General features: G+C 45.0%; 3 protein-coding genes, 1 long non-coding RNA gene and 1 pseudogene across 19 annotated transcripts; 4 read left to right on the top strand and 1 right to left on the bottom strand.

Annotated features, from left to right (window-relative positions):
- Positions 1-5,698: 5,698 nt before the first annotated feature.
- On the top strand, positions 5,699-7,044 carry LOC136493079 (protein SAR DEFICIENT 4-like). The gene is given in 2 exon segments (XM_066489124.1): positions 5,699-6,480; positions 6,482-7,044. Coding segments are annotated over 2 exon segments (1,020 nt in total). The 5' UTR covers positions 5,699-5,823; the 3' UTR covers positions 6,845-7,044.
- Positions 7,045-7,913: 869 nt separating this feature from the next.
- On the top strand, positions 7,914-81,486 carry LOC136462895 (uncharacterized; annotated as a pseudogene).
- Positions 81,487-84,576: 3,090 nt separating this feature from the next.
- On the top strand, positions 84,577-114,854 carry LOC136540612 (uncharacterized). Of its 16 annotated transcripts, none has more exons than XR_010780012.1 (12): positions 84,577-84,729; positions 84,880-84,940; positions 85,484-85,557; positions 85,648-85,763; positions 86,024-96,475; positions 103,519-103,637; positions 103,745-104,568; positions 104,656-104,735; positions 113,070-113,363; positions 113,465-113,707; positions 114,213-114,286; positions 114,454-114,854. XR_010780012.1 is itself a non-coding variant. In XM_066532627.1 (12 exons), the coding sequence occupies exon 5, from the start codon at positions 101,381-101,383 to the stop codon at positions 102,371-102,373; it is 993 nt and encodes a 330-aa protein (XP_066388724.1). In that variant the 5' UTR covers positions 84,577-84,729; positions 84,880-84,940; positions 85,484-85,557; positions 85,648-85,763; positions 86,024-101,380; the 3' UTR covers positions 102,374-103,637; positions 103,745-104,442; positions 104,526-104,568; positions 104,656-104,735; positions 113,070-113,363; positions 113,465-113,707; positions 114,213-114,286; positions 114,454-114,854. The 16 variants fall into 16 exon arrangements, 14 of the variants coding, with proteins under 14 accessions (XP_066388724.1, XP_066388777.1, XP_066388716.1 ...); XM_066532627.1 differs by having other exon boundaries at positions 86,024-103,637; positions 103,745-104,442; positions 104,526-104,568; XM_066532680.1 differs by having other exon boundaries at positions 86,024-100,825; positions 104,526-104,568.
- Positions 114,855-121,333: 6,479 nt separating this feature from the next.
- Positions 121,334-122,747, bottom strand: LOC136493088 (uncharacterized). The gene is made up of 5 exons (XR_010768298.1): positions 122,496-122,747; positions 122,129-122,423; positions 121,951-122,043; positions 121,528-121,864; positions 121,334-121,434 (listed from the first exon to the last, which is right to left on the bottom strand). It is a non-coding gene; the product is annotated as an uncharacterized lncRNA (long non-coding RNA).
- A 1,732-nt stretch (positions 122,748-124,479) lies between these two features.
- LOC136540701 (mitogen-activated protein kinase 6) lies at positions 124,480-128,538 on the top strand. Its single transcript, XM_066532720.1, has 7 exons — positions 124,480-124,729; positions 124,968-125,097; positions 126,023-126,160; positions 126,327-126,659; positions 127,301-127,484; positions 127,559-127,740; positions 128,191-128,538. Exons 1-6 carry the CDS (start codon positions 124,569-124,571, stop codon positions 127,729-127,731), a joined length of 1,119 nt encoding a protein of 372 aa, XP_066388817.1. The 5' UTR covers positions 124,480-124,568; the 3' UTR covers positions 127,732-127,740; positions 128,191-128,538.
- Positions 128,539-144,179: the final 15,641 nt, after the last annotated feature.

Raw genomic sequence — 144,179 nt, forward strand, 5'->3', positions numbered from 1 at the left:
ATTTTGGTATGAGATTTCCTATGACATGGCTTGGAGAGCTAAATAGCTAGCCGTGGAAAAGAGGTTCGATACATACAAGGACCCATATCATCACCTGCCAACTCTTCTAGAAACCATTCAATCGAGAAACCCTGGCACTATAATTGATATTGATGACTACATAAACGAGAAGGGATACCATGTGCTTCAACGAGCTTTTTGGTCTTTCGGTTGCATGATATAGGGCTTCAATCATTGTTGACCTCTACTATGTGTCGATGGCACTTTCTTGACTGGGCAGTATAGATGTATGTTGCTAACAACCATAGGGATTGATGGCAACAACCAGGTTGTGCCTATTGCTTTACCATAGTTGAATCAAAGAACAACAAAAGTTGGTTGTGGTTCCTAAAGTTGCTAAAACGAGCTCTCATCGAATAAAGGGAGAATGTGTCCTGCATGATCATAATGCAAGTTTATTGAATGCAGTGGAAAAGTTGAAGGACCGTACTGATCTAGAAGTCTAATGGCTCGATATACAAAGTCAGTGGTGCATGAGGCATCTTGCTGCTAATTTCTACAAGCAGTTCAAGAGCAAGCGCTTGATCGACTTATTCAAGAGACTATGCAAGCAGAATCAGAAATAAAAATTTGATTTCTTTTGGAAATAGTTGGATGAGCTGACTACAAGCCACATGAAAGAGGTGTGTCATCAACCTATTGTGGCACAAGAGGAGGAGCCGCAAGGCCTTGGTCCAGATCCTAATGAGCCTAACAGCAAAACTCACCGACATAAGGGGGCAGGTCTTTGAAGTGTTTCTCAAATTGGATTAAAGAGGAACACCTGGATAAGTGGTCTTTGTTGTATGGCACCTTTGGAGCTCGCTATGACATAATGACAATGAATCTCGCTGAGGTTTACAACTGGGTGCTCAAAGATACACATTCCCTTCCATTGGTTGCCATTGTGTAGGGTATCCTAAGGGGCACAATATTGTATCTGTGAGAGTGTTGTCAAGTGACAATTGTAGTCATTTGGAATCCACACATGACACATTCAGCAAAGATTTCTACATACATTGAAGAGAAGAGTGCCAAAGAATCCCTGCATAGGGTCTTTTATGTTGGCAATCTAGACCTTGTGTATGAAGTGTATCTGTGTGACCAGGGTGAACTTGGCATTGGTCCAAGCGAAATAACTATGGAGTGTCAGTTATGGCCATCGGAGAACATACAAGTGCACATGCACATGCAACAAGCCGAGGTACTACCATTATCCATGCTCCCATGTGCTTGCTGCTATTGGGAAAGCCAAAGTTCCCATGATATTTGTGTCGCCATATTACAAGAAGGAGGTCATACTGAACACCAGGTGTGGTGAGCTTCGAGGTTGCAGGGCCATTTCTGATTTCACTAAGGAAGTTCATGACTCTGACCGTAATTAGTGTCCGGATCCAGACAAAAGGGTGGAGGCAAGAGGTCATCACAAGAGTCATTGTATTAGGAATGATATGGATGCTTTGGAGGCTTCAGACAAGCGTCCTTTCTACCTCACGTGCGGTGGAAATCATCTGAGGAAAAATTGTGATGCGTACCCAACATATAGGCTTCCTGATGGAACGGAAGAGCGACAAATTCCAAAACACAACTCTAGGGTTTGAATTATGTCTTGTAATATTTTAAATTAGGACTGTCATTCGGTTTACATGGACCATTCAAAAGATTATGTATTATTTAACTTTGGCACCATTTTGTGTTTAAGATTTTAGTTTCGGACTATTGGGTAATATTTAGGTTTTGACTATTCTGCTTTTTGAATTACTTAATAATATGGCTTGTATTTTTAGAAAATCTTTATTTTCGTAGGATGGCAGGTATGTAGCTCATCGACCCTGTTGTTGACTAGAGGCACCGCTCCAACTTAGGGCGCATTTGGTTGCCTGCATATGGCTGGGCCAGGTTACTAAGATGTAAGACAGATGTGTTTGGATGCCTTTATCAAACCTTGGGCTAGGCCCAACTCATGCAACTAGACCCCTATGGCCAGGGTCCTAGGAAACGAAATCGAAACTCGTTTTTCCAGAGCTAGGCTCCCATCGCACGCGCGCGCTTGGTGGCAAGGCACTTCCATGCGATCCCCACGCTATAGTCTCCGGCAACCATACAACTTCTTCTGCTATCATGTATCTGCACAGCCAAACAACCAAACACCAGTACTTGTATCACTAGAGCCTGGCCGACGGTAGCCTGTATGCTGAATGCGATGCAGGCTGTCCAGAGAAGCCAACCAAATGCGCCCTTACAAGACGGGCAGCTTCCCGCAGCCCTACGTCTTCGTACCCACGATGAGTTGTGGATACTTGACCCACGCTAGGTTCCATGGTTTGTTTAATTCATAGCTTTTACGTTATAGCTTTACTTGTTCAAATTTTTATTATTTAATCACTAAATATGTTCATATCACAGTCTACGTGATGCTGGTCTGCTTCCGTTTGCATGCCTGGTTGAGTGACACGGGCATAGGAGTGCGTGTTTTTCGGTGGACCGTGCACTCCTCTCTGCTTGGGTGGACCGCTGGAGACCGAAGACACACACGTTCCACCTCCCTATAGGTGAGGTGACTGTCACTCTATAGGACGTCACCATGCTCTTCGGTCTACCTCTCGACGGTGCTCCTATTGGCCCTGTTGTCGTGTCGGTGGACTGGGAGGAGCAGCTCCTACACCGTTTTGAGGGTGTCTTGCAGCCAGCGGACGGAGAGGTTGAGCAGTTTGGCTTCCACGACCGCCACGGGCCTCTAAAGGCTTGGTTGTCTCAGTTCCGTGCAGAGAGGCTCACGGAGGATGAGGATGACTGGAGGGTGATGCAACACTTGGAGCCATACCTACTGTGGCTGTTTGGCTGGGTACTCTTCACTAGTTCTCACCACAACATCGTCGACGGCACTTCGTCCACTACATGGCACAGATACTGTACGCACCACTTGAGGAAATTCCCCAGTACAGTTGGGGTTCTGTGGTGCCTGAAGCTATGTACCAAGCTCTGTGTGACACTTGCACTTGGAGGACTTTGACAGGTATGTTGGCTAGTTCGCCTTTGTTGCTGATGTTGTGGTCGTTCGAGCGGTTCGATATCAGGAGGCCGACCTTGTTGTCGTACGATCCATACGGCGATGAGATGTACATTTTCGACCAGCTTGGTGAGGCCGATGAGCTCGACGCCCCCATGATGGACACACTCTGGTTGTCCCGTGACGTAAGTATCTCATCTCTACTATTTTTTCTTACATACTAGTATTATGCTTTTAACATTCATCAAATTTTTTGTTCTTTGTAGGCGAGGTGGGCAACAGGCATGGGTAGAGGCACGTACAATGTGTACATCATTGCGTTAGACCAGCTCACAGCTGACAGGGTTCGGTGGACCCCATACACAGTAGTTGACATGCAGTCCCGTGCTCCGTATGGCTTGTCAGAGTTGTGCTACCGTGACCAGGAGCTATGGTACATGAGGAAAAGACTAGTGTTCGACATCTTCATCGAGCCATACTGTCCACAACAGGTGGCACGTAAGTCCGGGCGTGCGTAGGTCTTCCCCTTCCCCGACTTCAGCTTGACGGTCCCACGGGTAAGTCTTGTTGCATTAAGCGTTCGTCTATATGTTGTAATAGTATTATTCATTATTAATTGTATTGCAGGCATTCAAGGAAAGGTCAAGGTGTAGCGTTCGAGCAGTCGTGGATGGATAGGATGGTGCCTTGGGTCAACGACTAGGCACAAGCTACCACCGACGTGCACGACCTTGGTGGGCCATTCGACGAGGCCACGTACCGAGAGTACTTTCATTGGTTCCATGGAGCCACACGCGTCGGTTGCTTCCCCGTGTCGGTAGAGGCCACGCCACACGAGGCCGAGATCACCGACACGTTCGCGATGGATTCACCAGCTGCTTTCCATGCGCTGGTAAGCAAATTTCTTACATACGTTGTCCTATCCTTACTTTGCAAATGAAACATAACAATACATGAGATAATACATGCCTTGCTTGCAGACAGATATCTGCAGTGATGTGGGCAACGAGCTGCTTTCGTATGCCCAACAGTTCAAGCACAACCCCCCAACGGTTGGAAGGCTGGAGTTGGTTGCCGCCCTTCGATGACTAGGGCAACGTTGATTGGCGGGAGTACGCTGGGCATCATGCCGCCACACCACTGACATAGTTGTTCATGCCCACCAGGCTGTGCCTCCACCACCACCTCCAGTCGACGGATCAAGAGGACGTTCTCATCCATCCCAGCACTAGCTGCAGCAGAGGGTTCAAGTCCTAGGTAATTCAAAGATTACCTTCCTGATTTCTCATGTACTATGTATGTAACATGCTCTATCTAACCTAGTTTTTTTTGTATAGGTACACGTGCTTCTTGCAGTCACTACACAGAGGGTACTAGCAGCTTCGGGACCTTTCACACGGACGACACGCCTCCTTGGTTCCCTGAGGTGGTAGGGCGTTCACAGCTTTTAGGGTACTGAGCATATGGAGTCGACCCCACCGGCATGACAGCGATGCCCTCCAGACCAGTGGACTTACCCTACGGCCTAGGTTCGTCACTGAGGTGCGCAGGCACCTAAGCGTGGTCGTTGTGTAGGTTAAGCGTGTAGGACTATATGGTTGTATGCTAGCATGGATATATGCATGTGAACTAATGTGTTCTTGGATTTGTGATACGAACTAATGAACTAATGTGCGCACTTTTGCAATTGAGGCAACGCTCCAATACAGTCCCTCTCCTGCATCGAGGCAAAGGACAATTATAACATAAACGGATATTGTTTAGCCTTTGCAGCGAGTATTCTATCCTTTTTTGAGCATAACAAGGGTATTTGTGATGCGAACTAATCTAATGTTTTTAGTGTTGCTCAAAAATTGGCAAAGTTAGTTTTCTGTCCGAAGATGGTTGTGACGTGAAAAAGTATCACATCGGGTGGTGGTTGTGTCTAGAAAAGAAGGAATACATTATGAAATCGAGTTGTCGGCCATATGGGGCCCGAAAGACCTATCGACGTGTGGGTGGCTGACTTCCTGGTGTACTGTCGGCCTTCCAAGGGCCGACTGGCCCTGTCGGCCGTCTAGATGCCGACAAGTTACTTTGGCGTTTGTCGGCTACCATACTTGCGCCACGTAGTCCTATCAGCTTATGAGAAGCCGACAGGTGTCTTATCGGCCGTTGAGCATTCGACATGCTGCTATATGTCAAAAAAAATTTGTATAACAACTTCTACATGTGTAATTAATCATTAAAAATATTATTTGAAAATTTTCGTCTTGTGCCCAGTTTAACAGTGCAGTGTTTCTTCCACTCACGGAGACTCAATCTGCTGAATGCCATAGCAGCGAATTCATCACGAAGAGGTATACATAAATTTTTCGGTCATGAAAATTCGTTTGGAGTGAAACAATGCCAAGCAAATTCGGCTTGCCAATGTGTCGCTAAATAATCCCCAAGCATAATTCTACCTTCTACGACGACAAATTGGACAACACCAACCTTTAGCACTCTTCTAAACAGAAGCATTTTCGCATGAGTTCCGTGTAAATTGCTGAACATATGATAGGAACTTAGGAATGGGAATTTCGCAACCTGAAAATATCACGTTGACTGCTTGACACAGCATCAGTATGAACCCTCAGTAGACTGCCGAGTCAACCCGGGCAACGCTACTCCCGGTCTCGTCTTCCTGCCCTACCCTTTCCGTTTCCCAATCCCCAAACGCCGGCCAAACCGCATCCGCGAACCGACGACTCCACAACACAAGCGAAACGGAGGCGGAGCAGAGCAGAGCAGTCATGGCGGCGCCGCCGTCGCACCCGTTCGTCTACATCGACGCGGCGGCTCTCCACTCGCTGCTCCCCTTCACGTCCCTGATCCCGCACCTCCGCGCGGGGCTCGCCCACCCGGACCTCTCCGCCTGCATCCAGTGCCCGCAGCGCGTCTCTTTCCCGCTCCCCACGGCGGCGCCGTCCGCGGCGCTCCTCCTGATGCCCTCCTGGTGCGCGCACCCATCCCTCCCCTACCTCGCGCTCAAGGCCGTCACCTCCTTCCCGTCCAACGCGCCGCGCCTCCCGTCCGTCCACGCCGCCGTCTCCCTCTTCAGCGCCGCCACGGGCGCCCCGCTCGCCTCCATCGACGGCACCGCGCTCACGCTGCGCCGCACGGCCGCCGTCTCCGCGCTCGCCGCCTCCCTCCTCCTCGCCTCCCGGTCCCGCCCGCCCTCGGTGCTCGCGCTCGCTGGTGCCGGCGCGCTCGCGCCCTACCTCGCGGAGGCGCACCTCGCGGCGGTCCCTTCCATCTCCCGCGTCCTCGTCTGGAACCGCACCAGGGCCAAGTCCGCGGCGCTCGTCGCCAGGCTCCGCGAGTCGCACCCGGGCCTCGCCGTCGAGGAGGTGGACGGCGACGGCATGGACGAGGCCGTCGCCGCGGCGGACGTCGTGAGCTGCGCCACGGGGGTCGCGGGAGCCCATCGTGCGCGGGGCGCTGCTGCGCCCCGGCGCGCACCTGGACCTGGTGGGGTCCTTCACGCCCGCGATGCGGGAGTGCGACGACGACGCGCTGCGCCTCGGGAGGGTGTTCATCGACTTCGAGGCGGCCATGGAGGAGGCCGGGGAACTGGTGGGCGCCGTCCAGCGAGGCGTGCTGAGGAGGGAGGACGTGGCCGGGACGCTCTCGGAGCTGGCCGCCGGGACGGTGGTGGGGCGACGGAGCGACGACGAGATCACCGTGTTCAAGTCCGTGGGCACCGCCGTGGTGGATCTCTTGGCGGCGCAGCTGGCCTACGAGACGCACGTCGCCGCAACCAAGGATGCTTGAGCGAGCAGCTTGTTGTTGTAGATGATGCGGCCGGTGTTGCTTTTTCTTCTCCATCCAACGAGTCAGAACTCAGAACACAAATAAACGGATCAGCTCAATCCTTATGCATTAACAAAAGTGGGTGATAGATTCACTTGTTAATGGATTCCAATGAGAATGTATGTACTTCCCGCATCTATATGTCTGTTTGTGCTTACTCATGTTTGTTGGCAAAGTGAATCTTTTAATTGGTAAGTGTTCATAGTTAAAATGGAGCTCCATGGTTCGAACATTCGCTTCGATGCCAGACCAGACCTATCATGATTTTTAGAACCTGTTTGGAATAAAGGATTCTGGGTTCTCTCCCGTGGACGTCATTCATATCTTCTTCTGTGTTCTCTCTCCCTGGCCGCTCCCTCTATGTCCCTTCCTCATACTTTCTGTCCTCGGCGCATGAGTTCATGGAGAGGCCGCAAGCTCCATCCACGATAGGGGCATGTCTTTATTGCCTTGCTTCTTCCACGATCCTGTTCGCTTGGTGTAATTGTGGAGGAATTCGGATGGTTTGGAGGAACGCTGGAGGAATTTGTAAGAGAAAAATACTGTTCGGGATGAAAAAAGAAGCGGATCAAGCCGGGTTTAAGGACACGCGAACGGTGCCCTTAAACCCGGCTTGATCCGCTTCTTTTTTCATCCGGAACAGTATTTTTCTCTCACAAATTCCTCCAGCATTCTTCCAAACCATCCGAATTTCTCCAGAATTCCTCCTAGCGATGGTTTTTTTTTTCCGTTGGCAGTGGTTGCGATTTGCATTGTGAATCGATCAGCTCAAGCCTCAGGAGGAAGGAGAGAAGAACATGCAAGTGCGGGTAGCCGTGATGACTGAGAGAGCGAGCGAGAAATTTGTTTTCCTTTGCGTGTGGTATTATTGGACACTCAGAAATTGATTGTCCTAAGCCAGCTCCTAGAGATGAAAAAGGCTGTTTGCCATATAGTGAAAAATTGCGTGCTCCTGAGGAGAAAAGATTAAAGAATCAAAGTGAATGGTTTGCCCAGGGTGGTAGCCCCTGTAGGAAAAGCTACTACTCTGATGCTTGTGGAAGTTCAGATTCCAGAAAATCTTCTAAAAAAAAGTGACGATAAAGACAAAGATTCTAGAAAAGATGTTGGAGATGGTAGCGGTGTCGAGGCATCCTCACCAATAAGGAACCATGTGCTTAATGATGCTAACATGACTGCAAATGATATGTTTCTGCAAGATTATTCAGTATATGGTAAACAGATTCCTGCCCACACAAAAAAACGTAAATCTGATGAAAACCTGATGGAGAATGTAGCAGAAGTGGATGGAGATGCTATGGAAGTGTTTGATGGGAAGTCGTTGGCTCTAGTTCCGACAGTAAAAGGGAGTTTTGTTCCTCAAGATAGAAGTGAAAGCGGGGCTTCTGAGAGTTCTAAGAAGTTTAAAAATGAAAACGTGGGGCTGTTCCCCAATCCTCGCGTGCCAAGGATTGAGGAACAGCCCGGCAATTCAAGGACTTTTGGATATCTAGAAGCGGGAGGCCCCTGATATTCTTTTCCTATCAAAAACTAAACATGATGTAAATGGTTGGATTGGTTAAGGTGGAAGCTAGAAATGTCGAATTTGGTGACAGTTGACTGTGGGAACTAGCGGGGGTTTGGCTCTTTTTTTTTTTTTGAGAAGAGGGATTGAAGTGGAGGTGAAAAGTTTCTCAAAATATCACATTGACAGTGTGATAGAAGAGCATGATGGGCTTGTGTAACACCCTAAAATTTGCATCATTTAAAAATATGTGAATTTGATTTAATTATGTATTTTGTGAGCATTTAAATTTAGAAAAATAATAACTTTGTTAAAATTAAAATCAAATACAAGGTCCACACACATGTATGTGCATGCATGCTGCTGCATATTTTATTTGTGATGCTTTGGATTGATTGAAATTTGCAAAAGAATTTGAATTTGACTTGAAATTGGATTTAAAATTGTGTTTAAGAAAATAGAAAAAAGATTTTTTATTTTTCCTTTCTTTCTCTTGAATCTGGCTCGTTCCAGCATTCTCTGCCGCCGCTGCCCCACTGAACCTATAGGCCGGCCCAGTTCTTCTCCGCCGAACCCGCTTTTCCCTTTCAGCCCATATCTCCGCGCGGCTCGCTCCTTTGTTTCGGCCTAGCCGAGCAGCACGCCCGCGCTGCACTTCTCTCCTTCCGCGCCCTGTGACGCTGACGAGCCGGTCCCGCATGTCAGGGCCTTCCTCTTTCCTCCGCTCGTGTCCGAGCAAGACACCGCACTGAGCGATGAGTCCGCCTCCGCCCCGACTCCGCCACGCCTGACTTGATCCGCACGTCGAGGCCCCCATAAATAGCGCCCCTGCGTTGCGTCGTCCTCATCTAGCCTTAAAGCATCAGCCGCCGCCCTTGCATTGCGCCAGTCGCCGCCACCCTAGCACCGCCGCCATCACTGCCCGCCTCGCCGAGCACCACGCCGCTCCCGTTCGCTTCACCCCGCGGTAAGCTACTTAGTCGAGTTCGCCTTGCTCTCCTCTTTTCTCTCGGTGCGTTCGGGTTGTTTCTCTGTGGTCCATACGTCATATCCCATGTGTGCCGCCCGCCTCCAACCATGGCGCCGCTGTCAGAGCTCACCGTCCGCTCTCTCTCTCTAGTTTATTTCTAACCGTGCGATCCAAAATCAAGGGCCAAGATTAGAACATACCCCTTCGCTTGTCATTTTGCAACAAGACCCTTATAATTATTTGGATCTTAATCCTTCGTCCCTGCATTTATTCTAAAGAGCCCCTGCCTTTTCTTTAAATTGTATCCGCAATCCTTAGGCAGATTGAAAATCAGGTTTTAATTATTTAAATTCAGAAATTAAGTTTCATCTATTTACAGAACTGCCACTACCTTCTGTAGGCCATAAAATCTCCGTTTTAACTCCGATTTGATCCGTTCAACTTGCGTTAGGTTCGTAATTCCATAATCTACATGTTCATACTACTGTTATATATGTTATCAACTTTTAAAATTCGAGGTTAGATTTAATCTATTATTTTAATAAATAAAATCTTGTTTAATAAATAATTTCTTCGTTTTAGCTCTGATTTTTGTGATCTTCGCTTATGTATGTTCGTGGTGAGACGTAGATTCGTTTTACAAATTTTTTCATCTTGATTTTATGCTATTGTTGTATAGTTCTAATCTATAGCATTTATTTGCTATGCATGATTGCTTATGGATGCTTGTATATTGCTGTGATTATCGAATATAGACAGTGAGCAATTCGTGGGTGATCAAGAGTACTACTTTGATGAGCAGGATCAGTAAGAACACTTTGTTCAATGCAAGTATAGCATGGGATTATTCTTGCTTCCTATCAACTTTAATACATTTAATTCATGTTGCATGTGTCACCTTGATAGGGATTTCTCTAGAATTGGACTTATACCTTGTCTCCTATGGGTTATGCATTGGGTAGCTTTACTAGTGCTCAACTAAACCATGATCTTGTAACTTAACTAATGGTATATACAATAAATATTAAAACATGACTTTTTAGCAACTTGAAAACAGGGGGTTGGAGTATTTAGCTACTTTTTAAATGCTTCAGATTCCTCTCCCAAAGGACTTATCTGTAAGTGATCATCTGGTATTTATAGTACAGCTATGAGGGCTACATGGCTTTGGCTTTAGCTTGGTATGAGGACCTTTTTCTAGCTTGTTCGAGGCTACCTTTATTGGCGTAAGAATGGCTTGGCGAATCAGGTATAGTGCGGCCTCTGTCCCCATGTGTATAGGATGCGCGTCAATGTGCCATTGGGAAGGGGGGCTTTACATCTGTTTGCCGAGTAAATTTAATGGCCCTAACTTGTTAGATGAACCTTTGAAAGGCTTCATAGTGACCCCTGCCTGCTCACCTTAGAAGTGTTTTGGGAGTAATTAACCTAGGCATATGGGTATCATAACTTATAGTAAAAGTGTACAACCTCTACAGAGTGTAAAACTGGTATATTAGTCGTGCTCACGATCACGAGCGGTCTTGGAACCCTTATGGAATAGATGATCACTAAAAATTATCTGTTTATGCTATTCATTATTCATGTTTACATTGATCATGAGTTTACTATGGGATTGAAATAACTTGTTGCTACTCTTATGCTAAAATTATGACAATTAAAAGCTGAATGCTGTTAAACCTATGTCAAGCCTTTTGAGCCTCATGAACCCCATGTTACACTTGTTGAGTACGGTACGTACTTACGCTTATTTATTTTCATTATTTGGATAAAATCCCAGATGGGTAACAAATGGCTATGGTAATGATGACTTTCCTGAGGATTACTAGACTTGTGGTCAACCAGTTGATGTCCCTGTAATATGGAGCTTCCGCGAGAATTTTTCTTTATACTTCTGCTACATTTATGTGAAGACTGTCTTATTATTCGTGATGTAATAAAAACTTGTGATGATACTATTTATAATATGTCGGCTTATATGTGTGACTGATCTCTGGGCGCACATAAGATTTTGCATCCCATTTTATTCTTAAAATCAGGTGTGACAGATTGGTATCAGAGCCGTGTTGATTGTAGGACGCAAGCCTAGTTAGCAATGGTCATTTTAGCTTCTTTTGCTTCACTCATTTCATGCTTCCCATCTCACCCTTGTTATTTGCTAAATTATATGCTTCTTTTGCCTCACTCTGTTATGAAAATTATTGCCTCTAATCTGACTAAATCTAATTTTGTAGATGCCTCGTGCCAATAAGACCGCTTGCATCAGCAACGGAGGTTACTACCTGCCTCGTAGCTTGTATGAGTCCATGGAGCCACGTGAGGAGGAGGAACCCTAGGAGCAAGAAGTTGACTCGCCAGCACCTGCACCTACGCCTGAGCCATTTCAGGAAGTGTCCGAAGAAGAAGAATCCGAAGAAGTGGAGGTCATTGTATTGTCTGATGATGAAGAGGAGGAGGACGTCATTCAAGAAGATCAGCCTACCCCCGCCATGGGATGGACTACAAAGATCTGGTACAAACTGGGGTGTGTGAAAGGATCAAGATACCCAAGAGGGAGGAGGTGAATTGGGCTAATTCTAAAATTCTATGTAATAATTAAACCTACACTTAGCCCACTTCACCCCTTATACCTAGAATGTGTTTCTATTGTTCTACTGCACAAAAGGTTTGCACCCTAGGTTCCAATCCTACTCTAGCATGGTAATTCTAGGAATATAAAGACAAGAAATGAATTGCTCAAATGTAAATGCTCAAAGTAAAGAGAGGGAAAGGAACGCGGTGATATTTTCTCGAGGTATCGGAGAGTCGCCACTCTCCACTAGTCCTCGTTGGAGCACCCGTGCAAGGGTGCAGCTTCCTCTTGATCCGTGCAAGGATCAAGTGCTCTCTATAGGTTGATTCTTCGACATTTCGTCATGGTGAATCGCCCACAACTGCTCACAACTTAAGTTGGGTCATCCACAAGCTCCGCTAGATAATCACCATACTCCCAATCACCACCGTGCCATCTAGGTGATGGCGATCACTAAGAGTAACAAGCACAAACTCTCACTTGACCACGACAAACCTAATGAGAAGAGTGGATGCACACTTGCTACTCTCCTTGCACTAATGAGGATCTTAATCTTGGATTCTCAAATCTCAATCACCTCACTAGGCTTTTGCTCTCCCTTGCACTCTCAAGGTGTTTCTCAGCTGAACAAATGGGTAAGAGACCTCCCTTGAACGAGTGGAGTAAGTATTTATACCCCCTCATTCAAAACATAATGTTTGGAGGCTGAGTTAGCGTCCTGCTGGGTGATCAAACGCTCCGGTCAGTGTGACTGGATGCTCCAATCAGATATACCCACCACTATGTTAGAAAGAGTCATTAAGTTCCGACCGGACTCTGACCAGACGCGTTCGGTCAAGAAAAATGCTCTCTGCAACCTTACTGATGTTGACCGGACGCTGGCACCCAGAGTTCGGTCACTTCACTGTTCAGTGTCCGGTCAGTTACTGGATCCTAACAAGCGTGCGATCAGCCCTGACCGGACACGTCTAGTCAAGAAAATCCCTCTCTGGAACCTTACTGGAGTTGACCAAACACAGGCACCTAGTGTTCGGTCCACTTTCACTTAGCGTTCGATCAGTACCAGATGACTCCAATTGATCAAATGAACTAACCGGACTCACCCTTTAGCGTCCAGTCAATCATTTGACCCTCCATTCACTTCCAACTCGAAATCATATGTGAATGAAGTTTACTCCAATTGATCTTAGGGCTATTCCTGAGCTACCTAGTGCTAGGTTTGACAAGTGTGCACCACACCTAACCCACTAGACTTACCTAGGTCAAGTTACTAGTCTATACCCCCTTAATAGTATGGCCAAAGAAAAAACAAAGTCCTAAACTACTCTAAGTGTCTCTCCATCACCAAATGACACTTAGAACTAGTCCATCCTTAACCTTGTCGTTCATCCTTTGAAAACTAAAATGATTTCCATCGATAGGGGCATGACAACCATGATTGCCCAATCAATTGCCATTACCATGACCTAACTCAAATTGCCTCTACAAAATATACCTTCATCATAGTAATCTCATGTTGTCATTCATCACCAAAACCCAACTAGGGGCCTAGATGCTTTCAATCTCCCCCTTTTTGGTGATTGATGACAACACAACCTCGAGTATGTAGAAGAGATGAGTGAGGTTTTCAACATGCTTGGTTCATATAAGCTTTTGACAGTAAGAGCAAAGGGGTTAGACATGCTTATATGATCCAAACCAATATGGTGTACTCAAAAGATATGAAATAAGCATGAGTACATGAAGTAAAGCTCATTTGAATCAGAGTAAAATGTGGAAGCAATGCAAATGAGCATAACCAAGTGACATGACATATATAAATATATCAAGTAGAGAGCACACATGTCACATAAGTCTCACCATCACAAGTATGTAATGCAATGCATGAAAGAAAATGTGAATGCACATAGTATCACACACAAAGAACCAAAAATAACGAATCACACACTCCCCCTAGATCTAACATACTCGCTCCCTCTCCCCCTTTGGTGTCAAGCACCAAAACCTAAGGGTCAGACGATGGGATAGAAGCAATCGAGTCAGGCGTTGAGGTGCGATGAGAGATCTAGAACTAAGCAGCAGCATCCTCTAACCCTAAACTCTGAGCAGTCTGACCCTCTATCACTAGAAGTGAAGGTGAAGTGGTCTAGGTCTACTCAGTAACTGGCGTAGCTTGTGACTCTAGAAGTATCACTATAGGAAGTGGAGCCACATCAGCCGCTATCGCTGATGATGCAACAGATAAAGGGATCGTCTCTATAGCCCCGATAATAGGAGCAACTATGGTAGAGACAGGGACTCATAACTCAGGAGGTGTAGGCTGCCCTATAAGCTCACTAAAGGTAGCACCAAGACTCCGGGAGACTAGGGTGTCCATCACTAACACTAAAGAACTCTGAGTCAGAGTGAAGCCCATAATAATAAGAGTGAAGTGAGGACCCCGAGCTATCATTGGTGAAGCAAACCACTGGGACACCTTCTCTATAGGTGAAGCAAACTGAGTAGCTGATGGTCCCTAACTCTAAAGCCCACTGGGCTATACAGCTAGAGTCACTAGAGTGGTAGTAGTAGGCTAGCCTAACAGAGGTGTAGACTGCTGAGGAGCAACTCCAATAGCAGTGAATACATGCTACATGAAGCCAAGTAACTGCTGCTGAATCACAAGCTACTACTGCATGGCCTGCTGCTGCCTCTAGAACTCATCCTGTTGAGCCTAAACCTGAGCAAGTGCAGTTGCTGCCTCCTATGCCTGGCGTGCCTAGTCTTGTCTCATCCGCTCAAGTACTACAAGAAGTGCTGGATCTGTCTATGGTGGAGCAAAGCTAGAGCCACTAGCCTCTCTATTGTATGGTCGAGGAGCCTTCTATGGAATTAGTTGATAATCATCATCAGAGCTGTCACTTAGGTCTCTCTCGACGACATCCTCCTGCTGAGCATCAAGCTGCTCCTCTATCGCTGTAATGCCCCTGATGATCTCATCCTGCTAGGCTGCTGTCTCTGGTACCTCTGGGTGATGGCTCGAATGTCGAGGAATCCTGGCATGACTGTGACACAGCATCTAGGTCATGTCATATGATGAAAACTCAGTAGTTACACCTATGTACTCTGCCATTGTCTTAGGAGACTTCTATGTAATTGCCTTTCAGATTAGGAAAGTGATCCAATGAGCATAAGATAGCTAACAATGACCCTTGAAGCCCTCTACTAGTGTATCCTCCATCTCTGAAAGTATCACATCCCAAATATCAAAGACTGACTGAGACACCAGGTGATACATTAGCCACAACTGAATGCGAGTCAAACCCTCATGGTAACCCATCCTCAGGAGCAGAGTCATCCTCATAATAGCATCAAGAAGTTGAGCTATAGGAGTAAGGTCACGTGGTGTCCTGCTTGACCCCTCACCAAATGGCTCTATGAAGCAAGGTCTGACAATATCTATAGGTGGCACAAGTCCGCTGTGAGGGCGTCTTGGAGGCTCTGTCTTTCCATAGCATACCTCATGAAGGCAAATAGGGCACTCAAGAATCCTCAGTATCCCTCTAACCCTTGAGCTCTAGAGCCTATAGTCATGGCCTCTGAAAGCAAAGTATATGAATCTGTGCCTCGGGTCAATCCAAAGAGAGGAGTAAAACTCATGGACCCATGATAAAACAAAGTGGCTAGCCCATCCAAGAAGATCTATCAAACCTAGCAAGTAAGAAGAGGATGGATCTGCTTGCCTACAGCTACAACTAGAGACTCTATGGAGTAGACTCTCTAAGATCTGAAGGCAACTCCACTATTAAGATAAGCATTATAGAAATCCTCCTACAGCACGGTGTAGAAGTTCTCTAAAGCACGCTCATCCTACCTCGGTGGAAACCAATCCTCAAACTAGATGAAGCGGAGCTACTGCACCTGTCTAGCTATGGCTGCCCTGAGGTCAAGGTGAACCACTGGAGGTGGACCCTATGGTCTGGGAGGTGGATGAGAGCCCCTCCTCTATGTCTCAGGCCTCGGTGACACCTAAGTACGTGTGTGACTAGAGCGTCGAAGCTGTGGCTGTGTTGCCTGCACTATCTCCTCAACATGCTCTACCTACTAAGTACCCTCTGTCTACTCTACCGGCTATGTTTGTTGCTCAGTCTCCCCCTGAGTCTGACTCTCATCTAAAGAAATACACCATCTATCGGTGTTTCGTACGAGCACTAGCAAGTAAATTTATAGTAATGCGCGTTAGGCTCGGATGGTGCACTAAAGGACACAAGATTTATACTGGTTCGGGCCGAATGTCCCTACATCCAGTTTGTTGTTGCTCATGTTATTAGCACCATGAACGGTCTGTAGTAAGGGGTATAAACGATCAAGAGAGGGACTGATCCCAAGTCTCTGATGGAAGGGTTGAAAGGAGGTCAAGAGCTTCACAGCAACTTGACTGTGTGTATGTGTGTCTTCCTGTTCGGTTCAAAGTCCGTCCCCTTTGATGGAGGAAGCGCATCCCCTTTTATAGAGGAAGGGGCTGGCTTTTACAAGGGTGAGGGTTTAGGATGTATACTCTACTTAGTCTTGTGGCTCATGTCTACCTGGCCTGGTTCTTCATTCTGATGAGTACGAAGGAAGATAAGCGCCTACAATATTGTCAATGTCTCTGTAGAATGTCAGGTTGATTATAGAATGCTGCCCTGTGTAGGGTATGGGCTGTAGTACAGTGGTTTTGACTTATTGGCCTCTCCTAGCCTTGCTCTGCACGCCTTCTAGTTCTTGTGAGTCTTTGTCGGAGGGATGAGGGGTCAGGGTCCGGAGCGACGCCGTGGTCAAGGCCTTCTGACTTGGCGGACCTAAGGGGTCAGGAAGCGGGTGCCACTCCCTCGGGTCCATAGCGTGGTGATGGAATGTCCGTCATGCATGGAGATAGTAAATCCTTTTCTAGAGCATAGCGGTTGTCGTATATCTTCATCGAGTTCTGTGTCCCAGGGCTAAAGGCGGTGCCTACAATTCTACAGGGCGAGGAGCACGCACCTGTACAACCTTTCGGGCTCTGCGGTGCCCAGAAGGGTCTAAAGCACCTGTCCTGTCATCCCCTGGCAGTACTTTTCCTACCAGGGCGCAGGGTATGGTCCTTGGAGCCATGGTTGACCCAAACGTCTTGTCCTGCCCTGTACCTATCATCTTGAGGGAACAGGGAGAAGTTGTTAGGTAAGATGAATCTGGTCTTCAGATATGGAGCAGGGTGAGGCTCGTTCCTTGCAGTTGAGCGAAACGGAGACCAATCCCTATCTCTAGGGCAAGACCATCCCTGCCCCTCTGGGGTCAAGCGAGGCGAAATCTATCCCTCAACCCTCGGGCGAGACTGAGCCCGCCCTAAAGGCGTCGGGCGAGATGGAAACTAGCCCTGAGCCCTTGGGCGAGGCAGAGCCACCTCAAAGGCGTCGAGCGAGATGGAGACTAACCCTGAGCCCTCGGGTGAGGCAGAGCTATCTCAAAAAGGCGTCGGGCGAGGCGGAACCAAACCCCTGTCATTCGAACAAGGGACGAAACGACGCTCTTGTGCATCCAGAAGTTTTTAACATTCGGTGGTTTTTGGTTCCACCTTCTGGGGTACCCCAGTATTGGGTCCCCGACAGTAGCCCCCGAGCCTCTAGGTGATTCGAGTAGAACCACCTAGAGGGTGTTTTTTGATTTCGTCGAAGTTACTTTGTCGAAGGGTGCGCGCGAGCGCACCCGATGGGTGTAGCCCCCGAGCCCCCGAGTGATTCGAATAGAGTCGCCCGGAGGGTTGTATTGGTCCCTTCGCGGGTAAGGCTGAAGGACTTAGTTTTTTGTCAACTGGATGTTTTTCTGAGAGGGTCGTGGCATCCGTTTACGGGGAACTCATTTAGGGCTGACCTAACTGGTGCTTCTGCCCTTGATTTTGGATCGTTCACGGATCCTTCCTTAGTTGGGCTGACCGCCAAGCTTCTGGGCCCTAGGTGGGCCAAAGTGAAAAAGGGGCCTTCGTGGCTCGTGTTTCTCAGGTGGGTAAAGAGTCCGGATTCGCCTGGGGAAGGTGAACCATCCATCGTGATTTTTGGGATGAGAGGATAGGGACTACGGGCGCATGTCCTGCGACGTGATGCGGTGGCGTTCATGGTAGGCCCGGTGATCGAGGTGGACAGTTGCCCTTCTCGTGTCCATCGCCCCCTATAAAACCACGGGGTTCGCCCCTAAGGTTCCATATTTTGCTCCCCTGCCTTTGCGTTCTGAAACATCCACCGCCAATCGCCCCAGCCTCCTGTGCCCATATCGTCACCATCGACCAGCTTGCGCTTGTGTTGCAGCCGCCATCAAGCTCACACCTGCCCTCCTCCCTCATTGCTTTAATGGAGTTGTGGGGCAGATCTAGCATCACCTCATGGCGTTTGGAGGGCCTCGTCCGCCATGGCCTTCTCTGCCCACTATCTGCCGTCTAGGAGTGGCTGCTACCTGGCGACGAGGGTGAGCCGGTGCCGCCCGAAGGGTATGTTGTCTCTTTCACCATCTTTCATGAGCGGGGATTCGTGGTACCCGTGCATAGATTCCTTCGGGGGCTGCTGGATTATTACGAGGTGGAGCTGCAGCATCTAACTCCCAATGGGATTCAACACATGGCAGCATTTGTTGCCCTGTGCGAGGGTTTCCTAGGGATCGATCCCCATTTTGATCTATGGTGATATTTCTTTAACATTAGTTTGTCGAAGAGGAAGATTGGGGGGAAAGATGTGAACGCGTCGATGGGATGTGCCAGCATTCATCTATGCCATACCCAGTCGAGGGGTTACCCATACATGCGTCTGGCGACATCCAACAAGGGATGGCACTCACAGTGGTTTTATGTTAGGGATGATGTGAGTGCCACCCTTCCGAGGTACACTGGATGCCTTATTGTAGATGCTCTGGAGTCGTGGAGCTAGGGCGTCTAGTCCAAAGACAAGAAACACCTCTCCGACCTTCTCTCCGCCCTCCAAGCCCTGAAGGATCGGGGTGTAAAGGGGATGGGGATTATCGGCGCCTATCATGCGAGGAGGGTGGCACCACTGATGGCGCGCGTGCTTCCCCTACATCGGATGATGCCCGGGATGTCATTCGAAGGGACGGTGCTCGTTGACGAGGCGCTCCCTTACTCGAAAGTGGCGTAGCGCATTAAGGAGGCGATGGAGCCGACGAAGGATTCCACCGGCAGGGTCCTCAACATCGTGTATCTGGTGCCTGGACATCCCCCAATGCGGCTGGAGCCTAGGTTCTTTGAATTCGTAAGCCTTCTTCTCTCGTGCTCTTTTCTTTTTTCTGAATCTCTATTTTTTGATACTCGCCTTCATGGCGTTGGAACCAGCTGAGGGGGCTAGTCTTCAAGGACAGTCTGGTTCCACTGCCCAAGGACAAGGCCGTGGTGGTAGCGAATCGACTCATGGCCAAATAGGACAAGAAAGCAAGAGAGCAAATGAAGAAGGCGAAGCGACTGAAGTAGGAGGCACGGGATCGGGGAGAGGATGTGCGCAGTGAGGATGAAGACGATGACGATGATGATGACGACGAGGTAGCCATCGGCGTGGATTGGGACGTCCTGGAGGACGAGGACACGCTGACAAGTGGGCACCCATCCATGCAGGGACCCTTCCCTTTCCACGCGGAGGGAAGTGAATCGATGAGGTCGGTGGAGGCCGGCGAGTCCGCCGCTTCGCACGGCATGCCGACCGAGGACCGGTGGGTGGAGGAAAGCGGGCCTACCACTGCCGACCCCGAAGCGACGAGGGAGGGGAGTGGCTCTAGTGCCACACCCCATGAGACGATGGAGGGAAGCGGGTCTGGTGCCACGCCCCATGAGACAATAGAGGGGAGCGGGTCTGGTGCCGTGCCCCATGAGATGAAGGAGGGGAGTGGGTTTGGTGCCACGCCCCACAAGGTAAGCCTCCCTACCCCAGAGCAGGGGGTAGGCTCGAAACGGTCCCGCCTAGATGAGTCGAGGCAGGGATCTAGGGATCCATCCCCAAAACGCTTCCGCCGGCCGAGGACGTCAACGTGAGCTACTAATTCCCCTGTTTTCATCCTTTTTCCATTTCTATTTTGATCTAATCATTAATACCTTTGTGCAGGTTCTTGCGGACGGGTCACCCCCTGGGGCTGGCGCCCAAGAAGAGCCTCGCCATTCAAGCGGGATAGATGGCGTCGCCTGGAGTCACCCCCGTTTCAGGCAAGAGTGGTGCCGACGTCGGGGCCGCGTTGGCCGACCCAACGGCGTCCGTGGTGGCTCCCATGCCCGCGGAGGTTACTGAGCAGGCGGCCTCCTCCATGGCGGACGTGGAATAGTCGGCCAAGGGCCGCATACCACCGGTGGAGGTGGTCGTGACTGCGCCAAGCCAGGATCAGCCGGGCATGGTCATGGTGGTGCTCGAGGGCATAGTGCAATCCGTGCCACCAGGGGCCCAGGTGGATCCGCCCGTGGCGCTCGAAGCAACCTAGACGGAGGAGGGTCCAGCCGGAGGGTCCTTGAGTGTGGCGGTGGTGCCGCACAGGGTCAGGAGGGAGCCACCCTCGGCCCCTTTGTCAGGAGGAATCTGCTCCCCCACGCAGGGGGAGCCACCGCTTCAGTGGATGGCCGCCTAGGACCCGACGTCAACTCTGTTCTCGCTTGATGATCATTCTGAGAGCATGGAGCGGGAGGGTCTTGACATCAGAATTTCAACCATGCTGGAGGCCCTAGACCAGGCCAGAGGAGCCCTGCGTGAAATTGTCGTTCCTACTACCTAGGTATTCGCTTGATTTTCTTCTTTCTCCGCATGTTTTTGTGTTTTCGCATTTCTGATTCCAGTCTTCTTCCTCTTTAGGTTCTTGTTGCTTGTAGCCAGAATAAATCCTGATTCCTCTGCGAGCAGAAGGCAGAGTGGGATCGCCTCTCCGAGGAGGCCCGGCTATGAGCAGACATGGCCACATAGCTTGCTACTGCCCAGGAGCGGGAGGCCCAGGCACGTCAAGACGTGGAGGAGGCCCACGGGATGTTCGAGGATTTGTTGGCGAGGTCCAAGCTGGATGGGGAGGAGATCGCCAGGCTCCAAAAGGAGCGAGACGAGCTACTGTAGAGGAATGTTGTGGCTAATGAGAAGGCCAGTGAAGTCCTAAAGGAGCTAGAGATGGAGCAGGATCTCCAACAGAAGGCCGAGAGTAGGGCCATGGCCCTTTAGCAGAAGGTGGATGAGGATGTCGAGGTGGTCCGCTCTCTCTAGGCAGAGCTTAGTGATGCGGTGAGCCGAAGGTTGAGCGCCGAAAACATCTCCGTCAAGCTGGAAAAAGAGGCTGCCTATGCATGAAGGGCCCTTCAGGTTGAGAGCGCTGAGCACAATCTTCTGCAAGCTGTGGTCGGGGTGGTCCTCAATGCCCTGAAGGTGACAGAGCCGGTGGAGACCAGCCCGCTTGTGGCTCGTGCCGCAGGTATCATGGCTCAGGTGGGCTAGCTTGAGGAGAGTGCCTTTCATGCCGGGATCACCCAGTCCTTCACCGTCGCCCATGCTCATTACGAGAAGGAAATCAACCTGAAGGTGATGAGCGAAGGCTTCTCATCCACCTATGAGGATGATGAGCTGGAGGAAATGGAGAAGATGGTTGTTCCCCTTGCGAAAAACCTAGCGGATAATCTGAAAGAGATGGTTCTCCCTTCGTGGGAGTAGTTAGTCAAACAATTTTGAGAACAACTTATATGTAATATGTGGACAAGTGTCGGTATTTTTTGAGTCTGGATGCGGTTTCGCGATTTTGTGTCGTAATTTTGTTTTGTTTGATTTTTTGCGATCTTCCCAATCTGTTCCCCCGAATCATGCCGCTGGTCTTGATGCGAGGAGATTGTTTCGAAAGAAAGAAAGGAAGGTAGCCATACCTTAACCAGCCCTAGGTCCGACCCCCTGCATTTGCTAGGGTCGAGGGTTATTGGAGATCAGAACTGTGGTTTTGGTGATAGGGTCGACGAAGTCCTTGGATGACATTGCAATATTCCCCGCCTTGTCTTCCAACAGAAATCCCCAACTAGGGATTCTATGGGCTCGGCAAGGTGGGACCTTCGAACCTGTGTCCCTGTATTGATTGGCTCAAGCCTCCAAGCCTTGTCAGGGTCTGATAGGGGGCAGCTGTAATTTGCGTGTTACCCCATCCTCGATTTTCGCAATCGGAGGGGCTGAGTAAATGACAGTTGCCTCGACGGCTTGAGTATCGCGCTCAACGAGCTCACTAACGGGTACATTCATGTGGAATCTGGGTCCATCATTTGCTGATGGGGTCGGCAGAGCCCTCTGGTGGCACTCCACAACTTCTTAACCCACCTCCCGGTAGATGCCCGAGCCGTTCGATAGGCTCAGGCGGCCCGATGGCCTCTCCTCGATGGAGATTCTGTGGGTTTGGCTCGGCGTTAGAATCGAACGAGAAAAGGTCGAGACGTCCTTGTCCGCTTCTGAGCGGAGTCGGGCAGGGCTGCTGGGGCTTGTCTCAGTTATTTCTCCCTGGCTCTGTTTGGCATGAGGTGGCCTCGAGCCCTTCGCAGACCGACCTTCGAACCTCGGCCTATGGTCACCTATATCGAATGAGGCGATGGCCGTTTCGTGATGCAACACGAAGCGTTGGGATGTTTTGCATATGTATAATATAATCAAAATGAAGGCTCGGTAATGTTACCTGGGCGGTATGAGTGACGAAAAGCTCCTACCTGATGTGTTCATGCGGGGTTCGGACCCTGATGTTTGCGATGAGGTTGGAGTAACCTGCATAAGAATCGCTATTCTTTGTTTTTCATATCTCGGTGGTGATCCGAGCCGTTTAACTAACTTGGGCAACCTGACAGCTTCTTCTTTGGGAGAGACTCTGTAGGCAGACCCCTCCGAACCCTTTTTGAGAAGGTAGACATTGAAGCTAGAGATGCGAGGGGCGTTGAGCATGATTTTTCTGGTGAACAGAAACACCATAGCTACCGAGGCGTAGGGTCTGCTAGTTCGTCCAGTTTTTACTCAAAGTTTTATGCTCATATTTCGCATCCTTAGTTTCAAGTGTATGGAGGGGGTCGGGTGAGGAGGAAGTCTAGATTGGTAGACATCCTCGGCAGCCCTCGATTGATGTTCGTATTCCTGCCGTTTGACAGGGTCGGAAGCCCAAGAATCAATTTTTAACGCGTAAAGTAAGAAAGCAGAGATGCTTATCTTTCTTTGGGCATTCATTCGTCGTCTCTTCTGGGCCGGATGGCCGGCCTAGGAGATCCAAAAGGTCCTATCATTGGATCGTCCCGTGGTCCTGCATGGGGAGGCGAAGGGTTGTCTGCCTATGTGGGCTCCTTAATTACCGCATCCGGAGCGGGTCAGTGGTAGACCATACCCAGGCAGTGTTCAGTTTGACCAAGGGGGGACGCCTCATCGACTGGGGTGCGTCCTGTCAGTTCCGGTGCGTCCCCTCAAGTGTCAATCAGTGTTGATTCCGTATTTAAAGAGGGGAATAGAGAGGGTTTTTCGTCCAACCTTTCGCCTTTCCTTAGCTACAACACCTCCTCTTTAAATACGGAGGGGGAGGGGAGTTCTCATCCCACCTCCTCTTCTACCTCCGAGCCACTATCTCTCCTTCTTCTTCCTTTCCGCCGAATGTCATCATCCATGCGTCGCGGTGGTTCCTGAGTGAGGAAGAGTAATGCCAGAGAGAGAAAACTTATAGATTCGCTCGTGAATCTAGAGCATGATGTCGAGCCAGAGGTTATCCAACGTAGATGAGATGGTGCATGCCGCCCTTGCTGAGGAGTCGCTGCTGCTAAAGGAGAAGAGGCGCCGGTGGGTGTCGTACGTCGTCGACTACGCCATCGTCCGCTGTGCTCCTCCTTTGGTGGGAGGCATTTCCTGCCCATACGCCATTGTCAAGGTTATGGCTGGGGATGATGGCGTAGTCCCCGGACGCCCTGGCGGAGGCGTCGCTGTTGAGATTACGGCTGACGATGATGGCATAGTCCTCGGACGCCCCGGCGGAGGCGTTGCAGATGGCGGTAGCTTCGAGGATCCTATGAAGCGGTGAGATATCTGGATGTCGCCGATGGAGAGCATGGCACGACAACCGCAGTAGATGAGCTGGCCCGTGTACATGCCCCGAGCGTCGCCGATGGAGAGCGTGGTGCGGCGACCATAGTAGACAAGCTGGTCCGTGTACATGCCCCAAGCATCACCGATGGAGGGCGTGGCACGGTGACCGCAGTAGACGAGCTGGCCCATGTACATGCCCCGGGCGTCACCGATGGAGAGCGTGGCACGGCGACCGTAGTAGTACTTGTAGTAGAGCTAAGCAGAGACTGTAATTGAATAACTTTGTGGGGAAGCCCCCAAGTAAACAGTCCTCTGAATTTACAAGTATATTGTTCCTTTTTGTAATGAAATCGCTTTGTAAGTGACGAATTTGTGCAAAAAATGAACAAATTTACCTCTTTTGCTTATGGCAAGCAATTTTTTATCTTTCTCCTTTTGGTAGAAATGATTCTAGTGCTTTCCGACCCTACTCACGGTCTAAGTCATAAGAACCTAGGAACATGGGCGAACTAATTCTGATTGAACTGGTGAGCAAAGAGGTTGCAGCCGCTGGGGCGTGGGTGTCCTGCAGTCCTACCAGTCGTATTCAGAATTGGTTCCCAAAATCTTAGCCCTTAGGACTCATTTTTTAGAGGAATGGAAAACTTAGAGAATGTTTATAACCATAACATAGGAGGTTTTTGCAAGCGTAATACTTGTATTACATATGTCATATGTTATGATGACATGCCAGCCCCCGAGTGAGGTCTGACCCCTCGTGATTTGCAGGGGTCAGAAGTCACTAAGGATCGGGGTTTTGTTATGACAAAATCTGATAAGGAAGAGTGTAAGCTTATTTTAAGGATAGAAACGATGTAGCTGCTCGATGTTCCAGGCGTTGGTGAAGACCTCACCGTTGATGGTTTTCAACCGGTAGGCGCCTAGGCGAAGTACTTCCACGACGACGTAGGGCCCTTCCTAGGGCAGGGAGAGTTTGTGGCGGTCCTTGTTGCTCTGCACAAGACAGAGGACGAGGTCTCCGACATTGAAGGCTTGACCCCACACCTGTCGGTTGTGGTACCGTCGCAACGCCTGCTGGTACTTAGCCGAACGGAGGAGGGCGACATCGCGGGCTTCTTCTAGCTAGTCCATGGCATCTTGGTGGGATGCCTCGGCTCCTTGTTTGTCATATGCTCTGATTCTTGGTGCTCCATAGTCAAGGTCCGTTGGAAGAATGGCCTCGGAACTATAGACCATGAAGAAGGGTGTGTAGCCGGTGGCCTGGCTAGGAGTTGTCCTTATGCTCCAAAGCATGGCCGGGAGCTCAGTGAGCTAGCACACATCGAACTTGTTCAACCGGTTGAAAATTCTGGGTTTGAGGCCCTGAAGGAGCATGCCGTTTGCGCGCTTGACCTACCCATTCGTTCGGAGGTGTGCGACGGCTGCCCAATCGATTCGGATGTGTTGTTCATCACAGAATCGAATGAATTTCCTGCCAGTGAACTGCGTGCCGTTGTCTGTGATGATGGAGTTCGGTACTCCAAAGCGATGGGTGATGTCGAGGAAGAACAGCACCACTTGCTCAGATTTGATCACGAATATTGGTCAAGCTTCAATCCATTTTGTAAACTTGTCTATGGTGACAAGCAGGTGGGTGAAGCCCCCGGGCACCTTTTTGAGTGGTCCAACTAGGTCGAGCCCCTAGACCGCGAAGGGCCACGTGATGGGGATCATCTGGAGAGCCTGGGCTAGGAGGTGTGTTTGCCGAGCGTAGTACTAGCACCCCTCGCAGGTGCGTACAATTTGCTCAGCATCGGCTACTGTGGTGGGCCAGTAGAAACCTTGTCGGAATGCATTCCCAACCAAAGTTCTTGGTGCGGCATGATGACCGCAGACTCCACCATGGATGTCGCCCAGCAGGAGTTTTCCCTGTTCGCTAGGGATACAGAGTTGTAGAATCCCGATGTGACTCCGTTTGTAGAGTTCGCCCTCTACAAGAACGAAGGACATGGCACGTCGTGCGAGCCATCAGGCTTCCATCTTGTCTGCCGGTAGTATGTTGTGGAGGAGCTAGTCGAGGTACAACGTTCTCCAGTCATCGGGAGGGTCAGACTCTGCTACTGGGTCCTCTTCGAGCTCCATGACCTTGGGGTTGGGTGGAGCAGTTGGAGGATCGGCCCCTAGGGTCAGACTAGATGGGCCATCGTCGGCTTGTTTTGACCTCATGTAGCATACCGAGGGTTTGTGTTGGTCGTTGGCAAAGACGCCTGCTAGGACTGGCTCTCGGCTAGATGCTGCTTTCGTAAGCGTGTCGGCTGCTTCGTTGAGGTGCCTTGGGATGTGATTGAGTTCGAGGCCGTCGAATTTGTCCTCCAGCCGTCGGACCTCTTGATACTATGCCTCCATCTTGGTGTCGTGGCAGCTTGACTCCTTCATGACCTAGTTGACGACTAGCTAGGAGTCGCCTCTGATGTCAAGGTGTCGGATGCCCAGCTCGATGGTGATTCATAGGCCGTTGACGAGCGCTTCATATTCTGCAGTATTGTTTGATGAGGGGAAATGGAACCGAACCATGTACCTCATGTGGACCCCGAGGGGAGATATAAAGACTAGTCCTGCTCTGACGCCCTTCTTCATCAGCGATCCGTCGAAGTACATTGTCCAGTACTCTTGATCGATGGGTGCTAGTGGCATTTGGATCTCGGTCCACTCCACGATGAAGTCAGCCAGTACCTGAGATTTGATTACTGTTTGGGGGGCATAAGAAATGCCTTGATCCATTAGCTCGAGTGCCCACTTTGTGGTTCTTCCTGTAGCGTCATGGCTATGGACAACCTCACCGAGGGGGAACGACGTCACTACTGTCACGGGGTGTGACTTGAAGTAGTGGCGCAGCTTTCTCTTGGTGATGAGAACGGTGTAGAGGAGTTTCTGGATTTGGGAGTAGCGAGCTTTGGAGTCAGATAACACCTCACTGATGAAATATACAGGGCACTGCACCTTGAAGGCGTGCCCCTCCTCCTCTCGTTCTACCACTAAGGCAGAGCTAACCACTTGGGTGGTGGCCGATATATATAGTAGGAGGGATTCTTCGTTGCATGGAGGAACTAGGACCAGAGGTTTAGTCAAAAATCATTTAACCATGTCAAGCGCTTCCTAAGCCTCGGTTGTCCACTCGAAGTGGTCAGATTTCTTTAGCAGTCTGTAATACCCAGGCCCAGGGCTTAACATGATTAATAGGATACTCATACCAATAAGTTACAACTTCTTTTCTGGAAGCCCATCTCTAAAGAACTCTAAGGTTAAGCGTGCTTGCTCTAGAGCAATTTCAGGATGGGTGACCGACCGGGAAGTCCTTCCTGGGTGCGCATGAGTGAGGACAAAGTGCGCAGAAAAGACTTATGTGGGTCTGTGAGGGTAGTCTATGTCCGAGAAAAGCTGCCAGATGTAAGCGGGCCCGGCCTTGTAGAGGCGGGACGTTACAGAATGGTATCAGAACCGACCCTTGCGGTTTCATGGGCGCATGTGTCAGTTGCGCAGGCATGGTGCGCATGGCTGGTGTGGACCCAGAGTGGTCACCCAGCATGGCACATGCGCTGGCATTGGACACACGGACGTGGCCAAGAGGGGATGTTCCTAGCCTGGGGTTGACTGATAAGGACGTCGGTCTCCTAAGGGTGTGAGGATGTAACACCCAAGCCCAGGGCTTAACATGATTAATAGGATACTCATACCAATAAGTTGCAACTTCTTTTCTAGAATCCCATCTCTAAAGAACTCTAAGGTTATTGCTTGGTCTAGAGCAATTTCAGGATGGGTGACCGACCGGGAAGTCCTTCTTAGGTGCACATGAGTGAGGACAAAGTGCGCAGAAAAGATTTATGCGGGTCTGTGAGTGTCGCAGAACCGACCAATTTATAAGAATACAAGTACAATGGCAATCCGCAAGCGGTCGCACTATCATACTTGAACCCATATAAACCCGGTAGTCCGTCGAGTACCACGACGGGTCTCGATAAACGATTTACAACAACCAAGATCGTACAAGATTCAACATACATGCCACATATTACATAAAGTTCACAAATACTTTTCATCATCAGAGTACGAATAAAAGTTATTACAAACCGAGTTTGATAAATAAAGCGGAAGCAAATAAGTTCGAAGATAAAGTTTCCAACATAGTTTGATACAGTGCCAAGCCAGATCGTGGTCCACAAAAGCAAAGATAGGAATTACTAAAGAAGCCTGCCCAAGGCTTACTCCTCATCCACAGCGGGATAGAAGCAACTCTTGTAATAACCATGATACACAGTGCCATCTGCAACAATGAGAAAATAAACCCTGAGTACGAGAAGATACTCAGCTAGACTTACCCGTCATGAACCAGAAATAAAATGACTCCAAGGATTATGCAAGGCTGTATAAGTGGACATAACTTGACAACATTTTGCGTAAAGGCGATTTACCCATTGTGCAATTATAATTCCTTTATCAAGTTAATTATAACTATCCATTTCTAGATTCGCAACTATCCTGTGCCAAACATGTGGTATATCATTTAGAAGCATACAATAGTAACCATAGCAGGTATTGTAGTTCCATATTCATCTGAACCATCATGTTTCATAATATAGTTACTATGATGTTGGGACTAGCCAAGTTTCTCACTATCTGGGAGAGACGGCGATTTGAATTGATTTCAACCAGCTGGGAATTTATTCCTAACACAAACCCAGATCTACCAGCCACGATAGTCTAAGGTCACCTTTGGTACAACTCAGGTACACATTTCGTGGGTCCGTACCACGCCGCATAATCTGGAACACCAGATGCCAGGATGCTCAGGCCAAGCCTGCCCTTGGGCTCAGTCTGATCGTTCCCCGGAAGGAGCGCACAACAGAACGGTTCCTGGCCTAAGTTGAATTACTCGGCTTCGCGATCGGAACGAGTTATCCGGCCAGCTAAGTGAGAGGCATGCGTTCAATCTTGTCAGAAGCGCCAACAACGGTATGGTCCTTAATCAACACAGACGGGGATAAATCCACACCCAAGACCTCCATGTCTTGTCACTTCTCTATCGACTTCCCGTCCGGTCTCAATTTACTTTTACCCCATGGTTCTGTTCCACGATAGCAAATATAGCCAACCGTGCTCTGGTATCCACCTATATCTCGTAGGTGATAGGACATCACCCGACTTCTACCGGTCTAAGCATGGCTAAGCATATATATTCGATCCTGGACCTATACCAGTTAAAGGTGTAATATCTGGACAAGGAATGTACATGCATCAAGTGGTTTCATTCAACTCTTATAACCTAATGCATCAATCATAAATACATAAGTAAACATTTGTAAAATACTGGGAGACTTATAATGCTCCGGGGCTTGCCTCATAGAAAGGAAGTAGGGCGATGGTCAGGACACTCCGGAAGCTCTTTAGGGTTCTGCTCCACGCCTTCGGGAGCTGCGGCTTGTGGATCCTCCTGCGGGTTCCCTTCCTCTACTTCTTCGAATTCCAGCAACGTGATCTCTTCCTCTGATCCTAGATGCATGAGTGTGGTATAAGTATTATGAATGCATATATGTTAACAAGTGCATCACGTTGTTTGAGTAGGTGCATATCTCTTCTCGATTATTACTTAACTGCTTTTACAATGCATCGACTATGCCACAACCAGTAGCTACTTGTTTCGCTCATAACTGGAGTTCTACAAATCCAAAATCAGTGATCCAGGACTTTCTGGAAAGCTTATCAAATTCTCTACAACTTCGTTATTAACCATTTTTACAGTACACATCAGTTTCAACATGCAACTCATCACACTCTAGAATCAGTCTGGAGACTATTTAACATGCAATGTAAAGTAATAATACTTCTACTTCATGTAATCATTCAAAATTTGACAACCTAGACTCTACCACCAGTTTAAGCATACCAAATACATTTAAGATAATATAATGGTGAAGTCCAAACTATTTATTTAAATGCCTTTATTATTTTATTTAGATATCTAGGTTAAATAATAAACATATATCAGATGTACTTCATAAATTCTCAAAAATTTACAGTGCCTTACTAATGCTATAAAAGGACTACTATAAAAATTTCATGTCATTTTACTAAGTAGAACATCCTATACAAAAATGATAAGGAAGCAAGGCTTGAAATAGCATAAGTGGAAAATCCTATTGAAAAGTGTCAAGCAACAGATTTCTTATTTTTCTTAACATCCATATGGTACTAGTATTACCTCCAATAAATTTCATGAATTTTGGACTCATAATTAATTTATAAAAATTCATGCAAGGATTAACTATTTATAAAAGAAAAATCTATAACTATAGATCTACACATGCACTGGTCCTCAAATTTTTACCAGAGTTCACATATGCTAAGACTAGCTTACCACAAAAATTTCATAATTTTTGGAGCAAAGGAACTCTAGATATAAAATAAACAAATTTGAATGTACTCAAAAGCACATCTCAAATCCTTATTTAAATCTCTAGAAATTTTTACTGTACAGGTTAAAAACATATTTTTCCTAAATACTACACTTCCTAAGGAACACTACAAAATTTATTTCACAATTTTAGGAGCTACCAAACTAAAGATACAAAAATAACAAAACACATGAAATTAGGGTTTAAATCTGTAAAAGATTCAACTAGCTTTTTCTTCTTGTGTCGCTGACAAGTGGGACCCACTGGTCAGCGAGACACAGCAGAGCACGGCGGCGCTGCTCGACTGACGCGGCTAGAACTCGACGGCGGCGAGCTTGCCGGCGGTGACATCATCACCAGGTGTTCTACTCGACATTGTGCACACTTCCATCTACTTGGTGGGACTGCTCATCGGTGCCAGCGACGGCGGCGGTGCTCATGGCGGAGCAGTGGTGCTGGCCGACGGCGCTATGCCGGTGGAGGCCACGACGAAGCCAAGCGACGTGCTCTACAGAACTACGGCAACCCTACGACGGTGACTAAGCAACCTAGACGGCGGAAGCTGCTCCGGAGAAGCACGGCCACTGCAGCGGCCATGGCGGCACTCCAGCGAGGGTGTTCCCACGACGGTGCAAAGCTAAACACGGCTCACCTAGGGCACAGATGGGGGCGTTGCAAGGTGGAAACGGTGGGGAAGGTGGAGACGGAGCTATGGGCGCGACTGATTGGTGAATGGAACGACGGTGAGCGCCGGTGAGCTCGGTGGAGTGGCTGCGACGGCGATGGCAAGCGCACTGAGCAGAGGAGCACGGGGAGGCGAGTGAGAGTGAATGGCCAGCCCGTTGGTGACTTAAGCGCGTCGCTGGTGGCTCGCTGGCCGTCAATGCCTGATGAATGGGCCCTGCGCCGGCGTACGGCCTCCAGATGGTGCGCGCGGCCATCACCGGCCACCACGCGGTGGCCAGCGCCTGTGGATGGTCGACCACTGAATGTTTGCGATTTAGTCGATTCAGACAAGTAGCGTGATGCCTGACAGCGTGTTTTGATGTTCATTTAACTGCTAATCCATAGCTCTATTGCGTGAACCATAAAAATGGAACTTGTAGACCGTTATACCATCTACAACTCTCTTTCAGTGAACTTGTGCTAAATCGCAACCAAAACAAAGTAATATCATGATCAAAGTTGGCTTGTCAGGCTGTCAGTCAATCCACCACTTAGAAAATTTGTTAAGTGTTGAAAGCTGGGTTTTGCTGGTTTTTGTGGGACCCATTCAAGCATGTTAGAAGCTAAATTAGTCCATGACCCAAAAATAAAAGTTGTTCCTTATGTCAAACACTCCAACTTTGCTTTAGTGAACTCCTTCATGCAAGATCCCTAACACCTAGTTCAACTTTAGTCAAACATGTCACTTTTGAAATCATGATACATACTCAAACCATGACTAAATGACCAATTTAGCCCTAGCCCTAAATACCAAAGTTGTTCATGATGATATCCTAAGCATGTTTAAGAAATTTCCAAGGTCATCCTATCATTTTATGCAATGGTCACTCATAGAGCTATCTAGGTCAACACATGAAATATGCCTTAAAGACTTGACCATGAAATGTGGCCTTCATGAACAAGGTTACTTTTGTTAACCTAAGTGTAGCTAAGGTGTTTTAGTGACTAGCATTACCCACTTGCATTCATTTGTACAAGATCATATGCATATGTTCCAAGAAACACGAGATAACAAGCAATGTTTCATATGTTTCGATCAAATGTTTCAATTGTAAATGATGATTTATGAAAGCTTGATGCTCATGCTCATGTTATGCAAGTCAAGTTATGCAAGGCTAACACCCGAGGTGTTACAGCCCCTCCCCCTTATAAAAATCTCGTCCCGAGATTTGCAAGACCTACCATTCTCGGAAAAAGGCGGGATAAACTTCTCGTAGATAATCTTCTCTTTCCCACGTAGCATCTTGTTCACTATGATTGTTCCACACCACCTTATAGAACTTAATGATTTTACTCCTTGTCACTCTCTCCATCTCTTCTAATACTCTAATTGGCTTTTCTTCATAGGTCAAATCCGATTGAAGCTGCACGTTGGTGGGTGCAATCGCTTCTTCCGATACTCGAAGACATTTCTTTAGCTGAGAAACATGGAACACATCAAAGATTGCACTCATCTCTGGTGGTAGTTGTAGCTTATACGCAACATTTCCTTTTCGTTCCAAAATTTTGTATGGCCCTACATATCTTGGTGAAAGCTTCTTTTTCATCCCAAATCTTTTCACACCTTTCATGGGTGATACTCTCAAGTATACATAGTCGCCCACTTCAAAAGTTAGTGGTCTTCTTCTTCTATCGGCATAACTCTTCTGTCTTGATTGAGCTGCCTTCATGTGCTGTTGGATGATATGTACTTGTTCTTCGGCTTCATTGACAAAATCAATACCAAAGTATCTCCTTTCACCGGGCTCAATCCAATTCAATGGAGTTCTGCACTTTCTGCCATACAAGGCTTCAAATGGAGCCATTTTGATACTCGCTTGATAACTGTTGTTATAGGAGAATTCAGCTAAAGGTAACCATTTCTCCCATGACCCTTTTGAAGATATAACACAAGCTCTAAGTAAATCTTCTAGGATTTGGTTTACTCTCTCTGTCTGTCCTGAAGTTTGTGGATGATAAGCTGAACTTCTGATTAGCTTGGTTCCCAAAGCTTGGTGTAAGTGTTCCCAGAAACGAGCTATGAACTGTGGTCCTCTATCTGAGATTATGGTCCTGGGTACTCCATGCAATCTCACGATCTGGGACACATATATCTCAGCGTACTTCCCAACTATATACCGTGTATTCATGGGTATAAAGTGTGCTGACTTGGTAAGACGATCAACAATGACCCAGATTGAATCGTGACCTTGTGGTGTTGTTGGAAGGCCTGTAATAAAGTCCATACTGATTTCCTCCCATTTCCATCCTAGAATAGGCAGTGGCTGAAGTAATCCAGTAGTTTTCATATGGACGGCTTTCACTCTACTACAGTTATCACACCTAGCAACATAGGCTGCGATCTCTTTCTTCATCTTAGTCCACCAAAAACGGGTTCTTAGATCTTGATACATCTTACTACTACCCGGATGGATAGACAATTTGGACGAGTGAGCTTCCTCTAAGATTTGATTCCTTAGCTCACGGTCTTTTGGTACCACTAGCCGGTCCTCAAACCATAATACACCTCTTTCGTCCAATCTAAAATGTTTGGTGTCTTGCTCTTGCATTTTTCTCTTAATGTGACTTATTCCCACATCTGTCTGCTGTAGCTCTATGATTTTGCCCTCAAGCGAACAACTGATGGTGATATTGTGTAGTATAGTAGGATGTAGCAAGTTGAATCCATCTTCCAATAGTGCTTCCATAGTGTTGCAATGGGACTTCCGACTAAGTGCATCGGCTACTACATTAGCTTTACCCGGATGGTAATGCACTTCCAAATTATAGTCCTTAATCAATTCCAGCCATCTACGTTGTCTCATGTTCAGTTTTGGCTGGGTAAAGATATACTTGAGGCTTTTATGATCAGTATAGATATGACATACATTGCCCAACAAGTAATGTCTCCATATCTTTAATGCATGGACAACGGCTGCCAGTTCCAAATCATGTGTGGGGTAGTTGACTTCATGTTTCCTCAATTGCCGAGAGGCATATGCAATTACTCTCCCTTCTTGCATAAGCACACATCCCAAACCTATTCCTGATGCATCACAAAATACATCAAAAGGCTTTTCAATGTCTGGTTGTGCTAGCACAGGTGCTGTAGTCAACAAAGTTCTGAGGGTGTGAAAAGCTATTTCACATTCTGGTGTCCATTTGTATTTCTCATCTTTCTGAAGTAGTCTGGTCATAGGCTTAGCTATTTTTGAGAAATCTAGAATAAATCGACGATAGTATCCTGCTAACCCCAGGAAACTCCGAACTTCATGGACCGAAGTTGGGGCTTTCCAATCCATGACCTCTTGTACTTTTGATGGGTCTACTGAGATTCCATCTCTTGATAAAATGTGACCTAAGAAAGGTACTTTGCTTATCCAAAATTCACATTTGCTAAACTTGGCATATAGCTTATGCTCTCTCAATCTGGATAGGACAATCCTCAGATGCTCTTCATGATCTGACTCATTTTCTGAATAAATCAATATGTCATCGATAAACACGACCACGAACTTATCCAGTTTAGGCATGAATACTGAGTTCATTAGGTACATGAAATAGGCTAGGGCATTTGTTAGTCCGAAAGACATAACCAAATACTCGTATAAGCCATACCTAGTAGAGAAAGCGGTTTTAGGTATATCCTCCGGTCTGATCTTTATCTGATGGTAACCTGATCTCAAGTCAATTTTGGAGAATACCTTTGCCTTTGCTAGCTGATCGAACAAGATGTCAATGTGGGGCAATGGATATTTGTTCTTGATGGTCACAGCATTGAGTGGTCTGTAATCTACACACATTCTCAGTGACTGATCCTTCTTTTTCACAAACAATGCTGGGCATCCCCACGGAGATGAGCTAGGTTGGATAAGACCTTTGTCTAATAGATCTTGCAATTGAACTTTAAGTTCTGCTAACTCATTGGGTGGCATTCTATATGGCCTTCTGGATATGGGTGTGGTACCTGGCACTAATTCAATCTTAAATTCCACGTCCCTATCTGGTGGTAGACCTGGTAATTCCTCTGGAAATACATCCGGAAACTCACAAACCACGGGGATATCACATATGGTGGTGGTTTGGATAGCACAGGCTAAATGTTGGGGTTCGAAATCGCGGGAGAGTGGGACTAGAAAAGCATTCCCTCCCATGGGTTCTCTCAACATAATAGTGCGGGTGCTAGTGTCAATAAGAACACCATGATCCTTCATCCAATTCATGCCTAAGATTACACTTATCGACAACCCCGGCAATATTATCAAATCTGTTGTGTACTCCCTCTCTTGTATCAAGATAAGTACATTTTTTACTATCTTTTTGGTAGTAACAGTTCCCCCTGCTGAACTTATGTTAAAACCCCCTTTACTTACTTCTATAATTTCTTGATCATGTCTAGATGCAAATGCTTGACTCATAAATGAATGAGAAGCTCCGGAGTCAAATAAAACAACAGCGGGATGCTTGTTGACGAGAAACATACCAGCCCTGACAACTTCTCTGGCGGGCACTTCCTCCATAGCGGTATAATGCACTTGTCCCTGATGTGCCCTGGCATTCACCTGCCTCTGATTGTTCTGATTTGGGTTGCTATTCCTCTTGGGGTGGGGGCACTCCTTGGACCAATGGCCCAGTTGGTTGCAGTTGAAACATGGTTGATTACTTCTGAATCCGGCGGAGCTGTCCTGATTACCATTTCCTTTTGGTAAGGCAATAGTGAACGCCTTACGAAACGGTTTCTGTGGCCTGTTATTCTAAGCTTTCGGTGGTGGAGGCCTGAACTTGGGTGCAGGTGGATGGAATTATGGCCTAGCTGTGACAGGCGCTTTTGACTAGAAAGATATGGATGCACTGGCCTCATATGCTCTCTTGCGACCTTTAGAAACTGCATGCATGTTGTTGTGGTTTTCTTGGGTCAAGGCATCACTAATAAACTCATTGTACATGGCACATCTAGAATTTGCCATAGTCTTCATTAATTTGGTACCCAGACCTCGCTTGAAACTCTCAATCTTTTTCTCTTCAGTATCCACGAAACTTGGAGCATATCTTGACAAGTTGTTGAATGTGTGCATATATTCTGTGAGTGACTTTGTTCCCTGAGTGAGCCTCATAAATTCGGCTGTTTTCATGCGCATCAGGCCCGGGGGAATATGGTGTCCCCTAAAAGCTAGCTTGAACTGATCCCAGGTCACTCTCGCATTAGCAGGTAGAGACGATAGGAAGTGTGTCCACCAGATTCCTGCTGGTCCTTGCAGCTGATGAGAAGCATATTCAGCTTTTAGGTGCTCTGTGACCCTTAGCAGATGAAATTTCTGCTTGATGGTATTCAGCCACTCATCGGCTTGCAGTGGTTCCTCTGCCACCTTGAAGATCGGAGGCTTCGTGTCCAGAAACTCCTTAAATGAACTGTGCTGATTTGGCTCGGCCCCTGGTTGCTATGGGTGGCCACGAGCAGTGTTTTGCGCGATAAGGCGCAAAGCTTCCTCCATTGTCCTTTGGCTCCCTAGGAACTGGGTAAAGAATTCCTGAGCAGACGGTGGCGTTGGGGGTGGCAAGTCATCCTGGTTGCCATCCTGGCTGCTACTAGCTCCTGCACGAGTGCGCGTCATCTACGAATTTGCAACAATAAGTGATTATTGGTTGATGCCAAGAGATTGCAGATGAATTAGTTACTCATGCCAAACTGAAATTACTGGAGAAAATTCTCAAAAGCACAATAAAAACAGAGGCATAACAATTCATTCTCGCAACATGACATCGCCAATTTGACCACTTATCATGCTCATAACGCATGCAATTTTAAAGCGTGATTACCGACAAAGTACTGGAATTGCATTGACATTCATCCAAATGTGCAATTAACATTACATGATAGTCTGGTTACTAATGCCAACTTGGAACTACAGGTCCATTACAGGAATAAAGGTGATACATTAGGCTTCCCACTACATGCTAAGCGATCTAATCCTCATCATGATCACTATCGAGGTCAGACGCAGAATCATCTCCTTCCTCAGGTTCTACTTCTTCTTCAGGCTCCACTTCTTCTTCTTCCCTGTACCCTTCTAGATCCATTTCTGCGGCTCCAGGTGGTACATAAGGGTGGAGCTGATTGTGCAGTAGATGAACCTCTTCATGCAGATTATCGTTGTATTCTTCCGCATTGGCCAGCTGCTGTCCCAGCTCAAACTATCGAGCCCTCAGGATATCTTCCCTGGACCAAGCTGCATTTCGCTGGTGAGTTAACCAAGTCATCTCTTCAGTGAGCCTCTCAATCTCGGTGTCGTGCTCCCTCTGAAGCTGACGTCGGTCCTCGCGGGCATGACCAAGAGCACCAGACACACGTCTGAGGCTACCTTCTACTCCATCTAACACTCTCATCATTGCGAACATGGCGCTCATGGTAGGGTTATCGCTGTTCTACCCTTCCGTGGCACCAATCTCCAAAGATCTTCCCCTTGCCTGCTGCCATGAGTTAGTGGAGAGATTACCTCTTGGAAAGACTCCAACCAAAGCGGCTGCCAGCTCCTGAGGAAAACGATCCATGATATTCCTCAAGATCCCAAAGGCTGCCCTGCCAGCTGCTTCTTCAGCAATCCTACCAGTCGACTCATAACACCAACCTGTCCACTCAGAATCGTCACCTCGGGGACGAACAACGGCCTCCACAGTAACTAAGAGACCTTCTCCCAACCGCTCATTCGCCCAAAAGTAGCGGGGTTCCATTCCATCAGGATAGCCTACATAGCTGAGCACTCTCCACAAGAGTGTAGGCATCCCAAACTCTCCAAGGAACGTTGACGTTGACGGGTACGTGGAGCAAGCTGACGGCTAGGAGCTCTACCTCCGGAGGACTTGCGAGCAGTCTGCTTGGTGCGTGCCATCTGCACCATTAACATGTACCCTTTGGTGAGACAAAGCCATAATGGATAAGAGTTACATAACCGAGTAAGAATTTTATAAGGGGAGGAACAATGTAGTTATGTGTATGGTAATTTAACATGATGCATGCTCGTGCCGTACGTCCTTACAAACTTAGGAAAAATTTGTTTCTAACGGTAGACACGGTGGCATACATACGTTCTCTCATAAATAGCGTAACTAGTCGAGCTACACATTTCGTTGTTAGTGTACCTGCATAAAATTTCATTTCAGCCCTAAACCCATAATGAAATATGCATAATGTAATTGTAAATACTTTCATATATGTATACCCATACATATACTTCCGTATCAATCTACCCGACAATAATTTAAACCCACAATTAAATACGTACCATATACACATGCAAGCATGCATACATAGCCGTACCAAAGCTAACTCTTCCCGACCGCACGCTCACATCTTGCGGTCATACACTCATCTTACCTTGGCGTAGAGGCATTTGATCCATACATTACCACTCAAGTGAATGGCATCCATACTATAGCACGCCGTATGGACGACGAAGTAAAAATCCCCATGTTAGTACTTAAATAGCCACCTAATAGTCCTTAACTGGGCATAAAGGAGAGTGATCATTGGCACACTTTAGATTTCAAATACCTATTATATAACTATTAGTTGCTAGAAAAGGGTTTTTGGAAAACAAAAACTTTTGTTTTAAATACACTTGTGATAATTAACGTTGAACCCTGCTCTGATACCAGCTGTCGCAGAACCGACCAATTTATAAGAATACAAGTACAATGGCAATCCGCAAGCCATCGCACTATCATACTTGAACCCATATAAACCCGGTAGTCCGTCGAGTATCACGACGGGTCTCGATAAAAGATTTACAACAACCAAGATCGTACAAGATTCAACATACATGCCACATATTACATAAAGTTCACAGATACTTTTCATCATCAGAGTACGAATAAAAGTTATTACAAACCGAGTTTGATAAATAAAGCGGAAGCAAATAAGTTCGAAGATAAAGTTTCCAACATAGTTTGATACAGTGCCAAGCCAGATCGCGGTCCACAAAAGCAAAGATAGGAATTACTAAAGAAGCCTGCCCAAGGCTTACTCCTCATCCACAGCGGGATAGAAGCAACTCTTGCAATAACCATGATACACAGTGCCATCTGCAACAATGGGAAAATAAACCCTGAGTACGAGAAGGTACTCAGCTAGACTTACCCATCATGAACCAGAAATAAAATGACTCCAAGGATTATGCAAGGCTGTATAAGTGGACGTAACTTGACAACATTTTGCGTAAAGGCGATTTACCCATTGTGCAATTATAATTCCTTTATCAAGTTAATTATAACTATCCATTTCTAGATTCGCAACTATCCTGTGCCAAACATGTGGTATATCATTTAGAAGCATACAATAGTAACCATAGTAGGTATTGTAGTTCCATATTCATCTGAACCATCATGTTTCATAATATAGTTTCTACGATGTTGGGACTAGCCAAGTTTCTCACTATCCGGGAGAGACGGCGATTCGAATCGATTTCAACCAGCTGGAAATTTATTCCTAACACAAACCCAGATCTACCAGCCACGATAGTCTTAGGTCACCTTTGGTACAACTCAGGTACACATTTCGCGGGTCCGTACCGTGCCGCACAATCTGGAACACCAGATGCCAGGATGCTCAGGCCAAGCCTGCCCTTGGGCTCAGTCTGATCGTTCCCCGGAAGGAGCGCACAACAGAACGGTTCCCGGCCTGAGTTGAATTACTCAGCTTCGCGGTCGGAACGAGTTATCCGGCCAGCTAAGTGAGAGGCATGCGTTCAATCTTGTCAGAAGCGCCAACAACGGTACGGTCCTTAATCGACACAGACGGGGATAAATCCACACCCAAGACCTCCATGTCTTGTCGCTTCTCTATCGACTTCCCGTCCGGTCTCAATTTACTTTTACCCCATGGTTCTGTTCCACGATAGCAAATATAGCCAACCGTGCTCTAGTATCCACCTATATCTCACAGGTGACAGGACATCACCCGACTTCTACTGGTCTAAGCATGGCTAAGCATATATATTCGATCCTGGACCTATACCGGTTAAAGGTGTAATATCTGGACAAGGAATGTACATGCATCAAGTGGTTTCATTCAACTCTTATAACCTAATGCATCAATCATAAATACGTAAGTAAACATTTGTAAAATACTGGGAGACTTATAATGCTCCGGGGCTTGCCTCGCAGAAAGGAAGTAGGGCGATGGTCAGGACACTCCGGAAGCTCTTCAGGGTTCTGCTCCACGCCTTCGGGAGCTGCGGCTTGCGGATCCTCCTGCGGGTTCCCTTCCTCTACTTCTTCGAATTCCAGCAACGTGATCTCTTCCTCTGATCCTAGACGCATGAGTATGGTATAAGTATTATGAATGCATATATGTTAACAAGTGCATCACGTTGTTTGAGTAGGTGCATATCTCTTCTCGATTATTACTTAACTGCTTTTACAATGCATCGACTATGCCACAACCAGTAGCTACTTGTTTCACTCATAACTAGAGTTCTACAAATCCAAAATCAGTGATCCAGGACTTTCTGGAAAGCTTATCAAATTCTCTACAACTTTTTTATTAACCATTTTTACAGTACACATCAGTTTCAACATGCAACTCATCACACTCTAGAATCAGTCTGGAGACTATTTAACATGCAATGTAAAGTAATAATACTTCTACTTCATGTAATCATTCAAATTTTGACAACCTAGACTCTACCACCAGTTTAAGAATACCAAATACATTTAAGATAATATAATGGTGAAGTCCAAACTATTTATTTAAATGCCTTTATTATTTTATTTAGATATCTAGGTTAAATAATAAACATATATCAGATGTACTTCATAAATTCTCAAAAATTTACAGTACCTTACTAATGCTATAAAAGGACTACTATAAAAATTTCATGTCATTTTACTAAGTAGAACATCCTATACAAAAATGATAAGGAAGCAAGGCTTGAAATAGCATAAGTGGAAAATCCTATTGAAAAGTGTCAAGCAATAGATTTCTTATTTTTCTTAACATCCATATGATACTAGTATTACCTCCAATAAATTTCATGAATTTTGGACTCATAATTAATTTATAAAAATTCATGCAAGGATTAACTATTTATAAAAGAAAAATCTATAACTATAGATCTACACATGCATTGGTCCTCAAATTTTTACCAGAGTTCACATATGCCAAGACTAGCTTACCACAAAAATTTCATAATTTTTGGAGCAAAGGAACTCTAGATATAAAATAAACAATTTTGAATGTATTCAAAAGCACATCTCAAATCCTTATTTAAATCTCTAGAAATTTCTACTGTACATGTTAAAAACATATTTTTCCTAAATACTACACTCCCTAAGGAACACTACAAAATTTATTTCACAATTTTAGGAGCTACCAAACTAAAGATACAAAAATAACAAAACACATGAAATTAGGGTTTAAATCTGTAAAAGATTGAACTAGCTTTTTCTTCTTGTGTCGCTGACAAGTGGGACCCACTGGTCAGCGAGACACAGCAGAGCACGGTGGCGCTGCTCGACTGATGCGGCTAGAACTCAACGGCGGCGAGCTTGCCGGCGGTGACATCATCACCAGGTGTTCTACTCGACATTGTGCATAGTTCCATCTACTTGGTGGGACTGCTCGTCGGTGCCAGCAACGGCGGCGGCGCTCATGGCGGAGCAGTGGTGCTGGCCGACGGCGCTATGCCAGTGGAGGCCACGGCGAAGCCAAGCAACGTGCTCTACAGAACTACAGCAACCCTGCGACAGTGACTAAGCAACCTAGACGGCGGAAGCTGCTCTAGAGAAGCACGGCCACTGCGGCCATGGCGGCACTCCGGCGAGGGTGTTCTCGTGACGGCGCAAAGCTAAACACGGCTCACCTAGGGCACAGATGGGGGCATTGCAAGGTGGAAACGGTGGGGAAGGTGGAGACGGAGCTACGGGCGCGATTGATTGGTGAATGGAACGACGGTGAGCGCCGGTGAGCTCGGCGGAGTGGCTGCAACGGCGATGGTGAGCGCACTAAGCAGAGGAGCGCAGGGAGGCGAGTGAGAGTGAACGGCCAGCCCGTTGGTGACTTAAGCGCGTCGCTGGTGGCTCACTGGCCGTCAATGCCTGACGAATGGGCCCTGCGCCGGCGTACGGCCTCCAGATGGTGCGCGCGGCCATCACCGGCCACCACGCGGCGGCCAGCGCCTGTGGACGGTCGGCCACTAAACGTTTGTGATTCAGTTGATTCAGACAAGCAGCGTGATGCCTGACAGCGCGTTTTGATGTTCATTTAACTGCTAATCCATAGCTCTATTGCATGAACCATAAAAATGGAACTTGAAGACCGTTATACCATCTACAACTCTCTTTCAGTGAACTTGTGCTAAATCGCAACCGAAACAAAGTAATATCATGATCAAAGTTGGCTTGTCAGGCTGTCAGTCAATCCACCACTTAGAAAATTTGTTAAGTGTTGAAAGCTAGGTTTTACTGGTTTTTGTGGGACCCATTCAAGCATGTTAGAAGCTAAATCAGTCCATGACCCAAAAATAAAAGTTGTTCCTTATATCAAACACTCCAACTTTGCTTTAGTGAACTCCTCCATGCAAGGTCCCTAACACCTAGTTCAACTTTAGTCAAACATGTCACTTTTGAAATCATGATACATACTCAAACCATGACTAAATGACCAATTTAGCCCTAGCCCTAAATACCAAAGTTGTTCATGATGATATCCTAAGCATGTTTAAGAAATTTCCAAGGTCATCCTATCATTTTATGCAATGGTCACTCATAGAGCTATCTAGGTCAACACATGAAATATGCCTTAAAGACTTGACCATGAAATGTGGCCTTCATGAACAAGGTTACTTTTGTTAACCTAAGTGTAGCTAAGGTGTTTTAGTGACTAGCATTACCCACTTGCATTCATTTGTACAAGATCATATGCATATGTTCCAAGAAACACGAGATAACAAGCAATGTTTCATATGTTTTGATCAAATGTTTCAATTGTAAATGATGATTTATGAATGCTTGATGCTCATGCTCATGTTATGCAAGTCAAGTTATGCAAGGCTAACACCCGAGGTGTTACAGTGAGGGTAGTCTATGTCCAAGAAAAGCTGCCAGATGTAAGCGGGCCCGGCCTTGTAGAGGCGGGACGTTATAAAGTCGATAAAGGGGGAGTCCTCGTTTGATGAGGCATGAAATGAATCGGCTAAGAGCGGCAAGGCACCCTGTGATCCACTGAACCCCCTTTATGTTTTGAATCGGGCCCATCCTTGTGATGGCTGATATTTTCTCCGGGTTGGCTTCGATGCCATGCTCGGAGACGATAAAACCGAGCAGCATGCCCCTTGGGACCCCAAAAACACATTTTTCAGGATTGAGTTTGATGCCGTTTGCCCAGAGTTTCGCAAAGGTTTGCTCAAGGTCGGTGACAAGGTGGTCAGCTCGTTTGGATTTAACTACGATGTCGTCGACATAGGCTTCAATGGTTCGCCCGATGAGGTCTCCGAAGCAACTGAGCATACAGCGCTGGTACGTTGCCCCAGCATTCTTCAGACCGAAAGGCATCGAAATGTAGCAAAATGATCCGAAGGGGGTGATAAAAGATGTCACGAGCTGGTTGGACTCTTTCATCGCGATTTGGTGGTAACCGGAGTTTGCGTCAAGGAAGCAGAGGGTTTCGCACCCTGAGGTGGAATCGACTATTTGGTCTATTCGTGGCAAAGGAAACGGAACCTTTGGACACGCTTTGTTGAGGCCGGTATAATCAATACACATTCTCCATTTCCTGCTCTTTTTTCGCACAAGGATGGGATTCGCTAACCACTCTGGGTGGTATACTTCCTTAATGAATCCTATGGCCAATAGTTTGGCTATCTCCTCGCCGATGGCCCTATGTTTCTCCTCGTTGAAGCGGTGTAGGCATTGCTTTACCGGCTTGGAGCCCAGGAGGATCTAAAGAGTATGCTCGGCGACCTCCCTCGGGATGCCTGGCATATCCGAGGATTTCCATGCAAAGATGTCTTTGTTGTCGCGGAGGAAGTCGACGAGCACGCTTTCCTATTCAGAGGAGAGCGTGGTCCCGATATGGACTTTTTTGCCCCCAGAGCTGCTGGGGTCCAAGAGGACCTCCCTAGAGCCTTCTGCCGATTCGAATGACCCGGTTGATTTCTTTGCGTTGGGTGCCTCTTCAACGACCTCTTCCCTAAGGGTGGCGAGCTCTTCGGAGGCGATGACTGCGGATGTGTGTCCGCAGCATTCGACTTCGCACTCGTAAGCGCGCTGGAAGGAGGTGTCGATGGTGATGACCCCGCGGGGACCCAGCATCTTCAGCTTAAGGTACATATAATTGGGGATGGACATGAACTTCGCGTAGCATGGTAGTCCCAGGATGGCGTGGAAAGTCCCCGGGAACCCCACTACGTCGAAGGTGAGGGTCTCGGTCCGGTAATTGGACCGATCCCTGAAAGTGACGGGCAGATCGATCTGCCCTAGTGGCATGGCCTGCCTACTAGGCACGACGCCATGGAAAGGCGCTCGGATGGGGTGGAGGTTCGTTCGATCGATGCCCATCTCATCGAGCGTCTTGGCGTACATGATGTTGAGGCCGCTGCCTCCGTCCATCAGTACTTTCGTGAGCCGCTTAGGTCCGATGATTGGATCAACGACAAGCAGGTACCTTCCTAGATGTGGGACGGCATCCAGATGGTTGGTCTGGTCAAAGGTTATGGCAGATTCTGACCACCGGAGGAAGGCTGGCGTGGCTGGTCGGGCTGTATAGACCTTGCGGCATGTGAGCTTCTGGTGACGCTTGGAGTCGTAGACCGTTGATCCTCCAAATATCATGAGGGTGCCGGTTGGCATTGGGAAGGCATTGTCCTTCTCCTCTATGTCATCTGTGGCAGGAATAGGTTCCTTCCCCTGCTCCCCTTTGTTGAGGCCCCCGACCAAGTATTTGCGCATGAGGCTGCAATCCTTGTATAGATGCTTGGCCAGGAAGGCGTGGTTTGGGCATGGCCCCTCGAGCATTTTCTCGAAGTGGTTCGGAGTGCCCTCCGTGGGCTTCTGGCCACCTTTGCGGTCGGCAGCGGCCACGAGCGAGTTGTTGTGCCGTTGCTTCTTATTTTTCTTTTTGGCGGGACGGTTGGAAGCGCCTTCGCCGGCGTCCTCATCCCGCCTCATCTTTCCGTCGAAGCGATCAAAGATGGCTCCGACTGCCTCCTCCCTAGAGGCGTGACTGGTGGCGATGTCCAGGAGTTCCTTGGTAGTCTGCGGGCCCCTACGTCCTAGCTTGTGGACTAGGGATTCGTAGGTTGTTCCAGATAGAAAGGCTCCTATCACGTCGACGTTGGCGACGTTAGGGAGCTCGTTGCACTACCGAGAGAAGCACCAAATGTACCCACGAAGGGTTTCATCGGCCTTCTGGCGGCAGTTCCTGAGGTCCCATGGGTTTCTGGGGCGTTTGTACGTGCCCTAGAAGTTGCCCATGAAGATCTCCGTCAGATCCACCCAACTCTAAATAGCATTGGACAGTAGGTGCTCTAGCCATGCTCGCGCCGAATCGGCCAAGAACAGCGGGAGATTGCGAATAATCAAATTGTCATCACTCGCCCCACCAGCTTGACATGCAAGCCGATAGTCTTCGAGCCAAAGCCCGGGATTTGTTTCGCTAGAATATTTAGGGATATTGGTAGGTGGTCGATACCTTAGGGGGAACGCGGCATTGAGGATGTGCCAACCGAAGGCCTGAGGGCCTGGCAGGCCGGGGCTTGAGCTTCGGTCTTTGTTGCTGTCATAGCATCCGCCACATCGGGGATGGTAGCCATGGTGCGCTGCCTCTCTATCATCGCCATGGGCGTGTTTCCGAGAGTCAATGATGTTGCGTACATCATGGCCATGGCCGAGGCGTTGATGTACTGGGATGGCGGAGGGCTGCCTGCTGGCTAGCGGTGTTTGGTGAATGGACATGTCCCTAGTGGGATGCACTGAGGGCATGCGCTAGCTGGTGTTGGGTTCACGTCGTTGAGACAACGAACTTTCCGCCTGTTGTGCCGCCGCACGCTCAAGCAACGTGCGAATCTCCCTATGGGCCCGGCAATCTTCGGCTGTCGCGGCCTCCGGAAGGCCATGTAGCAAGGCGGTTGCTGCAGCGATGTTCTAGCTTGGTCGGGCAAAGTGAGGTAGGGTCCCATCATCGGTGAGGATCCTTTGGTGTATGGTGTGGGCCGTGGCATGCGCGCGCCCCCCGTCTTTGCGGCGTTCAATCTGACGATTGATGTTCGCGTACTCCTGGATGAGCCCTTGCTTGGCCTCATCGATCTCTTGCTGATGAGCCCTCAACTGCTCCATCCTTAGGTGAGATGGGGTTATTGTCTCTTCCCCAGATCTGCCATCAGGGTTGTTCATAGGGGTAACCTCTTCCCTGGAGACACTTTCGACGTGACCCTCGGGGGTATGCATCATGAAGCATTCCCAGGAAGGGTGGTGGCTCCCTCTACTGGAATCCAAGCTAGAGAACGATCCTGGTTCCTCATTGAGGAGTCCATAGAGGGTCTCCGTATCATGCTCAATCGCCCCCACGAACACGATGTCCGTGGGTGACTGAACTGCACGTAGTGCCGAAAGGTGGCTAGCGGTCGCCGCAGCGTTGCGGAGACCAAACAGAAACGCTGTCGGGGCGCTCTGTACGGGACCTTCCGGACCTAGGGTGACACGTTGTGCGAGGCCTCACTTGATGACTGGGGTCCAAGGGATTTGCCCGATGGGCCCTCAAGCCTAAGACGGTTGAGGTCGATGGAAGGGAGAGACGGGGTGGCTGTGTGAGTCAGCGCTAGCTCTCCTCCTAGTGTGATGATGAAATCTAGGTCGCTGAAACGCACATGTGCGCCTGGGACCCAGCTGATTGCGTGGGTGGCCATCCGAGGCCTTTTCTGGAACACACAAGCACCCCTACCTAGTGCGCCAACTGTCGATGTTTCGTACGGGCACCAGCAAGTAAATTTATAGTAATGCGCGTTAGGCTCGGATGGTGCGCTAAAGGACACAAGATTTATACTGGTTCGGGCCGAATGTCCCTACGTCCAATTTGTTGCTGCTCGTGTTATTAGCACCGTGAACAGTCTATAGTAAGGGGTACAAACGATCAAGAGAGGGACTGGTCCCAAGTCTCTGATGGAAGGGTTCAAAGGAGGTCAAGAGCTTCGTAGCAACTTGACTGTGTGTATGTGTGTCTTCCTGTTCGGTTCAAAGTCCGTCCCCTTTGATGGAGGAAGCGCATCCCCTTTTATAGAGGAAGGGGTTGGCTTCTACAAGGGTGAGGGTTTAGGATGTATACTCTACTTAGTCTTGTGGCTCATGTCTACCTGGCTTGGTTCTTCATTCTGATGAGTACGAAGGAAGATAAGCGCTTACAATATCGTCAATGTCTCTGTAGAATGTTAGGTTGATTATAGAATGCTGCCCTGCATAGGGTATGGGCTGTAGTACAGTGGTTTTGACTTATTGGCCTCTCCTAGCCTTGCTCTGCACGCCTTCTGGTTCATGTGAGTCTTCGTCGGAGGGACGAGGGGTCGGGGTCCGGAGCGACACCGTGGTCAAGGCCTTCTGACTTGGCGGACCTGAAGGGTCGGGAAGCGGGTGCCGCTCCGTCGGGTCCATAATGTGGTGACGGAATGTCCATCATGCGTGGAGATAGTAAATCCTTTTCTGGAGCATAGCGGTTATCGTATATCTTCATCGGGTTCCATGTCCTAGGGCTGAAGGCGGCGCCTACAACTCTACAGGGCGAGGAGCACGCACTTGTACAACCTTTCAGGCTCTGCAGCGCCCGGAAGGGTCTAAAGCACCTGTCCCGTCATCCCCTGGCAGTACTTTTCCTACTAGGGCGTAGGGTATGGTCCTTGGAGCCACGGTTGACCCAAACGTCTTGTCCTGCCCTGTACCTATCATCTTGAGGGAACGGGGAGAAGTTGTCAGGTAAGATGAATCCGGTCTTCAGATATGGAGTAGAGTGAGGCTCGTTCCTTGCCGTCGGGCAAAACGGAGACCAATCCCTATCTCTAGGGCGAGGCCGTCCCTGCCCCTCCAGGGTCGGGTGAGGCGGAATCTATCCCTCAGCCCTTGGGCGAGACCAAGCCTACCCTAAAGGCGTCGGGTGAGACGGAGACTAGCCCTAAGCCCTTGGGCGAGGCAGAGCCACCTCAAAGGCACCGGGCGAGATGGAGACTAACCCTGAGCCCTTGGGCGAGGCAGAGCTATCTCAAAAAGGCGTCGGGCGAGGCAGAACCAAACCCCTGTCATTCGAACAAGGGATAAAATGGCGCTCTTGTGCGTCCAGAAATTTTTAACGTTCGGTGGTTTTTGGTTCCACCTTCTGGGGTACCCCGGTATTAGGTCCCTGACACCATCCTATAAGCATGATAGTTCCAGGTGGATTGCCAAGACTGGCCACCATCCTCTCGATGGTGGCCCTCTGAGCGGGTGACAACTGGTCACCTATGCGAACCCCACTGCTAGCTCCACCTCACTCTGCACGCTCTGCAGTGGCTGCCATTACTACTGCTCTCTCTGTCGCCACATCAGCAAACTAGCGCTTCTTCTTTGTAATCATCTTTTTCACCTTTCCTTTTTCCTGAGCAGTCAGGCGAGATGGAGGCCATGGATCCTCATCTTTAGGACCACCTCCGACATTCTTGCAACATGCCATTGTTGAAGCTGACGAGAATTACTACCACTAATAGGAATCAATAGCCGACTGACACTCATGAGGCTTGGCCTCAATCTATACTCGTGGGCTTGGCCCTAAGTTTACTAACAACTGTCAAATCAACCATAAGAGCACTGACTCGCTGCATGATGGAATAGATAGGAGATATAAATAATCACTATATTCATCTAGAGGTGCAAAACCCTAAGAAGCAAGCAGTAGATAAGAATTTGAAAGCGATGGATTGCTACCTGATGAACCGGTGACTGACGAGCAAAGGAGAGGATCATGAGGCATCACCAGGATCGGCAATCTTATGCCTAGGGTTAGGGTTAGGCAACACGATGTAGTGCTACGGGGTGCGCAATGGCGAGGGCAGGTGGCGCGGGTGAACGTGGGCGCGGTGGAGTAGAGCAGCGCAGCAGTGACGCAGTGGTGGCGCGACAGCGGGGAGCAGAGCGGCATGGGCACTGTTGGCTGCACGTGGCACGACGACAGGGAGCAGTGCGGTGTGGGCGTGGCTAGCAGCATGTGGCACGGTGGCATGGACGTCGGGCACTAGAGCGTGGGAACGGATGCGGTGGTGGAGACGTAGTTAGGGTAGTGGCTGAGAGGAGGCGGGTGGTTAGGGTGGCGGCATGATGTACAAAGGAATATATAGTGCCCCCCCCCCATGATAGACAAGTTATAGGAGTATTAGATCCACTCAATTTCAACTGATCAGATGCACTGGTGGCAATGACTGGACACTGCCACTGAGAGTCCGGTCGACAACAAAGAGGTCCAAAAACCCTCAAATCACGACCGGATGCATCCGATTACCCTGGATCGAACATAGACCAGAGTCCGGTCGATCCTGACATCGTCTCCTTCGTTTGATCGGACGTAGGGTCACCTTCACACCAGATGCTGGTAGAGCACTATGCAGCATCCAGTCACTCCTGTGTTGCATCTATTCACCTCCTATGAACTGACCAGACGCTGGAAGCAGAGTTCAGTGCAGCGTCCAGTCACCATTTTTTAGCAGATCTTTAAAGTTCCTTCACGCTGCCTTTTCCCAATCAAGTCCCAACATCAGTAAGACTCAAATAAACACCAATTGGGACTGATGTGAGTGACATCTCTCAAACTCTCAAATTTTTCAAAATATTTTACCTTGGGCTATAATTCTTTTTAAGAAAATAGGCAATAAAAGAATAATCGAAAAGAAACGACAAAGCAACACACATGCACATGCAGTGCAGTATTTGAAAGTAATTCTAGTTGCTTGTCAAGTTTGATCCAAGGTTAAGCTTCTTCACTTGCTTTTCGGTGGTTATCTTAACCATGTTAGACAAGCCCTAAGTGCGTTACTAAAAATTAAACATGTTATATATTACAATGAAATAAAAGGGACAACACAAGCTCATTATTTAGTGAAGTTACTAAAATCAAGCATATTGAGCTCATTCCTCAACCGACAAAATGTGGCCTCATCTAGCAGTTTAGTGAAGATATCCGCCAATTGATCCTCGGTCCTTACACCTTCTAGTGATATATCATTTTTAGCAACATGATCTCTAAGAAAGTGATGACGGATATCTATGTGCTTGGTGCGAGAGTGTTTAACTGGATTATTAGCAAGCTTTATCGCACTTTCATTGTCACACAAAAGAGGTACCTTTTCTAGAACTATGCCATAGTCTAGCAAGTTTGCTTCATGTAAAGAATTTATGCACAACAAGCACCCATGACAATGTATTCCGCTTCGGTGGTGAACAAAGCCACACTATTTTGCTTCTTGGAGGTCCAAGACACTAGTGATCTACCAAACAAATGGCACCCTCTAGATGTGTTTTTCTATCAATTTTGCAATCGGCATAATCCGAATCAGAATAGCCAACTAGTTGGAATCTAGCTCCTTTGGGATACCAAAGACCAATGCTTGGTGTGTGCTTAAGGTACCTAAGGATTCTTTTAATGGCAACCAAATGAGCTTCCATAGGATTAGCTAGAAATCTAGCACACATACACACACTAAACATGATGTTGGGCCTAGATGCGATCAAATATAACAAGCTACCAATCATAGAGCGGTAGAGAGTTTGATCAACTATTTTACCTCCCTCATCTAGGTTGAGATATCCATTTGATGGCATAGGTGTCTTGATTGGTTTACATTCATCCATTTTGAACCTCTTGAGAAGGTCCTTGGTATACTTTTCTTAAGAGATGAAAATCCCTTCTCTCATTTGCTTGATTTGAAAACCAAGAAAGAATGTAAGCTCTCCAATCATCGACATCTCAAACTCCTTTGACATTAATACACCAAACTTTTTGCAATAATCTTCATATGATGAGCCAAATATGATATCATCAACATATACTTGACAAATAAAGATATCTCCATCAAGCTTCTTGGTGAATAGTTTGGTGTCGACCTTCTCAATGGTGAAGCCCTTCTCAATGAGGAAATCCTGAAGGCGTTCATACCAAGCTCTTGGGGCTTGCTTAAGCCCATATAGCGCCTTGGACAACCTATAAACATGATTAGGATATCTAGGGTCTTCAAACCCGAGAGGTTGATCAATATAGACTAGTTCATTTATGAAGCCATTTAAAAATGCACTTTTAACATCCATTTGATATGATTTTATTTCATGATGCGATGCATATGCAAGGAGGATACGAATGGCTTCAAGTCTTGCAACCGGTGCAAAGGTCTCTCCAAAATCCAACTCTTCAACTTGAGAGAACCTCTTTGCAACTAGTCTTGCCTTGTTCCTCACAACAATGCCTTGATCATCTTGCTTGTTCTAAAACACCCACTTTGTTCTAATTATTCTTGCACCTTATGGTCGCTCTTCAAGAGTCCAAACTTCACTGCAAGTGAAGTTGTTCAACTCTTCATGCATGGCATTTATCCAATCTGAATCTTGAAGAGCTTCTTCTACATTCTTAGGTTCAATGCAAGAAACAAAAGAGTGATGTTCAATAAATGAAGCAAGTTTTTGAGAGCGAGTCATTACACCCTTTGAAGGACTCCCTATGATGAGATCTTGTGGATGTGCTTGTAGTAGGGGTGAATTTTTTTCAATCAACCACTTAAGGGGGAGGTTGTGGAGCATCAACATCTTGAGCTTGTGCCACCATTTGGACATGAGAGACATGAGTATCTTCATTTTCTACTTTCTCATCTTTATCATCATCTTGTGGCACATTTGATGAAGGAGGTGGATCAATCACTTGTACATCATCTTTTGGATTGATGTCTCCAACCGGAATGTTCTTCATGGCCTCCCTCAATGGTTCATCACCTACATCATCAAGATTCTCATGTGCTCTGTGGGAGCCGTTAAATTCATCAAATTTCATATCATATGTTTCTTCAACCAAGCCGGTGGCATGATTAAATACTCGATATGCTTTGGACTTTGATGAGTAACCAACAAGAAAGTCAATATCACAATGTCTTTGAAACTTCCCTAGGTGTTGCCACTTCTTATAGATGTAGCATTTGCAACCAAACACCCAGAAGAATGATACGTCCGGCTTCTTCCCATTGAGCAACTCATAAGAGGTCTTACCAAGAAACTTTTGAAGAAATAGGCGATTGGATGCATAACATGCGGTGTTGATAGCTTCCACCCATAGAGCTTTGGGTGTATTGTACTCATCAAGCATTGTTCTTGCAAGTGTGGTAAGTGTCTGGTTCTTTCTCTCTACTACACCATTTTGTTGAGGAGTATATGTTGCGGAGACCTCATGCTTGATTCCAACTTCATCACAATAAGCTTAAATGTTTGTGTTGTCAAATTATTTTCCATTGTCACTTCTTATCTTCTTGAGCTTCACTTCAAATTCATTTTGTGCTCTCTTGGCAAACTTCTTGAAACATGATGCTACTTCGGTCATGTCATGAAGGAAGACCACCCAAGTATATCTAGAGTAGTCATCAATAATCACAAGACAATAGAGATTTCCTCCCAAACTCTTGTAAGTTGTTGGTCCAAATAGATCCATGTGGAGGAGCTCCAGCACTCTTGTTGTTGATATGTAAGCTTTTGTAGGATGAGTGTTTGCAACTTGCTTGCCAGCTTGACATGCACTACAAAGCTTGTCCTTCTCAAATTTCACATCCTTCAAACCTCTCACCAATTCATTCTTTGTTAGCTTCTTGAGTCAGCTCATCCCAACATGTGCAAGTCTTCTATGCCATAGCCACCCAAGTGATGTTTTGGTAAATAGACATGCCTTCAAGTTTGCATCTTTGGAGGTGAAATCCACTAGATATTGGTTGTTGTATCTAAAACCCTTGAATATCACTTGATCATCATCTTTCTTAAACACAACCACTTCTTCTCAGTGAACAAGCATTGAAAGCCAAGATCACACAATTGACCAACAGATAACAAGTTGAAGCTCAAAGAAGCAACATATAGCACATTTGATATTGAATGATCATTTGATATTGCAACTTTACCCAATCCTTGAACTTTGCCCTTTGAATTATCACCAAATGTTATCCTTTCTTGACCATCTACTTCTTCATCTAGTGAGGTGAACATACGAGGATCACCGGTCATATGTTGAGTGCAACCACTATCAATAACCCAATGACTTCCACTGGTCTTGTAGTTCACCTACACATAAGAGATCAAGCTTGTTGTTTAGGGACCCAAACTTGATGAGGGCCCTTGACTTTCTCAACAAGTAACTTTGCAACCCAAATTTTCTTAGGCCTAATCTTGTTGGGTGGACCTAAGAACATAACTTTCATTTTTCCACTAGAATCCTTTCTAAGCATGTAATGAGCATTGAAAGCAAAGGGTCTAGCATGCTTGGGCAAGGGTTGTGGTGGTGGAGCTTGACACCCATGGGCAAAGTGGCCTTCTTGTCCACACTCAACACATCTCTTTGGCTTAGGCTTTGACTTGTGTTGTTGTTGATGTTGACCTTGAGCCTTCTTCTCTTGATTTGCCAAGTACCCAATACCACTTCTATCCATCTTTATCATGGTGTTCATGAGTAGCTCACTTTGGAGATATTGGCCCCTTGTGAACTTGCTCAAGCCGGTCTTAAGATGTTATTTCTCCAACTTGAGCTTCTTGTTCTCTTCTTTAAGTTCATCATGATTTTTCTCCATCTTGAGTCTCTTGTTCTCTTCTTTAAGCTTCTCATTCTCAAGAGTTATATCACAATCATGGTCAAGATTCTCTATCATAATGGTGTTGGTGGTTGATAGCTTTTCAAGATCTTTCTTGAGCTTTTCATTCTCATTCTTGAGCTTAACATACTCATCATAGTTGTCGGACTCAACCACTTTCTTGCCTTTGCTACTAGAACCTTGCTCAATGCTCTAACCAATCAAGTCATCACATGATGTAGCTATATCAATCTTAACAACATGGTTAGTAGCATCATATGGCTCATTGGATAATAGCTCATGAGAAACAACAAGATTATCATGATTAACCTTGAGATTGGTGTACTCTTCTTTTAGCAAATTGTAGCAAGTGGTGAGCTCATTATGTATCACCTCAAGTTTATCATGTTTTTCTTTAAGCTCCTTTTTAGAGGATTTGAGCTCCTTGAGTTTGGATGACATAGTTTTATTTTCTTCTCTAAGCTCAACACTAGCCTTTTTGGCTACGTCATATTTTGCTAAGAGTGAGTCATTCTCAAGTTCTAGCTTTTCATTTTTAGCTCTTGTCTTTCTAATGATCTTAGTGTATTGATTTAGCAACTTGACAAGATCATCATAGGAAGGTGATTCAAATTCTTCATCACTATCACTATCATCATTGCTAGCATTATCATCACCACTACTACCATCATCATTTTGTACCTTTTGTTCACCCTTGGCCATAAGGCATAGGTGTATAGAGGATGACGGCGGTGATGTCGGTGAAGATAGTGAAGACTCAATTACAATAGCGGCCACCTTCTCGTTCTCACTTTCATCATCGGATGAGTGTAACACCTCGGGTGTTAGCCTTGCATAACTTAACTTGCATAACATGAGCATGAGCATCAAGCATTCATAAATCATCAATTACAATTGAAACATTTGATCAAAACATATGAAACATTTCTTGTTATTTCATGTTTCTTGGAACATATGCATATGATCTTGTACAAATGAATGCAAGTGGGTAATGCTAGTCACTAAAACACCTTAGCTATACTTAGGTTAGCAAAAGGAACCTTGTTCATGAAGGCCATATTTCATGATCAAGCATTTGAGTGTTATTTCATGTGTTGGGCTGAATAGCTATATGAGTGACTACTACATGAAATGCTTAAATGACCTTGCAAATTGTTTTAACATGCTTAGAGTATCATCATGAACAACTTTGGTATTTAGTGCTAGGGCTAGTTTGGTCATTTAGCCATGGTTTGAATGTGCATCATGATTTCAAAGTGACAAGTTTGACTAAAGTTGAACTAGGTGTTAGAGACCTTGCATGGAGGAGTTCACTAAAGAAAAGTTGTAGTGTTTGACATAAAGAACAACTTTGATTTTTGGGTCTTTGACTGATTCTGCTCCTAACATGTGTGAATTTGAGTTTCAAAAATCAGTGAAATCATAATTTCTACACTTAGCAAATTTTTGCTAAGTCGTGAACACTGTCAGCCTGACAAGCCGACTTTGAGCATGATTTTACTCGGTTTAGGTTGCGAATTAGAGTATGCTGCCTTAACAAGAGTTGGAGATGGTACATGGTTCTACAACTTCTATTCAGTACGTTTGCACGAAGGAGCCACCATTTAGCCGGTAAATCAACGAGAAAACGCGCTGTTAGGCTCGGCCATCGCGCGACTGACGAACTGAATCGCGAATGAACATGGCCGACCGGTTTCAGGCTTTGTGCGCCGCGTGTCCCCGGCGGCGGCCGCGCGTCGCCAGCGCCCTGACCGCGCAGGCCACACCGTGCCTGGGCGTGGCCTTAACCCCGCCAGCGTCCGCCCGAGTCGCCCCGCGCTTCATTTCCCATTTTCTGCTCCGTCTTCCTCGCCGCAGCGACAGCCGAGCTCGGCCCACACCTCCGCCGTCGCCATAGCCGTCACCAGCTCGTCCTCACTGCTCCTTCGCCACCGCAATAACACCACCGTCTCCCCAGCACCCCGTAGCTTCTTCCCGTGCCCGCCATTCGCGCTTGGTAAGCCTCCGCCGCGCGCACATGCTCGCCGGAGCTCCGCCACCCCCTCCGTCGCCGTGGCCAGGCCTAACCAGACCACCCCAGGCCACGAGAGCGCGCGCACTGGCTTCCTTGTAGTCTATAGATGCTCGGCGTAGCGTTTGTTTGAGCCGCCGTAGCCTTCACCGGCGTCCCGCCGACGTCCCGCCTCGCCGAGCCGCCATAGCCGCCGCCATCGTCCTTACCGTCGACGTTAGGGTCGGCCAAGGGGTTCAATAGAAGCGCTAGGTTGAGTAGGTCACGCCGTGAAGACGTTACCGCCGGTGGGCTCGCCGTCGACGAGCCGTGGCCGCGCGAGCTTGCTCAGCGCCGCCGGCTCTGTTTCGGTTTCACTGACAGGCGGGCCCTGCTGACCAGCGGGTCCCACCGGTCAGCGACAGTAGCGTTGTAGGCTAGTTCAAATATTCTAGTTTTTGATTTGTTTTGTTATTTTTGTATCTTTAGTTTGGTAGCTCCTAAAATTGTGAAATAAATTTGTAAGTGTTCCTTAGGAAGTGTAGTATTTAGGAAAAATATGTTCTTGGCTTCAACAGTAGAAATTTCTGGAGATTTAAATAGGGATTTCAAATGTGCTTTTGAATGCATTTAAATTTGTTTATTTTATATCTAGAGTTCCTGTGCTCCAAAAATTATGAAATTTTTGTGGTAGGCTATTCTTGTCATACATGAGCTTGGATAAAAATTTGAGAACCAGTGCATGTGTAGATCTATAGTTATAGATTTTTCTTTTATAAATAGTTAATCCTTGCATGAATTTTTATAAATTAATTATAAGTCCAAAATTCATGAAATTTGTTGGAGATGATACTAGTACCATATGGATGTTAAGAAAAATAAGAAATCTGTTGCTTGACACTTTTCAATAGGGTTTTCCATTTATGCTATTTCAAGCCTTGCTTCCTTATCATTTTTGTATAGGATGTTCTACTTAGTAAAATGACATGAAATTTTTATAGTAGCCCTTTGATGGCATTAGTAAGACTCTGTAAAATTGTGAGAATTTATTAAGCACATTTGATATATATTTATTATTTAGCCTAGATATCTAAATAAAATAATAAAGGCAATTTAATAAATAGTTTGGGCTTCACCATTATATCATCTTAACTGTATTTGGTATGCTTACACTGTTGGTAGGTTATATGTTGTTAAATTTTGAATGATTACATAAAGTAGAGGTGCTATTACTTTATGTTGCATGTTAAATCATTTCCGGACTGATTCTAGAGTATGAGGAGTTACATGTTGAAACTGATGTAGACTGTAAAAATGGTTAATGACAAAGTTGTAGAAAATTTGATAAGCTTTCCAGAAAGTCCAAGATCACTGTTTTCGGATTTGTAGAACTCCAGTTATGAGTGAAACAAGTAGATACTGTTTATGGCATAGTCGATACATTGTAGAAGTAGTTAAGTAGTAAGCGAGAAGAGATATGCACCTACTCAAACAACGTGATGCACTTGTTAACATATATGCATTCGTAATACTTATACCATACTCATGCATCTAGGATCGGAGGAAGAGATCACGTTGCTGGAATTCGAAGAAGCAGAGGAAGGGAACCCGCAGGAGAATCCGCAAGTCCCCGCTCCCGAAGGCGTGGAGCAGAACCCTGAAGAGCTTCCGGAGTGCCCTGACCATCGTCCTACTTCCTTTCTGCGAGGCAAGCCCCGGAGCATTATAAGTCTCCCAGTAATTTACGAATGTTTACTTACGTATTTATGATTGATGCATTAGGTTATAAGAGTTGAATGAAACCACTTGATGCATGTACATTCCTTGTCCAGATATTAACCCTTTAACCGGTATAGGTCCAGGATCGAATATATGCTTAGCCATGCTTAGACCGGTAGAAGTCGGGTGATGTCCTGTCACCTGCGAGATATAGGTGGATACCGGAGCACGGTTGGCTATATCTGCTATCGTGGAACAGAACCATGTGGTAAAAGTAAATTGAGACCGGACGGGAGGTCGATAGGGAAGCAACAAGGCATGGAGGTCTTGGGTGTGGACTTATCCCCGTCTGTGTCGATCAAGGACCGTACCGTTGTTGGAACTTCTGACAAGATTGAACGCATGCCTCTCACTTAGCTGGCCGGATAACTCGTTCCGACCGCGAAGCCGAGTAGTTCAACTCAGGCCAGGAATCGTTCTGTTGTGCGCTCCTTCCGGGGAACGATCAGACTGAGCCCAAGGGTAGGCTTGGCCTGAGCATCCTGGCATCTAGTGTTCCAGATTGTGCGGCGCAGTACGAACCCGCGAAATGTGTACCGGAGTTGTACCAAAGGTGACCTAAGACTATCGTGGCTGATAGATCTGGGTTTGTGTTAGGAATAAATTCCCAGCTGGTTGAAATCGATTCGAATCGCCGTCTCTCCCGGATAGTGAGAAACTTGGCTAGCTCCAACATCGTAGTAACTGTGTTATGAAACATGATGGTTCAGATGAATATGGAATTACAATACTTGCTATGGTTACTATTGTATGATTCTAAATAATATACCACATGTTTGGCATAGGATAGTTGCTAACCTAGAAATGGATAGTTATAATTAACTTGATAAAAGAATCACAAGTGTACAAAGATTAATTGCCTTTTTCACAAAAATGTTGTCAAGTTACGTCCACTTATACAGCCTTGCATAATCCTTGGAGTCATTTTATTTCTGGTTCATGACGGGTAAGTCTAGCTGAGTACCTTCTCGTACTCAGGGTTTATTTTCCCATTGTTGCAGATGGCACTGTGTATCATGGTTATTGCAAGAGTTGCTTCTATCCCGCTGTGGATGAGGAGTAAGCCTTGGGCAGGCTTCCTTAGTAATTCCTATCCTTGCTTTTGTGGACCGTGATCTGGTTTGGCACTGTATTAAACTATGTTGGAAAAACTTTATCTCGAACTTATTTGCTTCCGCTTTGTTTATCAAACTTGTTTTGTAATAACTTTTATTCGTACTCTGATGACGAAAAGTATCTGTGAACTTTATGTAATATGTGGCATGCATGTTGAATCCTGTACGATCTTGGTTGTTGTAAATCGTTTATCGAGACCCGTCGTGGTACTCGACGGACTACTGGGTTTATATGGGTTCAAGTATGACAGTGCGACCGCTTGCGGATTGCCATTATACTTGTATTCTTATAAATTGGTCGGTTCTGCGACAATGAGTCACTTGATGACTCAATATCCATGAGCCAATCACCAACAATGTATGCCTTGCCATCTTCTTCTTGTGATATTCCTTCTTTTTGCCATCCTTCTTCTTGTATGGCTTGTTCTTCTTCTTCTCATCATCATCTTCATCACTTGAGTCATCTTTCTTGCCCTTGTACTTCTTCTTGTATTTGTCTTTCTTGGGCTTGGGGCATTGATGAGCTAGATGACCAAGTTCTCCACAATTATAGCAATCCATCTCGAAGATTGACTTCCTTCTATTGCTAGTGAAGAATTTCTTCTTCTTGCCATCAAACTTGACACCGTTCTTGTTGAGCTTCTTGAGCATCTTGGCAGTTCTTCTCACCATGAGAGCAAGACTTGCATCATCAATTTCATCATCACTTGAGCTATCATGATCAACTCTTGCTTTGCCCTTCTTCTCTTGGTTAGCCTTAAATGCCAAGTCTTACTTCTTGGTGGAAGAAGAGCCATCTTGTGGTGTGATGTGCATGTACATCTCATGTGCATTGATGTTTCCCAATATTTGAGTTGGTGTAGCGGTGAAAAGATCACCTTGATGAAGCACCATCACAATATGCCCATATTTATCAATGGGGAGGACACTCAAGATCTTTCTTACAACATCGGAGGGTTGCATTTGTGTGAGCCTAAGCCCATTGACTTCCTCTACAAGAACGTTCAAGCATGAATACACCCCATTAGCACTTTCTCTTGGAAGCATCTCAAATGAATTAAGCTTTCTCATAACAAGATGGTAGCATTCCTCATGCTCACTCTTAGTTCCCTCATGGCGCGCACAAATGTCCAACCATAGTGCATGGGTGTCCTTGTGATTCCGCACATGGTTAAAAACATCTTTGCAAAGGCCTCTAAAGAGGGTGTTTCTAGCCTTTGCATTCCATTTCTTGTAATTAACTTCATCACCTTGAAGGTTTGAGGGATCCTTAGGTTTTGGAAAGCCTTGTGAGGTGGCTCTAAGAACTCCAGCATCTAAGGCTTCTAGATAAGCCTCCATATGAATTTTCCAAAAAGGAAAATCATCTCTCACAAAGATAGGAGGAGGTCTAGCCCTGTGGGACATCTTTCTCTAGGCAGTTAAGCCTAATTTAGCAAGCACAAGGCTCTGATACCAATTAAAAGAATCAAGATGCCCAAGAGGGGGATGAATTGGGCTAATTCTAAAATTCTTTGCAATAATTAAACCTACACTTAGCCCACTTCACCCCTTGTGCCTAGAATGTGTTTCTATTGTTCTACCGCACAAAAGTTTTGCACCCTAGGTTCTAATCCTACTCTAGCATGGCAATTCTAGGAATGTAAAGACAAGAAATAAATTGCTCAAATATAAATGCTCAAAGTAAAGAGAGGGAAAGGAACGCGGTGATGTTTTCACGAGGTATCAGAGAGTCGCCACTACCCAATAGTCCTCGTTGGAGCACCCGCGCAAGGATGCAGCTCCCCCTTGATCTGTGCAAGGATCAAGTGCTCTCTATGGACTGATCCTTCGACACTCCATCATGGTGAATCGCCCACAACCGCTCACAACTTGAGTTGGGTCATCCACAAGCTCCGTCAGATGATCACCAAACTCTCAATCACCACCGAGCCATCTAGGTGAGGGCGATCGCCAAGAGTAACAAGCACAAACTCTCACTTGACCACAACAAGCCTAATGAGAAGGGTGGATGCACACTTGCTACTCTCCTTGCACTAATGAGGACCTTAATCTTGGATTCTCAAATCTTAATCACCTTACTAGGCTCTTGTTCTCCCTTGCACTCTCAAGGTGTTTCTCAGCTAAACAAATGGGCAAGAGACCTCCCTTGGATGAGTAAAGTAAGTATTTATACACCCCTCATTCAAAACATAACATTTGGAGGCTGAGTCAGTGTTCTTTGGGGTGATCGGATGCTCCGGTCAGTGTGACTGGATGCTCCGGTCAGTTATACCTACCACTGTGTCAAAAAGAGCCATTAAGTTCTGATCGGACTCTGACCAGCATCCGATTAGCACTGACCAGACACGTCCGATCAAGAAAAAAAGCTCACTAGAACCTTATCGATGTTGACCAGATGCTGGCACCCAAAGTCTAGTCACTTCACTGTTCAATATCTGGTCAGTTATTAGATCCTGACCAGTGTCCGGTCAGCACCGACCGGACGCATCTGGTCAACAAAATCCCTCTCTAGAACCTTACTGAAGTTGATCGGATGAAGGCACCCAACATCTGGTCCACTTTCACTCAGCATTCAGTCAATATTAGATGACTCTAGTTGATCAAATGAACTAACTGGACTTATCCTTTAGCATCCGGTCACAACCAAACCAGCATCCAGTCAATCATTTGACCCTCCATTCACTTCCAACTCGAAATCTTATGTGAATGAAGTTTACTCCAATTGATCTTAGGGCTATTCCTAAGCAACCTAGTGCTAGGTTTGACAAGTGTGCACCACACCTCACCCACTAGACTCATCTTGGTCAAGCTACTAGTCCATACCCCTCCTTACTAGTATGGCCAAAGGAAAAGCAAAGTCCTAAACTACTCTAAGTGTCTCTCCATCAACAAACGACACTTAAAACTAGTTTGTCCTTAACCTTGTCATCCATCCTCTGAAAACCAAAATGATTTCCATCGATAGGGGCATGGCAACCATGATTGCCTAATCAATTGCTATTACCATGACTGTTGATGCAGGACCCACAGGATACCCTACAAGGAAGAGGGAAGAACTAGTCTAACTAGGATTCTTCTCCTGTAATCTTAGTAGTAGTATTATTCTATAATCCTACTAGGAACTCTCATTGTAAATCGACTAGGACTCTGGCCTCCTGACTATATAAAGGAGGGCAGGGCTCCTTGGATTGGGAGTTCAGAGAACACAACACAACACAACACTTTACGATCAATCCAACGCAAAGGCTAACGCTGACTGGACATAAGGCTATTACTCGATCAATGATCGAGGGCCCGAACCAGGATAAATCGACTGTCTCTTGCATTAACCGTCGAGTTCCACATATGCTAAAGCCTAAACATACTGCCCTAGGGACCCCTATGGTAGGCTATCGATGGTCAAACATCGACAGCTGGCGCGCCAGGTAGGGGCTTTCGGCGACTTTACATCCGAGAGCTCGATAGACCTAGACAACATGATCTTCTCAATGGGATCAACCTTCACCTTTGGTTTGTGGATCTATGAGGCTAGCGATGATGGCAAGCTCCAAGGCCATCTCCTCGAAGATTCAGATCATCATCATGACTTTTCTATTTCAGCGACAACGACAGATCAGCTTGCTAGAAGATTCATGCAGCTCGTGAGGTCCAATCCAACTCAGATTTCGTGACTTCACGCATCTGATTAAACTCAGGTTCTGCTTCCAAGATGAAGTATTATCCGAGTTCTTTCGGAAAACTAAGTTCTTTTCTGACAAAGCTCCAGAACACGACATCAACCTATCAAGAATACTACTCGGAGTACACTCAGAGTACTTCAAAGAAGTCGGGTCCTCTTCCGTTCAAACTCCACAACATGGCAACATCTTATTAGACTTGGCCCGAAGGATCCACCTATCCTGTGCTTAGAATGCCACTGAAAGGAGCCCAGGAAGGTCTCATCTTAACTATAACATCTCAAGACTGTATCGTCCATTAGCTAGGTTCCATTCCTGAAGATGATGGCACCCAACTAGTCGACGATACGACGACAACAACTCTACCCTACCAAGAAGGAGACTCGATCTGTGACCTTGAAACCTCTACTAAAGTCATCAACAGCTCTAGCAGTACGGAAATCAATGACGATGATAGAACAACTCACGCTAGAGAAGTATTCATGATTCATCATCCTCGATCACCTTTGGTCTCCCCAGAAGCACTCGACATCAAGTCTTTAGATGAATCTGAATCCAACATATCACCATTTATCCAGGGGCACGATGGTGAAACTGAGAGTCAAAGGCAGGCCAAAGAGAGAAAGAACAAATTGAAGCAAGGACATCAACGCCGTGCTAAGCAACAAAAGGAAACTTGGATCAAATATGAGTCAGACCTAGCCAAGTACAATAGGAGAAGATCAGAGCGAGAGGTCGAAGAAGGGCGAGCAGCGAATACACCCTACGATAAAATCTGAGAAGCACTAGAAGAACTTAGGGTGACTTCATATCCCAATGAAAAACAAGAATAGCTCCAGGACTTCCTCCGATCAATAGTCCTTAGGACGCATGACAGAAGGGCAACATCTTATGAACAGGAAGATCAAAATCAAAGGAAGTCCACCTTCGAGAGACTTGGACCAAGTGGAAGTCACAACAGAGAAAGTACAAGAAACCATAGTCAAAATGACTGGGTCGAACAACCAAGAAAGGCCAGAAGCAAAGCACCTACTCGGATAGCCATGCAGAACTACTCTCACCAAGACAACAGTTGGTAAGAAGGGGGCGCAGAATCAGAATACACAAAAGCCAGAATGCATGATAGATTCCTCTGTTTTGCGAACAGACTTGCTTTAATACGACTACCTCACAAGTTCAAGCCGTCCAACCACTCCAAGTATGATGGCAAGACTGAACCAAGGCAGTGGCTCAGGATTTACTCACAATCGATTGAATTGTTCAGAGGAGACGATGACATCAAGACCTTGTTCTTTCCCATGGCCCTATAAACCATGCCACTTCAATGCTTTGACAAATTGAATCTAGGATCAATCAGAAATTGAGAGGACTTGCAAAGAGCTTTCTGTGAAAATTTCATGGGTATTATTACACACCCAATCACCCACGCAGAGTTAAAAGGACTCAAGTAGAAAGGAGGTGAAAGTCTTAGAAATTACTATCGACGATTTGGCGAACTACGAGCTCAAGTACATGACATCACACAACGAGAAGTAATCGAAGCTTTCTCTCATAGAATCATGGCTAGGTGGCAATTTCAACACTTCTGCAAAGAAAATCCAAAAAATAATGAAGAATTCAGACAAACAGTGGAAAAGATGATTACTGCAGAGGAAAAGACACGAGAAAGATTCCTAGATAGAAACAACAGAGACAACCCAGACAGGCAAAATCCTCGAAACAACAGACATCAGGAAAGAAAGTGTGGTCCAGACAACACCGTAGCAATGGCTGACAAATCAAAGAAGTTTTCAAAACCCAGAAGGTATGACGACATTGAAAACATGCATTGCATCTTGCACCCCAATGGAAAGCACACCATCGGAAATTGCTACACCTTCAACAAAAGATACACAAGGAAAGATAGTAAGGGGGACAATAAAGAAGACAATCAGAAAAAAGAAGAAGACAACCATGAAGACAAGGGATTCCAAAAATCTAGGGGGACAGTGGTAGTAATCTTTGCTGGGGTTTCAGATTCCAGAAGCAAACATCAAGAAAAGCTAGCGTTACGAACCATCATGGCAGCAGAACCTGCTACACCAAGATATCTCAATTGGTCAGAGTATCCAATTCAATTTTCAAGAGAAGACCAATGGACCAGTGTAGGAAACGCAGGCCATTACCCACTAGTTCTAGATCCAACCATTGCCGGTATGACTGTTACGAAAGTACTAATCGACGGAGGAGCCGGACTCAACATCATTTTTTCAGAAACTCTAAGGAAGATGGGACTACAACTCACCGGGATGATCACACCAACAAGCACGCCTTTTTATGGTATAGTACCCGGCAAGGCAGCAATGCCACTTGGACAAATCACTCTACCAGTTATTTTTAGGACTCCCTCAAACTATTGTACAGAGTTCATCAAGTTTGAAGTCACAGACTTTCATTTATCATATCATGCAATCCTTGAGTGCCCAGCACTAGCAAAATTCATGGCAATACCATATTATCCGTACCTGTTGCTTAAGATGCCAGGGCCTAATGGTTTTCTCTCTCTTTAGAGTGATTTGAAGCATGTATTTGACTGTGATGTTCAGGCAATCCAAATTGCAGCAAAAGCACAGGCCAGCATCCTCGCACCACTAAAAGAAGCTAATGTCATGCAAATCGACCTGGGCACTGGCGATCCCTCCAAAATAGCAACCATCAGCGCCCACCTCTCGGCAAAATAGGAACTCACGCTCACCAACTTTCTTCGGGACAACAAAGATATCTTTGCTTGGAAGCCAGCCGACATGCCAGGTGTCCCAAGAGAGTTGGCTGAGCACAGAATTGATATCAATGAAGGCTCCAAGCCTATGAAGCAACGACTACGACGATTCTCACCAGACAAGAAGGCAGCGATTAAAAAGGAAATTACAAAACTAATGGCAGCTGGATTCATTAGAGAAATCCTCCATCCAAATTGGCTAGCAAACCTAGTTCTGGTACAGAAAAAGAATATGAACGAGTGACGCATGTGTGTCAACTACACAGACCTCAACAAACACTGCCCGAAAGATCCATTTGGACTACCATGCATTGATCGGATAGTAGATTCAACAGCAGGATCTGCCCTACTATCCTTCCTTGATTGCTATTTAGGATATCACCATATTGCGTTAAAGGAAAAAGACCAGAGCAAGACATCTTTCATCACTCCATTCGGTGCCTACTGCTACAAAACTATGTCATTTGGACTCAAAAATGCTAGTGCGACTTACCAAAGAGCTATCCAAACATGCCTCGGTGATCAGATCGGCAAAAACGTAGAAGCATACGTGGATGACATAGTGGTAAAGACAAAGAACCTAGATACACTAAATGAAGACCTAAAGTAAACCTTCAAAAACCTGAAAAGATGGAGGTGAAAATTGAATCCAAACAAATGTGTATTTGGAGTTCCTTCAGAACAACTACTTGGATTCCTGGTCAGTCATTGTGGAATCGAAGCAAGCGCCAAGCAAATTCGAGCCATAATAGAGATGGGCCCTCCTCAAAGTGTCAAAGATGTATGGCTAATAGGTTGCATGGCGGCACTAAATCGTTTCATATCAAGACTGGGCGAAAAAGGGTTACCTTTCTTTAAATTGCTAAAGAAGACAGATAAGTTCGAGTGGACAGAGGAAGCCAATGAAGCTTTTAAAAGACTTAAAGCATACCTCACATCCTCGCATGTTCTCACACCTCCAAAGAGATATGAAGACATGATGCTATACATTGCGGCAACTTCTACTATGATCAGAACAACGATAGTCGTGGAAAGAGAAGAAGAAGAAGGGTGCGCATATAAAGCACAACGTCCCGTATACTACATCAGCAAAGTACTGTCAGAATCAAAAATCCAGTACCCGCATGTGCAAAAACTACTCTACGCCCTCCTGATCACTTCACGCAAGCTTCGCCACTATTTTGAAAGCCACAAGATCACTGTGGCGATAGATTTCCCACTCGGAGACATCCTATACAATAAAGACGCAACAGGGCGCATATCCAAATGGGTGGTTGAACTTGGTGCTCTCAACATCGATTTCATCCCATGGAAAGCAATTAAATCTTAGGCCCTAGCCGATTTTGTGGCCAAGTGGATAGAAATTTAACAGCCTATGTCAAATGCCATCCTTGACCATTAGAAGATGTACTTTGATGGATCACTCAAGCTAGGCGGAGCCGAGGCAGGCGTTCTCCTGATTTCTCTAGACCTCAAGTATGTTCTTCAGATATTATGGCAAGCTACAAACAATGAAGCAGAATATGAAGCCCTCATCCACGGGCTCCAAGTGGCAATTACCCTCAGAATCAAGCGGTTACTCGTATACGGCGATTCGGTAGTAGTCATCAACCAGGTCAACAAAGATTGGGACTGCACCAAAGAAAACATGGGTGCCTACTATGCTAAAATACGAAAACTCAAAATACATTTTCAAGGATTGGAAATTCTACATGTCCTGTGTGATTCTAATATTGCAGCAGAAGTCCTTGCCAAGCTCAGATCAGACAGGGCGAAGGTTCCACCCAGCGTATTTATAGAGGAGTTATCAGCTCTCTCTATCAAACAACCCGGTGAGATAGCCCCTGAGCTCCCAGCTAAGAACAACCAGATTCGGGTAATCAACACCTTAGGGACCAAGGTCTTTATTGAATATATCAAAGAGAACAAGTTGCCAGCGGATAAAGAGGAGGCTACCAGAGTTGTTCGCAGAAGCAAGAACTACGTCCTAGTAGGGCACAAACTATACAGAAGAGCCACATCATCAGGAGTACTCCTAAAAAGTGTCTCATTTGAAGAAGGCAAAGAGATCTTAGATGAAATACACTCAAGTTGCTGTGGAAATCATGTCGCTTCAAGAACACTAGTCAGCAAAGCATTTCGCACCGGATTCTACTGGCCAACCACTTTAAAAGACGCAGAAGAACTTGTCAAAAAATGCAAAGGTTGTCAAATGTTTGCAAGACAAGCTCATGTGCTAGCTCATAATCTCATCTGCATCCCACCTGCTTGGCCTTTCTCTTGCTGGGGACTGGATCAAGTAGGACCTCTCAAGAAAGCAAAGGGCGGTTTTGAGTACATCTTCGTAGCAATTAACAAGTTCACCAAGTGGATCGAATATAAACCACTCACAAAATATAGCGCAGTCAAAGCAGTCGAGTTCATCCAAGACATTATGCACAAATTCGGCATGCCCAATCGAATAATCACATATTTGGGCTCTCCCTTCATAGCTATAGAATTCAAAAGTTGGGCACAGGACTGTAGTTTCAGCATAGATTATACGTCAATCGCACATCCAGAAGCCAACGGATAGGTAGAAAGGGCTAATGGACTCATACTAGTTGGACTAAAGCCAAGACTGTATGAAGAACTAGTAGACTATGGATCCAAATGGATTGAAGAACTACCAAAAGTAGTATGGGGGCTACGAACTCAAATAAGTAGAGCCACCGAATACTCACCTTTCTTCCTAGTCTATGGGTCAGAAGCCGTACTACCTGTAGACTTGATCTAGACGTCACCGAGAATAGAATAGTATGACGAAGGGGAAGCAGAACACACCAGAAGATTAGAACTTGACAGTTCAGAAGAAGTCAAAGTAAATGCTACCCTTCAATCAGCTAGATACCTTCAATGGCTAAAATGTGATGCTGGATATGGTGTTGATTTGCACTGGACAGTCTCAAGACAAGTGACGAGGATCAACCCAGAACTGCCAGATGAAGGAACGAAGCCCATATCACAAGACTTCCTCCAACTACTGCCACGTACTTCCTGGTACATTGCTGCTGTGGGATTAGTCTACCTCTAATCCCTATCACAAGACTTTCTCCAGCTATGACAAGATATACAAGAACTACAAAATGCACCCAGAGGCTGCTCTACTTCACAAACTACCATATTCATGACTACAGATACTTCAAAACAAGCAACAGAATGCTCAATGAATCAAAACAGCACTCTAGGGGGCTATTTATAGACCGAAGGAGCGGTGCATATGGACCAAGAGCACCAACGGAACAAGCCTAACAAAGGACACAGTGAAAAGATAGAACTCAATAATGAAAGGGAACTCAGGCGTGAAGGAACAGTACTCAACAACAAGTATATTTGGGAGAATATAGCAACACAGTACAACCCATGAACAAAAGGCATTTGCACTTAGCCACCACCATACAACTACACCTAATAACAGTGGACTCTACATCTAAAAGCAGCAGACTCTACATCTGACAATAGCAGACTACCAGAGAATATGCCAAGATTTTGTATCCGAGTTCTTTTTGAAAAATGCTCGGGGGCTACAACGGGGGAAGTTTTTAGTTTGTTGAACAACTCAAATTCAAGACCCTCCAACTTTTTATTCCAAATAGCAAGAGGCTAGGGGCTACACTTAGTGAGTGCACTTTTTTATTCAAAAAAGCACACATCACTCAGAAGACTTCTTCAGAACAGGAATTTTCAAACAGCATAAAGATTCAAGACCCTCCAACTTTTTGTTCCAAATAGCAAGAGGCTCGGGGGCTACACTCAGTGAGTGCACTTTTTCTCAAAAGCGCACGTCATAGAAAAGACTTCTTTAGGGCAGACCACTTCAAGACCTTATGACAAAAAGAACCCGGACCGAGCAATATCCGAGTTCTTTTTGACCTTCTACGAAGAAAGATATCAAGACAAGATCCTCTAGCTCCTTGTGCCAAAGAGCAAGAGGCTCAGGGGCTACACCCAGATGGATGAACTTTTTTAAAAAAAAAGCACACACCACTCAAAGATCCAAAGAAGTGCTACATGGTTTCACTCAAGAAAGCACTTGGACAACCCTTGTTCCTACTCGACAAGAGAAACAAGATGAGGCTTCCAGATTTCAACCATGAAGTGCTCGGGGCTTGTCGATGCGGGACCCACAGGATACCCGCAAGGAAGAGGGAAGAACTAGTCTAACTAGGATTCTTTCCCTGTAATCTTAGTAGTAGTATTATTCTATAATCCTACTAGGAACTCTCATTGTAAACCGACTAGGACTCTGGCCTCCTGATTATATAAAGGAGGGTAGGGCTCCTTGGATCGGGAGTTCAGAGAACACAATGCAACACAACACTTTACGATCAATCCAACGCAAAGGCTAACGCCGACTAGACGTAGGGCTATTACTCGATCAATGATCGAGGGCCCGAACTAGGATAAATCGACTGTCTTTTGCGTTAACCGTCGAGTTCTACATACGTTGAACCCCGAACATACTACCCCGGGGACCCCTGTGGCAGGCTATCGGTGGTCAAACATCGACAATGACCTAACTCAAATTGCCTCTACAACACATACGTTAGTCATAGTAATCTCGTATTGTCATTAATCACCAAAACCTAACTAGGGGCCTAGATGCTTTCAGTGTGAATCCTCCATCTCGCACCACCGACTTATGGAGATTCTTCAGACCTACTACACTGATTGGGACGCAACTATGGAGTACATCTACAACCAGCATATGCACCCTTTGGAGGACACTTATTGGAAGACCAGGGTGTGCATCTCCATCTGGGATGGAGAGAAGGAAGCATACTAGCTGGACTCAAACTATGCACATCACACTATATCACCATGGAAGATAGCATAGAAGATGCAGTCGCTGTAGCCTACATGGGTCTCTGTGGTCATTGATTTGTTGATATGAAGGAAGATCAATATTGCTTCCTCCCTCACCAACACCCTAACTTGGGATGGGCAATAATGGACCCTGAAGGCATGGATCCCACTACTCAAGTGATGGTGCACTATGCCTATGAATTAGTAGACAAGAATCGATGGCTGGAAGATCAGTTGAAGGCATAGGAGGCGACCCTTAAGAGATGCCGACAAGTGATAGATGAGCAAAGGGTGCGCCTCAACCTACCAAGGATCTATGAGGAGCTTCCCCATGAATTTCGCCTATAGGTGTTGGAGTTCCTTTCTATGTAATAAGACGTTAGTAGCGCGGGTCAAGTTGAGTCAAGTCGAGTCTAGTAGTGCAGTGTGAACTTTGGTGTGCCTAATTAGATTATTATTATGTTTATGTGTGAGTTAAATTTTTGTAATGATTGCTAGAACTTTCTAGGCATGTCCACAAGTTCCATAGTTAAGAATATTAAAGTTTGAGTCAATAAATAAATAGTTGGGTTTGGTACATCTTGTTCTCTCGGATTTGTTTTCCGAAGCAGTCTGCTCTTATCTAAATGCCAATCTAAATCTACTCGACCAAAAATTATGAAATTTTTATAGGAATAACTAGACTTAAGTATATTTCTAATACCTTTTGAATCACCCCTATACCTGATCTAGTTTGAGAGATATAGTTGTTTTAAGTTGAAGTTTCTATGCAGTTTGGAATCTGGGACAGTTTCGGTTGTATCCTATTTTTGAGTAACCTAGCAACATAATCTGGGAATATGGTCTGAATGAAAGTTGTAGATAATTTCTTAAGATTTCCAACCATGTAAATAAAGTCTCTTTTGGATATCTAAAACTCGAGATATGACTGTTTTACTGAGCTCATAATGTTGGAACTCGTCTAGAAAATTTTTAGAATGTATTCTATATCTCTATAAGTGCATATAACATGGAAATCTCTAAATTTTGAATATTTTTTTGGATGTCAGATGTCTGGAAGAGGAAGAGGCTGAGGTCATAAAGGTGTTCCCCACATCCACCTACTATTGAGCAGCTTTTGGCAGTGCAGACACAGCTTATGCAAGCTCTGGTGCAGAATCAGCAGAATCAACCAATTGGTGGAGCACCACATGACAAGCGTGGTGAATTCTTGAAGGGCTGCCCCCCAGTGTTTTCTCATGTCACTAATCCACTAGAAGCAGATGATTGGCTTCGTGCAGTGGAAGAGCAACTCAACAAAGCGTAGTGTGATGACCAGCAAAAGGTGTCGTACGCTTTAGGACAACTCCAGGGAGAAGCTCAAGACTGGTGGAAGGCATTCGAGTATGGACGTCCCACTAATGCTCCTCCTATCACCTGACAGGAGTTTAGAGAGAATTTTAGATCCTACCACATACCTGAAGGATTGATAGAGCTCAAGTAGGAGGAATTCAGAGCTCTGAAATAGGGATCTATGTCTATAGCTGAGTATAGTGACAAATTTGCTCAGTTATCACGTTACGCTCCGAATGAGGTGGCTGATGATGCTGATAAGCAATGCCACTTTTTTAAGGGTTTGTATGATGGTTTGCAACTCCAACTTATGTCCAATATATACCCCAATTTCTAGACGCTAGTGAATCACGCCATTGTTATTGACAACAAGCGTAAAGAGATAGAGGCTAAGAAGAGGAGGCTTTAGGGATAGGCCTCTAGAAGCAATACTCGTCTGTGCACCAACCCCCAGCAAGGCTTCTAGTAGAGGTACCAAGGACCACCCAATCAGGAGAATCATGGTCAGTACCCTCAGCGCAACCCAAACTAGCAGCATCCATCGTACAAGTAGTAGAATGGCAATCAACATCCCCAGCAGCAGAGTGGCCAGCAGACACCATGGCAGGGAGCGCCTAACAACACTTCCATGAAGACCAGTGCCCCTAGCACTCCCAACAAGTGTTTTCGCTATGGTAAAGAGGGTCACCTGCCTTATAATTACCCTGAGAAGCCAAACCAGTAGACCCCACAGAGGCAGGATAGTTACCAGAAGCCAGCACCCAACACAAAAAAGGTGAATCATGTGTCTACAGAGATGGCGCTTGCAGAACCAGAAGTCATGCTCGGTACGTTCAATGTCAATTCCACTTCTGACACTGTTCTTTTTTATTCTAGAGCTTCGCATTCTTTCATATCACAAGCATTTGTTAGAATGGATAGCATACCCTTATGTGTCATGAAAGATCCTATACTAGTAAACTCACTAGGGGGTAGTATGCAAGCTTCTTATCGTTGTCTTCTGACTAATCTATCTTTAAGGGGGGTAGAGTTCAAAGTGAGCCCTATTGTGTTGAGAACATTTGGCATTGATGTGATTCTAGGTATGGACTGGATGAAGCAAAACCGAGTAGTCATTCAGTGTCAAGAGAAGGTAGCTGTTGTGTGACCGCACCGAATGGGGATAGATTCAGTGTCGATGTTGTAGTACAAGCACAGCCGATAGCCACAGTGAACTAGCTTGATGATAGCATCAACAAGGAGGATCTAGTGGTGGATGAGTTTCCAGATTTGTTTCCCGATGACTTGCCAAGTATGCCACCTGACCATGACATTGAGTTTATTATTGAATTATTACCTAGAACTGCACCTATAGCTAAACGTCCATATAGAATGGGGGTTAATAAATTAGAGGAACTTAAGAAACAAATAAAGGAGTTACGGGAGAAAGGTTTCATTCATCCTAGTTCCTCACCTTGGGAAGCACGTTATATTTGTGGACAAGAAGGATGGTACCTAGAGGATGTGTGTCAATTATCGGTCACTCAATGAGGTTACTATCAAGAACAAGTACCCGTTACCAAGAATTGATGACTTATTTGATTAGTTGAGAGGTGCTTGTGTTTTCTCTAAGACTGATCTTCATTCTGGTTATCATCAACTAAAGATTCGTGAAACTGACATACCTAAGATAGCTTTTACTATGAGGTATGGATTGTATGAGTACACCATTATGTCCTTTGGTTTGACCAATGCACCTGCATACTTTATGTACTTGATGAATAAGGTGTTCATATAGTTTTTGGATAAGTTTGTCTTGGTATTTATCGATGATATATTGGTATTCTCCAAAATAGAAGAAGAGCACGCTAAACATCTAAGGTTGGTCTTGCAAAAGCTCAGAGAACACAAGTTGTATGCTAAGTGAAGCAAGTGTGAGTTTTGATTGAAGAAAGTTTCTTTCCTAGGCCATATTGTCTCTAATAGTGGAATAGCAGTAGATCCAAGCAAGGTGAGAGATGTGTTGAATTAGAAATCACCAACTGATGTGGGAGAGATTCATAGTTTCTTGGGAATGGCTGGATACTACAGGAGGTTCATAGAGGGGTTTTCTAAACTTGCCAAGCCGATGACAGCTCTATTGGAGAAAAATGCTAAGTTTGTATGGTCCGAGAAGTGCTAGGTTAACTTTGAGGAATTGAAGAAAAGATTGACTACAACCCTAGTGTTGGTTTTGCTAGATTTGAGCAAGAACTTTTCTATCTATTGTGATGCATCTCGTCAAGGTCTCGGATGTGTTCTTATGCAAGAAGGAAGAGTAGTGGCCTATGCATCCCGACAATTGAGAAAGCATGAGCTAAACTATCCTAATCATGATTTGGAATTAGCAACAGTGGTTCATGCTCTGAAAATATGGAGGCACCATCTTATCGGACATAAGAGTGATATCTATACTAATCATAAGAGTCTAAAGTATATTTTCACTCAGATAGATCTGAATATGAGACAACGTCGATGGTTGGAGTTGATTAAGGATTATGATCTGGAAGTACACTATCATCCTAGAAAGGTGAACGTTGTTGCCGATGCTCTTAGCAGGAAGAGTTATGCCAATAAGGTGCAAGTGGCACCTATGTCAAGTGAGTTGTGTGCTAAATTTGAGCAACTGAACTTGGGCTTTGTCGCTAATGCAATGGAGTTGGTGATAGAACCCACACTAGAGCAAGAAATACGCAAGGGTCAGTTATAGGATAAGAGGTTAAAGGAAATCACGGAGAACATAGTGATTGGTAAGGCACTAGGTTTTAATATGGATGATAATGGAACTCTATGGTTTGGGAAAAGACTATGTATGCCTGAGAATAAGGCTATATGAGATGTGATTCTTCGTGAGGCACATGAGTCTGCTTACTCTATTCATCCTAGAAGTACCAAGATGTACTTGGATCTAAAAGAGAAGTATTGGTGGTATGGACTAAAGAGAGATATTGCTGAATATATTGCTTTATGTGATACATGTTAGAGAGTCAAAGCTGAACATCAAAGACCTATAGGATTATTATAACCAATGAAGATACCTGAATGAAAGTGGAAAGAAGTTGATATGGATTTCATTGTTGGGTTACCACGCACTCAAAGAGGTTATGATTCAATATGGGTGGTAGTGGATCGGTTAACTAAAGTTGCTCATTTTATACCGGTTAAGACTACTTATAATGGACCAAGGTTGGCCCAATTATATATGGAGAAGATAGTGTGTCTACATGGAGTTTCCAAGAAAATTGTGTCTGGTCGGGGTACTCAATTCATATCTCATTTTTAGCGGCAAGTACATAGTTCATTGGGAACAAAGTTGAATTTCAGTACAGCATATCATCCTCAGACGGATGGACAAACTGAGAGGATTAATCAGATATTAGAGGACATGTTGAGAGCTTGTGCATTGCAGTATGGTACAAGTTGGGACAAGAATTTACCTTATGCAGAGTTCTCGTACAACAACAATTATCAGAAGAGTCTCAATATGGCACCTTTCGAGGCTTTATATGGACAAAAGTGTAGAACCCCATTGTTTTGGAATCAAACAGGAGAAACTCAAGTGTTCGGATCGGATCTTTTAAGAGACACAGAAGATAAAGTAAGGATGATTAGAGATAATTTGAGAGTGGCACAATCTCAACAGAAGAGTTATGCTGACACTCGGAGAAGATAATTTGTTTTTGAAATAGGGGATTATGTTTACCTAAAAGTATCACCGATGAGAAGTGTGAGAAGGTTTAACATGAAAAGAAAATTAGCACCGAGGTATATTAGGCCTTTCAAGGTTTTAGAGAGACGTGGAGAAGTAGCTTATCAGATGGATTGACTGAGAGCTTGTCAGGTGTACATGATGTGTTTCATGTGTCTTAATTAAAGAAATGTTTGCGTGTACCAGAAGAGCAAATACTGTTAGAAGAGCTTATAGTTAAGGAATATCTCACTTATGAGGAATTTCTGGTAAAGATTTTAGAGACGACAGAAAGGATTACAAGGAGTCGGGTTATAAAGATGTGTAAGGTTAAGTGGAATCGGTATACAAAAGATGAGGCTACTTGGAAAAGAGAAGAGGATCTGAAGAAAACATACCCGTAGCTTTTTGAGTAAACACCGTTCGAATCTCGGGGATGAGATTCATTTTAAGGGGGTGGAATTGTAACACCCTAAAATTTGCATCATTTAAAAATAGATGAATTTGATTTAATTATGCATTTTGTGAGCATTTAAATTTAGAAAAATAATAACTTTATTAAAATTAAAATCAAATATACGGTCCACACACATTTATGTGCATGCATGTTGCTGCATATTTTATTTGTGATGCTTTGGTTTGATTAAAATTTGTAAAAGAATTTGAATTTGACTTGAAATTAGATTTGAAATTATGTTTAAGAAAATAGAAAAATAATTTTTATTTTTCCTTTCTTTCTCTTGAATCTGGCCCGCTCCAACATTCTCTCCCACCGCTGCCCAGCTGAACCTGTAGGCCGGCCCAGTTCTTCTCCGCCGAACCCACTTTTCCCTCTCGGCCCATATCTCTGCACGGCCCGCTCCGTTGTTTCGGCCCAGCCGAGCAGCACGCCCACGCTACGCTTCTCTCCTTCCGCGCCCTGTGATACTGACGAGCTAGTCTCGCATGTCAGGGCCTTCCTCTTCCTCCGCTCGTGTCTGAGCCGGACACCGCACCGAGCGATGAGTCCGCCCCGACTCCACCACGCCTGGCTTGATCCGCACGTCGAGGTCCCCATAAATAGCGCCCCTGCATTGTGCCACCCTCATCTAGCCTTAAAGCATCAGTCATCGCCCTCGCATTGTGCCAGTTGCCGCAACCCTAGCACTGCCGCCATCACCGCCCGCCTCCCCGAGCACCACGACGCTCCCGTTCGCTTCACGCCGCGGTAAGCTACTTAGTCGAGTTCGCCTTGCACTCCTCTTTCTCTCGGTGCCTTCGGTTTGTTTCCCCATGGTCCATAGGTCATATCCCATGTGCGTTGCCCGTCTTCGGCCAAGGCGCCGCCTTCGGAGCTTGTCGCCGGCCTCATCGTCTGCTCTCTATCTGGTTTATTTCCAACCGTCCGATCCAAAATCAAGGGCTGAGATTAGAACATACCCCTTCGCCTGTCGTTTTGCAAAAAGGCCCTTATAATTATTTGGATCTTAACTCGACATCCCTGCATTTATTCTAAAGAGCCCCTGCCTTTTCTTTAAATTGTATCCGCAGTCCTTAGGCAGATTTAAAATCAGGTTTTAATTATTTTAAATTTGGAAATTAAGTTTCATCTATTTACAAAACCGCCACTACCTTCTGTAGGCCATAAAATCTTGGTTTTAACTCCGATTTGATCCGTTCAACTTGCGTTAGGTTCGTAATTCCATAATCTATATGTTCATACTAATGTTAGGTATGTTTTCAACTTTTAAATTTGAGGTTAGATTTAATCTATTATTTTAACAAAGAAAATCTTGTTTAATACATAACTTCTTCGTTTTAGCTCCGATTTTTGTGATCTTCGCGTCTGTGTGTTTGTGGTGAGACATAGATTCGTTTTATAAACTTTTTATCTTGATTTTATGTTGTTGGTATACTATTCTAATCTATAGCTTTTGTTTACTATGCATGATTGCTTCTGGATGCTTGTATGTTGTTGTGATTATCGAGTATAGACGGTGAGTAATTCGTGGGTGATCAAGAATGCTACTTTGATGAGCAGGATCAGCAGGAGCACTTTGTTTAAGGCAAGTATATCATGGGATTATCCTTGCTTCCTATCGATTTTAATACATTTAATTCATATTGCATGTATCACCTTGATAGGGATTTTCCTAGAATTGAACTTATACCTTGTCTCCTATGGGTTATGCATTGGGTAGCTTTGCTACTGCTCAACTAAACCATAATCTTCTAACTTGACTAATGGTATATACAATAAATATTAAAACATGACTTTTTAGCAACTTGGAAATATGAGGCTGGAGTATTTAGCTACTTTCTAAATGCTTCAGATTTCTCTTCCTAAGGACTTATCTGTAAGTGATCATTCATGACTTACAGTACAGCTGTGAGGGCTACATGGCTCTGGCTTTAGCTCAGTATGAGGATTTTTTTCTAGTTTGTTAAAGGTTACCTTTATTGGCATAAGAATGACTTGCCGAATCGGGTATAGTGTGGGCTCTGTCCCATGTGTATAGGCTACGCGTCAATGTGTCATCGGAAAGGGGGTTCTATATCTGTTTGTCGAGTGAATCTAAGGGCACTAACTTGTTAGACGAATCTTTAAAAGGCTTCGTAGTGACCCCTGTCTGCTCATCTTGAAAGTGTTTTGGGAGTAATTAACCCGAGTATATGGGTATCACGACTCACAGTGAAAGTGTACAACCTCTACAGAGTGTAAAACGGGTATATCAGCCGTGCTCACGATCATGAGCGGCCTTAGAACCCTTGTGGAATAGATGATCACTAAGAATTATCTGTTTATGCTATTCATTATTCATGTTTACATTGATCATGTGTTTACTATAGGATTGAAATAACTTGTTGTTACTCTTATGCTAAAATTGTGACAATTAAAAGTTAAATGTTGTTAAACCTGTGTCAAGCCTTTTGAGCCTCATGAACTCCATATTACACTTCTTGAGTACGACACGTAGTTACGCTTGCTTATTTTCATTATTTGAATAAAAATCCCGGATGGGTAACAGATGGCTACAGTAAAGACGACTTTCCTGAGGATTACTAAACTTGTAGTCAACCAGTTGATGTCCCTATGATATGGAACTTCCGTGAGAGAATTTTTCTTTATACTTCTGCTATATTTATGTGAAGACTGTCTTATTATTCGTGATGTAATAAACACTTGTGATGATACTATTTATAATCTGTCGGCTTACGTGTGTGACCGATCTCTGAGCGTATGTAAAATTTTATATCCCATTTTATCCTTAAAATCGGGTGTGACAGCTTGAATGGAGATTCATTGGTATTTATGGCAAGTCAAAAAATGAAGAAAGGGATAATACTTGGGAGACCTTACGATTCTTGAAGGAACAGTTTGAGATGCCCTGGCTCTGTAGTGGAGACTTCAATGAAATTTTATTTAATTTTGAAAAGGAGGGAGGACATCCGAGAGCAGAATCAATATGCATAAATTCAGATTAGCTTTGGAAGATTGTGATATGCAGGATCTGGGATTTTTTGGGGACCCATTCACTTGGCGTAATAACCATCATGTGGCTGCCAGCTTTACAAAAGAAAGGCTTGACCGTGCTGTTGCTAATAGCAGTTGGAGATATACGTTCCCTATGGTGAGGGTTACTAATGGGGATCCTAGGCACTCTGATCATAGGCCGATTAGAATAGATGTGGGCTGTAGACAGAGCATGGACTGCTTGCAAGAGATGCAAGTGATGCCAAAATTCGAAGCGAAATGGATTGAGGAGGAGGAATGCGAGTTCCGGGTGATGGAAGTTTGGGGTAGAGCGATGGAGGAAGGATGCAACAGTATGATGCAAATGCAGATGAAGGTGCTGGGAGATCTTTGGGAATGGGACAGGAACATTTTGGGAGAGTTGGAAAAACGAATCAAAAAAGTTAAAAGTGAATTGGAAAGGTGTAGGAGGATGAGTATATCTCAAGAATCAGTAAACCGGAAACACTTATTGCATTATAAGCTCGAACGACTGCAAGACCAACATAATACTTACTGGAAACAACGAGCTCATAACACTTAGTTGACAAAGGGAGACTGGAATACTGGTTTTTTTCATGCTTTTGCTTCAAAATGGAGAAGGAAAAACTGGATTAGGAGTTTGAAAGATGAGAATGGAGTTCTGGTGGTGGGAGACCAACTAAAACACTTTATTGCTAACCAGTATCAACAGTTATTTGTGTCATGTGCAGGGTCACATTCGGAATATGTGCTGAATTGTGTCGAACCCAGAGTCACAAGAGAAATGAATGAGGCATTAATGGAGCCATTCACAAGGGAAGAAATCTGGAAAGCTTTGGAAAGCATAGGTGACTTGAAGGCTCCTGGTGCTGATGGTATGCCCTCTATCTTTTACAAAAAGTTCTGGTCTTTTATTGGGGATCAAGTTAAAAAAGAAGTTCTTCAAGTCCTTAATGGAGGGCCAATGCCAGTTGACTGGAATGAAACTATTATTGTGTTGTTACCCAAAATTATCTGGCCCCAAGTGTTAAAAGATTTTCGGCCAATTAGTCTATGTAACGTGCTTTATAAGCTCATTTCAAAAGTTCTTGCGAATAGATTGAAGAAAATCTTGCCAGATATCATTTCTCCTTCTCAGAGTGACTTTGTTCCGGGAAGACTAATCACGGACAATGTCCTTTTATCTTATAATTTAATACAGTATTTAAATTCTAAAAGAAAAGGTAAGGAGGGGCTGGCTGCAATCAAATTAGACATAAGCAAAGCATATGATAGGGTGGAATGGGTTTTCTTACAAAATATCTTGATTCGGATGGGTTTTGATAGAAGATGGGTGCGACTTATCATGAATTGTGTTACCTCGGTTACTTACAAAATCAAAGTTAATGGAGGGTATACTCATCAAATTCTCCCCCAAAGGGGCTTAAGACAGGGTGATCCTCTTTCACCTTATTTATTTATTCTATGTGCAGAAGGTTTATCAGCTATGCTGCAAAAAGCTGAACAAGAGGGGAAGATTGAAGGCATTAAGATTTGCCGAGGTGCGCCAAGAGTAAACCACCTGTTTTTTGCCGATGATTCCTTGATTTTGATGAGAGCAAGGGCAGTTGATGCAGAAGAACTTAAACATATTCTGCGTGTGTATGAAGATGCATCTGGGCAGGTAATCAACAGAGATAAATCATCAATTTTTTTCAGCCCAAACACAAATGAACAAATTAGGAGACAGATTAGATCAAATCTCTCCATTGAGTGCGAAACAAGGATCGAACGTTATTTAGGTCTACCTGTCTCGGTTGGGAAATCGAAGAAGTTAATGTTTGAGTACATAAAAAAGAAGGTCTGGAGTAGAATTCAGGGTTGGCAGGAAAAACTCCTTTCTAAGGCTGGCAAGGAAATTCTTATTAAAGCCGTAGTACAATCCATTCCTACTTATGCTATGTCATGTTAATCTTACAAAAGGCCTCTGTGATGAACTAAGTACGATTAATGCGAGATACTGGTGGAGCCAACAAGACAAAATAAATAAAATTCATTGGCTCAGTTGGGAAAAGCTAACCAGATAAAAAAAAAGGGTGGTTTAGGTTTTCGGGATTTGCATCTATTTAATTTAGCAATGTTGAGTAGGCAAGCATGGAGATTACTTATCAGCCCTGATACACTTTGTGCACAGGTGTTGAAAGCAAGATATTTTCCAAGGTCGGACATTCTCCATTGCGTTCCTCGGCGTGATATATCTTATACTTGGAGAAGCATTTTAAGAGGGGCTGAAATTTTAAAGGAAGGGCTCATATGGAGAATTGGGAATGGGGAAAATATAAAAATATGGGAAGACCCATGGATGCCTAGAGAACAAGGAAGCCAGTTACACCTAGGAGGTCATGCTTACTTACTAGAGTTAGTGAGCTTATAGATCCAACAACAGGTGCATGGGATGAACAATTAATCTCTGATATTTTTTGGCCTGAGGATGCTGCTGAGATCTTACGAATTCCGATTAATGTGCATATGGAGGACTGGCCTGCTTGGCATTTTAATGCAAAGGGAGTGTTTTCAGTTAAATCAGCCTATAAACTTGCTGTGCAAAAAAGAGATGCTCTTACAGGAAGGGATGCTTCTAGTTCTGGTTGTGCAGGTGGATGTGGGAGTGAATTCCAGTGGTTTAAGATTTGGCAAATCAAATCTCCCAACAAAGTTAAAATGTTCATATGGCGTTTTGCACATAACAGTCTTCCTGTTAGAAGAAATTTGGCCAGGCGTGGGATGAAATTAGATACCATTTGTCCAGTTTGCAGAAGGCTAGATGAAGATTGTGGGCACATCTTCTTCAAATGCAAGCATGTAAAGATGTTGGCGTCTTTTGAACATGGAGGATATAAGATCTGAGCTGGTGAGCTGCCGATCAGGAACAGAAGTAATTAATAAGATTTGGGAACTAGAGAAGAACATTCAAATAAATTTTTTTGTCTTTCTTTGGAGATGGTGGTCAGCAAGGAACAAGGTAAATAATGGTGGAAGAATGGCGAGTGCAACTGAGGTTTGTGGTTCTGTATCATTCTACCTGATGGAATTTGAAAAGTTACACAATCTTGAAAAGAAAGTGATGCCTGCTGCTGCTGGAAGTTCATGGAATCCTCCACCAGATGATATATATAAGATCAATTCTGATGGTTCTTTTGATCCAAATAAGAGAATTGGAGGCTATGGTTTTGTGGTAAAGAACATGAATGGAGAGGTTCTCGTGGCTGGGGCTGGGAACATATCTTACGCTTCATCGGCCTTGCATACTAAAGCAATTGCGGCCTATAAGAGTGTCCTCCATGCAGCTCAACTAGGAATGTCAAGAATTATATTGGAGACGGATTCCATAGTGCTTGCTAATGCTCTCAAATCGCCAAATTTAGATCGAAGCATTATTGGTGCTCTGGTAGTTCAGATACGAGACATTATGCAAACAGAGTTCTCTTTTTGTGATGTCTCTTTATGTAATAGATCATGTAATAAGGTGGCAGATGCTTTAGCTGTCCATGGAGCTTATGTGTTGGAGTCTGGATCAGATGTGCTAGTGAGCCATGTGCCTTTGTATGTAATGAACCTTGTATCAGGTGATTTGGCTAAGAATGAAGTCTAATGCAGTATGTGTTACCAGATCAAAAAAAAAATCAAGCACTTCCTTTTCTAAGGAACGACAGCCTCCAAAATTTATGTAAATATCCATCAATCCAAACAGCCCTTAAAGGGTTCCTGCATAGCTGGGCAATTTGGTTGCAAGTACTGCACTTAGCACCTTTGTTACACGATGCTCAATTACTACTTATTCAAATTAAAAGTATGTACATAAAAGCAGTGACGAAGTCAGAAAAAAATTTAGGAGGGGCTGAACAAAAGAATAGAAGCTTTTTTATCTTCTCTTAACCTTAGCTCCTCCTACCTAATACATATATGTATAAAATTTTAAGAGAGAGCTTAGGGGGGCTCTACGTGCCCAGGATCGGTAGGGGGGGCTAGAGCCCCCCTAGCCCCACCGTTGGCTTCGTCACTGCATAAAAGATCTGACCAACAAAGTGGCTGTAGTTTAGTGATAAGAATTCCATGTTGTGGCCGTGGAGACCTGGGCTTGAATACCAGCAGCCACAATGTTTGTTATTTTTAATATTTTTTACCTTCCTGTACAACTAGGTCTTTGAAAATTTCTAAATTGTTTTTCCAATTCTTTTTACCTTCCCATGCTGCCTGTACAAATGTTTATCTTTTAACAGCCTGTTCGGGAGGCCGTATCGTATCGTGGATTATTTACTGCTAGCTGGTTTGGTGTGAGAGAAAAACACTGTTCCTGGCTGAAAATTTACGATCGTTTATGAGCAAACGAACAGGCTGTAATTTGTTTTACCTTCCTGTACAACTAGGTCTTTGAAAATTTTCCAAATTGTTTTTTCAATTCTTTTTACCTTCCCATGCTGCCTGTACAAATGTTTGTTGAGCCAGAGAGCATCTGAAGGCGCATCCGAAGGTGCATCAAACTGGCCCGTCTCTGGAAATTTTCAAAAACCAAATTGCTACGTGCCTGCCTCTTGTTGCATCATTTTTACTTTTCCATAGCAATTTTTTTTACCTTCCCGTCCCAGTCGCTTACTGTACAAGGTCTCTGGAAATTTTCCAAAAGCAAACTGCTGCGTGCCTGCCCCTAATTCAGCATTCGCTTTAGAGTTCCATAGGCCTCCACCACGCGTTCACGCTTGATTATTGCACGTCTATCTGTAAACAGAAGAAGATAAAAACGATTTTTTTAAGTAGGAAAATGAGAAAGTCAGCAGATGTTTGTGTTGTTTGTGGTTGCCAGCTGTGGTTTTGCAGCCGCAGCTGCAGCTGCACGTGGTTCCGAACACTCCAACGAAGGCATGGATCAACTAGTTTTATTTTTCGGAATCTAGCAAGGCTTTGTTACTTCGGATAGGATGCTTGATTTTGGTTATTATCACTCTCAGCAATTAACGAGTCTTCAGTTTTTCTGCATGTTCTTTTCTCTGTCGTTGTGAAAAAATTATATGCTGTACGGTTAAAACAGCCGTGAAACATATCTCTATTTTCATTCAAACAACTACTACTAAGGGTCTTTTTGGCACGGCTTATGTCGGCTTCGGCTTCATCTATTTTGCGCAAATCGAGATACTGTAGCGTGAAGCCATTTTGTAAGCCGGAGTTAAAATGAATTAGAAGAAAAAAAAAACAGTTTTTCTGGCTTCACCGATAAAGCCGTTTTGAATGAGTCGTGCCAAAGGAAGCTTAATACTCGCTTCCTCCTTGTTTTTGTATTTCGACTTCACGTAACTTCTCAAGGAGAAAAAAATGTCTTCAGAATGTTCTCGGAAAAGAAAGGACATGTCATGTGCATGTTGACCCATGGATAGTGGTTCTAGTACTCTTTACAAGTTGAACAATCCACGGCTTTAGGCGACGTGGTATGATGACATTAGTTAGTTAGATTTTTTATCTTCAACCGTGAATAAAACGGAGAGCAGCCAGGCCATTCGCGTGGATTCACCGTATCCCATCTCGCCATGTGGCAGTTTTTTTTTTTTGACTGTCTGATACCGGTCCATTCCTTGCTTGGCTACGGGCTTATCCGGTTTGCTGCCCTGTGCTCTACGGAGTATAGGTACTGTGCCGGCGTGCCCAACCCCTTCATGCCCTTCAGCAGTCTCTGGTTGCATCGTCTGGGGGCCGCCACGCCTGCGCCTTCCCTACTCCTCGACGGCTCCGCTCGAAGAGGTCAGTTAACATATTCCCCACCACATGGATCAACGCCGCCAGCATCATCCCTCGGCGCCGCGCACCGCCCTGCTACTCAGTGCTCGCTGCCGTGTCTCCCTCCTCTTTCACTGTCGCATCCTCCTCTTCGGCCTTCTCCCTACCCTACCCAACCTTCTTGGCCTGGCCCCAAATCTGCTGCCGCACGCCACCACCAAGCGTCCCCCCCCCCCCCCCCCCCCCCCCTTCCGTCGCTCTTGGTGTAGCGGATAGTGGCGTCCTACAGGTTTCCCAAATGGATGGCGAGGATGGATTGCCAGTGCGCCTTGGCCCTTCCATGGCCAGCCTTCTCTGGTTGCATCGTCTTCCTTTCATTCCAAGGTAAGCGTTTGTGCCTTGCTCGGTTCTTCAGCTTTCCCCACCGTCGACTTCTCTCAGTCTATATACTTGCTACTCTATCAGAAATTTGTATGTCTGATTTGGGTGCCTACTATGATCTATGGTCATTTCCTGGTTTTTATTCGTATCCAGGATACATGCAATTTTGTTGAGGACCAAGGAGCTTGTCAAGTCCTCCCAATCGAACGTACATGTGATTTCTTCTCTCTGATCTTCAAATATTTTTATCCTTCCTGTTACATTCATTTTTACTATAGTTTACAGAACTTTCAAGATATCACATAATGCCTACCGGTGCATCTGCAAAATTATTGAGGCCATGTATTGTCCACACTCTTTTTTCCTAGCAAAGTGTTTTAGAGAATCAAAGTTTGCAATAGACAATATTGAGTTTCTCTTGAGTATATATACATGACACTTAGTATATTGCCTCTACTGTGAAATAACTAGCCCAACCCTATTGCCAAAATATGATACATTAGGTTTTCTCAATGTTCAGATGAAACAGTTCATCTTTGCTGTTGTCGGCGTCTTATTATTTATTAATGGGACAACATGGTCTGCTAAATTTGTTTCTTGGTTCTGTCTTGCAATAGGGTTTGTGCATGTTCATATTTCTTTTCCTACATGGATTCTTTTCGAACATGTTTCCTAACCCCTGAAAATATACACTCAGTTTATCAGTTACTCCATTTCTTCGTTTCCTTTTTTGACTTCTGTATCATGGCTACAACAGCAGGGGTCTGTTACCTATTCCAAAGTTGTTGACAAGGTTTCTAGGCGCAGTCTCCTGGAAATCATGGCCAAGAGGTACCTACCAGCATGTGAAATTGACTGATGATTTTACCTTTGTCATACTTTCAAAGGATGCCATCATCAATTTTCCTATGTGCCTACCAGTATTACCAGGTTGCCGGTCTCACTGTCCAATCCACTTTGCCTGCCTACCTATATACTCAGCTAAATCATGGACAATGAAGGTTGTACAACCTTTCGTGCTTCCAGCACATGAAAAGGTAATTATTCTCCCTCTACCCAACTTGTTCTTAATCTTTGTCTCTTACCCAAGATAAATCAGGAACAACATATTAGCTACCTACTTCGCTATACTGTGATTTATTTGCCTGCATTATGTCATATCAATATCAACATGGTTATAGGAGAAGACTACTTTTTCAGATCCTTCAGTTTTCAGTGGCCTTTTTTTAGGTTTGCTTATCATGGCTCATTAGGTGCAAACATATAATAGCTGCACTTTTTGCTTTTTTGTTTCCAGATTTGCAGGCCTGCATTGATGGTTCCATTTCTGTTTATAGAAAAAACGATGTCATTAGGTGGTATGTCTGCTGACACATTCTGTTGAGGTGGATTAGCTGATTCTGGAGAGTCTGCACTCCAGTTTCGTCTCCGAGAGTATCTTACAATTTACACAATGCTTTTGTGCTTCCTTTGCACTTATCCTTATTAGTCTGCATGCCTGGGCTATAGCATTCATAAATTATATCTTTGCATTTATGCTTTCATTAGATGCTTTATGTGTTTTGCGCCCTGGTTCAAATATAGGTCAGCGAATAAAACCTATCACTGATGTTCTGATGATTATTTATTTAAAAGGTAAATCCTCTTTGGTAGTAGACATGTGCAGCCCACGTCTCATGTATTGGTTTTCATGTCCACTGAACCTTCCTTCAAACGAGGATGTTATTTGTCTGTTTAAACTATAATGTTTAAACTATGAGCCCTTTTATAATGGTTGGAAATGCTTCCTAACGCTTGTTGACGCTTCCTGATGCCTACCCAAAATAGCTATTTTTGTTGATTTTATTCATCGAAGGGTAATATGGTCATTGCGCACAGCCCTCCCACTCCCCACCCCCACCACGCCAAACTCGCCTGGCTCCCTAATAGCATGCTCGTCGCTCTCTCCCTTGCCCTAGCCGCTGGCGCCGCCCTACTCTCTCCCTCCCTCTAGCTGCCGCCGCCCTCGCATAGTGTCACACCGGCAGACCTGCCCTACCGCCGCCCCCACCCCCAGCGCGAGGGGCACGCACGTCACTCTCTCCCTCGCCCTAGCCGCCGCTGTCGCCCTGCTCTCTCCCTCCCTCTAGCCGCCGTCGCCCTCGCACAACATCGCGCCGGCGTCCCTGCCCCGCCGCCGCCCCCGCCCCTAGCGCGAGGGCCGCGGTGGTCTCCGTCGCCGCCTTCCTCGATTCCGCCGGGTTCCCGAGCACCCTCGCCGCCCTCCAGTCCGAGGCCGGCCTCGAGGTACCCTCTCCATGTACGCTTGTGGTGTTGCCGTTTTGGTGTGCTGTCGCTGAGTCGCCGGATTGGGGAATTTCAGTAAATTTTGATTTATTTAAGTTTATGCTTCAATCTACGTTATCCATGCATTTTCTTATCTGCTTCACATGTGAAACTGTACTTTAGACATGCATGCTATCCAGTAATTGAGAATGGCCAGTCATTTGCACCTGAAAGTACATGCTTTCTTGCCATGCTAAATCAAATCGAATTGATGTCCTATGAGGGCTTTCATACCTCTAGTTGAATGAATACAAAAAGTAGTTTTGAATATAGGTTTTGAGTCCTATTAGTTCATTGTACTGTTGGTATGTAATTTAGTGCTGGACTATAAGAATAACCTTTGCCAACCTTTAATATATTCAGAACATCCATTGGTGAGACTGACCATATAAGACCATTAGTGGAATAGTACTAGTTCTACAGTGTCATCAATGAAGCTTAAGGCAACAGAGATTGGAAATGAGCAATGTATGAAGTGAGGGGTTTCTCAAATTTATCCTACTGATCAAGTCTGGTTATACATTGAGCCCGCCCAATATATCATGCTGATCTGTTTCATCTTGGTTTCAATCCGGGTTTACTTTGCTTAAATTTGGTATTGCCTATGCACCAGTAGTACCAGTGGGGAACAAGGCAGTTTTAGGAAGAAATTAGTGATGTTCCACTAGGATTTACCATCCAACAGCTATACATGCCCTCTCAGTAGAAATACCATGCATTCCCTTACTTAAATCCACAAAAATCAAAATATTCAATACCTGGTAGGTGACATGGGCATGCCTAGTCGCTGCTAAGTGGGCACCTACGTAGGTTATGAGGATTGAGGAAAGTAGGGTATTATGCTTGGAGCCCTTTTACAATGGTAGGAAACGCTTCCTGACGCTTGCTGACGTTTCATGATGCCTACCCAAAATAGCTATTTTTGTTGATTTTATTCGTCCAAGGGCATTATGGTCATTTCGCACATCTCACTTCCTGATTTAGATTAGCTAATGTTAAATGCTTAAACCACTTTATTTCAGCCTGCAAACTCCATAGCCTGAGAATTTTGGATCTGGCGCTCTCCCAGATAGGGCTTCACTTGAAAATGATGCATTGTATTGTTGATATTATTCTTTCTGGGCATGCTTTATTTCATTTCAAAAGAATGGTTGCCCTTTTATCTTAGTGTACTATCTTTGAGCTGTGCTTTGTTATTCTATTGTTTATCTACTTTCTAACATCTGTAGTCCTGAATATTTTTTGACATTGTCGTACGGATGCTTGTTGCTGCTAGTTATAATTTTTTTCCAGTACTTTGTCTACTCTATTTAGGCACTTCACCATCAGCGCTACTAGGTAGAGCAACTGAATGACTTGTATGTGAAAATGTAGCATGAAATCGTGCCTTTACAGAACTATTCCTTCAGACTTTTCTCAAATGTTGCTGATTGATGCAGGAGAAAATGCCGGATTTTGATTCTTTGCTGGAGTACAATGAAATTGTTAGAAAGAAATTTGGTAGTGAAATAGAAGGATATCTGTTTTATAACAAATACGCTAAGAGGAAAGGATTTAGTGTTAGGAAAAGCTATTGTGAGTGGGGCAATGGCCACAATGAGAGGACCCTTCGGAAGTTTGTTTGCAGTTGTGAAGGTTTCCGCGAAGAGAAGGAGCTGAAGAGGGAGATTAAGAAGCGGGCGGAAGCCATGCAATATTACTCGTGTTGGATGCCCTACTAAATTTGTGATTGAATGGGATCAGAACACAGGGCAGTGGTATGTGAAGGATTTCATCTATGAACACAACCATTCAATGGCGGAACGAGACCTTGCTTGTCTTCTGTGTTCACATAGAAGATTCAACGATGAGCAAAAGGCTGATATTGTGGCGATGTAGATTTCTGTGATCCGCAAACACTAGAGAATGGATATTATGGAAATGCAGTAGGTGGGTATGATAAGGTTGGATTTACAACAAGGGACTTGTATAATTTCTGCCATCGCAATAAGGTGGAGACAGTTGCTGCTGGTGATGCTCAAACAGTCATCAGTTACCTGACAGAGTGTAGACATAGGGATCCTGATTTCTTCTTTGACTACAAGACTGATGGGAAAGGGCACCTTAAGGGACTGCTCTAGTGTGATAGTTAATGTCTGTTAGAGTAACTAGGAATAGTACCACATTGTCTAACCACGTGAGGTGTTAGTCCTATGTACTCTATATAATCAGCCCATGAGGCCCAATGCAATATAACACAATCTCCACCAATTATATTCTCCTTCATGGTATCATTCGCCTAGGTTTGGATCCTAACCCTAGCCGCCGCCGCTTCCGCACCGCGCGCCCCTGGGGAGAAATCGAACTCCGCCGGGGCAGCGCCACCTCTTTAGGCGTCGGATCCTATTGATCCCGCGCCCTCTTCGTCGTCGTCAAGCGGCAGATCGGGTCTTCTCGCGGCGCGCGCCGCCCTCTCCGCGCTCGCCGTGGAGGATGCTGGGCGTCGCCCCATCCCGCGCCGCCGTGGTGGTGGCCCGGGTAGATTGACCCCAACACCGCGCCGCCATGGTGGCGGTTGGCCAATCTGCATCATCCTCGTGCGACCTCGCGTGACCGTGACCCGTCGTGCGCCTCGCCCCGTCCGACTCCGGCAGCTCGTGCCGCGAGCCAGGACGAGCCGCGCTGAGGTGCACTGTTGTCGGGGTACACCTGATCCGTTGCTGCTGTATCTTTTTGGTTTGCCCGATCACTGATCGGGATTGAGTCGTCCATCGCCAGTCGACCTCGCGCATACCTTCTCCGGCATCGGCATCGACTACAATGACATCTACATCTTCGACTGTGCGGCCTGGCCAGGGCAGGCGATGCCGAGGGGACACCTTCCCGTGTCGCTTCTAGGTCATTCAGTCCGCATGTCTACATCGTCGGTTCGTCATCACCACCACAGATCGGGACGCCTCCGTCGGCTTCTTCCATCGTCGCTCCACCTCGTGCGTACTCGGTCCGTACAATCGATTATGCGCGATCCACCTGGCCACTGTGACGTCCATCATCGAGTACTATGCGCATCTTCTCCGAGCAACAGGGTTGCTGGCTTGCCGTCGTGTCGCCTCGTCGGGCTACAGCACCGCCGCCCGTGTGTCCGCTTCGTCGTTGCATCTACATCACCGTCCCCTGTGCATCGACGACTGTACTACGCACTCTTTGCTGCGCTATCCGTCTACACAAGGTCTTTGTCCTGCTGATTGGGTCTTCGTCATCGAGCTGCCGCTACCCGCGCCGTCGCTGAGCCATGCTCGCCGGTCGCACCCCTCGCATCGTCGCTAAGCCCTGCTCGCCGATGCGTCTGCTCTCGCACTGCTTCTTCTTCGTCCAGCACAACCACGTCGACAACATCACCGTGGTTGGGGCCCTCTACCTTGTACGCCCGGTATTGGCAACACCGACGCGTGCTTTCGTCCCCGATGCGTTACTGGGACTGGCAAACCCAGCCCACGCCTCGGCGCACAGGTGGCTTGACTGCATCGACTTCGGCATCGACCCTCCCGTTCCTACCCCGTCTGCCTCGACTGCGTCGTCGCCTTTCTTCTACGTCTACGACGGCCTTGACTGCGTTGACTTCGGCATCACCCCCTTCCATGACGACTGCCTCGTCGCGTCTCTGTCATCATCATGGCGCCCCTCGCGCGCCTGCAGCTCCATCGACATGGCAATCCGACGACAACTACGTCGACCTCGGCCATCTTCAGCACGGCTATTGCGTCCTCATGCTCGGCTACCTCGACATCGGCACAGAGGGCTACCGCCTTGCATGAGGACTCATCGGCTTCTTCTCCAGCCACATCATATGCGCCGCATCGACTGTTATGACTGCAGGGAATGTTAGCTTCAGCTTCTTCTCCAGTCTCACCGTCTGCGGCGCTCCCGCTGTGACTGTGGGGGGATGTTAGAGTAACTAGGAATAGTACCATATTGTCTAACCACGTGAGGTGTTAGTCCTATGTACTCTATATAATCAGCTCATGAGGCCCAATGCAATATAACACAATCTCCACCAATTATATTCTCCTTCAATGTCGGCTTGATTATGCAGCATTTGGTGATGTCATCGTATTCGATAGCACGTACAAAACGAATCGGTACAACCTGCCCTTTATTCCTTTTGTTGGGGTGAATCACCATGGCAGCACAGTTCTTTTTGCATGTGGAATTATTTCTCAGGAGACAATTGAGTCATATGTGTGCATTCTTAGCACATTCTCTGATGCCATGGTTCAGAAGCATCTTGTTTCCGTGATCACTGATGGAGACCTTGCTATGCAGAGAGCAATCAGGCTGGTGCGACTGAATTCATCGTATAGGCTATGCATATGGCATATTGAGCAGAACATTGTGCGTAATCTTCACGATGATGGTGTGAAGGCTGATTTTAGGTATTTCCTTTATGATTGTTGCTCCATAGAAGAGATTGAGAGGAAATGGCTGGAATTCTTGGATAAGCATAACGTTACATATAAGGAGTCAGTGGTTGTATCAGATGTATGAGAGGAGGGAAATCTGGTGTGCTGCGTACCATGCTGATAAGTGCTATTTAGGACTGAGGAGCAACCAACGGAGTGAGAGCATAAACTCTAGGCTTTAGGTAAATCTAGATCGTAAAATGACATTGTTCGAGCTGGTTGAGCACTTTGACCACTGCCTTTCGCGGCTACGCTATAATGAAGCGAATCTGGACTTTGAAGCATCGAATTCTTTGCCATGCTTAGAACCAGATGCTTCAGTTATTGAGAAAGAGGCTGCGAAATCGTTCACACCAAGAATTTTTGCCATGGTGCAGTTCAGCATAAAAGCAGCCAAAAAGTGTTTTGCGAGAGAGATTCTTGATGACTATGATGCGATTAAGTATATTGTTAGCAGGGAGGATAAAGGAGACAGAGAATACCATGTGGAATGTGAGATATGTGTTGATGAAGGCAATCTGAAGGGAATTTCTTGTTCTCGTCTTAAGTTACAAGCACCCGTGAACTACCTGTAAGTCTCAGCAGCAGCTAGCAAAGATTGGGCTTCTTCAAAAGTTTAGGGATGAACAATATATATGGAACACATTTGTAAATTTAGAGATCTAGTACCAAGTAAATCCAATTCATAAATCCAGCCAGGACGTCAGGCATGACTATAAAAGAAAAATTATATAGGCAAACCAGTTATTAAAATTGAAATTATTATTCATATCTAGCTTGCTAATGCACTGTTCCTGCTGGAAGAGATGCTGCTGCTGCCCTATAAGATGCACAAGCACCCCTGTACTAACTGATGATCATGTGGCAATGTTCAAAGGATATGAAAGAAAAGCTATATTCTCTAGTAAAACGGCGAGTGCAGTGTTTCAGTTTCAGTTTAGTTGAGGGCAGCATCACAAGGTCCAACTAACTACTGGGCTTGCGTCTGAGTAGCATAACAACACAAGCATCACTTTAAATGAGTTATGCACCAGCGTACCTATTATGCAACATCGAGCGGATCCTTGGCAAATCATATATCTAGCGCATTACCACATGTTGCATGTATAGATTAGATGAATAAGAATCATTTCAGATCAACGAGTAACCAAAATTATACGAAAAGTTCATATACCGGGCCACACTCGTTATTAGTTATTACACACATGTATCTTCGTGGTATATTAGTTATTACACACATGTATCTCCGTGGTATATAGATCATATCTTCTACCTGAAGTGCAAACATTCGAGGCGTTCAGATGGTTATATATATAATATAAATTAAAAAGAGTACCATAGTTACCTCTACATTCATGTTGGCACGGACCTCCTCTTGTTGGATGAAGGACTCAATCAGGGTCTTCATCTTTAAGCGCTCATTCTCCAACGTTGCCAATTGTGCCCTTGCCTGCTCAATCATGGATTCAAAGTGTTGTCTCTCGTTCTTTATATTGGCATCATTTTCTTCACAGGCATTTTGTAAGAAACAAGAATAAGTGGCATGCTATATTCAAACCCTTTTACAACTACATCCAGTAGACTAAAAAGTATGCTGCATCAAAGTACGAAATCATGTTATGCTTGTACAAGTGTTGTATTAATAATTATACAAGATTACAAGATTAACAAAGATTTGGGTACAGACCTAATAATAAGAAAAATCCAACTTCCAAAAGCTGAACAAAGAGAGGTACTCTACCAAACCAAGATAAAAGAAAAATGCTATTGTACCTATTAACATGAAAAAAAAAGAAAATGGATAGCGATTAATGCTACTCTACCTATTAACCAAGATAAAAGAATAATGCAGAAGAGTGAACACACTTAGACATTACCTTTTGTAAGGCATCATTTGAGATAGCACGCTCTTGCTCTATCTTCTGGGCATAGGTGGTATGCTGATCAGTTAATGCTTTGTTCAACAGGGCAATTTGTTCCGTCCGCACTCTTTTGGCCAATTCAGAATGCTTAGTCTCTATCGCTTTGTCCAGCTCAGCACGCTGAAGTGATATGTAGTTGTCATATTTACATCGCTGTTCTCTCCTCCTGATTTCAGCTTGGACACGTTCAAGTTGTATATCTAAATCCAGATCGTGCCGGTCTGTCTTCTGTTTGCTAACCATCTCCTCCCCCTCTTCTAGGGACCTCCGAACTCGTTGCATGTCGTTGCTACGATCCATGACACCTAGGGATTTAAAAACAAGAATAAGTGGCATGCTATATTCAAACCCTTTTAAAACTACATCCAGTAGACTAAAAAGTATTTGCCGAACTGAGAAGTGAGAATGGTGCACGGAGTGTCCATGTGTGCCTTTGTGGGCCTTGCCGGCCGGCCAGTGAAAGGAAAGGAGGCCGTGTTGCCGCTAAGGATGCAAGTGGGGCGGTGGTTTAGGCACCTCTAAATTATTTATAAAATCCATTGCAAGTTCTAATTTTCTGTTGGTAACAACTTGTATATATCCTATGTACAGGATTAGCTGCCCTAACCTACTACTACAGAGTTTAAGTTTATCTACAGGTCAAACGACCCAAATCTTAGACTACAAAGTAACATAGAGACTTAGAAAGACACTATATTAATTTGCTAATGCAGCTGCTGCTATAAAAAAATTGCTAGCATAACGCAATATCTTTCCTGGAATAAATTGAAAGCAAAAGTAAAGAACATGTCAACTCACATGTTTCAAATTAGAGATATACTAGGCTGAGAAGAACTGCATTTGCAACTGAAAACCTTGTCGATTTCCGTCAACAAAACCAACAATACCTACATAAGAGATACACGAATGGCAATTAATATTCATAACCTGGAGGGTTGGACTGTCAATAAATGGAAGATATTAAATTCTGCACCCATTTTGAGGCTTCTCGAGCAACCAGACAAAGAATGAATCATCATGTGTCTAGGAAGCTTCATCATATTAAAGGCGATAAGGATGTTATATGTTTGCTTTCATTCTGGAACTTTTAAGCACTACATCAACTGGCTGGAGTTCAAAAACAGCACGGGAGAGAGCGAGAGACAGGGTGGGAGGGACACCGACGGATTGCTTACCTCACTGGGAAGGTCGTGGAGGGTTCTAGACGTCGGTGATGCGGTGAAGGCGGAGTTCAGCGGCGGCGGCGGGTAGAGCTCTGGGTGGCGGCTATGGCGGTGCGCGGGCTAGGGCTAGGGCTCGGGGCGGCTCCTTTAGGGTTCAAAGGGGGCGGGGCGGTGCTCTGGGCCTACTCTTTATAGGCACGGGCGCGGGGAACCTCGGGGGGCGCGTTCAAGGGAATCGGGTGGCGGTGGATTCGCCCGGTCGATGCGGCGCAACGAGGAAGAAGGGACCGCGTCGCTGACGCGTGCGCCCGGCCACGGTTGCTAGGCCTAGCGGCCTGCGCGTGCACACGCTGAAGCGAGGGGGAGCGGGCCGCGGCTGGGCCTGCCCATCACGAGATCGTGGCCCAACTAAGCCACGTGAATAAGACAGTCAGCCATCTGCACCCTATGGATGGTTTAGTCCCACCTCGCTCGCTGACCAGCCAAGAACGTAGCATAAAAGAACAAGAGAAGTAGCAGCGATCGAACTCCGAAACTATACAATACCTACTCTCACTCGTCACCTGTGCCAATTGGGCTAGCGCGGCCTGGTTGGGCTCCCTCCGTGGTCGAGCCCAACCTAGCATCATCCGTGGTCGAGCCCAACCTAGCTGATGCTGGCCTGTGGCAACAATTTTTTTTGCCACCATTTATTTTAAAATTAATTTTTTTATATCTGCCACTAGGGAGGCTGTCACCATTCATATCCAAATTCTATATATTGTATTTATTTTTCACCCTCCACAATCTTTTCCTCATCCACAATCTTTTCCTCATCCATAATCCATGCTAATTGTTTTGAGTTACACTACTAATTGTTTTGAGTTACACTATTTATTTTTCACCCTCCACAAAGCATGAGAGTGATCACCTGTTTTCTTATCGTGCTAGCCTATTGGTCCACTTGGACGATACATGAGAGTGGCGGCTTAGTTCCTATCATGTTACAGCTAGTGGTTCATCACTCTGGCGAGGCATGAGAGTGATCGGTTCACTTCCTATCATGTTAGGCCTATTAGTACACTCGGAGTACATATAAAGAGTGATCGGTTCACTTCCTTTCGTGTTAGCATAACGAGTCGGCTCAGTCAATACGTGGAATGTAACAGGCAGCTTAATTTATTTTTGCTTGTTGAATAATGCCATATCAAAAGTCAAGCAGCGTTCTCCATGGTGCGTGTCATCCTCTGGTCCAGCTTCGGCGTGACCCTGGCCAGTTCGAGGCGCTTCCCTGGACGGCGGCGCTAGTGGACTCGCACATCACCAGCTCGGTGTGCTTCCTGGCGGGCGTGACAAGCGGCGCGCTATGCACTACGCTGGCGGGTTACTGGGCGTTCGCGACGCACCGGCACTACACGACCAGAGCGTGTTCGCGTGCCACTCCTGCCGGCAACAGTTCTATAGCTCGCAGGCGCTTGGCAGGCACCAGAACGCGCACAAGCGCGAGCGCACGCTCGCTAGGCACCGCGTTGACACGGCGGCGGGCTCGGCCATGACCACATGCATGCCACCCATGGGCCGCTCGACTTGGGCCTCCTGTCTCCCCTTGCGGGCTTACATGGGCCACGCGGCTTAGCAGTAGGGTGCTCTTCGTTTGGAAACTCTCATCTGGAGAACGTGGCCTCCATAATTGTAGGATCGCAGTTGCTCTTTCCTGATCGTAGCAACCCTACAGCAACCTTCACGCAACCTTCACAAACCGCATCCTCTCTCTACTTTCTCGTTTCATCTCGCCGGCAATGGCTACGGCAGAAGATAGAGGCCAGCCGAGTAATCCTTCGTCTGGAATTGGCACTATGGATACAGCCCCGTACTCCGACTGCAATCAGCAACCGGGTTCAAAATGAGTCAAAGGTTACAGGTAAATGATGCATCCCTACTTCAGTGATTAGATGTATGAATTTGTGTCACTTCTAAGTTTGCCCTGTTATTTTCCAACCAATCACTATTGTGCTACATATGAATCATTCCAATCTAAATAGACATTTCTTATCTGTTGATACGGCATATATCTACCATATACAACAAAGTTCCTGAATTTTTTTAGAAGACCTTCACAGAAAACACCTATGGCCTATACATGCTGAACATTCACGTGTTCTTGTGACAAGCCCGTGGCCCTCACCAAATACTAAGTCTTTTCCCATGTCGCTCCAAATATTTCACAATCAATTTATTTATCAACATCATGTACTCTGGTGTTTGCCCATGGGATTTTCTGGAGAAGTGTTGTGGCACAATCTGCCTCACGAACCTCTGCACGTCATCAATAGATTGGCATGAAACAACCTACAATTTTGAATGAACAAATGCAATCAGTTTGTTCTACCAGGAAGTGGTCAGTGTAAAACAATGGTTTTTTAGTGCCAAGAAGAAACTTGAGTACTGGGTACTATGTGAAGGATGCAAGCAGGATGCCCACTGATTCCATCAACTATACATATATCGGCTTCTCAGTTTTTTTGTAAACATACTCGAAGGTGTTTTCTAGAAGCACCATCTGTAACAAAATTCTGACTCAGAATCATTATAAATATTGAATCAACTGCTCTACCATCCGAAATCAAATGATGAGCATCATTCTAAAATATACCTTACTTGAGTGAAATATTAGGAAGAATATATCAGATCTCTATTGGTGTTTTTCGTGCTTATTAGGAAGAATATATAAGATCTCTATTGGGTGACAATTCTTGCAAGAAAAACATGATGCTATCCTACCCAATTTACAAAACTCTGCCTTGACTCAAACAATTGGCCGGCTCATGGTGCCTATACTCTTTTGGAAGGTGTCAATTTTATCATGTCCAATGATATTACTGAACTGGAATACAAAAGCCAGCACACCTTACTCAAACTTATTTTTATTGATATGTATTAATTTTAGGACGAAAGTTATCCTTTGTAAATCGTCATTGGAGTTTATAAACTCAAATGAAATTTGGTAATCAGATTAAACAATGTATCCTGTACAGTACAATGCAAACTGACTCCTAATCTTGGTCAAAGCCACAGTAGATGGACACTAAATTGCAAGAGGTAGATGGCACACTCACCAGGGTGTGTATTGCTTTGTTAGAGTAAATTACCACCAAAACAACTACTGATAATAGTGGAACTGCTACTGCTCGGCTACTATTCCTTGGCTGCTACTGCTACTGCTCGGCTGCTGTTGCATTGCTGCTATCCCTAAAAATAAGAACACGGGATCAGTGATAATCTATCACTAGATTACAATTACAGCATTCATTGTTAATCAGCAAAGTAAAAACTACTTCTCTCGGCAACTTTAACATTTCTTATTCACATAATTTGATGCATATGCAAATGGTACCACGGGTAGTACTACAAAAGAGTGAGGTGACAACAACGATCAGGTAATCTCCATATCCAGTTCCAGTTTTTTTGTAAGTTCTCTACATTTTTAGCAACTTATCAACGACCAACTGGTTGCTGCAGATAGTGTCTTTTCATTTAACACACTCACCTATGAGATTTGAAAAAGTCGTACGTGGTTTATTGGAAGAACACAAGGCTGATGTTAAGGATATGGGATTTGGGGGCTGCTTCGTATGCCAAAGATGAGTATCAGAAAAATAATGGTAGTGGACATTGAAAAAACATACCAAGTCAGCAACCAATGTTCTAAAATATGTGATCAAGATATTACTATTTATCCAGAGGATGTCAGAGATATAATGGGACTGGGAATTGAAGGCGCTGATGTAGACGAATATGTAGAGCAAACAAAGATTACCTGATGAGTTGTACAAACAATCTGTATGCAGGGGTAAAAACATCAAAAATTATGTTCGAATTTCAAATTGTTCAAACAATGTCGGGTGGAGAAATAACCAAAATAAAAGTTATAGATCTCAATGAGTTGTACAACTTTGGTGTTGCTGACTTTTCCATTTGAAATCATTTACTACCCCAAAATTTTGTTTGAAGTTCTCGAATCTTGAAATTCAAATTTTTATATTGTTCAAACGAACTCATGAAGAAAGGACCTAAATCAAAGTTGTAGATCTCAATGGGGTCTACAATTTTGCAATTGAGTACATTTTCAATTGAAATTCTACATTTTTTGCTAGGAATAATTCATCCTTCTATTCCTAAATTAACATAAAATAATTGTAATACTTCTAAATTCTGTCAAAAAAATCTACAAATTTGCATGGTTTTGTTACATAATCGTTAGATAAAAAAAACTCAAATGATTTTAACAAAGTGACAACACACATCATTCATGATTTGATACATCTACTCATAGTTATATGGGAAGAGTATGAAGATGTATCCAATTGTGAACATGTGTACTACTACTTTGTTTGAATGATGTTGGATGGAGAAATGACCAAAACAAAAGTTGTAGATCTTTACGATTTCTACAACTTTGTTGTTTGCGACTTTTTCGGTTGAAATCATTTGTTATCCAAAAATTTTGTTCGAAGTTCTCGTATTTTAAAATTCAAATTTTGAATTGTTCGAACAAAGTCGGATGGAGAAATGAGCAAAATAAAAGTTGTAGATATCGATGATTTGTACAACTTTGTTGGTTCTGACTTTTCCATTTAAAATCATTTTCTGTCCCAAAATTCTATTTGAGGTTGTAATATTTTGAAATTTAAATTTCAAATGGTTCAAACTAAGTCAGATAGAGAATTGAACAGAATAAAAGTTGTAGATCTCGATAAGTTGTATAACTTTGTTGTTGATGACTTGTTCAATTGAAATAATTTACTATTCCAAAATTATTTTCAACGTTTATTATACAAATTTTTTTTAAAAAAACTTTAGACTATGTGTCTATGTTGGGCCTCAAAATGATGCTCAGATTCAACCCAAATCAAGTCATCTTTCTCTCAGCCATTGGATCATGAAATGGATGGCTGCGATATACCAGACTTTGAATAAAACCTCTTGAAACCCAATCGTCACCTCCTCTGCTCCTACAGACACCAGCGCCCCCTCCTGTGCCTCTTTCCCCCTTCTCCCCATCCTCGTTTCGAGCGCAACAGCGGCTTCCTCGGTGTGTCAAACCCTAGCCTCACACTCCAGATGGAGCCCCAAGAGGGAGAGATCCAGAGCCCAGGGCGGGGTGGCGGCTACCCTCACCCCTGCCTGTAGCAGCGACGGCTGCCCTCGTGCGTGCACAGGGGCGATGACCCCACAACTGCCCTCATCCGGACTAGGGCGACGCGGAGGAGGCTGCCTGGCCTCGATCTAGCCTAGGGTGGCGCGGGGAGGTTGGAGCCGTGCCCATGTCTTCGTCGGTGATGAGCACGCACCAGGTTCATAGGCCCCTTCTCTTCCCTTCCTGTTGTGCAAAACTGAGAACCCAATCCCCAACGTCGCTGGCGATGTCCGAGCACCGAGGAGTGAGGAGTCCCCGACGTTGCTGGCGATGTTCGAGCACCGAGGAGCGAGGAGTCCTCGGCGTCGCTGGTGATGATCGAGCACCGAGGAGTCCCCGGCGTAGGCGGCGATGTCCGAGCACCGAGGAGTGAGGAGCATAGTTTTTAAGGCGTCGCCTAGGCAACGACTAGTCATTTGAGCGGATTTTCAAGCGCGGCGTCGCTGTCACCGCACCGTCCCGACGTATGGCGTCGCCTTGCGGTCGAAGGCATCACCTAGTCATCCTTCTCGCTGAGGCAGACGCCGCGGACGTAAAAGGCACAGGGAAAGAGCGGTGCCGCGCGCTCGAGCAGGCGGGAAAAGAATAGCGCGACACCCTCACGCGGGAAAAGCGGCAGCGCGCGCCTACACCTCCCGCCAAAGCTCCCAATCCCCATCGCGTCTGAGAGAGCGAGAGAGGAGAGGGAAAGGAAGGAGAGAGGAAGAGAGGAGAGGGCGGCGACGCACCTCAAATCCGGCAACGGCGGCGGCGCAAGCGACTGCCCCGTGCAAGTCCATCCCAGCCGCGTGAGGCCACCCGTCCACACGACTCTACTCCGCTGCTGAGGCCGCCCATCCCTCCGCGCGGCTCTTCTCCGCTGCTAAGGCCGCCTGTCCCGTCCGCGCGGCTCTGCTCTGCTGCTGACTGTTGAGGCTGCCCGTCCCGTCCGCGCGACTCTGGTCCGCTGCTGAGGCCGCCTGTCCGCGTGACTCTTCTCCGCTGGTGAGGCCACCCATCCCAGCCACGCAAGTCCAACTCCGGTGCCGTCCACTTCTTCTCTGCTCTGTTCCGCGACTCTACTCTGCTTAATATGTAAGTTCAGCTTGTGTTTTATATACCTCATCTGCTTAATATGTAGCAAGGAGGCAACTCCGCCTGGTGTCAGGCCTTCTGTTTCTATGAGAACCCTCTTTGCATTTGAGTTGGAACATGGCACACCATTTTCTTGGTATAGCTCCTCATCCTTGGCCCTCCTTTTGCACAGAGTAGAAAAGCGATTCTTCACTGCATTGTCAGTTCTGTTGTAGCCAAGCCCAAAAATACATAAGCCATAAACCTTAGTTCACAAATCTCATTTTTATCCTTTTTTCAAATTGCAATAAACAGCAATCCAATAAGAAAAACACACCTTCCAGAGACAACTTTTGCAATTTCAGTCCACTTGTTTCCAAGAACTTTTTGAGCCTACATAACAGTGACAAGCAGATAAGAATATACAGTTGGACAGTTTAGAAGCTTACAGCAAGAACAAACAATTTTGAAGATACAAGTGCAGACAAACTAAAGGATTAGAATTGATACCACACAACTGCAATGCATGTCTGAACTTTGCTGCATAGTTGGAATGGATAGCTCACAGGCTCATAGATGAAACCATATGTAGAGTTTGCTAGTATTTATTTTATCTGTTGTCTGCTAGTATTTTTTTTGAGACTTGCCATTGCCAACTTGCTATTTTTTTCTAATGCTAGAATGGCAAGCATTAGTCCACCTTCTGTCAACAATGAGAACTATGATCCTAAGGTAGACAAAGCAAGAAAGGCCAACTCAAATGATCCAGGCTGGAAGTATGGATATTGGGCAAACCTTCAGAAGCCAGATAAGGTGACATGTACTCTTTGTGACACTGAGGTTTCTGGAGGGATAAAAAGGTTGAAGCAGCATCTGGCAGGTGGATATGGAGATGCAAAAATGTGTCCTAAGACCACCACTGCCATTAGGAAGGAGATGAGAGATTACTTGGAATCCAATAAGAGGAGGCCATTGTTCAACGAAGAGGATGATGAGCCACCCGAGGAACCAGCAGATGTGGTGGTGGTAGATGCAGTAGCAGCCCCAGCAGCTAGAGCTAAATCTGTTCAAGCTGAAGACAGTGCACCTGCAGAATCCCAAGCTTCCAAGGTGCAGCCAAGTTCAGGGACTGCAGCTAAACAAAGGCATGCAAATTATTTATTCAAGGCTACTGCAGCAAGCAATACAAAGGCAAAGCCGAAGGTTAACAAGTCAATTGTTGAGATGCTTCAGAAAACACCTGAAGAACTTGTTGATGAAAGGCGTAAAGGATGTTCTCAGCCAACAATTCCAGCCAAGATAAGGACCAAAGAGGAGAAGCACTATGTGGATCAGCAGTGGGCCTTGTGGTTCTATGAGTGTGGTGTGCCATTTAATGCAGTAGCAGCAAGACAGTTTGAGATTGCAGTTGAGGCAACTGCACAATTTGGTTCAGGTTACAAGCCTCCTACTCCCTATATGTTAGGTGAACCATTGCTTAAGGATGCTGTGAAATTGACCAGTTCTATGAGGGAGGAACATGAGCAGGCCTGGAAGATGTATGGCTGCACACTTATGTCAGACGGCTGAACTGATAAGAGAGGTCGCCATTTGATCAACTTCCTTGTGAACAGCCCTGCAGGGACTTATTTCTTGGAGTCTGTTGATGCATCAAGTGAGGTACATGATGCATTTATGCTTGCTGATTTAATGGAGGCAAAGATTGAGGAGATTGGGGAAGACAAGGTGGTTCAAGTTATCACTGGTAATGGGGCTAATTACAAGGCAGCTGGTAGAATTCTAATGGAAAGGATTTCTACGCTGTATTGGAGCCCATGTGCTGCACACTGCTTGGATCTTATGCTGGAAGAGATAGGGAACTTGAAGGAATTTAAGAAGCCCATTGCAAGAGCCAAACGTGTCACAACTTTCATATATAGGCATGGGAGAATTCTTAGTTTGATGAGAGAAAAGACAGGGGCTGATCTTGTGAGACCTACAGCCACTCGATTTGCCACCTCTTTCCTCACTTTAAAAAGTTTGCACAAGCACAGAGATGCTTTGAAGGCTTTATTTGTTAGTGAAGAATGGTTGGGGAACAAATTGGCAAAAACTATAGCCGGTCAAGAAGTGCACAACACTGTGCTCTCTATGGAATTTTGGAATTCAGTTGAAGATTGCCTTAGAGCTTCAGCACCTCTGCTTATTGTTCTTAGGGTGGTTGATGGTGATGAGAGGCCTGCAATGCCAGAGGTTGCAGCACTAATGAAACATGCAAAAGAAAAGATCAAGCTTAGCTTTGCTACTGAAAACAAGAAAACCTTGCTCAAGAATATCATTAAGATCATTGAGAAGCGTTGGGTCACACAAATGGACCATCCTTTGTATGGGGCTACACTGTATTTGAACCCAGGAAGACTGCATTCTCTCATACAAGCTAATGATGATGCAACTGTTGGGCAGTTAAGAGGCTGTTTTCTTGATGTGCTTGGAAGAATGGTGGAGGATGAAGAAATTAGAAGCAAGATCGATGCTCAATCCTTGGACTATGAAGGCCTTAGAGGAGATGCATTCTCAAACAAAATGGCCAAGCAAAACCTATAGAATTTGAACCCTCGTACATGCTGTTTTTCTTATAATTTTAGCAAGTTTTAGTATGTGCAATTTAATTCCAGCAAGTAGCCAAGTATATTTCATCTCAAAATGCTAATATATGTTTGTATTTGGCAATATAGTTGATTGGTGGCGTTCATATGGTGGTCGTGCTATTGAGCTTCAAAGGTGTGCTAGACGCATTGCTAGTCTTTGTGCTTCATCCTCTGGTTGTGAGAGAAACTAGAGTACATTTGAGTTTGTGAGTATTGCCAACTTCACTAGTCACTGTTTTCTTCTAATTGATTTGTGCTCAGCTAGCCAATTAATGACACATTTATTTGTTGTTTTCCCATTCTTCTTTTGTAGATGCATACAAAGAAAAGAAATAGGTTGTTGCATAAGCGATTAAATGACATTGTGTTTGTTTCCTACAACCGAAAGATAAAGACCAGGTTTTAGTTAAGGCGTGAGAAAAAAGGGAAATTTTTTGACCCTTTGGTCATTGAGGAATTTGATTGGGACAATGAGTGGGCTGACTACTCCTATGTTCATCCTCAAGGTGCCCGTGGGTGTGACAATGGTGACAATGGTAATGGCCTTACATGGGAACTTATGGATGAAGCTGTTGGTGCATCAAGCTCGCTGCGAGGCCGCAATCTTCCAAGGAATGCCAGCAACAAGCGTGCAAGAAATGGACAGTCAAGGTTGGCTGAACTTGAAGAAGACTTAGGTTTGGCCAATGAAGAAGAGGAAGAGGAAGATCCACATGACGATGCTGATGTGAGTGATTGTGAACAGGATCCCAATGGCTCCAATGGTGGCGGCGAAAACATGGAGGGTCCAAACATCCTTGATGAGTTTGATGATGGATATTGAATGTTGAGAGTTGGCTACTAGCAGCATATGGCTAGCAGATTTCATATCTGCACTAGTTATATTTGTGAACTGCTTGTAATGTGGCTAACTATGCCACTAAGACTCTTATCTATATTTCTGGAATGTTTGTAATGTGGCTAACTATGCCACTAAGACTCTTATCTGAGTTTATGGGCTGATCAGCTGATGTAATGATGACATATTGATATTTGCTTGTGTCTTTTGTTGCTAAATTTCCTTGCTGTTGCTAAATTCCTTATTGTATATGTAGCTTGCTGTTTGGGAGAAGAAAAGAGAGTTCAGATCATCAAAAGGTATTTCATTATCCATATTTGATCTGATTACAAAGTATTTCTGTTACATAACTATATTAATGAGTCACACATGTTGAAACTTGTTAGGGGTTGTATGGCACATGGAAGAAGGCAACTGGAAACAGGAGGATCACTGCTACATGGGCTCCAGAATTGGCAGCAAAAAGGTATGTATAAGTGTATGTTTGTGCTCTCCAATGGAAGGTTAGAGTATGTGTATGGCGTCGCCTCGCCCAGCGCCTAACTCACCTAGGCGTCTGGAAGGGGGTCGAGCGCCGCACCTCGCCTTACCGCCTTAAAAACTATGGTGAGGAGTCCCCGACGTCGCTGGCGATGTCCGAGCACCGAGGAGCGAGGAGTCTCCAGCGTCGCTGGCGATGACCGAGCATCGAGGAGCGAGGAGTCCCAGGCGTTGCTAGCGATGACCGAGCACCGAGGAGTGAGGAGTCCCCGGCGTCGCTGGCGATGACCAAGCACCGAGGAGCGAGGAGTCCCCGACGTCGCTGGAGATGTCCGAGCATCGATGAGCGAGGAGTCCTCGACGTCGTTGGCGATGATCGAGCACCGAGGAGTCCCCGACGTAGGTGGCGATGTCCGAGCACCGAGGAGTCCCCGGCGATGCTAGCGATGACCGAGCACCGATGAGTGAGGAGTCCCAAGCGTTGCTGGCGATGACCAAGCACCGAGGAGCGAGGAGTCCCCGACATCGCTGGCGATGTCCGAGCACCGAGGAGCGAGGAGTCCTCGGTGTCGCTGGCGATGATCGAGCATCGAGGAGTCCCTGACGTAGGCGGCGATGTCCGAGCACTGAGGAGTCCCCGGCGAAGCTGGCGATGTCTGAGCACCGAGGAGTCCCTGGCGAAGCTAGCAAGGTTCGAGCACCGAGGAGTCCCCGGCGTAGCTAGCAATATCCGAGCACCGAGGAGCGAGGAGTCCCCGGCGTCGCTGTCGATATCCGAGCACCGAGGAGTCCCCGGCGTAGCTGGCGACGTCCGTGCGGTGAAGTGTGCCCACTTAGTCCTCGAGCACGAAGAATCCAAGCGCCGAGGAGTAACCGGCGTAGCCGGCGATGAAGCACGAGTGACGAACAGTCTGGTCAACTGGTCGGCGGTAAAGTGAGCATTGAGTAGAAGCGACCGGCGAACAGTCTGATCAACTGGTTGGCGATAGAGACCATGAAACAAGCGGTCCGACCAGTTGATCGGTGGAGAAGTCCGAGCACCAGGTGGTCTGATCACCTGGACGATGACCCTGCAATACAAACATGTAGAACGAGTAGTACATGATGTAAAAATATATGAACTCCGGAGAAAAATCAGCAATGACGATGAAATAGCATAAGTAGCTCGACGATTAGTTGGTGTGAATATGTATTTAATATAAACCACCCGAACAGTTAGTGTGTAGCTGAGTCTCCAGCCCTAGCTAGCCCATTAACCATAATGCCGGCGCGCGGAACCCGTGTACGTGTAGGAAGAACAAAACGTCGCTAAGGAGCCACTGCCGACCACCCATAACGCAGAGGGCAGACGCTCGTGCATGTGTAGGGAGGAGCCGGAGACAGGGCCGTCTCTGGAGGCATCCAAGCATCAACAGGACTATTCGTGAGTTCGAAAAATCGTTTGGAGAGTAAACATAGAGAAAACAGTTCGAAGAAACATTGCGGCGATATATGAAGACCGAAGAATATTTAGAAAAATATTAAAGTGTGACTTAGCTTTAGACAGAACGTCTGGTCGGCGGCATATGGTGTTATCTGGTCGGTGACGCGGGCAGCTCGCTTGATGGCTGGAACGGAGTTGATCTCGTGTTGGAGTCAGACGGGTACGCGGAGTCGTAGTTGAACGGGCGTAGTCGCTTGATGCAATCGGATAGCTTGATCATCTCGGCGGTCATGTCGGCGTTGGAGAGCTTGTCTCGGGATGGGATGAATAGACAGTGCTCGGCTTGGTTGTGGCTGCACGATGCACACGTACGTATACACGTGCACATGCATGTGCCCTTGTAGATCTGTGCTTGCATATTTGCATGCATGCAGATCCGTATAGCGCATGCAAGTTGTATATCTTGGTTACTTCAATTTGCTTTGTGACAGAACCGCCCAATTTATACAAGATCAAGTACGACTGTCCCCGCTTAACACGTTGACACGCGCTTACTCTCACTTATATAAACCCGGTAGTCCGCCGAGTGTCACGCAGGACCTCGGTAAATCAACATCACAACCAAGATCGCGTGATTAAGCAAATACACATCACATATGCAGAGTTGCAGCGAGAATAATATTACAAATAGATTCATAAATAATAATACAAGTTTGGATTTCAAAACCGATTAGTGAAAACAACATTTGCTTTCGAAGGATTTCATTAATATGAGTTCCAAATACATTGCTAGCATAAGTGACATCCTCAGACAAAAGCATGTAGATGAGAAGTGAATATAGAGTCACCGAGCCCACCGGTGGTTAGCCACCATCCTCAGCAGGCCGAAACCTCACCTGCAACATGGTGGGATAAACCCTGAGTACTCGAATGTACTCAGCTAGACTTACCCATCATAACGAGAAATAAAATTGACTCCAAGGAGTATGCAAGGCTTTATAAGTGGAGGTAGCTTGACAACATTTTGCATAAAAAGCGATTAACTCAAATATACAATTATAATTCTGTCATCAAGTTAATTAGAACTATCCATCTCTAGATTAGCAACTATCCTGTGCCAAACATGTGGTATATCTTTTTGGAGCATACAATAGTAACCATAGCAGGTATAGTAATTCCATGTTTATCCGAACCATCACATTCCATAATCTAATTACTACGATGTTGGGACTAGCCAAGTTTCTCACTATCCGGGAGAGACGGCGATTCGAATCGATTTCAACCAGCTGGGAATTTATTCCTAACACAAACCCAGGCAGACCAGATCAACGGTCACCTTTGGTACAACTCAGCTACACATTTCATGGGTCCATACCGCGCCGCACAATCTGGGACACCAGATGCCAGGACGTTCAGGCCTAGCCTACCCTTGGGCTCAATCTGATTGTCCCCTGGAAGGAGCGCACAACAGAACAGGTCCCGGCCTGAGTTGAATTACTCGGCTTCGCGGTCAGAATGAGTTATCCGGCCAGCTAAGTGAGAGACATGCGTTCAATCTTGTCAGAAGCGCCAACAACGGTACGGTCCTTAATCGACACGGACGGGGATAGATCCACACCCAAGACCTCCACGTCTTGTTGCTTCGCTATCGACATCCCGCCCGGTCTCGATTTTCTTTTAACCCATGGTTCTGTTCCACGATAGCAAATATAGCCAACCGTGCTCCGGTATCCCCCTATATCTCGCAGGTGACAGGACATCACCCGACTTCTACCGGTCTAAGCAGGGCTAAGCATATATCCGATCCTGGACCTATACCGGTTAAAGGTGTAATATCTGGACAAGGAATGTATATGCATCCAGTGGTTTCATTCAACTCTTATAACCTAATGCATCAATCATAAGTACTTAAGTAATCATTTGTAAAATACTAGGAGACTTAGAATGCTCCAGGGCTTGCCTAGGATCCGACACAAGTCAGTTCAGTTAGCTTGTACCGACTTGGTGACATCTCCGGTCTAGCACTTGCTTAGTCCTTCCATCTTCAGGATAGATCCACCAAACACCGTCTTCGGGTTTGACTCCACATCACATCCTTCACGTGGTTCAACTAGCGTACCTAAATAAGATGCAAGATGCATGCGTATGAATACATGGAAGTGCAATAGACAATGCATCGCATGCAGTAAGACAAGCATAAGGTTACGTTAACATGCACAAGCACTTCGCATTGCTTACTATAAATATCGCACAATTTATCATGCCACGATAGCAAAGAAGATGACAACACCAAGCATGACAAAAGTTTCTCAAGATCTCAGGTACTCTAACTCAACCATCATCAAAGGTATGAGCCACACTTAGCAATATACAAGCAAACAACTATAATTGGAATGTGTCAATTTCTGGACATGCAAACAGCAGCTACAAGATTTAGCTATAACTGGAGTTACACAAATCCAAATGACTTGGAAGAAGACATTCTGGAAATCTTATGAAATTATCTACAATTCATATTTAATCATCTTAGCATGATTCTCAAGTTAACTAAGTCAAATATACCCATTTACAGAAACTGGTCTAAACAAGACAAAGAGTAATCAATTCTGTAACCCAACTTTAAACAGGCATAACTCACAAACTACTTGGCCAAATACCACCAAATTGTAACAGAATCTAGATACATGAATTATCTACAACTTTGTTATTATCACCAAAAACTCATTCAAATCCTAACTAGATCAAACACTAGCATCTTTCAGATCTGCTCAGAATAAAATCAAAACTTGACAGAAGACTTAAAAGTCATGTAAATCCTAAACTATCAGGCCTATGGTCTTACAATTTGAACACAAGCAAGATTGTGAGATTTGCTACAACTTTTGTATTCACTACAACCATAGCAAACATCATTTACACCACGAAAATAATTGCACAAGCAAAACTACAAATCCAGCCCAACAACAGTGGTATAGAAAACTGATAGCATCTTCAGAGAAGCATAACTGGAGTTCTAGACCTCCAACAAACATGAACCATAATTTTTTTGAAAAGCTTAGGAAGTTACCTACAACTTTCTTATTCTCACATTAAGATGATTCTATAGTTAGAAGGGTCAATTAACCCAATAATTGCATCTCTATCCAAAACATAGACAGAAACTGACATGCCACTTTAAACAGCTATAAATGGAGTTATGTATGTCCAATAAATATGGTTCTAGACTTTTTAGAAAGCTTAGCAAATTCTAAACAACTTTGTTGTAAACACCTAAAGCTAATTCTACTAATAAGAAGGCTCCACAGTAAGAACAAGGAAACCCTGTCTGGGTTTGGGCAGAAACAGCCACCGAGATTCAAGCAATTATAACTCAAGATCTACTTAACTAAAATTTATGATATTTATCTTTTTGAAAATCTTAAGAAAAGTACTAAAACTCATGTATTGTCATCAAATCATGATTCATAACTTAACTGAGCCAATTAATTCAAACATGCAGAACTGTTCAGAATAGGAGCAAATCAAAACAGGGCATTTGTTATTTTTATAACTCTTAAACTATAAACCCTAAACCCCTGAAATTTTTACCAGACAACAACAATAACCTTAGTAGCACTCCACAAAAAATTCACATTTATTTGAGCATAAAAACTACAGTTATGAAAAAGACAAGACCTGGCAAGTATCAAGAACCTATCTGCATAGATCTATTTTTACAACAAAATATTTGAACTAAAACATGCCACATTATAGATCTACTGCATAGACAATTTCACAAGGATTCCAAAAAGTCCTCATTTTCTATTTTACGATTTTTGTATGAATTACCATGAATTTTCAAAGTTCATCATTCAAATCTGTACAAACAAAAGAAAAGACATGTAAGTCTTGCATCGGGGTCCCTGCAGAAAACACTAATTAAACTACAGCGAAGGGGTCCTCAGGGGCACTATTCAAATGAGTCATGGCTTCACAGTTGGACCCCTCCCTTTCTTCGAATTTTAAGACGAAGTCCCCGACGCGATTTTTGAAGGGCTGCACAGGAGCTCGCCGTTCGCCGGCCGGAGGAGGCTCGTCGGCGGTGGGGGAAGTGGCGGCGGAGCACGAGCAGGGCTGCGCGCACTCGCCGGTGGCCTCGGCTCGGCCCGAGGTGGAGCATGGAGCCCTAGCCACGTGCGCCGGCGGCCTAGGCCGAGCCGCACCGTGGTGAGGGCGCGCCGGTGACGAGCAGCTTCAGGCGAGGGGTGCGGGGGTTGCGGCGCGAGGTGAGGGAGGTGGTGGTGCGGTCAATTTGGGTGAAGGAAGGCTGGAGACGAAGGAACGACAGCGGCCATGGAGATGGCATGACCGGCCATGGCGGCGACGGTCGCGCCCGCAAGCAGCAGCAGCACGCGAGGAAAAAAAAGAAAGGGAGGGCCAGAGCGAGTGAAGGGAAACGCGCTCGGCTCTCTGCATCGACGCAGGGGCGCAAGGACGCGCGGAAACAAGGTGAGGTGCTCAGCTCAGGCATGGAGGACACGTCCGGGACACGCGTCACCCTATGAGGCAAAACTCCGAACAGGTGGCGGGCGTCGGTGTGGACATGGTGGGGAGCAGATTTGGGCCGTCTCGGGTGCGAATTGGACTTTGGGTCTAAAATAAAGTTTGAAGGCCGTGTACTGCTCTTCATTTTTCATTTAGAGACCAAGGTCATCAGAGCTCTAGATCAGCGAGTAATTATGCCCCAAAGTGATAGTGTCAGCGCGTTGACCGCGATTAATAAAAGTCCAAAATTGATGGTCAAAACGAAGTCCAACGAGTGCCATCTTTTTATATGCTCTTCTCTATGAACTTAGCTCCAACTTCCATTTTGGGGTCAAGTCAAGTTGCTTAACGAAATTTGGAGAACGCGAGACGTCAATGCCGATGTCGATGAATTTCTAGACTTAGAATATTTCTAAGTCCTAAAATCCGCAGCAAATTCGATCTTGTGACCTTGATTTGACTTACTTCCAAGATGATCTAGCTCTTCATCCAAAAACAAAGTTTGTTCTACATGATATGGACTACAACTTTCATTTAATGTCCAACCTCAAAACTGGTATAGATCATGCTGTTCTACTTTGACCAAAGTAGGATCACGATGAAGCTTAAATTATCCTTTTTGATCCATTGGAGCATTTTCTCGGCATTTGCCCAACATGAACCTTTCATGACTTTTGTTGTAGAGTTCATCTAGAGTCATTTGGGCATGGTTGCAAGATTTGGTTGACGATCGAGAATTCCATTCACTTTATAAAATAATTCAAGCAAGCACATAACTCGTCATTTCATGTGACTTCTTGATTTCAAACTTCGCGAAACTTTTCCATGGACCAATATAGATGGTTATTGATGTGAGACTCATGAAGATATTCCAGTAACACCACCCAAGCATATATCTTGAAAAGGGCCTATATGTAAAGCAAGGGTGCAATATCCAAGTTTAGGTTGGGGCTCATTTTCATAGGTTTGACCTTGACATCTTCATCATCACTTAATATGCCATGTTTGAGCTCAAACCCATTGCTTAACTGGTGGCAAACACCTGGGGTGTTACATGCTTCGCATGACATCCGCAGATCGTAGATCAGCTTTCCTGTTCGCTTCTTGTTGATTGGGTCTTGATATTGCACGGCCCTCGTTGATTAGCCTGGTGCTGCATGGTGGTGTTGCCGATGGCATCTGTGCCTCTCGGGATTGCCAAATCGGGACCGCCTGAGGACACCCTGATGCATCGAGTCTTGGCTCTTGAGCGTGATGAGTGGTGTATGTAGTTTGCATCGCCTGGCTCCTCAGCTTGAATATGCACGTCGTCAGCCTTCACGCGCGTGGTGCTGGGCGAGCTCAGGGAGTTGTACGTCGCTTCCTCGGCCGACGCTTGCCAATTCGGATTTGGCATCTGCTGGGACGCCGCAAGTTATCGCCGTGGAATCACGTCACGCGGCGCGGCGAGAAAAGCCGATGCTCTGGTTGTCGAAGCTTGTCGCTGCAATCCGCCGAGTTCCCACGAACGACGTAGATCTTGAGGTATGCCATCTGGCTCGTCATGGGATCAAGCGCACACCCCTACCTGGCACGCCAACTGTCGACAAAAGATGCTCGGTAGTCCACCGAGAGGTATCCCGCGATGGTAGATTGATCGGTGGAGGTGCGCGTGATCAGGAACCGGATAGTGACACAAGGCGCAGAGACAACGATTTAGACAGGTTCGGGCCGTCTGATCGACGTAATACCCTACGTCCTGTGTCTTTAGTGTATTATATTGAGTATGAGATGTATCGATCGTGTCTACTAGGGGACCACTGCCTCTCCTTATATATTCTGGAGAGGTAGGGTTACAAGGAAAGTAGCATATTTGGTACTATACAATATCTTGCGGTACACGCCGAGTAGCGTCGTGCACGCTTTGATCTTGTGGGTTGGGCCACCTCTGATGGTGCGGCCTATGTCTCGTCTTGTGGATACCGGAGACCATACCCCCACGACGTTCATGGCGAGCCTCCCGCGGATGCGCAGCGGTGGGAGGAGTCGCCCCGCGCGACGCGCGTGGCTAGCGCGGCGCCCGACGGGGACTCTGCTTTTTCTGTTTGTCGATCTCGTCCCCGACATGGACTCTACTTCCGTTTGGTTGTGACAGGTGGAGGGAGAGCGGGGTGACGGAGCCGCGATGCGGACTCAGCAGGACTCCGGAGGAGCGGGGCGATATGACGATAACCTTAGTTATTTTTTAGGTGTAGATAGAAATACACATAATATGTTGTTGGTTCTGTTAGGAGCTTTCAGACAGCTATTTTTTTTTTGTATACCAGTTTGAGTTGGATTAAAGCTGGATCATATGCTCATTGTCAGTTTTTCTGAACTGAGAATGCATTGCAGTTGATCGAAAAGTCCAGCTTCAGAGACCCAGAGTTCTGGTATGTTGAGCAAGGTATTGCTGCACCAGATTGCGACGGCTCTGCGTCCTTTAGGATGGCTTTTCACCGCCGTGATGAGAAATGGTGACTCCCAGTGCCTCGCGTGCCTCCCGGTGGCCTTCACAATAAAACAAGGAAACAGCTCCAGCACAAACGTGATTGTGCAAACCAAATCCTGAAGGCTGCCATGGCCATCAACAGCAATGCTTTAGCAGAAATGGAGGTCCCTGAATCTTATCTTGACTCCCTACCAAAGGTATACCATGCGTTCTTCCGTAATCAGAACTCATGAATGTGCAGTGTCCACAGCATTTCTTAGTGTAAGTTCTGAACATGCTGCACTAAACTTGATTTCAGAATGGAAGGGCAACCTTAGGTGATATCATATCCTGCTACATAACATCTGATCAGTTCTCTCCTGAGTGCCTTCTTGATTGCCTGGATCTGTCCACGGAGTACCAGGCCCTGGAAATCGGAAACCGTGTCGAGGCGTCAGTGTATGTGTGGCGCCGGAGGGTTGCTGCCAAACCAGTAAATGGCTTCTATAGAAGAGAGGAAGGATGCTATTAAGAAGAAGGATAAAGACATGCGGAAGGCCACGTAAGTTGAGAATCATTCTTTATGTTCCTGACGAATTCCCAGTACATTCAGCTTCTGTAACTGTACTCAGTTTGAAAACTGGCGAGATGTTCGAATTGTATGGATACAGTATCCCATGAAAGCTACCTATATTAGTGCTATGGTGCTGTTGCAATGGTGATTGTAGAGAAAAAGAATATCATAATATAAGATTTAAATCGAAATAGACAAATGTCCTCCTTTTGCTCATTGAACTTGGACGACACTACTGCTGGTTGGCACTGCCTCCTGTGGTCTTGCCTCATCTTTAGGTGCTGCTGTTGTACAGTGTGATTGTATTATCTTTCCTCCACTTTTGAATATTACAGCAACATTCTGGTAAACACTACTCAAAATTAATTGAATAGTACTTGTCAAATTTTGAATTGTGCCTCTTAGATCAACATGAATCGAGCTATAACAGTATTATCTCTATTGCCTACCCTGTTTCTGAGTTAAAATAACTCACTCACTTATTCATATGCAGATATAAACTTTGCATGTGTGTGTTAGTTACAAATATCTTCCCAAATTTGGAAGACCAGGATAAGATCTCAAGCTGTATCCTTTCAGTTTATTGTGGTTTTCCCTATTCAGAGAAAAGAATATGACTCATGTTAAATGTAAAAGGTTATGCTGCTTAGTTTTTGCACTTCATATCAGCTTTCTCTAATAGCGAACATTAACAAAGAGTCATGGCATTGCGAAAGTCCTTCGCTTTCAATCAGATACCATTGACAAGAATGGGAAGAAGATACAGAAGTGCGAGTTCGAGAAGACGACACCACCAGTTGAGATCTGTAACACGCTTTGGAAACAATTTAGGGCGTGCAGTCCGTCATTACTGTCTGGTGATGAAGATTGTCAATTGTGCTTGTATATAGCTGAGGAGGGTGGACCTCTCACCTTCAGTATTACAGTAATAAAGTTCCTCAATATTGTGTCGACACCAATGTTCGGGTATCACCATAAACATAGTCGGCTATGTCCTGGTTTTAGCTTATGGATAGTACTAGACTAGATCTTTACCAGGCATTCGCACTTACAGGAGAGGCCAATAGGCTTTGCATTAGTTCTACAGCTATTTCAAGACTTACGATTCCTGTACATGATATGCAATAAGATTTGGCATTTGTGGCAAATTTTATAGTCAGGATAAGATCGGAAGGTAGAAAATTCCGGTTTGCGCTTGCATTGTAGTCCCATACTGGCGCAGCAAGCAGCATGCATGTCCACGTTCACAAAAACTCCAATGCCATTTGAGTTGCCCTCTGGGATGCAAATTGAAATCATGCAAATGCAGTGAACACCGGACGCAAAGCCATCACGAATTCACGAGCGCATCTGTTGGAGCATAATGTGCATGCCCGCCTAGGGAGAGTTCTGCTGGAGCAGCGAGTGGGGCCCGACTGTGTTTCTTTTCAGTTCTCACAGGTGACCTCACCCAAAAAAAACATGGTAGACCTCACCCCAAAACTCTCATGCTCTCAACCATAATAACAAACACTAGTGCAACTTGTGCAACTTTATTCATAACCGTATTTCATTATTGGCGACAACTATTCATGGTGTCAGGTTTACAAACATGTCTCGTGAGCTTTCAAATTTCAAAGAAAGAAAGCATCCAATCAGCACCGGACCAACAGATTTGGAAATAATTATACTAGCCGCGGAAAAGCTCTGTTAGCCAAAACTCTTGATAGGAAGAAATGATGTCGCCTCGTGTATAGAAATCAGAATACACAAAGTGTCAACCTAAGTGATGCCGGAACAGAGAGGCCATCTCAATCTGCAGGGAACTTGAGCTTGTCAACTGATAGTACATCTATGTTTAGACGGAAGGTTTACTTACGGCAGTAAGAGCAGTTTCAGCACCCTTGTTTCCTGCCTTGCCACCAGCACGATTGAGCGCTTGCAGCATTTGATTTAGCATTCTCAGCAGGATTTTGATAAGGAGCAAAACAGTGCACATGTTTTGAAAAGTAGTCAGATAATCAACAAAAAAGGGTCACACTATTGACAAGAAACTTTCTCATCAGAAGGGAATACTTGAGTGAAACCTCTGCTTTGCTAATGTGGCCAATCTGGATTAAAGATGTCACTACTTTACAGGTCATGCAGAAATGGTTGGCACTACTCAAAATAAGTTAAATGGCCTGGGAACTTGAACAATAGCATTTTGTCCAGCAACAAACACTTGACTCTTGACATAAAATGAATATAACACAGCTCAAACAACAATTGATTTTTCGAACAAAACTTGGAAGTTGGAACAGAGTCCTCAGGAACTGATTGGTTTCCACATGTATAGGATGTGGGCCACATATCCACTAACAATGAAGAACTAGCCCTGCTTTGGGTTACCAAACATGATCTGGTGGCATGAAACAATTGATAAGATGTACATGTACATAACCAAATCATGAATTACCTGATCCATGTCTTCACAGGTTAGAACACCAAATACACAAGGAACACCTGCATCCATTAAAAGCCAAAATAATCTAAATGTCTGAATATTAACTGAATTAACCACCATAAAGAAAAAATAAGCAGACCACGCTGCAAGGTTTCAGTGAATGTTGCAAAGTACTTTTATAGCACCAACTACACAGCTATCTCATATAACCAAATCCTTCCAGTTCCATAATAGTTGCTCACATTAACTCTTGTTCTGTAAGGTGTACTTGCCTTGAGTCACTTGAAATATAAAATTTTAGCCTACTCCAACTTGGTTGGGACTCAACTGATTGATAACCAACCAGAAAGACATTGGCTAGCTAACCAATCAGAAAGCAAAGAGAAGGAACTCAACTGATTGATAACTCCAGAAACAGATAGCACAACTTTATGATCATGCATTAACTAGACAAGCAATAAAAAAAAGGAGCAGAAACCAGAGATGACAAGAGATCCAACTGTTACCTGAATTTTTTCAGAAGACCTTCACAGAAAACACCTATGGCCTATACATGCTGAACATTCACGTGTTCTTGGGACAAGCCCGTGGCCCTCACCAAATACTAAGTCTTTTCCCAAGTCGCTCCAAACATCATGTACTCTGGTGTTTGCCCATGGGATTTCCCAGAGAAGTGTTGCGGCACAATCTGCCTCACAAACCTCTGCACGTCATCAGTAGTTTGGCACGAAACAACCTACAATTATGAATGAACAAATGCATTCCAACAATTCAAATTAACAGTTTGTTCTACCAGGAAGTGGTCAGTGTAAAACAATGGTTTTTTAGTGCCAAGAAGAAACCTGAGTAGTGGGTACTATGTGAAGGATGAAAGCAGGATGCCCACTGATTCCATCAACTATACATATATCGGCTTCTCAGTTTTTTGTAAACATACTCGAAGGTGTTTTCTAGAAGCACCATCTGTAACAAAATTCTGTCTCAGAGCCATTATAAATATTGAATCAACTGCTCTACCATCCGAAATCAAATGATGAGCATTATTCTGAAATATACCTTACTTGAGTGAAATATTAGGAAGAATATATAAGATCTCTATTGGTGTTTTTCGTGCTTATTAGGAAGAAAATACAGCATCCAGAGCTGAAAGTAAGAAAAGAGGACGACCGTGAAGGAATGTCCAAACTCCTGTTGTCACTTTGGAGAGCACCGAATCTTTGAATAAACGAGTGCGACGCGCAGGGCGATTCAATGGTAGCCCTTGGAGGGAATAATTGTATAGCAGAGAACCACATAGTGGATACACAAAGAGAGGCCACTTTCATTGTCCTTTCATTGTCCTATAGTCAATTTTCCCATAATTCAAAGTATGTTGATTCATTGAATTTTTAGAGTAGAAAGAGTTCAACATTGTTGTTACAATTGTTTAATTCAACATGTCACAGAAATTTCTTGAAAAGCTTCTTGTAGTTTAGATGCATACAACAAAACTGAGAACAGATTATATTCATGGAAGAACCTGTCCTATGTATATCACATACATTTCTCTATTTGAAACATTTTACGGCAACAAGTCCAAAGGGAAACTTGTGCAGCAGCGGAACAACAGAAAAGATCAGGATATTTGTGAACTTTATTGACTCTTACAAATTATATAGACCTACAGTGTCAGCCGTTCCACAAGAATGTCTGTCGCAAAACGGTCGAACAGCTGGGGTCCACCGACATCCACCCAAGAACAGGAAGCAACGAAACAAGCAAGCTTAATTACTCACAATAGCGTTGAAAGAGGGTGGACTTGCCAACGTTGGGCAGCCCGACGATGCCCGCGCGGAGGCTCATGCTTATCCGTGCCGCGCGGCCGGACGAGAACCGCTGGGCGCGGCTGGCTCGACTCCAGCGCCGGGTGCTTGAGTAGCGCCGACGAGCCGCATGGGGGCGGAGTGCTAGAGTAGTGCTCCCCGCCGTCTCTCCCTCCGCTCTGGTAGGATCCGCGGGTCGTCGATTGGACCTCACTGTCGCAGCGGCCCCACCCGTCAGCTCCATCCCTCTCCTCTGTCCCTCCCCTCCGCTCTGGCCAGGCTTCCGAGCCAGGTGGGTGACCGCGCTCCCCACCGCTCGACTTAGCCCGCGTCCGCGCGCCCCGCACGTGACCGAGCAAACCGCACCGCGCCTACCCGATCCGGCAGCCGCCCGGAGGAGGTCGTCCGAGCGGGCCATGCAGCTCGGCGGTTTGGATGTCCTAGCGCGAGGTCGAGAGCGCCGGCGGAGGTAGGCGGTGGCGTGAATGAACCCTAAAAATAAAATGTTATGTTTATCTAACTATACTACTTTTATTCATCCTAACTATACTACTCAACAAAATATTCATCTAACTATAGTACTTAAATCATACATCCCAACTATACTACTCAAAACATTATTTTTATAATTGTGAATTTACCATTTTACCCTTGATTAAAAAAAGAACTACGAAAAAGGAATTGCCACTCTTTTATTTGAAGTCTTAATCATCTCAACTTTGGAGACGTTGGGAGGCGTCACGGCACATATGGGCCCATCAACCATAGACACATACAACGCCTCCCGACGCCTCCCTCATTGACGCCTCTCAACGCCTTTCCTCGAATGGGCCCACCAATCATTGACACAGCTAACGCTTCCTGACGCCTCTGCAACCATAGTAAAAAAAGTTCTTAAACTATATAGTATCATGCCTTTCTCTAAAGTTAATTTGTACGTTCATATTAGGCCAGCCACCAGCATACTCATCTAGGCTTATTGTTGTTTACCTCTTATGCTGTGTATCATGTGTTGCGGCTCTAAAAGTACAAGAATGGATAGCCTACGAAGAGATTACAAACGACAAGCTATAATCAATTTATCAGTTGGGTGTCTCTCTCTCAATATTTTTCTAAACGCTAAACGGTAAACAGTCGGTCACCTACCGTTTAGCCATTATTCGGGCAAAACGTCCCATTAAACGGGTTAAACGGCCAATTAAACGGGGTAAACGGGTGATTAAACGGAAACGGCGCACCACTGTGTAGCGTTTACATGGTGTGTAAACGGGCTAAACGACCGTTTAGGCGAACAGTGCTCTCTCTACGCTTCATGTGACATTCATATTTTCTGGAGTTTTGCCTACAGCCCTCATTTAGTGCATGAATTCTTTCAATCTGTTACCTTAACTGTACCTGATGCTGTTAATATATGGTGCCATGGTGTTGTAGCAATTTAGTTTTCCTCAACCTCTATGCAGATTTTCGTTTTCAGCCTGGGTTGCTCCTACAATATTTTAGAGGACAAATAAAGTTCAGAGGTTCTGAGGACTCTTTTTTTTCATTTTCTTTGTGATCCGATTTGCTTGCTTAGATTTTTTTTCCCACAAGGGATACATGTATGTAATCAAGATATTGTTTGTGTTGGTTGTGATGCTGATGAAAGAACCTTTTTTTACTGGGTTTGATATAGCCTATAATGCGTTTGTTTAGATTAATTTATGCTTGATTAGTGATTAGCACAGTGACCTGCACGAATAGAAAAACTAAGGATGCATGGAGTGAATAGCAGCAAAACCTGTACGGGCGCAGCGAAGCGCGCCTGTCGTCCTAGTCACCCTTAAACATCCCAAATATTTATCTAACATAACAGTCTTCTTTTTTTAATAAAAAAAAGATAAACGTAGTGGGCATTCATTATTATATCTTTGCAAAATTGACATAGCACCAATGCCTTGTAACTTAATTCTAGTGGATCCATAACACAATCTTTCTACCACGGTACTACAGATCCAGTCCTTGTTCCAAGTCCGCACGTACGACGACCAAACGTTGACCTGGGCTGCTATATAACGCAAGGGGCAAGCTCGTGGTTTCAGATTACTTTGGGTTTCAGCCACACGAGGTTTCACACAAATCCTCCTATGATGCATGCGTACACGCACACGCTATCGTCTTGAAGCCTTGACATCGACCGTGGAAGAAACGTGTGGCTCTTAGCAAGGTCATGTGGTCGAAAGGTACAGCGCCATGCCCCAAGAGAAAAGAAACCCTCCATGACAAGCTGCCAACTACTTGGGAATAGGACATCGTAAGGCTCGCAGATTGACCTTTCTGGCGGGTGATGCTGATCCCGTATCATGCTGACGAGTGACAAGTGACGAGTGCTTCTCTAGTTCTCTTGGCCAGGTTCCGGTTGTTCACAGTGAGAAGCGGCAGCGGACCCAGACCTTTTCTTATGAGCCTGGGTAGTGTAATAGCAAAGTGAGAAATTAAGTTTAATATAAAAAATATATAGACTAAAACTAATTTACAGTCGCAGATTCCCCAGTCGCCGCCCGAGTCAAAAAGAGGGAAGCTTCTTCCACCACAGTCCTCGAGGCCGCCCTCCCATCAACGACTAGAGATTTTTTTTTTAATTTTAACACTTTTTAAAAACTAATTTTAAATCTAACACGGTTGGTTTTTTTTTAAAAAAACTAACACTTTTGGCCGCGCCTATTGCCCTGGCGCGGCCAAATACATGTGTCGCGCCATGCATGGTGGCGCGGCAGAGCGCTGACATGGCCGCGACCGGAATCGCTAACCGTTGACGGGGCAGGGCCTGCCGCGCCACCGAGCTTGGCGCGGCAGTGCCGCGCCTTGATCCGTGGCGCGGCAGAGCTGAATAAAATCCCGCGGCCAGTCCCGCCTGCTCGAGCAGCAAGCCCACCTGACAGTCGTGCCCGCCGCCCGCCCGGCGGTACCTGGACGGTTTAATCGGAACGCGTCGCGCCGATAGTGGAAGTTATTCTAAGTAGTGCTTGACGAAAAATTGGATCGGATTGAAACGAATATTTTTTAAGGGAACTTATTTCTTGGGCTTTTTGGCCCTATATTGTAGGATCGGCAGCGACGCGACCATGGACCATGGACTCCGGCTTCCTCGACCCCTCGCGCAAGACGCCGGCCACCGGCGTCGAGATATGACGGGACTGCCGGTTCCCAAACTAGTTGCTAAATCTCGCCGGCAGTGCTGCCGCGACGCATAGAAACGAATATGAAGCAAATAAATGAAGTCCATGCGCAAGTTGACCACATAACATTTCCATTGTTTGACGTAAGTTTGACATAACATAACCAAATAACCCCGCAAGTTTCAGACGCCAATATTCGTTTGACCTAACAAACTAAAACCCAGGAGTGTAAGGATCCCTCGGACGCCTCTGTCTCTTCGGATTTGCTGGCAACACATTGGGAGTGTAGCCAACGTCAGTATGGTCGCGTCGACGGTGTGTACGGCTCGTACCCTGCAAGTATATGATACGCACGATTACTTATAATTCTTTGTGATCGTTAGTTCATGGAGCATACGTATTTAAAGAAACTACCTTTGTTAGTACCTGTGAGACTCCTTGTATCAAGCGGGGCACCACTTAGCTGAGACATGTCGATCTCGTCCTGCGCCTAATCGTCCTATTGGTCATGCTGTCTGCGGAAGCCCGGGGGGTCGTCGTCGTCATCATCGTCATCCTCGGTTGCAGGGTCCTTCCCAGCGCTATGATGTGGTGGTGTACGTACCGCGAAAGTGGCACCTGTCATCTGCTGAGAAGAGCCGGCTAGTGTCCTCAAAGAGGCTGAAGACGTGTCACCCGACCACGCTGGGAGTGGTAGTTCCTCATAAGGAGTGTGCATGCAGCTCAGCTTCTAAGCTAGCTTTCTGTAGCTCTTCTTCATCTTCTACATAAATAGACGTTAAAGTTAGTGCATTTCCAAACGCATATACACTGAACAAATATTTTCGGAACAGACAAGTTTATGTTTACCTTCAAAAAAGCCACGAGAACGCCTGACCCCTACCCTCTAGACTCGTGAAGCTGAAACGCTGCTTCGTTGAACAGCCTTGACAATTGTGTCGCCTAGGTACAGAAACGTGGTTGGACAGTTTTAGTACACATACTTAATACCAAAAGGATAATAAATTGTACCATTCAAGTATCTTACCACGTATCTTTGAAGCGGGACTCTCTGTAGCTGTGTGTCCACCCTAGTGGTAACGTCGTACACATCTTCGATGACATCTTCCTCTGAGTTCTCGTCAATCGCCTTCTCAGTGTACAGGGGCTTGATATGTGTCCTCGTAGACATGTGAAGCCACCGCAAGTACTCGTCAAAGGTGTGCTGGTCGTGTGGAGGACCCGCATGGACCGGTTGTCGTACCCTGTTCTGCCACAAATGGATGTGCGCGCTGTGTGTCACACGCCAATCCTTGGTCTTGTACCTCTTCCTACGGTCATACCTACAACAAAATGATGTTAGTTGTACCACACACACCTCTGAATTGTAGCTTTGTTATTAATCGATAACACACCCGTGCAATCTTTGGTTGGTGGAGTAAAGCGGTGGTGGGCGGCTTGTTATTCTTCCAAACTGTCTGCAGACCTTGATGGGCAAGTGAATCTCGACCACATGAAAGAAAAATAAGAGGAACGTCACAGCGATACTCGTCTGACTCATCCCTAGTGACAGGATCGAGATAGTATTGGAGCTCCGGAGCATCCTAAGGACACCAATGGACCTAAAATTTCGTAATTGAATTAGGTTGTGATATAGTGTAGATCGAACAAGACACAAGTATGATAGTAAAGAGAGCGTAACCTGGTGCTGTGTCAGAACATCGAGACCATCCGTGTACTCCCTGTACTTGTGCCTCACATTCCCTCTAACTAACTTTGATTTCGTCCAGATAAACAGAGCTGTAGGGAGTGTATCCTATCCGTTCCATTGCTGCATTGAACATGATAATGAATTAGCCATTAATAAACTCATCATATGTAACCATATCAAAGAATATAATGAACTAAAGTACTTATCGGTAAACCAGTACTAAGTGGCCTCCTAATGGGCCATCGTTCCCAACACTAAACCTAGAGTAGCTACGAGCAACCTTCAAGGTTCGTATACCCTGAGGTGCGACGGCAGACAACATATAGCTGTCGATACGTCCATGCCAGGACTGCGCTGCCCCAACTATACGCCGCTATGTTCTCCCACGGCTGGCGTAGTATGTCAAGGAAGATCCAGCTGATGGTGTTGCCTGAGGCGTCTGGGAAGAGGAAAGCACCAAAAAAGTGCCAGAGCCACACTCGAGCGAACCTATCGATCTGAGCCTCCTCAGCCTGTGGGTCTAAGTAATCAAAGCGCTTCATGATCCAGGACGACGAAACACCGGAAGTTTTTCTGAAATTTACCAAAGAACATGAGACCCGATGGCTGTAGGAAAGCAATGCAAGTATTAAATAGGCTTCAATTTCTCACTTATTTTTCTTAGAAGCCTCGTCGTCCGGTGGAAAAAAAAACCCAGTAAACTGGGCCACCAGCTCCATCCAGTGATCGTTGTCAATTATCCCTGTCACTGGAAGTCCCCCCAACCAAAGGCCAAAAATAGCCTTCACATCCTGCATGGTCAAGATCATCTCGCCACAAGGTAGGTGAAACGTGTGGGTCTCAGGTCTCCACCTGTTATAAGAATAGAATGACTGTTAGTTGCCTCAAATTTGTTACAAGAAAGTTTATGTACAAAGAATGCACTCACACCTGTCTACAGTTGCAGTAAGTAGTGTTGGGTCAAGGGGCGGAAGACCATGGTTGACAACACGGACAAGCTCGAGGAAGCCGGCACGCCGTATGTACGGCGCATAACGCTCGTCCCACTAGTGCGCCCTGGTGTACGTACGGGGCCTCAAAGTAGGCAAGGCCACCTCTGCGTCGTTGTCACACAAGATGTGTGCTCGGTGCTAGTCATTGTACTCCACCTCAAGAATGGGGTACAACGGGTACTGCGTGGGAGGGGTCATCCTGTTACAAATTGATAAATAAAGCGTTAGAGTATTCAAATTAACAAAATTTAAATTAATATTATGTAGCATTGCAAAATTTAAACTACTTATTATGCAATATGAAAGCACATGTATATATTCAAAGTAAAATTAACAGACATACCACGCACTAGTAACATAAACAACTTCACTAGAAATATAAACATTTAACAAAATTTCATGAAGCCATCAAAATCGACGTATCACACATTAGTAAGTGCCGACATTTGTAGACTAGTATCTGTACCCAAAATCCCTAACTAAATAACTAACTATAAACTAAATAATAAATACCTAATCAATCCCTAAACCCAAAATCCTAACCTCAAACCGAAAAACTACCTACGTAAATCACAAACAAATTCACTAACCTAACTATCATAAATCACTAACTATCATAAATCAATAACAATCATAAAACCCTAACTATCTTATATTACTAATTGTCCTAAATTTATAATTATCCTAAAACAATAATCAAGCAGCACCAACCCTAGCAGCCCCACAACCCTAGGCCCCTCCTCCACACCCCCTTCCCAAGAGGCGAGGAAGGAGACGAAGAAACCATGGATTCCTCCGGCGGCGGTGGCGGAGCTCAGATCAAGGGTATGGCGACGCACGGGGGCCGCTACGTGCTGTACAACGTGTACGGAAACCTCTTCGAGGTCTCCTCCAAGTACGCCCAGCCCATCCGCCCCATCGGCCGGGGTGCCTACGGCATTGTCTGGTGCGTCCCCTCCCCACTCCCACTCCTTCCCGAGTCCCCGCTCCGCTGGTGGTGGCAAATCGACCTGCTGTCTTTGCTCTGCCTACGCGCTGGGGTTGCGCGTGTAGATTTGGTGCGGCTGTGACGGGTTATTAGGCAAAAAATTTATGGAGATGAGTCACTGCAGCAAAGTTTGTTTGCCGTAGCCCGTAGATGTGCTTATGTTGTAAACATTTTGGGGGCTGTTCCCTTGTTTCAGCGCGGCTGTCAACTCGCAGACAGGGGAGGAGGTTGCGATCAAGAAGATTGGCAATGCGTTCGACAACCACATCGACGCCAAGCGGACGCTGAGGGAAATCAAGCTGCTGCGCCACATGGACCATGAGAACGTACGTATGTGTGATGCTTTTTACCAGTGCCTCTGGCCATTTCTGGAAATTCTGGTTCTGTGATACTTGGGTTTGGGGCTTGTCCTCGTTTGTTTGTCCAGAATCTCCAGTTCTCGGCATTATGTTTGTGTTGTGTGCTCTTTAGGTTGTCATCATAGCAAGTTTTACAGTTGTGCTACTAAAAATAGCTGCAACATGCAGTGCTTTTTGTTATTGGTGCTTGTCCTTTCAATTGTAAAGATCTATGATGCCAATTTGCTAAAAATAGCTGCAACATGCAGTGCTTTTTGTTATTGCTTATCAAAGAAGCACAGTTACTGCAACATCCAGTTGCTATTCAATGTATCAAATTTCTGTTTCTCTGCATATGTAGAATTTCTATAAATAGGATGGAGGACAGTATTCCATCATCTGGATTTTCATGGTTGACATATAAAGCGAAGTGGAGATGTGGGGTTGAATTAGAGATGGTGTATGGTTTTCTTTTCAAATTTAATTTATTTTGGAGAAAAAAACTTGAGCCTTTTCTGCTTTGTTAAAAAAGGAATATCCAAAGGCCATGACGTGCTGTTCGGTTCGTAGAATAGTAATGTAAATAGAAATGGAATCAGATCACATCGTATGTGTGGCCGTTCAATCGAAAGCTTTGATTCCTTTACGTTTGCGTTACCAATCCTAAAACCAAACAGCACCTGAGTTCAGCTGATACCCACATGGTTGGCTGCGCATCTATTGACATTAATTTGGCAGGCTTGTACTATTGATTATCGTTGCTTTTGTTTACATGGCTTAAAGTAGTATTGACGGTTTAATTTGTTCACAAATTCCGTGTGCATGTGTTATAACCATGTTGTGAACTTCTACTCAGCAATGATGTTCCAATGATCAAATTTGTCTAATAATGATTTTGAACTTGTGGTCACAGATCCTTGCGTTAAAGGATGTAATACGCCCCCCAACTAGAGAGAACTTTAATGACGTGTACATTGTTACTGAGTTAATGGATACAGATCTCCATCAGATCATACGCTCAAATCAGCCATTGACTGATGATCATTGCCAGGTCTGTTGCTCCAGCTTGGGCCAAAGTTATGTCATATCAAAATAAATTCCAATCCAACTATCCAAATAAATGTTGCTTGTGCCCAATCCAGAAATTGATTACCATGTATCTTGCTTAGCAACAATGATATATTCTTTATTTCTATGTTTCCGCTTTTTCCTTGCAGTACTTCTTGTATCAGTTGCTAAGAGGGCTCAAATATGTGCACTCAGCAAATATATTGCACCGCGATCTAAAGCCGAGCAATTTGTTCCTAAATGCAAATTGTGACCTCAAGATCGCAGACTTTGGGCTTGCAAGGACCACCTCGGAGACAGATCTCATGACAGAGTATGTGGTCACTCGTTGGTACAGGGCACCAGAGCTGCTGTTGAACTGTTCACAGTATACTGCTGCCATTGATGTCTGGTCAGTTGGATGCATACTAGGTGAAATCGTTACTCGCCAACCCCTGTTTCCTGGACGGGATTACATCCAGCAATTAAAATTGATCACTGAGGTAAAATTATCATAATGAATTGTTTGTGCTAGCATTTCTCTTAGTGCAATACAGTGATTAATGGATTGGTTCATTTGGAAAAACCAAGATATTAACTTGTCTTGTTTATGCTTATATTGTGCTGAAATTTTTCCCCTTTATGTGTGTTTGAGTAGGAGTCACTTGTGATTTTAACTTGAAGTCTAATTTTTTTTTAGAAAATACAATTTGCAGTGTTTACCAGATCAGAAATCCAGATTTGACATTTTAAATGTTTTATCTTAACTTCTTGTTTCGAAGGGCGGGCCTGGTGCAAGCGGTAGAGTCTTACCGCCTGTGACCGGAAGGTCCCGGGTTCGAGTCGCGGTCTCCTCGCATTGCACAGGCGAGGGTAAGGCTTGTCACTGACACCCTTCGCCAGACCCCGCACAGAGCGGGAGCTCTCTGCACTGGGTACGCCCTTTTTTTATCTTAACTTCTTGTTTCTATGAACATTCCTCTCTTCTATTGATTTTTTTTCACAGACATCTTGGTCTATTATTGTAGGAGTATTATTAACTTATATTAATCTGCACCGTTGAGTACCTTTCTCCTTTGTTAAAATTAAAATGTGATCCTGTAATCTGGGAACCAATATCAATGAGTTTTTTCTCTTCCAAAAGCTCATAGGCTCACCAGACGATGCAAGCCTGGGATTCCTTCGAAGTGATAATGCAAAAAGATACATGAAACAACTACCACAGTTTCCAAGGCAGGACTTCCGCCTGCGTTTCCGCAACATGTCTCCTGGTGCAGTCGATTTGTTGGAGAGAATGCTTGTGTTTGATCCAAGCAGACGGATTACAGGTACCTGGCTTCACGCAAGCCACTTTATTAGTGGTGGCTTAACTATAAACTCAAATACCTTTTTTCTTATGCAGTTGATGAGGCTCTGCATCACCCATACTTGGCTTCACTTCATGACATCAATGAAGAACCTACCTGCCCTGCACCTTTCAGCTTTGATTTTGAGCAGCCATCCTTTACAGAAGCCCATATAAAAGAACTTATCTGGAGGGAATCTTTAGCATTTAACCCGGATCCTCCCTACTAATATCAAAAGGTCTGTATTGTTTTTGTTTGTCACTTGAGAATGGCTTGCCCAACATAATAAATCACCTAAATGAGTATAGTTTGTCTTAACTGCATAGCTTTTTAGACTTCTTACTTATGAAGGCTTTTATGGTATGTGCCCAGCTTAACTAATTTAGATTCGGAAATTGGTTCTCGTTCAGAACCCTTAGGACAATTACTCATGCACATAGCATTGTGGGAAATAAATTTAGTCCTGCCCTCCTGTCCAAGTCTATGTGAACTAGCTGAAGCTGTTTGGTACCTTGCTTCAGACAAGTTTCTCTTGCTACTTCACTAGTTTCACTTCGCCATTTTGAGTGCATATTCTCTTTGATCCACGCCTGCTTCCAGATACATGTATGTTGATGTACCAGTACATTTCTATTCCTGATGTTGAGTCCTCTAACCCACCCCTTTCTGTGGCTTTGTGTGAGTGCAGGATAAGTTATCTGCTAGAGGCATATGAAGATCTCTAGCTCCAGCGGACGCAAGAACTTGTGTCAGTGTGCATCGATTATTTACGTGCGGTTTGTTGGGAAAACGGGCTTGGGTTGTTGCTGCAATAGCAACTCTATTAGGGCTTGTGAGAGCAAACAGCGTCTGTATTCCTTTTCAGATGCCTGAACCCAGGCTTGTATTATACCGCTTGATTTCATAAACTATTCTTATATGTATCTAAGCTTGTATTTTTGTAGACAATTACTTGAACGCCCCCTGTATATCTGAGTTGACATCACTTCCCTATTGTAACATCTCAAACATATTTTATTGTGATCTTACTAAGTTACTTAGGATTGAAGTTGCCAATCAGGTCGCTCTGAATTGCAGTATCTGAAACCAGGCTTTGCCCAATATAAGTGCACATGACTGAACATTACTTGCTCTTTATGATCGCAACCATCTCTTCTGACTAACAGAATGTTCCTAATAACATTATAATAGCAGGAATCCACCTAGTCAATATTGGTGATCATGTCAAGTTATTGAACATTCATCTTCCAACCTGTAGCGAGCCTGCTGATATTGTCGCGCACGACGACCATGCCAGAGACGCCAGCGAGCCGAAGTCGATGGGATCGTCGTCTGCAAAGACGATCATTGTCGCCTCCTGCATGTCTACCTCCCCATCCAGGTACTGGCAGACCTGCCTCATGCTCGGCCGTGTCTCCGGCCGCGTCTGGCTGCACATGAGACCCAGCCACAGCACCAGCTTCACCTCCTCAGAGTCGTAGCAGCCTTCAAGTCCCTCGTCCACGGCGTGCACGAGGTCACCCTTGGCACCTAGCCCTTGTTTAGTTGGCCGGAATATGCGCGCCGCCAAAGTTAATGTAGCACGCTGTAGTGCACTGTAGCATTTCGTTCGTATTTGGTAATAATTGTCCAACCATTGACTAATTAGGCTCAAAACGTTCGTCTCACAAAGTACAATCGAACTGTGCAATTAGTTTTTGATTTCGTCTACATTTAGTACTTCATGTATGTACCGCAAGTTTGATGTAACGAAAAATCTTCTTTTTGCATAGTGCCCAATTCAGGAGTTTGGGGAACTAAACAACCCCCTAGTTCACGGACCCAGCACACCAGGTGGACGCCGGTGGCATGGATCAAATTTCCTTCACGTGCGGTGGGCAAGCGGCGCCATGGATGACGTCGAAGACATGGATCAAGTTTCCTTGAAATTAAAGTTGTGTCCAAGTCAAGTCCGCTAGATCAGTAGATCCACACTCCCATGAAATAAGTTGTGTCGAGCTGTGAACAAGGTTGTTTCTTTCTTCTTCTTCGTAGTATTATCTGGGGAAAGTGACACGAGTGCCGTCAGGTGTCAGCTGGTCTGACGTGTCTCTCAGACGCCGATGCACAAGTGACAAAAAGAGAGAGAAGACACACGCCAGCCGCCAGCGTTCTCCCAACACTGTAGTACTGTACTAACCAACTATAGCCTGTACGTAGTACATGATGATGATCCCAAGCTCGGGGACAAAAACAGAGTCAGCTTCTTCCGGGGGACATGACAAAATTGACCTGTGACTTCCTTGTGTGGCTTTGCTAGGCATAAGACAGCTGTGGACCTGTGGTGGTGCGGTGATCGACTGATTCCGGTGACCTGGTGGGTGTGCAGTGTAACAATTGAGTTCAAACGTACACAAACTAACATGTTTCAAAATCTATAAAACTACAGGATTTTTTAATACATTTTGTATGAAAATAACAAGATGATCTGCACAAATAGCGTATGTACCTAGTTTTTTTCTCATTATAACCATGAAGTCCTTTTAAATTTTGAATCATCTTGTTGTTCTATGCCTCAACCTTTGAACACCAAGGTGCCGCTCAAGATGCCGAAAGCTCCGCGACTCCGAATGAAAGGAACACAAAGGCGGAACAAAAGAAAAGAATGTATTGATCATGGAAACAAATGTTCCAACCTCTCTTTACAACGCTGCAGAGCTCTATTTATACATGACTGTATCTTTTACAAGGACCATAATGCCTTCCTACCTACTGAAAGGTCCTCAAATTGAAAACATGGTTAAGAGTAATTGAGGTACCTAAGTTGGTTTTGAGATGATCTAAAAGCATGACAAGATATGAGTACAAGGCTATTTGATTGTGGAGTGTACTTTGCACACTTTTGGTACTCAAGATGAAAATCAAGATCAAACTCGAGTTGAAGATGATGTTTAAGTTCAAGTGATGATTGGAGATCATTTGATAGAAAGAACAGGACTTAAAGAAGGAATCAATGTTACTCATCAAGTTAAGTCCATCACTTGGATCAATCAATCAAGTTATTTCAAGTGAGTGTCAATAATGGTTCTTGGAGAGAGGTCACTTCTCCCTAGTGTAGGGGCTTGCCGCCTATGTGTAGGTGAACCAAGTGTGGTACTTGGAAGGCTAACATGTAAGTGGTGATCCGAGAAACATTTGAGATGCCTAGTTAAAGCAATCAAAAGGGTTGATCAAGAAAAGCAAGAAACACCCAAAAGAGGGCTAGTCATGATATTTCAAGTAGTATTCTCAAATTGATGCTCTCACACAAGTAAAGATGAAAAGATGAAGTAAGCTAACCACAACAAGAAAGTGCAATTGAACATAAGTGGTATTCATTTCATATGGGTGAAGAATGGAATTCAAAATGGTATCTATTGCTCTTCACCAAGCTTATAATTGGACTTCACATTGCTATTGGAGTAATGAATTGGAATCTATGTGACTATCCTCTACTCCAACATAGCAAAGGTATCATTGTAATGTGCATGATCATTTCATCCCTTACTAGTATGCGGTTAGTGCATATAGTTCATACTTTATAGGATCATGCATAACAAATAAAACGTTTAATTTCATAGCCTACCACTATTGCTTGAATGATTAAATGATCTAGTGGTTAGTATATGAATTTGTTCATGAGCTAAGTAAACCCAAGTACTTGATTTAATTTGGATTGCGAACAAGTGACAAGTACAACATTGACACGATAACCCTTGTAAGAGGTGTGAAGAAGCTTGTTATTGGTTCAAACCGGACTTGGAAGCTTAAGCAAATCAATTTAGTTCAAGTCAACCATAGAAGCTCATGATAGTGATAAGAGTACAAGCACAAGACAACAATGCAAATGGATATCTAGTTTGTTTGTTTCAAATGGTATCTAGACTCAAGTATTTCATCAAGAATTCACAAGTGATGTCTAGATCAACTCATAAGTGATATCCTATAAGTGGTACTCGTAAAAATAGCAAAGATTCAAGAAATGGTTTTTATTGATAAATCCAACAAATGGTTCCATACTAGAAGATTCTTTCAAGTGATATCACATCTACACATAATATCAATCATGCAAGACAATGGTTCCACAAGTGATCCTCAACTTTAAGTGATCATCAAATGAAGAATGCATCTTTCACCTACAAGAGCTCAAGTGTATCAAATGGATGACCCATGCTATCACATAGGGGGAGGTGTCACAAATTAATATCAAGATCAAAGATTCTATGTGTGGTATCTCAAGAAGCCCTACACAAGATATAAGTAGTACAAGTTACAAGTGGTATCTACAAGTGGTGTCATTCCAATAATCAAGTGATGTCCATAAAAAATGCAAGATTCAAGCCTCAACCATCTACCCCAAAATGCATACTTTTGCATCAATGAGAAGCACACCTTTTATGGAAATTGATGACAAAGGGAGAGAGATTGTACAAGATATGAAAGCTTTGAGATTAAGATTGTACAAGGGGGAGAGATAAGATATGAAAGCTCAAAGAAGTAGAGGTAGGACATGGATATAGAGAAAGAGGGAGAAACATTGAAGAAAAGAGATGGATCAAAATTCTTGGACAAGAGAAGCATACAAATAGGGGGAGCAAGCTCATGAACTTTGATTGATTGCATTTGTTATGTGCATATTCATGTGCTTGCTTGCATTGCATAAGTTCTTAAATTCAATATGTATGCTTGTGTGATGTATGCTAGTTGTAGAATTTGATTGATGAAATGAAAACTAGCATGTATAGGATAATAGCTAGACACTTGGTATGCTTTTCAAGTAATGCTAGTACCTTGATTTTAATGTTGATCTCATGAGGTATCTAGTGATTTTATTTCCATGTGATATCTAGCTAACCATGGTGCTAAGGATGAACTTAAAGGTACAACTCCGATTGGTATCACACTTCAAAGGTTTACTCTATACACCTTAGCATCATTTAGTAGTAATTACTCTCCTACAATTTCAATCTATGCATATGTGCGAGCTTCAAAACAAACACTCTAGCACATATGTAGGGGGAGCTAATACTACCATTTCGGGTTTGTAGTACTTGTCCAAAATCATTTACACATGGTAAAATTGCTTGGGCAAGCAACATGAATCCAAAAGAGCTTAATTTCCATATCTTTGTAGAGTTGTCACCAATTACCAAAAAGGGGGAGATTGAAAGGTCCTTGTGTGGTTTTGGTAATTGAGTGACAACTCTAGGTGGACTAATTGTGTTTATGTGAGATACACAAGTGATTAGTCCACAAGTACATGTGTAAGCAACATATGCCATGAAGGTGAAAATGGTTTGGAGATGTTGCAAAGCTCACACATGTGATGATGAAGGAGCTTATTGCACATGAGACATGACATTGAGTCATGTGATCAAGGTGAAGAAGATCAAGACAAGACTTGGCTTGATGGACCGGTTGCAAGCATGAAGGACAAGTCGGAGGCCATGGAGCGATGGACCACATGGCGGTGAAGCTTGAGCAAGACTTGGCACCGATGGACGAAGGCAATGGCAACGGTGAAAAGCAAGTGAAGTCAAGATCGATGAACCAATATGATCACGTAATGATATGAAGCGGATCATATTATTGTTGATCGTGTTGGTGCATGTGTTGCATCAACATTGGAGGAGATGGAATGGAATGTGCAAGGCAAAGGTATAACCTAGGGCATTTCATTTCACCGGTCATAGGTGTGTAGAGAAGTTTGTGACCGGGTTTAGGATAGATGGCCATACTATCAAGAGGGGTAAACTTGTTTGCATATCGGTCATCTAGTGCCACTCGAGTGATCTAACTTTGCATCGTCGCTAGGATTGAGTGGCGTGGCAAGTTGAGTGGCTAATCCTTTGAAAAATGATTGTGAAAATGCTAACACACATACACATGGTGGTGTACACTTGGCGGTGTTGGCACATTTATAAAGGAGATGAAGTTGGAGTTAATGTGGATTAACTTGGCGATGGAACGGAGGCGAGACGGGTTCGAAACTCCACCGGCGGAGTGTCTGCCCGTAGAGTGCGAACAGTCCGACAGTGCCATCGGCACCCTATACTAAAAAGACAGGGTCTCACAGAGTGGACCAGACGTTGGTCATGTGGTGACCGGACATTGGGGTCCTGCGTCCGGTTAGTGGTAGCAGAGAACGCGCAGCGTTAGTCTTCGACCAGACACTGGCGCTGAAAGTGACCAGACGCTGGCACGGTGCGTCTAGTCAGGCTGATGTACAGTGACATAGGTGACACAGAGAAGTTGGAGAAGGACCAGATGCTAATGCTATGTCTGATCGTGACTGATCGGACGCGTCCGGTCGCGACTGGATGCTTACTGGAAATGACCGGACGTTGATGTTGGTACGTCCGGTCACTTGAGCAGCAGCGTCCGGTCATCACTTGACCATTGAGATCGGGTGAACAACATTTGAAGCCAATGACCACATGGCAAGTATCGAGCGACCGGACGCTGAGGTCCTACGTCCGGTCGATCTGACCGGAGCGTCTGGTCGTCCCAAAATTTGCCCAGTGAAGGGGTAACGGCTAGTTTAGCCCGTGGGGCTATAAATAGAAGGGTGTCTTGGCCATGGATGGTGCTGAGCACCTCAGGGGACTTTGTGTCCATGCTTGAGAGTGCTTGGGAGCCCTCCATCTCACATATGCTTGATAGTGATCATCCGATTGTGTGAGAGAGCGATTCTAGTGCAATTGCATCATGAGGTTGCATCGAGTGGCACTAGGTGATCGAGTAGCAAGCCGGTGGTGCTTGTTACTCTTGGAGGTTGCCACCTCCTAGATGGCTTGGTGGTGGTCTTCGTTGAAGCCCACAAGAAGCTTGTGCAGTGCTCCGGAGAAGAGCTTTGTGAGGGGCATTGGCTCGCCTCGCGGGAGCCATGAAGAGCAACTCTAGTAAAGTGTGTCATTGAGCTACCATCACTTTCGGGGTAGGTTCTTGTGGTGCCTGACATGCTGGCTTGGCGGGTGATGTCAATTAGCCACCGAACCACCAAGTGACCGGTCGACACAACGGGGACTAGCATGTTGGCAAGCACGTGAACCTTAGAAGAAAAATCACCGTGTCAACCTTGTTCTTCCCGTTGGTTTGCAATCCCCTTTCACAAGCTTGTATTTATATTTCATATACATTGTGCTTGTATAGTTGCTCTTGTAATTAGTTAGCTTGTGTAGCTTACTAGTTACCTTCTTGCTTGTGTAGCATAGAAGTAGCTCCCTTGCGTGGCTAATTTAGTTTGTGTAACCTTGTTAGTCACATTACTTAGTTCATGTAGCTAAGTAATTGCGCTCTCTAATTTGGCATTGGTTGCCTTGTTATTGAGCAGTGCTAGTGAGCTTAGGTGGCTTTGTGCTTTTGCTTACTAGCTTGTGTAGGAGCTCTCTTGTTGCTTAAAGTACTAGTGGCATAGGTTTATGTGACCTTGCTTCTAGAATTGATTAGGTGAGCTCTAGCTATCCCGACACCTTTGTTGCTTAATTAGTATCTTTGAAAGCTGCTAGAGAACATAAATAAAGGGGTGTAGTCTTGGCTAGACCGATAGTTTTAATTCCACACTTGTTTCGGTTAGTCGACGTGATTAATTTTAGAAAGGACTATTCACCCCCCCTCTAGTCTACCATCTCGACCTCACACCTACTACGGTACCCGAGCATATTACCCCCTTCTATGGGTGCTTTTGGTCCAAGCCGCTTACGACATCCTTTGAAGGACGCCTCCCCCTTGATGGGTCCACCAACTTCGGTACCCACCACTCCTGTCGGGGTTGTTCTAGGCCTCGCTGACCCCAAAAGAAACTGAAAGCGACGAAAAACCTACGAAACAACACCCTATTCCAAACCAGTTAGTTTAGGGTACGCCAAATGCTTCAAATGCCTTTTGATATCGGTACTGCCCTGGGATCAATCGGTACTGGCGGGCAAAATGGTGGGCGAAAGCTTTTGGGTGCTCCCCTGCCTGATAGGAGGATGACCGATCGATACCGATGGGCAAAATAGCGGGCGAAAGCTTTTGGGCGCTCCCCTGCCTGATGTGAGTAACCTAACATTTCCTTCCGCCAACGGCTTTATTGATGGAAGTATTGGCGGACGAAATGCCAATCAGAAGCTCCCCGGCCTTTCAGAGTTATCCAGGCGTAAACCATCATCTTCTTCCATCGGTGGTTTCATCAATAGAGATACCGGCAGACGAAATGCTGGCCGAAAGCATGTTTGTGCAACTGGGGGTCCCAAGCCATATGCCATCCCCCAACAGTAGCCCCTTGGCACCCCTTTCGCCGCCTATGTCAAAAGCGGGTGCCGTATCTCGTTACTGCCTTCCCCCAAGGTGCGAAATAGTGAATTGATTAACTTTTTTATTTTGATTTTTATTTATTGTTACTGTTGTGTGGGCATTACTTTTATTAAAATTGGAAAAGGTGTCTGTTTATTTTTATTATTTTTATTGTTTTTAAAATTTTATTTTATTTTTTTCCTGTTGTTTGGAATGTGAATCGACGCGACGCGTGGGGTTAACGGCTAGTTGATGGGCCTCTTGGTTTTCATGTTGTGTCTCTTGGCCTTCAGTTGACCGGCTATATAAGCCCCCGTGTGCGCTGGCTTCTGTCGCGCTGGCTTTGCTCTGCTCTCGACTATCCTGCTCGAAACCTCCAGAGCTTTCGGCTGGTCGCTTTGCGCCTTGTTGTGACGCTTCGCTTCTACGCCATTGAGCAAGTAAGGCCTCTTTGTTTTCCCTGTACTTTCACTGTTTCTTTCAATATTTGACATTTGTTATTACTTTTTCTTTATTTCTAAATTTTTGTTTCGTTTTGAGTTTTCACCATCTCTTTAGATGGCTGACATGGTAGGGGTCGCTTCGCCCTCCGGCTCCTCCATCGGAAACGAGAACAGCTCAGGGAGCTCAAGTCGAAAGTCCACTGGCAGGGCGACTAGTAGTTCTTCTAGCTCGTCGGTTTTGACCAGTACTACTAGCTCTGGTTCTTCTCGCTGGAAGGTAGCTGATCCACATGATGTGGTTTTGGGTGACATAAAAAATGTTCTGCCGATTGATGAAGAGGGGCCACAGGCATCATGTGAATCGGCGCAAGTGTCTATTACAAAGTTGTTAGAAAGTTCTAGACTCTAGGTGTAGATCTAGCGGGTAAAGAACAAACATCTGTTGGTGTACCTTGGTAGCTAGTGTGCCCATAGCGACCGGAAATGAAGTGCAGTCGCAGTCCCTACGGTGACGCGAGGTACAACATCCTGGTGGTGGCACTGTAGAGGCGACAACGGAGTCTGGGGCTTCCCATCACTGGCAGCACTCACTTTAGATCAGATTAGTGTTCCTCTATAGGTGGTTACGGTGGCTCTGATCAACCTTGTAGTTTGAGCCCTGTCTTCCCTCCTCTTTTTATAGTGCTGTGCGACAAGGGCCCACCAACCATATTAGGGTTGGGCGTCCCCAATCAGGGTGTAGATCTAAGGGCCCAATAGGCCATTGGTCCTATTGGTGGAGATCAACTAACATTCTTCCCCTTGATCTCACTACCATCTTTCAATTTCACATTATTTACTTTTGTTCATTCCATTACAGATTAGCGCATAGAGCATGTTTCATCGTCACGGTCAATTGCCAATAGATTTAACAGCTACAACACACCACTCTATTCTAAAATAGATACTTAACTTTGGGCCTTCTTTTGTCTAGGAATTATAGGCTTTCCCTTAAACCCATGCTAGCTACATGTTCTCTGAACACGTTGAGTGGTAAGCCTTTTGTAAGCGGATCCACGAGCATTTTTTTGGTACTTATATGCTCAAGACTTATGACATGATCCCGAACTTTATCTTTCACAACATAATACTTTATGTCAATGTGTTTGGCAGCACCACTTGACTTATTGTTGTGAGCATGCTATACTGCCGGATTATTATCGCAATATAACTTAAGTGGTCTATAGATGTCGCCAACCACCTTCAAACCGGGTATGAATTTCTTTAGCCAGTTCACCTACCACGTTGCCTCATAACACGCTACAAACTCAGCATACATTGTGGATGATGTAGTGACGGTTTGCTTTGAGCTTTATAATAAAATAGCTCCCCCTACGAGAGTGAATACATACCCAGACGTGGATTTTCTATCATCTCCTGCATAATCAGAATCTGAATACCCCACTATATGGAGTGAATATGATCTTCTATACGTTATCATGAGGCCTTTCGTTCCTTGCAAATAATGCAAGACTTTCTTTACTAATTTCAAGTGTTCTATTCCAGGATTGCTCTGGAATCTGCCAAGTAACCCGGTAACAAATGCCAAGTTAGGGCGCGTACATACTTGAGCATATTGCAAGCTTTCGATAGCTGAAGCATATGGAACCGTTTTCATTTGATTGATCTCATATTGGTTCCTAGGGCATTGAAAATCCCCATATCTGTCACCCTTGACTATAGGAGCAGGTGAGGGACTACATTTGTGCATACTGAATTTCTTTAAGATCCTTTCTATGTATGCCTTTTGTCACAGTCCTAATACCTCTTTACTTCTATCTTGGTGAATCTCGATCCCTAGAATGAACGAGGCTTCACCAAGATCTTTCATATCAAATTTTGAGGACAAAAACTTCTTTGTCTCATAGTAGACTGACATCACTACTAGCAAGTAAAATGTCATCCACATATAGGACAAGGAAGATAAACTTCCCATTCTTAAACTTTGCATAGACACAATTGTCCTCAACATTCTCTTTAAACCCAAATTTCCTTATTGTTTGATCAAACTTCAAGTACCACTGTCTTGAAGCTTGTTTTAATCCATAAATGGATTTCTTTAGGCGGCATCCTATTCATTCTTTTCCTTCCATGACAAAACCTTTCGATGGTCAAGCGAGCAAGCGAAGCACCTCCTCAAGGACTGTGCTACCATGAAGGACTACATCCATAGCACCCTCAGCCAATAGGGCAAGGCCTAGAAGCCTGCCCTAAAGGCCGACAACCCAGCGAATGGTGTCTAGGAGGAAGACAATGAGTTCCCCTATGCCGAGCGCTGGCTCATGATCTTTGGGGGATCCTAGGCATACGAGCCCCGCCAACAATGCCACATCACCAAGCAGGAGGTGAATGCCATCTACACCCTTGCAGCTCTGATGGTCCCAGACGATCATCACCTTCCACCAAGAAGATCACCCCGACTACAACCTTCATCCAGGATCCTACCCGCTCATGGTCAACCCGATCATGGCTACCATGCACCTCTCTAAGGTGCTAATGGATGGGGGGGGGCGGCCTCAACATACTCTACACTAGGACCCTCGACAAGATGGGCATCCCTCAAAGCAGCTTGTGCCCTAGCAAGGCACCATTCTATGGGATCATGCTGGGGAAGGAAGTCATGCCCCTCAGGTGCATCCGGCTCAACATCACCTTCGGACAACCGGACAACTTCCGCAAGGAGCCACTCACCTTCGAGGTCGTCCGAAAGTGCAATCAAGCCCTAATTGTGGGTTTTGGTGATAATGGCCACATAATTAGAGAACTAATGAGAGTTATCGAGATGACAAGCATGGAATCTATATTCGAGAATGTTACACGAAATGGAGGAGCCCCCAATTACAAATGTTGATGGCTTCAAACTCAAAGGAGGTTTAAATTCTTTTATATTTTGAATTTGAGTATAAGAAAAGCCATACTATAAAGGGGGACACGATGCTTAAGCTAACATGTGCTACCAAGTGCTCAATCTTACACATACATCCTTAGTTACTCAACTAAGACAGCCAACACTTCACTCTTACCATTGCTGTCTTGCCTAGTGCGGCAGTGCCGCACCTGGATAGAGGCTCTACCATAGTGCGGCACTACCGTGACCTAAGTGACCATTGGGGCTAGGGAGTACTTATACCTTTCCCCTTCCTCCCCAACGTCTCTCTTCTCTCTCCCACTCATTCAGCTCATCTAAGAACAAAAGAGTGTTCTTCTCTCTCTCTCCTCCATTGGTGACCTTGAGCTTCCAAGCTTTCTCTTTGATTTTCCTATCAATCCTTGAGAGAAAAAGGTCCCAAACTCGATTAGAGAGCAGATCTTTTGATTCTCCAACTCAAAAGAGCACTTGGTTCATGTTTTGGCCAGCAGTTGTGTTTATTACTCTTGGAGCTTTGCTCCTAGCTAGCTAGAGCGTTGCCCGTGGAGCTTGCCAACTTGTGTGGTAGCCCTAGGAGGTTTGTAACCACCTCTTGAAGCTATTAAACTCACCCCTCATCTCAAGAGTTGAGTCTCTTATCTTGAGAATGAGGAAGGATTGCAAAGCCCTATGCCTTAGTTGCTAACCTCAACAACGTGGACGTAGGCAAGCCTTGGTGGCGAACTAAACCACAGGTTAAATCATCGCGTCACCTTGTGCTTGATTTACATCATTTGCATTTCATATTATTGTTGAGGTGATTTCTAGGGTTTGTGGTCGATCTACTTGTGTGTTGTGGTCCTACCACTTCATGTTCTCGATCTGTGAATGTCATACCTATAGGATGCTAAGAAATTTCTCCAATCCAAGTTTACATTGACTGATTTTGAACTGTGACTCGAAGTTGTCTGCAGGTGCGGCAGTGCCGCTGTTCTGGCCCAGTAGTGCCCCTATCCGATAGTACCCCCCCTCTAGGCTAACTAGAGATTCTACAAGTGGTATCAAAGCATGTTACCTCATGTGTGCTTCACCGTGTGAGGTATGGAGCCTAGAGGAGGAACTAGTGGCGTGAAGCCAGTGGATGTCAACACCGACAGCAGCAAGTTGAGCGCATCAACAGCAAGCAACACCACGCTACCACATCTTGAGGCTACCGTTGCTGAAAGAGCTCTCAATGACAATGTGAGAAGAAGAAGGAAGGAAGAAAGAAAGCTCAAAAGAGAAGCAAGAGAGAAGAAGAAGGAGCAGCAGCGGTTAGAAGACAAGAAGCAAAGAAAAGAAGAAAGAAAGCTCATAAAAGAAGCAAGATGAAGAAGAGAAACTAGGAAGAAGAAGGAAGAAGAAGAGAAGGCAACAAATACATCATCAAGTGACATATCAAGTAGTTTCGAAGATGGAGATGATGATGAGTCCTACCAAGTGTCAAAGGGGGACAAGAAGGAGAAGAGAGGAAAGGGTAAAGCCAACAATAACAAATATGCCGCTGTATCCTTTAACTACTCTTCTATACCTATGACTAACCATGATCAGAGGTCTTTCATCAATGTGCTCATGGGCAAGCTACCCCATTTCAATAGGACTAACTTTGCCAAGTGAAAGTACTTGATGAGAGCCTATCTTATAGGTCTTCACCTCAGCACTTAGAAGATTGTTTGCAATGGATTTGAGCCACCGGTTGATCCCAAGAACCCAACACTAGAAGAGATGAGAATCATTCATCTCAATGGTCAAGCCACAAGTGTGTTGCTGAGTGCTTTGGATGGTGATGAGTACAATAGAGTGATTAGGGTTGATATTGCCAAGCAAATATGGGACACTTTGCACCTAGCACATGAAGGGGTTGACAAAGTGAGAAAGGCAAGAATTGATTTATTGATGTCAAAGCTCAACCAATTTGTAATCTTGGATGGAGAAGGGCCACAAGAGATGTTTGATGGGTTGATGACAATGGTGGGCAAGATTAGAGGCTATGGTTGTGATGAGCTAGATGATCATAAAGTTGTTAAGATTATGTTGGAGGCTTATTCACCTAAAAATGAGATCATAGTGACTCTAATTAGAGACAAGAATAAGTTTGAGTACTTCACACCAAATGATGTACTTGGGAGGATCTTGACCTTTGACATGTAAAGAGAAGAAGCAAATGAGAGGAAGAAGCTTGGTGAATTGCAAGCAAAGCTAGAAGGCATCAAGATCAAGGATGTAGCTCTCAAGGCCAACAAATCAAGTAAGCAAGGCTCTACAAGCAAGTCCAAGATCAACAAGCAAGCTTCAACTAGCAAGCGCAAAGCAATCAAGCAAGTCCAAGAAAGAGTAGAAACCACATCATCTTCAAGCGAAAGTGAAAATGATGATGATCAATATGAGAAGGTAGATTTTGTTGCTCTCTTTATGAATAGGTTTCACAAGGGGCTAAAGAAGCAAGGCTACAAGGTAGTGAAGAGAAACTTTTCAAACAAGAAAAAGAGGACATGCTACAATTGTGGTAGTACCGATCACTTCATTTACAAGTGTCCATATGAGATCAAGGACAACAAATATAAGAAGGACAAGAAAAAGGAGAAGGCCTACCATAGAAAGAGCAAGAAGTACATGGGAGAGGCTCATATTGGGCATGAATGGGACTTAGCTAGAGAGAGCACAAGTGAGGAGGATGAGAAGATTGTAACCATTGCTATTCACAAGTCATCTCCTACACCAAGGTTCTTCAACAACATGCCCGACGATGACTACAACTCCCCTCACATTTGTCTCATGGCAAAACGTGAGAAGGTAAAATTCAAATCGAAGGCCAAATCTCCTCCACCTCCTAGTGATATCTCTAGTAGTGATATTAGTGATAGCTCTAGTGATGATGAATCTAGTGATGAAGAAATTAATCAAATAACTAAAAATTTGGATGGAAAGACCAAATTATTTATCACTAAGTTAATGGAGGATTTAGAGAGTGTCCAAGCCGAGCTAGAATCTAGAGAAGAGACTCTTATCCAACAAGAGGATATTTACATTACTAGCAAAGAAAGATCTTGCATTAGAGAGAAGTGAGGTGGAATCCTTGCACAAGGCTTTGGCCAAAGAGCAAGAGGACCATGCTATTACAAAGAAAGCAAATAAAGCTCTCAAGAAAAAGTATTGTGACTTGGATGAAAAGCACAAAGAACTTGAGATGCAATATGGCATTCTTTGGGATAGCAACTCACATCTCCCTAAGACAAAGGAAACCTCTACTCCCTCCACTAGTCAAGGTTGTGGAAAATGTTTTAATCTTGATTTGAATGCCTATTCCACTAAAAGGAGATTGCTAGGCTCAATGAAATCATTGGAAAAGGGTGGATGGGTGAGACCCAATCTAATGACAAAAAGAATGATGAATCAAAAGGGCCACAATTCAAGCAAGGAAGGCATCCCTCAATCAAGCATGGACTTGGACACACAAAAGGAGCCAAGCAAATGGAAGAAGGATAGTGAATGGCTATGAGTGTGTGCAGCTTGAGAGGAAGGGCAAAATTGGTACAGATCAGCCTGCATAAATAGCGGCAGTGCAGCGTCCTCGAGCGGTAGTGCCGCGCCCCACAAAAATGGGATGGCTACCAATTATGTTCCTAGTCAAACTAAGCCCAAGAAGAAAGTGTTCTAGTAGAAACATGTTTTCTAGAAGCCTAAGGAATCAATGTGGGGCAACAAGAACAAGTATGCCTATCAACCAAAGATCTATGCACCTCAACAAAGCTTGACATCATGCTTTGTTTTGAAGAGCAACAGCAGTGGAAAAGTGGTTGCCAAATATGTTGGAAAGGAAACCGACATATATAGGAATACTTCTATTTGGGTTCCTAAGTTTCTTATGACTAACATGCAAGGCCCCAAGTCAAATTGGGGACCTAAATCTAGCAACTAAACTTGTTTTGTAGCCATACTCCTCCGGTGGATCAAGTTGGATGCTTGATAGTGGATGTACAAATCACATAACTGGAGAAAAGAGTATATTCTCATCATATTCCCTAATGACGCACTCAAATTAAAATATTGTCTTTGGAGATAATTCAAAGGGGGGTGATTGGTCTTGGTAAAGTTGATATAACCCTTGAGCATTCAATTACAAATGTATTACATGTTGATTTGTTAAGTTACAACTTGTTGTCCGTTTCTCAATTGTGTGAGATGGGCTACAATTGTCTCTTTACGGATAAGGGTGTGGAAGTCTTTAGAAGGGAGGATTCCTCTATTGTCTTTACGGGTTGATTAAAGAACAAGCTTTACTTAGTTGATTTCAACAAAAGTAAAGCTAAGCTTGAGACTTGTTTAGTGACAAAATCTAGCATGGGTTGGCTTTGGCATCGCCGACTAGCTCATGTTGGGATGAAGAACTTGGCCAAACTTCTAAAAGATGAACACATCTTTGGACTAACAAATGTTCACTTTGAGAAAGATAGAATTTGTAGCGCTTGTCAAGCCAGAAAGTAAGTTGGCGTACCTCACCCACCAAAGAGCATCATGACCACCAAGCAACCATTGAAGCTAATACATATAGATCTCTTTAGACCGGTCGCCTACCTAAGTATCAACGGTAACAAATATGGTCTTGTTATTATTGATGACTATTACTGTTTCACTTGGGTATTTTTCTTGTATGACAAGTGCCAAGTTCAAGAGAAGGTGAAGATATTTGTTAGAAGAGCTCAAAAGGAGTTCGGTCTTCCCATCAAAAAAGTGAGAAGCGATAATGGGACCAAATTCAAGAATACTCTAGTTGAGGAATTTCTTGATAAAGAGGGCATCAAGCATGAGTTTTCAACTCCATACACCCCTCAATAAATTGGTGTAGTAGAGAGGAAGAATCATACACTCATTAACATGGCAAGGACAATGCTAGATCAGTACAAGATGCCGGACATCTTTTGGTGCGAGGCCATCAACACCGCTTACCATGCCATGAACCACCTCTACCTACACAAGAAGTTGAAGAAAACTTCATATGAGCTTCTAACCGGT

The sequence above is a fragment of the Miscanthus floridulus genome, chromosome 1 (assembly GCF_019320115.1).
Source record: "Miscanthus floridulus cultivar M001 chromosome 1, ASM1932011v1, whole genome shotgun sequence".
NCBI lineage: Eukaryota > Viridiplantae > Streptophyta > Magnoliopsida > Poales > Poaceae > Miscanthus > Miscanthus floridulus.

Bases quoted from the DNA above. Each gene is read 5' to 3' on its own strand.
- LOC136540701 (XM_066532720.1), top strand. From the start codon at position 124,569: ATGGATTCCTCCGGCGGCGGTGGCGGAGCTCAGATCAAGGGTATGGCG. The intron at 124,730-124,967 runs GTGCGTCCCCTC...CCCTTGTTTCAG, and splicing joins GGTGCCTACGGCATTGTCTG to CGCGGCTGTCAACTCGCAGA. The intron at 125,098-126,022 runs GTACGTATGTGT...TTGTGGTCACAG, and splicing joins GCCACATGGACCATGAGAAC to ATCCTTGCGTTAAAGGATGT.
- LOC136540612 (XM_066532642.1), top strand. From the start codon at position 101,381: ATGAAACCATATGTAGAGTTTGCTAGTATTTATTTTATCTGTTGTCTG.